Below are 144,179 nucleotides of genomic sequence, written 5' to 3'. Positions count from 1 at the left end.
AATAAGTCATACAAGCATTATAATACAAGCCAGGGGCCTCGAGGGCTCGAATACAAGTGCTCGATCATAGACGAGTCAGCGGAAGCAACAATATCTGAGTACAGACATAAGTTAAACAGATCTGCCTTAAGAAGGCTAGCACAAAGTAGCAACGATCGAAAAGGCAAGGCCTCCTGCGTGGGACCTCCTAACTACTCCTCGAAGCCGAACTCCATGTAGCATCATCCTCGGGATCTCTAGCTCCTGGACTCCAGCATCTGGTGGCGACAATCAGGTGTAGAAAGGGGAAAAGAGGGAGAAAAGCAACCGTGAGTACTCATCCAAAGTACTCGCAAGCAAGGAGCTACACTACATATGCATGTGTATATGTGTAAAGGGGCATATCAGTGGACTGAACTGCAGAATGCCAGAATAAGAGGGGGATAGCTAATCCTGTCGAAGACTACGCTTCTGGCCACCTCCATCTTGCAGCATGTAGAAGAGAGTAGATTGAAGTCCTCCAAGTAGCATCGCATAGCATAATCCTACCCGGCGATCCCCTCCTCGTCACCCTGTTAGAGAGCGACCACCGGGTTATATCTAGCACTTGGAAGGGTGTGTTTTATTAAGTATCCAGTTCTAGTTGTCATAAGGTCAAGGTACAACTCCGGGTCGTCCTTTTACCGAGGGACACGGCTATTCGAATAGATAAACTTCCCTGCAGGGGTGCACCACATAACCCAACACGCTCGATCCCATTTGGCCGGACACACTTTCCTGGGTCATGCCCGGCCTCGTAAGATCAACACGTCGCAGCCCCACCTAGGCCCAACAGAGAGGTCAGCACGCCGGTCTAAACCTATGCGCGCAGGGGTCTGAGCCCATCGCCCTATGCACACCTGCATGTTGCGTACGCGGCCGGAAGCAGACCTAGCCCCCTTAATACAAGCGCGAGCTTACGGTCCAATGCGGCGCGCGCCACTCAGTTGCTGACGTCAAAAGAGCTTCGGCTGATACCACGACGTCGGGATACCCATAACTACTCCCATGTAGATGGTTAGTGCGTATAGACCAAATGGCCAGACTCAGATCAAATACCAAGAACTCGTTAAGCGTATTAAGTATCCGCGAACGCCGACCAGGGCCAGGCCCACCTCTCTCCTAGGTGGTCTCAACCTGCCCTATCGCTCCGCCACAAAGTAACAGTCGGGGGCCGTCAGGAACCCAGGCCCACCTCTACCGGGATGGAGCCACCTGTCCTTTCAGCCCCCTCATCAGAATCACTTGCGGGTACTCAACGAGCCGACCCGACTTTAGTCACCACATGTGTCATTTATATAATGTATATAGTATATACCCGTGATCACCTCCCGAAGTGATCACGGCCCCGTAGTATAGCAAGGCAGACGGACAAGAGTGTAGGGCCACTGATGGAACACTAGCATCCTATACTAAGCAGTAGGATAGCAGGTAAGGGTAACAATTGTAGTAACAAAGACAGGCTATGCATCAGGATAGGATTAACGGAAAGCAGTAACATGCTACACTACTCTAATGCAAGCAGTATAGAGAAGAATAGGCGATATCTGGTGATCAAGGGGGGGGCTTGCCTGGTTGCTCAGACAAGAGAGAGGGGTCGTCGGTGACGTAGTCGACCACAGGGGCATCAGCATCATCACGGGGTCTACCGAAGAGAAGAGGGGGGAAGAAACAGTAAATACATAGCAAGCAAGTACATAACAGGACAACAAGTAGAGCTAGACGTGTTCTAACGCGGTATGAGGTGATACCGGTGAAGGGGGGAGACATCCGGGAAAGTATCCCCGGTGTTTCGCATTTTCGGACAGATGAACCGGAGGTGAAATGTTACAGGTTTGCTATGCTACGGATGTGTGGCGGACGAACGGGCTGCGTATCCGGATTCGTCTCGTCGTTCTGAGCAACTTTCATGTAGAAAGTATTTTCATCCGAGTTACGGATTATTTTATATTAATTTTTAAAGATTTAAATAATTTTTAGGATTTATTTAATTAATTTAATCAACATTATCCAGAATAGTAAAAGATGACGTCAGCATGACATCATGCTGACGTCAGCAGTCAACTGTGCAGTTGACTGGGTCAACTACGTGTGGGTCCCGCATGTCATACACTAGACTAACTAATCATGATTAATTAGTTTAATTAGTTGTTTAGTTTAATTAATATAAATTAATTAAGTTAATTAATTAATTATTTTTATTTCCATTTATTATTATTTATTTATTTTATTTTATTTTGGGTGCAGGGGGGTGGACCCCAGCGTTCATTGACCCAGCCCAGCCACCCGTGCGCTGGGTTAACGGGCGCTGGAGCGTGCAGGCGCTAGCCCGAACGGGGCGAGCCCATTATGGTGCAGTTGCGGGCGACGGTCGCCGGAGCGCGGCAGGGCCCCGGGCGGCGGTGGGCTCGGCGCGACTAGAGTGCGGCCGGGCGAGCGGGCACATGACCCAGGCGCGGCATGAGGGAGGAGATCGCGGCCCCGAGGCGGAAACGAGCGTGGGGCGCGTGACGGCGCCCGCGCTGGCGCGGCCAGGGAGCGTCGAGGGGCTCCAGGGGTGTGCGCGTGCGCGGTCTGCGGTGAGCGCACGCTCGGTGCGAGCGTAGCCGTGGGCTGTTCCGGCGATGGCAAGGAGAGGGGGAAGAGAAGCAGAGGCCGGGGCCTCACCACGAGGTGTAGGGGACTGGCAGTGGGGGTCGAGGGGGATGACGGGGACGACTATCCAGCGAGGCGGTGAGGGGCTCCGACGGCGGGGTCCTTGGGCGATGGGCGACGTGGTCGGGAGTGACGCCTCCGGATCTGGGAAACGGGCGGTGAGGGTTGGTGGAGCCGGCGAGGAGGCGCGGTCGAGGCGGAGGACGAAGACGAGCGGCGGGGTCCGGCGGTGAGGTGGCCTCGGCGATCCGGCGACGTCACGCCGTCGGGGAGGCGAGGTACCGATCTAGAACGAGGGGGCGAAGGAGAGGGGCACTGACGTCCGGTGAGGACCGGCGGCGGCGCGGGTGCAAGGCATCGGGGGCGGCGCTTGCCACCAACGGGATCCGCGCGGGGGAGGGAGAGAGAGGTGGGTGAGATCGAGGGGAGTGGGGGGGATCAATCCCGATCCAGGGAAACGGGGGAGGGAGTGGAGCGCGTGGGGGGGTTAGGGTTTCGGGGTAGTGGGGTTAGGTAGGTAGGGGGTGGGCCGGCCCATTCGGGCGGCTGAGGCCAGCTGGGCCACTTGGCCCAGCGGGGGGGGTGTCTTTTCCTTCTTTTTTTATTGTCTTCTATTTTTTTTGTGTTTTCTTTTATTTATTTTCCTTTACTGTTTTATTTTATTTCTTTAATAGTTATAGTTTTATATTAAGTTAAAGCCCACACCTAAATCGGAGTTGTAAAAAGTTTTTAGTGACTAAATAAACTAGTTTAATATTTGTTTATATTTAATAACACTTATATAATTGTTTTTGCTACTGTTTTATTCATCTCATAGTATTTAAACATTTTATAAAGGTGTGGTTTCTCCACCATAATTATTTGTGCAATATTTGGTTCACTCCTAACATTTTTGTTTCAATGTTTGAAAACTTTTGTTGTTTGCCATATTTTGAATTGATTTTTGAATCGGTTTTGAACTAACGAAGGATTAGAAACAGTAATAGAGGTGACGTGGCATTATTAGCAGAGTTTTACTGTAGCTTGATTATCCGGGCGTCACAATTCTCCTCCACTACAAGAAATCTCGTCCCGAGATTTAAGAGGGGAGTAAGGGGGGAAGGTTTGGTAACGAATCTAGCGGGTCTTCTCATCCTGGCTTGCTCTTCTCGAAGAGGCTGGTCCAATACATTGATGTCTTCATTCTGCTGTTTCAGGTCATCATGATAAAGTTGTCGTCCTTTCTTCGGGAACTCCATCGTACTTACGACAGAGTAAGGGGGTATTCTCGAAGAACGGACTTCTGCAGGGTTTACTATCTGGTCAATATCATCGGGGAAGGTGGCGGAAAGTATCTCTCGAACTAAACCTTAAGAAAAGCCGAGAGCAAGTAAGAAAGTACCATGAGAAGTTTCAAACGGGTAGGCAATCGTTCGAAGCCTGAAACAAAGTGTGAAAGGGGTTCAAAGCAATCGGAATAAGTATTATGTCTGATGCCAGTATAGATCAGTAGGACGATGGTCCGTGAATTACATACGAGGCCACGCGCGATGAATAAATTTGGGAACAGGGGGTGCACAGGAGAGTCAGGTTTCGATCCTGTGGAACTGTGGGTTATGGGCCCACCATGTGGGTTAAAAGTAGGAAGGGCGGTGACATCTTGCACGATCATGATAGCAAGGCATGGCAGAGGGTAGCCTGTCAGTTATATGTCAGCAACATCGTCGGTACCAAGGGCGAGGGACGAAGAGAACCATTTTCCTGCTCGTTGAAACGAGGCGGACCATTAGGCAAAGTTCTCGTCCATCGGTGGTTACCGAAATGTCACCAACAATAATAACAGGGTCTTACTGACAGAGTTGTACACTGAGGTGTTTACATAAGCAGGAGAATATTACTGCTTAGATCATATAGTTCACCAGAAAGGTTAAACCACACAATGGAAAGGAAAATATGATTATCAGATTAAACAGAAGAATGGAAAGAAAAATGTGTTTAAACACATATTTCAAGGTTATATCCTTCCCAAGGACAAGCTGAGCATGATATTCATGACAGGATATAATGTAGAAAACTCTTTAGGTAGGGGAGAGAAATTTCATGACATTACCCACAACGGTGTTTGGATAATTGAGCAGGAAACATTTAGCATTGGGCTTCAAATGTTCCTGTTGAAAATCGGAGTACCATAGACATGCTTCGAGATAGCATTGACATGGTCAACAGGGGAAGATCAGACTTTGGAAACAAAAAGGATCCATCAGGAACAACTTATAGAGTAAGTCTTACAATTTCCTCATGGAAGAATAGCTAACCTTGCTAAAAAGTAAAACTTATAACAATAGGTCCTCCCGCCAGGTGTGTTAGGCATGACATCACCTTACCGGGTCATAAATAGGCCAATGTTATAACTCTTGGAAATATGTTCCAACCATCATATCTGACCGAGATTCAGATCTGATTGATGTCAGGATAACTCAGACTCAGGATCCCTGAGAAGAAAAGGTGCAACACAAATTGTTGAAACAACATCGAAGATTCTCGGGAGATGAACTATGGAAGCGAGTTCCGAACAAGGGTTCATAATTAAATCAAGGAGAGGTGAGGAGGTGACTGCTTGACTCAGCGACAATCCATTGAGATTTCCAAAAGATGGATTTCCACCACTATGTGAACAAGGAGATAACATTAGCTAGATCGAATGACTTAATGATGTATGCTCGAGGAAAACATACACAGTTAAACATTGGTTGAAATGTGCACCCGAAATATGGGCTAGGTAGCACAATCAATGTTCGAATGATGATTCATTAAGCCATAGACGTAGAATGAAACTATAGACCAATGACTTCAAAGCAATAGGGTTGCTAGAAGTTTAGAATTTACACATCACAGACCATTTGTTGGTATTCCTTTTAGAAACAACACGGGGACCAAGAAAGAATGGTGATGGGGAGAAGTATCACTTTACCAAGATGTCATGCGAGGTGGTGAAATTCTTACGACATACTTGACATAAAAGATGGTAATACTCCAAGGTAAAGAAGAACAATTGCTGGATAGCAAGGAACTCAAGGTATAACACCAAACACGAACAAGCTTGTGTTGGTGGGAAGGTAATAAAGTGGTCGATGATAACACAGATCATCGAGGGCAAGGATGGTATTTCTCATCATGAACTCAATTGATATCCTGGAAGAGCGCATAAGGTTGATGATGATCACGACACATTTGTCGAGAGATTTCATGAAGATGTAATCAATCAGCGACGACATCAAGTCAAAGGAATGATGAAGCAGACGGTTATTGGAACCATGGGTAGGACACACGCTTGAAATCAAGCTTGTTGTTCAAGGTGAAATGGTATGAGAGGAAGATCGGCATAAGCTTAGCTCATCATCGAAAGTTGTGCTCCGGGGTTAAGGACCAGGTAGCACAGTTAAAATTTAGCACGCTAATGATATAGCCGATCAGGCTAGGAATGACTTAATGATTATTAAACTCGTAAGCAACGAAAATTACCTAGAGTTATTGAATCGGAGTGCGGACTTGATTCACTATTCGGTGTTCTTGGTTGACAAACAACCCAGAGCCCATGAAGTGACAAAGACAAGGTAAGGTAGTACTTCATCAAAGTTTATAAGATGTAGTGCAATGGTAAGATATCCCCGAGATACCAGGGGTAATACTCAAAGGTAAATCATAATAGAGGTTGGGCAGGCGTATTGACCTGCAGAAGACAAGTGATTTAACTTGTCCAAGAAATGGTATTTAAAGGAGAACATGGTCGGAACCACGATTGCAAAAGGCCAGATCCCAGATATAAGATGAACTTATACCAAGGGAATAAGTAATTTAAGAGAAGCTTTTAATGATAAGATCTACATCGTGTCCATGGGCATGAACACAAAGTTCAAGGTCGACTCCCACTTCTCCAATGCATATCCTTTCATTTACTTCTCGCGTTCGATGAAGTTGTAATGTTGAAATTTTATATGGCAAAATACCAGGAGAGTATGACTCGTGAAAACTTTCGAGTTCACACATATTAAGGAAGGCATAGGTTCAACCCATCAGGGCTTCTTAGAACATATACCACGAACTTCGGAGTAAATAATACAAGCTCGAAAGTAGAGTATGGTTCACAAGGCAGAGGATACAATTTACCAAAGGCATCATGTATCCGAGGAAAATCTCACCAGCTTATTTAATATGGAGGACATTGCCGGATAAAATCCAACAAAGGAACCGATGGTCCTCAAGGGATCTGATGTGAGCATCGGTACTCAACCAGAGGAAGAAGAATGCAAGGAGATCTGATTATAGAAGCAACTGACTAACTAGAAGTTCAAATGCAAAAGAATTATGATTTCCAAATCAGGGGGTCAGAAGCAACGCTCTGATCAAGGATGGATAAGTTGAGTAGGCTTAGGGGTACAATCGATGGCAATTTGATAGGTCGAGATCCAGCTCACGTTTAAAACGACGTCTGAGCCGGAAGGACGAATTCTAGGATATGATTGAGGATTGCGAGCATTCGCAACAAATTGAATCAACGGACTCAAAATGATAATGACAAGAGATGCCAATAAGATTACGAGACATATGGGATTAACCATAATGCAAGCAAACAAGAATTTCAAGAGCAATAGGCTCCTGAGGATTTTCGGAAGATCGAATAGTATTTTGAAGACTATTGTGAAATACTTGAATCAACTGGGGATGACCGGATACTCGGTAAGTGCGAGAACTATCCGTAGGGGTATTCAGGTGACAAAGAACAGCAAGGCAGTAAGCTCAAAGGATTCTCGGAACAACAGAGAGAATTTCGGGGTATCTTGTAATAACAAGATCAACTGGGAAACATTGTATGAATGGCGAGTATACGTGGTTATCCATAGGAGTTTATCGATGAAAGGGAATTGCAAAAGCGATGAACACAAGTCCTCGGGTTATCAGCAGAGAGTATCTTCAGGGTCTTCACATGCAGCAGACGATCATCAGTAAATAAGGGGCTCTCCGGGTGAAAGTGATAACGAGATCCTAATGTTAGATTTAGTAAAATCATTTAACCCGAATAGAAGAGAGATCAGAGTCCCAGAGTATAGACGAGGAATAAAAGATCCTAATACCACCCAATGGCGACGTGGGCCCGTAAGCCACACAACCATGTTAGTAAAAGTTTTTCAATGACTAGACTCGACTTCGGCCAAGGAGTTGAAAAGGGGGATTCCTACAGGCAGTCGGCTCTGATACCAACTTGTGACGCCCCCGATTTGACCGTACACTAATCATGCACGCAAATGTGTACGATCAAGATCAAGGACTCACGGGAAGATATCACAACTCAACTCTAAAACATAAATAAGTCATACAAGCATTATAATACAAGCCAGGGGCCTCGAGGGCTCGAATACAAGTGCTCGATCATAGACGAGTCAGCGGAAGCAACAATATCTGAGTACAGACATAAGTTAAACAGATCTGCCTTAAGAAGGCTAGCACAAAGTAGCAACGATCGAAAAGGCAAGGCCTCCTGCCTGGGACCTCCTAACTACTCCTCGAAGCCGAACTCCATGTAGCATCATCCTCGGGATCTCTAGCTCCTGGACTCCAGCATCTGGTGGCGACAATCAGGTGTAGAAAGGGGAAAAGAGGGAGAAAAGCAACCGTGAGTACTCATCCAAAGTACTCGCAAGCAAGGAGCTACACTACATATGCATGTGTATATGTGTAAAGGGGCATATCAGTGGACTGAACTGCAGAATGCCAGAATAAGAGGGGGATAGCTAATCCTGTCGAAGACTACGCTTCTGGCCATCTCCATCTTGCAGCATGTAGAAGAGAGTAGATTGAAGTCCTCCAAGTAGCATCGCATAGCATAATCCTACCCGGCGATCCCCTCCTCGTCACCCTGTTAGAGAGCGACCACCGGGTTATATCTGGCACTTGGAAGGGTGTGTTTTATTAAGTATCCAGTTCTAGTTGTCATAAGGTTAAGGTACAACTCCGGGTCGTCCTTTTACCGAGGGACACGGCTATTCGAATAGATAAACTTCCCTGCAGGGGTGCACCACATAACCCAACACGCTCGATCCCATTTGGCCGGACACACTTTCCTGGGTCATGCCCGGCCTCGTAAGATCAACACGTCGCAGCCCCACCTAGGCCCAACAGAGAGGTCAGCACGCCGGTCTAAACCTATGCGCGCAGGGGTCTGGGCCCATCGCCCTATGCACACCTGCACGTTGCGTACGCGGCCGGAAGCAGACATAGCCCCCTTAATACAAGCGCGAGCTTACGGTCCAATGCGGCGCGCGCCACTCAGTTGCTGACGTCAAAAGAGCTTCGGCTGATACCACGACGTCGGGATACCCATAACTACTCCCACGTAGATGGTTAGTGCGTATAGACCAAATGGCCAGACTCAGATCAAATACCAAGAACTCGTTAAGCGTATTAAGTATCCGCGAACGCCGACCAGGGCCAGGCCCACCTCTCTCCTAGGTGGTCTCAACCTGCCCTGTCGCTCCGCCACAAAGTAACAGTCGGGGGCCGTCAGGAACCCAGGCCCACCTCTACCGGGATGGAGCCACCTGTCCTTTCAGCCCCCTCATCAGAATCACTTGCGGGTACTCAACGAGCCGACCCGACTTTAGTCACCACATGTGTCATTTATATAATGTATATAGTATATACCCGTGATCACCTCCCGAAGTGATCACGGCCCCGTAGTATAGCAAGGCAGACGGACAAGAGTGTAGGGCCACTGATGGAACACTAGCATCCTATACTAAGCAGTAGGATAGCAGGTAAGGGTAACAATTGTAGTAACAAAGATAGGCTATCCATCAGGATAGGATTAACGGAAAGCAGTAACATGCTACACTACTCTAATGCAAGCAGTATAGAGAAGAATAGGCGATATCTGGTGATCAAGGGGGGGGGCTTGCCTGGTTGCTCAGACAAGAGAGAGGGGTCGTCGGTGACGTAGTCGACCACAGGGGCATCAGCATCGTCACGGGGTCTACCGAAGAGAAGAGGGGGGAAGAAACAGTAAATACATAGCAAGCAAGTACATAACAGGACAACAAGTAGAGCTAGACGTGTTCTAACGTGGTATGAGGTGATACCGGTGAAGGGGGGAGACATCCGGGAAAGTATCCCCGGTGTTTCGCGTTTTCGGACAGATGAACCGGAGGTGAAATGTTACAGGTTTGCTATGCTACGGATGTGTGGCGGACGAACGGGCTGCGTATCCGGATTCGTCTCGTCGTTCTGAGCAACTTTCATGTAGAAAGTATTTTCATCCGAGTTACGGATTATTTTATATTAATTTTTAAAGATTTAAATAATTTTTAGGATTTATTTAATTAATTTAATCAACATTATCCAGAATAGTAAAAGATGACGTCAGCATGACATCATGCTGACGTCAGCAGTCAACTGTGCAGTTGACTGGGTCAACTACGTGTGGGTCCCGCATGTCATACACTAGACTAACTAATCATGATTAATTAGTTTAATTAGTTGTTTAGTTTAATTAATATAAATTAATTAAGTTAATTAATTATTTTTATTTCCATTTATTATTATTTATTTATTTTATTTTATTTTGGGTGCGGGGGGTGGACCCCAGCGATCATTGACCCAGCCCAGCCACCCGTGCGCTGGGTTAACGGGCGCTGGAGCGTGCAGGCGCTAGCCCGAACGGGGCGAGCCCATTATGGTGCAGTTGCGGGCGACGGTCGCCGGAGCGCGGCAGGGCCCCGGGCGGCGGTGGGCTCGGCGCGACTAGAGTGCGGTCGGGCGAGCGGGCACATGACCCAGGCGCGGCATGAGGGAGGAGATCGCGGCCCCGAGGCGGAAACGAGCGTGGCGCGCGTGACGGCGCCCGCGCTGGCGCGGCCAGGGAGCGTCGAGGGGCTCCAGGGGTGTGCGCGTGCGCGGTCTGGCGGTGCGAGCGTAGCCGTGGGCTGTTCCGGCGATGGCAAGGAGAGGGGGAAGAGAAGCAGAGGCCGGGGCCTCACCACGAGGTGTAGGGGACTGGCAGTGGGGGTCGAGGGGGATGACGGGGACGACTATCCAGCGAGGCGGTGAGGGGCTCCGACGGCGGGGTCCTTGGGCGATGGGCGACGTGGTCGGGAGTGACGCCTCCGGATCTGGGAAACGGGCGATGAGGGTTGGTGGAGCCGGCGAGGAGGCGCGGTCGAGGCGGAGGACGAAGACGGGCGGCGGGGTCCGGCGGTGAGGTGGCCTCGGCGATCCGGCGACGTCACGCCGTCGGGGAGGCGAGGTCCCGATCTAGAACGAGGGGGCGAAGGAGAGGGGCGATGACGTCCGGTGAGGACCGGCGGCGGCGCGGGTGCAAGGCATCGGGGGCGGCGCTTGCCACCGACGGGATCCGCGCGGGTGAGGGAGAGAGAGGTGGGTGAGATCGAGGGGAGTGGGGGGGATCGATCCCGATCCAGGGAAACGGGGGAGGGAGTGGAGCGCGTGGGGGGTTAGGGTTTCGGGGTAGTGGGGTTAGGTAGGTAGTGGGTGGGCCGGCCCATTCGGGCGGCTGAGGCCAGCTGGGCCACTTGGCCCAGCGGGGGGGCTGTCTTTTCCTTTCTTTTTTTTGATTGTCTTCTGTTTTTTTTGTGTTTTCTTTTATTTATTTTCCTTTACTGTTTTATTTTATTTCTTTAATAGTTATAGTTTTATATTAAGTTAAAGCCCACACCTAAATCGGAGTTGTAAAAAGTTTTTAGTGACTAAATAAACTAGTTTAATATTTGTTTATATTTAATAACACTTATATAATTGTTTTTGCTACTGTTTTATTCATCTCATAGTATTTAAACATTTTATAAAGGTGTGGTTTCTCCACCATAATTATCTGTGCAATATTTGGTTCACTCCTAACATTTTTGTTTCAATGTTTGAAAACTTTTGTTGTTTGCCATATTTTGAATTGATTTTTGAATCGGTTTTGAACTAACGAAGGATTAGAAACAGTAACGGAGGTGACGTGGCATTATTAGCAGAGTTTTACTGTAGCTTGATTATCCGGGCGTCACAATTACGGCCACTGGTACCAGGGCGGTTGGGTTGGGAGGTAGCGGGAGGGAATCGGCCGCCGCTTGCTCCGTTCTTGGAGTCCCCGGGCCGACTGCTGCAGCCCCCGAGCTGGGTTCTGAAGTCCCCGGGCCGGGTGCGACTGTTGTAGTCCCCGAGCCGTCTGGTGAAGTCCCCGGGCCGGCTGCTGCAGCCCCCGAGCCGGGTTCTGAAGTCCCCGGGCCGAGTGCGACTGCAGCAGTCCCCGTGCCGCCTGCCGAAGCCCCCGGGCCGGCTGCTGCAGCCGCTGAGTCGGATCCGACTGCTTCGGGAGCAACCGGCACGAAGATGGACTCTGTCTCTAGAGAAGGCTTGATAGATGGCTTGCGGAGGCACTGAAGGGAGACGTCGGCTGGTATTGCCTGGCGGGTGGAGCCGATCCGTGCCAGGGCATCAGCTTGCTCATTGTCGTTCTGTGGCACATAAAGGAACTCACACCAGTCAAAGTATCCACTGATCTGCTAGACGAGGAAGTGGTAGCTCGCCATGTTTGCATCCTTGGCGTCCGAGTCGCCAGACGACTGTTGGACCACCAAGTCTGAGTCGCCGTAGCACAGGATCCGGCGGATGCCGATCTCTTTGGCCAGTCGGAGTTCGTGTACTAGTGGCTCATACTCGGCCACGTTGTTGGAGGCGGCAAAGTGAATTTGCAGCGTGTATCTGAGCTTGTCGCCTTTGGGAGAGGTGAGGATGATGCCGGCTCCCAAACCGGTTCGCATCTTCGAGCCATCAAAGTGCATCCGCCAATGAGTGGAGTCCGGAGCTGGCGGCAGGTACTGGGTCTCGGCCCAGTCGACGAGGAAGTCGGCCAGTGCTTGGGACTTGATGGCGGTGCGCGGCTGGTAGAAGATAGTGTAGGGGGCAACTCGATTGCCCATTTGGCTACTCGGCTTGATGCGTCTCTGTTGCCTATGATCTCAGCAAGCGGGGCAGTGCAGACAACCGTGATGGGGTGCTCTTGAAAGTATGGCTTGAGCTTCTTGGCGGCAAAGTGCACGCCGTAGCACATTTTCTGGTAGTGGGGGTAGTTCTGCTTCGAGGCCGACAGCACCTCGCTCAGATAGTACACCGGCTTCTGGACCGGCTGTGCTCTGCCTTCTTCCGGACGCTCCACCACAATGACAGTGCTGACCACCCTGCTGGTGGCGGCGATATAGAGGAACATGGGCTCCTTAGCAGTCGGAGCCGCCAGGACAGGCGGCATAGTCAGCATTTTCTTGAGCCAGAGGAAGGCCTCGTCCGGCTTGTCGTTCCACTCGAAGTGAGTGGTTTTCTTCATGAGCTAGTATAGGGGAAGAGCCTTCTCGCCCAGCCGACTGATGAAGCGGCTGATGGATGCCAAGCCGTCGGTGAACTTCTGGACGTCTCGCAGTCGGGTGGGCTTCTCCATCCGCTCAATGGCCTTGATCTTTACAGGGTTGCACTCGATGCCGCGCTCTGATACAAGGAAGCCAAGGAGCTGGCCGGCTGGTACTCCAAAGACACACTTCTCTGGGTTGAGCTTGATTTGAAAACGGCGCAGATTATCAAAAGTTTCCTTGAGATCTTCCAGGAGGGTGCCGCGCTTCTCCGTCTTCACCAGAATATCATCTACGTAGACGTGGGCATTTCTGCCGAGTTGCTTGAGGAGGCACTTATGCATGCAACGCTGAACGTGGCACCGGCATTTCTCAAGCCGAATGTCATGGTCAGGTAGCAGAAGGCTCCGAATGGTGTGATGAAGGCGGTCTTCAGGCGGTCGGCCGGGTTCAACTTGATCTGGTGATATCCTGAGTGGGCATCCAAAGAACTCAGCAGCTCGCATCCGGCTGTGGAGTCTATCACCTGGTCTATCTGAGGCAAAGCAAACGGATCTTTGAGGAAGGCTTTGTTGAGGCTAGTGTAATCAATGCACATGCGCCACTTGTTGTTGTTCTTCAGCACGAGTACTGGGTTGGCAAGCCATTCTGGGAAAAATAATTCCATGATGAAGCCGGCTGCCAGCAGGCGGGCGATCTCTTCATCGACAATTCTTCTCTTCTCTTCTGACAGGCGGTGGAGGGGTTGCTTGACTGGTTTTGCATCTCATCTGACGTGTCGCATGTGCTCGGCAAAATCCGTCGGAACACCCGGCATGTCTTTGGGAGACCATGCAAAAATGTCCCGATTCTCACGGAGGAAATCGATGAGCTCGCTTTCCTATTTGCTATCGAGGTTGGTACCTATGATAGCGTGCCTCTCCAGGTGGTCCGGGTCCAAGGGGATCTTCTTTGTTTCTTTGGCCGGCTGGAAGGAGCCCTGGGTCTCTGACTCCTTGGGATCTGGTGACAGGTCCGACTGCTTGATGGCCATGGCCACAACCTGGTCCAGGAGCTTCTTCTCGGCAGCAATCACGAGGGACTCGGCCAGCCGACTGCTAGCAGCAGCACAGGCAGCCGACTTCTTGTAGTCGCCGGGTATAGTGATTATGCCCTTGGTTCCCGGCATCTTCATCTTGAGGTAGGCATAGTGCGGCACCGCCATGAACTTGGCTAGAGCTGGCCGGCCTAGCAGCGCGTGGTAAGGGCTCTCCAGGTCAACCACCTCGAACCAAATTGCCCCACGGCGGAAGTGATCTTTGTCTCTGAAGAGGACATCTATCTTGATCTTGCCGATTGGTGAGCAGGAAAGGCCAGGTACAATGCCGTGGAAGATAGTCCGACTGGGCTGAAGTTGTCTCTCTTTGATGCACAGCTTTTCCATGGTGTCACGGTGGAGGATGTTGATGCTGCTACCGCCGTCTATCAGAACTCGGGAGAAGCGAGCAGCTCGCCTCTCCATTGAGAAGGTGGCATCCAACACCATGGCATAGGAACCCAGAGAAGGCATCACCTCCGGGTGGTCTGCATGGCTCCAGCTGATGGGCCTCTCGGACCAGTGCATGAACTCTGGGACTTCTGAAGCAACGGCGTTCACCTCACGGTGCTGCTGACGCCGGCTGTGCCTGTCGTCAGCCACACTGGTGAAGCCGACGTAGGCTCTGTATTCTTCAGGGAACTCATCCTGGATACCGCCGACTGCTGGACGGGCCGCCGGCTGCTGGGGAGGCGGAGCCGGCTGGCCAGCAGGCGGAGGCGGCAGTCCCTCGCCCTTGGCAATGCGGACGAGCCAATGGCATTTCTGGGTTGTGTGGTTGGGCGGCTTTGCACCGCTGTGGAACTTGCAGGGAGCATCGAGGGTCTGCTCGAAGGAGAAGGCGGGCAACCAAGCGGGCTTGCCGCCTTTCTAACGCTTGGGGCTGGGTTGTCCCTCAGGTTGCTGGTATTCAACCGTCGCCACCTGCCGGCTAGTGGAAGCCAGCTGCGGGGCTTTGCGCTTGTTGTCGTTCTGCTGCTGGCGCCGACTGTTGTCACCAGCCGGCGTCTGAGGAGCCGGAGGGAGCACTTTTCCAGAGGCGTCCACTCGGAGCTCCGACTTCATGGAGGATTCGGCAGTGGCATACTTGTCTGCTATGATCAGCAGCTCATCGAGTGTGGCCGGCTCATCGCAGAGGAGTCGGTGCTTGAGCAAGGTGCCCTCTCGACACCCGGCACTGAAGTACTCTATGGCTTGCACCTCGTGCACTCCTTCGCAGGAGTTGCGTAGCTCAGCCCACCACGTCAAGTAGTTGCGGGTGGACTCGGTCGGGCCTTGGACACACAGAGAGAGCTGGCGGGGCTTGGGCGGCCGCTTGTACGTGCTGGTGAAGTTGCGGATGAAGACTTCGGTGAAGTCCAGCCAGCTGTTGACGTTGTAGGGCTTGAGGCTGTTTACCCATGTTCGGGCTGTGCCTTGAAGCATGAGGGGGACGTACTTGATGGCAACGTGCTTGTTGCTGTTTGCTATGTTAACTGCGGTGGAGTAATCCACCAGCCAATCCTCCGACTTCACGGAGCCGTTGTACTTGGGAGTGTCTCAAGGGAGTGAGAACCCTTTGGGGAAGGGCTCTTCGCGAATGCGGGGGGCCGAAACAAGGCAGGCCGATGGCATCCTCTTCTTCTACCGCCAGGGACCGGGTGATGTCTACTACGCAACTTTATTCTTGTAGACTCGTGTTGGGCCTCCAAGCGTAGAGTTTTGTAGGACAGTAGCAATTTTCCCTCAAGTGGATGACCTAAGGTTTATCAATCCGTGGGAGGTGTAGGATGAAGATGGTCTCTCTCAAACAACCCTGCAACTAAATACAAGAAATCTCTTGTGTCCCGAACACACCCAATACAATGGCAAATTGTATAGGTGCACTAGTTCGGCGAAGAGATGGTGATAAAAGTGTAATATTGATGGTAGAAATGTATTTTTATAATCTGAATAAATAAAAAACAGCAAGGTAGCAAATAGTAAACGGGCACAAAAACGGTATTGCAATGCTTGAAAACAAGGCCTAGGGTCCGTACTTTCGCTAGTGTAAACTCTCAACAATGCTAACATAGTTGGATCATATGATTATCCCTCAAAGTGTAACGAAGAATCACTCCCGAGTTCCTATTAGCGGAGAACAAAAGATAGGAATTGTTTGTAGGGTACGAAACCATCTCAAAGCTATTCTTTCCGTTCGATCTATCCTAGAGTTCGTACTAGAATAACGCAAGCTATTCTTTCCGATCGATCTAATCAAGAGTTCGTACTAAGATAACACCAAAGCAAATTCATATTCATAATACTCAATCCACACAAAGAACTACAAAGAGACCCCGAAGTTTCTACCTGAGAAAAACGTGCATCAACCCCTATGCATAGATTACCCCAATATCACCGCGGGAATCCGCGAGTTGAATGCCATAACATATGTCAAGTGAATCAATAAGATACCCCAATTTTCACCTCAAGTATTCATACCGCAAGACATATATCATGTGTTCTCATCTCTGAATATTCGATCCGACAAGACAAAACTTCAAAGGGTAAAGATTCAATTCATCATAACAAGAGTATAGAGGGTAGAAACATCATATGATCCGACTATATTAACAAAGCCCATGATAGAGATCACGAGAGAGAGAGAGATAAAACACATAGCTACTGGTACAAACCCTCAGCCCCGAGGGTGGACTACTCCCTCCTCATCGTGGTGGCCACCGGGATGATGAAGATGGCCACCGGAGATGATTCCCCCCTTCGGCAGGGTGCCGGAACGGGGTCTAGATTGGTTTTCGCGGATACAGAGACCTTGCGGTGGCGGAACTTCTGATCTAGGTTAACCCCGATGGGTTTCGAAATATTTGGGAATTTATAGTGCAAAGATGGGGTGCGGGAGGCCACCGAGGTGGGCACAACCCACCTGGGCGCGCCAGGGGGGCCTGGCGCCCTCTGGTGGGTTGTGCCCCCCTTGGGGCACCCCCCAGGTGCAGCTCTGGCCCATTGGGTTCCTTCTGGTCCAAAAAAATCTCCAAAAAGTTTCGTGGTGTTTGGACTCCGTTTGATATTGATTTCCTGCGATGTAAGAAACAAGCAAAAAACAGGAACTGGCACTGGGCACTGGGTCAATAGGTTAGTCCCAAAAAATGATATAAAGTTGCTATAAAATGATTGTAGAACATCCAAGAATGATAAAATAACAGCATGAATACTTCATAAATTATAGATACGTTGGAGACGTATCACCGGGCCAGGCGGGCGATCCGGTGGCGGGCGTCATTCTCTCCGACTCCTTCACGGCGGCCTAGTCGGTTGCCAAGAGTCGGGTGCTCAACAGGCGGCGGGGAGGTGCACCTCTCCCTGCGCGGGGGAGGCGGGCGGCCGTGGAAAATTCTACAATCTTGCTCTGCTGTTCCACCGCTCGCGGGCGGCCGTCTTGGTCGCGCTCCATGGTGATGCCTGTGCGGCTGCGGCTAGCAGCCGGCTCTCGGTCTCTTCGGTTGTGGGCGCCGCCTTCCAGGGACCGGGAGGTTGCGCCGAGTTCTCAGCGAGGGGGGAGGTTCTTGGCTCGCTGGCCGGGTTCACCCACGCGGCAGCCGGCTTCTTGCTGCATGGCGGCCGCGTCGATGAGCTGCTGGACACGCTCGGTCATCTAGTGACGCTCGTCACCCTCCAGCTGGTCTAGCTCGTCTGCCGCCGCTTGGGCGGCGTGCAGGATCTCAATGGGCGTGGCATAAATAGGGCGGTCTACCCCCCAGCATGCTGGCGATAGACGTGCCGCGTTGCCAAACCATGCCCACGCGGCTGGGCTCTCCAGCAGCCGGCGTGCCGCAGACAGCGCGGTCAATCTCGCGCTGGTAGGCCTAAGTGAGGCGTCTCATAGTGGCTAACTTCTTGCCGCTCTCGACATGTGCGATGCGGCAGGCCTCTAGCGTCTCTCCGTTGGCGTCTGGCGCGATGGGCGTGGACAGGTCCCGCATCGCCGCCTGCAATGGGTCCTGGGCGGCCCCGCCGGGGGCTCCGTCGTGGCTGATGACCAGCACCGCCATGACGGTGCTGGTGCTGGTGTCGCTGGTCGCAGGAGGGAGTGGGTCGTCGATGACCACCACGTTGGTGGGGAAGGCGTCGAGGGATGCCGCGTCGGAGTCGACGAGCATCGGGTCGGTGGGGCCAACTGACTCTAGGTCAGAGGTCGGCTCGTTGGCGATGTGGAGCTTGCCAAGGAGGTCGAAGAGGCAGCTCTCGGAGCTGGCCGCTCCCGTGTCGGATGCAGGCTCGTTGGAGAGGCGAATCTCACCAATGAGATCAGCGAGGCAGCTCGCCGGGCAAGCGACTTCTGCGCCATGCAGCGCGTCGGCACAAACGCCATCGGGCGTGCCGAGCTGGCTGCGCTCGCTAGGAAGGAAAATGGTTCCCGTCCAGAACAGGTCTCCGGACGATGGTGCACCTTGCCCCACGGTGAGCGCCAAATGTCGGGGATATCTAGCGACATATGCCAGGGGGTGGCTTATCATGGAGGGGGACAAGAGTACGTCGCCGGTGCCTGGAAACGGGATGAGGCGTAAACACGTACGCCGACACATCTTACCCAGGTTCGGGGCTCTCCTAGGAGATAACACCCCTAGTCCTGCTCTGCGGGGTCTCCGCATGATCACTATCTCAACAAGGTAGCTACAATCTTGCTCCTTGAGCTATTTTGGCTAGAGGAGGAAGAAGAACTAGGCTTGCTCTACTCCACTCTCTCTATGTGTGTGTGATATCTGTGGCGCTGAACCCTTTGCATGGGTGCCCTGGGGGTTTATATAGGCCTACCCCCACGGGTACAATGGTAATCTGGTCGGGTGTAGGACCCAGCCGTCGGTGTCTCTGGTCGCCGGCTTCTCCGCCGATTGCTAGGGCCCGCCGCCTGGTGGGTCCCACCGGCTACCGGTCTCTCCGCCGACAGGTAGGGCCGCCGCATGTGGGTCATGTCGGCTGCTCTGCACTGTAGCCTTGCCTGTGATGATGGAGGCTTTGTCGGGGGGAGCGTGGCTACAGTCCCACCGCCTGGCGGGTGCTCACCGTAGCCACACCCCGTCTTATCTAGTTAATGGCGCACAGACTCCAAGGGAGGGGGAGGGCCGCCTGCTAGGAGTCGGCCTCCCTCTGTGCCGACTGGTCAGGGCTCGCCGCCTTCTGGCTTCTCACGGACAGGTAGGGCCCGCCGCCTGCGGGCCGTACCGACAGCTCGTCGTGGGGGCATGGCTTCCTCTGCCATGGATGATGTCATAGGCTGAGTGGCAACAGTGCAGCGCTGGGCAAGGGATGCCCGCCTGGTACGCTGCACTGTGGCCACGCTCTGCCTGGGATTCGAGGGTGGCAGGCTGCACTGTAGCCACGCCATGTCTCGTCATTGTAATGAGGTGCTAACTTCGAGGGAGTGAGGGGCCGCCTGCTAGGAGCCGGCTTCCCTGGAGGCCGCCTGCTAGAAGTCGGCCCACCTCATGGCCGCCTTCTGGGTTCCGCCGCCTTCTAGCAGCCGACCGCTTGGACTAGTCGGCCCCAAGAAGGCGTTCCTTTGTCTTTGATTCTTGAGGGGCGTAGCCGGCCCCGATGTCTTGAAATACCATGGGGGGCTGATGAGGCTACCCGTGGTCATTTACTCCGATAACTGTTCCATTTTGAACTACTTCAAAATCTTGTCAAGGTATGTACTCATTGAAAAATCTTATCAAGTGTCTTGATCTATCTCTATAGATCTTGATGCTCAATATGTAAGCAGCTTCACTGAGGTCTTTCTTTGAAAAACTCCTTTCAAACACTCCTTTATGCTTTCCAGAGAATTCTACATCATTTTCGATCAACAATATGTCATTCGCATATACTTATCAGAAAGGTTGTAGTGCTCCCACTCACTTTCTTGTAAATACAGGCTTCACCGCAAGTCTGTATAAAACTATATGCTTTGATCAACTCATCAAAGCGTATATTCCAACTCCGAGATGCTTGCACCAGTCCATAGATGGATCGCTGGAGCTTGCACATTTTGTTAGCACCTTTATGATTGACAAAACCTTCTGGTTGCATCATATACAACTCTTCTTTAAGAAATCCATTAAGGAATGCAGTTTTGACATCCATTTGCGAGATTTCATAAAATGTGGCAATTGCTAACATGATTCGGACAGACTTAAGCATCGCTACGAGTGAGAAAATCTCATCGTAGTCAACACCTTGAACTTGTCGAAAACCTTTTGCGACAAGTCGAGCTTTGTAGATAGTAACACTACCATCAGCGTTCGTCTTCCTCTTGAAGATCCATTTATTCTCTATGGCTCGCTGATCATGGGTAAGTCAACCAAAGTCCACATTTTGTTCTTATACATGGATCCTATCTTAGATTTCATGGCCTCAAGCCATCTGTCGGAATCTGGGCTCATCATCGCTTCCTCATAGTTCGTAGGTTCGTCATGGTCTAGTAACATGACTACCAGGACAGGATTACCATACCACTCTGGTGCAGAACGTGCCCTGGTTGACCTACGAGGTTCGGTAGTAACTTGATCTGAAGTTTCATGATCAATATCATTACACTACAAAAAAAGACACATCCGTGACATTTTGGGCCGAACAAAAAAAAATTATGTCATACTTATGACACTTCCATGACGATAATTGTGACAAAACCCGGTATTATCATAGATGTGGTGGGGTCCTACTTCTATGACAAAAAATCATGACAGAAAATGGGCTTTTCGTCCTGGGCGGGCCTGAGACGCAGCTGCATGACATTCTTTGGGCCGTCCATGACGGAAAAAACCATGGTAGAAGCGAGGGTGAGGAAAATATCGGGGAGTTCCCGGTTACGGTGGGTGGTCGGGGGCCGAGCGATGCGTGTTTCTCTTGTACGTACGCGCGTGTGTGCGAGGCGTTGCACTCAACTGAACCCGACCGAGGCGTTGGGCTCTAACTGAACGCGAGCGATTGCACTGCAGGCTATGCGTTACTGAACCCGGTCGATCGATCGATTGCTTGCTATTAACTGAACCCGAGTGATTCCTTCGCTACTGCTGCTAACTGAAGCCGATCGATACTGCCTCTCGATGAACAGTTCCCGGTGGGGGTTGGATGAACAGAACCCCGTGGTAGTAGAGGCCGTTGCCGCTGGATGACCAGTACCCCGATCGATCGAGCCGGTGGATGAACGGGGCCCCCTGGAGGGCTGGATGAACAGGACGACCCCGTGGAGGGCTGGATGAACAGTAGCCGGTGGAGGGCTGGATGAACAGTAGCCCATGGAGGGGTGGTTGAACAGGACCCCGTGGAGAGGGCTGGTTGAACAGTAGCCGATGGAGGAGCGCGCGGTGGAGGTTGGATGAACAGGAGCCCGTGGATGAACAGTCATAGGTGGAGGCTGGAGGAGGTCGACGGTGGATGAAATCCACAGGAGCCCGTGGAGGCAGTCGACGGTGGATGAACAGTAGCCCGTGGAGGCAGTCGACGGTGGAGATGAACAGTATCCCGTGGAGTCCCGTTTTGCGGTACGCCACACCCCTCCCGATGAACAGGACCCCTGTTTTGACCGTAGCGCTCCAACACAAGTCCGTTTCCTCCGTTTTGCGGTACGCCACACCCCTCCCGATCAACAGGACCCCGTTTCGACCATTTTGCGGTACGCCAGACCCCTCCCGATGAACAGGATCCCGTTTCGACCGTGGCCGGTCAAACACAAGGCCGTTTCCTCCGTTCTGCGGTATGCCAGGCCTCGTTTCCATCGGCTGTTCCGTCCAAGCCGGTTGGCTCCCGATGAACAGCACGTGTTCCGTTGCCTCCCGATGAACACGACGCATTATGTTGCCTCCCCATGAACACGACGACGATGCAGTTTCTCCGTTCTGACCCAGCCATGTACACGAGCCCTGGCCATATGTATGCGCAAGTAGGCATTCGAGACCTCACCCGTATGTACGTACGTGGCCGTATTTACTTTCTTGCACCCTGGCCGTTGTACGTACGTGTACATGCTACGTGCGCGCCTCTACTACGTCACGTGCCCTTCCTTACTCGGCCACGGCTCATCGGTGCAGCCTGCAGATATACCGATCGACCAGTATGTACGTACACGTTCGCCACCAGAATGACAACGCTATGTACGCTTCGACCAGGTGGGTCCCGACTGTCAGTCACTTCCTTGCGTGCGAAGATGTAATTGGTGGGCCCCAGCAGTCAGGAGGAACATTTTTTCGTGAAATACGGTGGCCCGTCCGGTGGGTCCCTGCTGTCAGGTGGAGGAATCATTATTTTCCGCGTAATAAGGAGGTACTTCCTTATTGCGGCCGTGGACCCAGCTGTCAGCCTCTCCACATACAGTACTCTTCCGATGGAAGTCGGTTGTTGACCACATTGACCACGGCGCACCGAGAGCACCAAGGTGGCGGACGATGGCGAGACCTAGGAAGGGGACGACGTGAAGCCGGGGAAGATGCGGCAGTGGATGCCCACGCTGAGAGGAGTATGAGGGTTCACTGGTTCGGCTGCGGTGTGAGGCTGACGTCGCCGCAGGGCCTGGCCAGCGGTGGGAGTAGTAGGGGGCCGTGAGGCCTCCACGGCAGCACAGTCGGCCACGGGAGGCAGGATCAGGCGGCATGACCGGCGCTGCTTTGGGCGGCTGGAGCAAGAAGACCAGAGGTTGAAGAAGTACTACGGCCGTTGGATGGACATCGTACGGTCACTGGAGCTAGAATCGTTCATATTGACTAAGTTGACAAAGCCCTCCGTCCCCGTCAACTTAGTAGGCCCACATGTCAGCCTCCCACTATGCTGGGTCCCAGCTAGCAGGGGGAGTATTCATTTTTTTTGTGTAATAAGGAGGCACTTCCTTGCGTGCGAAGATATAGCTGGTGGGTCCGACCAGTCAGCAGGGGGAACGTTTTTTTCGCGAAATATAGAGGCCCTTTTGGTGGGTCCCAGATGTCAGGTGGAGGAATCATTATTTTGCGCATAATAAGGAGGCATTTCCTTGTGTGCGGTCGTGGACCCAGTAGTCAGCCTCTCCACGTAAAGTCCACGTCCGATGGATGTCATTCGTTGACCACGTTGACCACGGCGCGCCGAGAGCACCAGGGCGGTGGACGACGGCGAGGCCTAGGAAGGGGACTACGCGGAGCCGGGGAAGACGCGGCAGTGGATGCCCACGCGGAGAGGAGTACGAGGGTTCACTGGTTCGGCTGCGGTGTAAGCCTGCCGTCGCCGCAGGGCCTGGCCAGCGATGGGAGTAGTAGGGGGCGGTGAGGCCTCAACGGCAGCACAGCCGGCCACTGGAGGCAGGAGCAGGCTGTCTCGTCGACGCTGGTTTGGGCGGCTGGTGCAAGAAGAGCACCGATTGAAGAAACAGCAGGACCGTTCGATTCAAATCCAACGGTCACTGCTGCTAGAATCGTTTGTTGACTAAGTTGACAAAGCCCTGCGTATGCATCAACTTAGTAGGCCCACAGGTCAGCCTCCAAACCGGTGCGCCCCAGATGTCAGTGGGAGGAATCATTTTTTTCGCGTAATAAGGAGGCAGTTGGTTGCGTGCGGCCAGGCCAGCGGAGGGAGTAGGGTGGGCCGATGAAGCCTGCGTGGCATGACAGCAGGCCACAAGAGGAGGGAGCAAGCGGTCCCGCCGGCGCTGGTTTAGGCGGCTGGAGCAGGAAGATCAGAGATTGAAGAAGCACGTCGGTCGTTGGATGGACATCCAACAGTCACTGCTGCTAAAATAGTGTGTTCACTAACAAAGCCTTGCGTAAACAAGTCAGCCTCAGAATTTGTGGCGTCTACAGCCCATTTGCTATTATTTTTATAACTTTTACTCATTTTCTAATTCATATGGAATTTATTGCAGCCCATTTTCCATTTTTAGAATTGCTGCCCATTTTCTGGTCAGTACCAGGGTTAAAAATTTGAACTAAAAATGTGCGAAATTTTGAAAATTCGCAATTTTTGCTGGGGAACAAAATATTCTTAATCCAAAAATTATTAGCCATACTAAAATAAATTTAAAAATAATTTAGTACTATGTCATGTTAAAATCCAATGAAATATAAAATATCAGTGAAGAGCAAAAACAAAAAAAGAAACTAATTTTCCCATTTACTTTTAACAGATACTGACCAAACTCTTTGGCCAGGCCGGAATGCATCCCTCCTTGTCTTGAAAGATTTGCAGCCCAGTAAGTCGGAGAAAACAAATAGGCCTAACTTGGGTATTCTTCAAAAAGAAATAGTGGCCTACCTATTTTCCCAAAGAAAAAAATGCTGGGCTGGTCATATTGTTAGACGGGGCACAGAGACCGCACAACCCAGTTTATAGCCTGCTCCTCCGAACAAATCCTCAAAAACAATTGTGCAATTCTGTCGTTAACTGACTATACGTTGAAAATGATGTGGGTCCCAGATATCAGCAGGGTGGATTAGAGTAAAAAAATGAGGGGTGCATCTGAGTAGTAAAAGAGGCGCTTTGCTTGTGTTCGGGAGTGGACCTGGTGGGTCCATACTGTCGTACTCACATCTACAGTCCTCTCCCGATTCACTATATTGACAGGGCCGGACGGCGGCGCCGCGACGAGCGCACCAAGGCGAAGGATAAAGTGATGTCGCCAATGTGCTGGGCTGGGTTGGACATTCTTATTGAAAAATAAAAATAGACCGGAACTATTTACGGCGTTGACTATGATTTGCATGGGTCCGCTGGTTGCAGGAAGAAAATGGTGGGAGAAAGAAGACTGGTCGCTATCTTTGCCTAAGAATTATATCGACCGAATGTAACGACACTATCATAGGAAATAATATCCTCCTGTTAAATCATAAATTTAAAGAACTGGTGCATGAGCATTTAGCTTTATTTATTTATTTACTCATTTATGTTTAGGGGACCATGAGCATGTACCTAGGCCGGATTCATGTGAGAGCCTCCCTTCAAGTTAATTATGGGCTCCTCTATTGGGCCTTCATCGGTGGGCTGCATGTTATCAACAAGTGGAAAATGTGCTCCGTAAGAAAAATAGTATGCGCTACGTACAGTACGGGGCACTAAACGATCGGATCGTGCAACGACTTCCAAAACATTGTGTTTGTCGTTCTAACAACACACTTATTCAACCAACAGACGAAATATACTACTGATTGTACATTGAAAACAGCAGCAGCAATCAGGGCTGGGGGTGCAACAGAAGCAGTAACAGGCCAGAAGAGTAAAGACACGGCTCTTTCTTCCCAACCAAACATCAGCCATCATTACAAAAGGGCTACCGAAAAAGAACAAGTGTATGCATCAAACTAAATAAAGATCCTACTACACCAAGTGTACGTATCTAACTAACTGGCTCAGTTAGACGTTACTATTTATTAAGCTGTGGAGATTCGCTGACGGCTTGAACCAGATGGGTGCCTGACGGGGGAAACTCCAGCCAGCAGGTCGAAGTCTGATACTTGCGACCCTCTCTCCTACTTTGGGCTGCAGAGCGTGGCGGCACATATCAGGGTATGGTGCATGCAGAGACGCATGGTACGCTGTGTACACACAGTTTTGCCTAATGAACGAAACAGCGCTGTCATCATGATCCTTGCCGTTGGTTATCTCCTGGTTAATCGGATAATTCAGTCCGAGAAACAGAGAGCGTGTACCAAGGCTACTTACCAGCCTCCAGTCAAAAATTCCTAAAGCCCTAGAGAAGCTGGTATCCTGCTCAAAGACCTTGCAGTGACTGTGATTGTATTCCGCGAAACAACACGACCAGTACGTGCGAACGATCATCAATCGTTCGCCGTCGTCTGATCGAGCTAGGAACCACCTGCAACTGCCATGCCACTTTTTTTTGAAAGGTTCTCGGATTAGGAAGGGTAGGGACACCAGGCAGCCTACAACATATCAAGTTGGAGTCAAATAAAAAAGGGCTCTTAGTGTAGTCAATCTTAAGAACAGCATGTTATGAGCATGAATATTTTTTCAGTAGATGTTGACAGTAATATAAGCAAGCCATCATGATATCATAGGAAAGTAACATACTGCTGTAACAACCGTTTGTAGCGATGACTGGAGTAGGCCAGCAATACGTCCAGCCATAGAAGGAGTCCACAACGTAAATGAAGCCCTTGTGTTCAATGGCATCAGAGAACCATGGAGGATGTATGATCCTGCGATGGACGTGCAAATTTATCCACTTACCGCAGTGACCTGTCAGATAGGCGAGACCGCGGTTGAAGAACGCAATTAGCCTGCCATCTTTCTCGAGATATCATTTTTTCGATGAAATGGTCGAGATATCATGTTTCCGATAAAATTCTCGAGATATCATGTTTCCGATAAAATTAGCCTACCTCAACCAGAAAACACCAAATATACATGTGCGTGCAGGCTAATATAGATTAACTACAGATACATACATCTCATCAGTCATCACAATGTAAATTAGCAGCAGCCAGCAGTGCAAAAAATATTTTAAATACTAAAAAAACATCTTACTTATTTTAACTCAAAATCAAGCTACTGTTATTTCAAAAACCATTAGAATTACTTGAGTTTCAAAATGCTTTATTTTAATCTTTTAAAACAAAATCTAAAAAATATAATTGAAATGGTAGGAAATTGTTTGATTTAAATTTATTATGGGTTTTTAAATGACTTCAACATCAATTTTAAGTTCATGTTCGATAAAAGACACTTGATATATATAGTCAAAAAAGACACTTGAAATAAAATATAATTGCAGCATAATGTCGATAATAATCGGTAGGTGCATGATGCGGACGCTCCGACAAACAACTCGATGGCTATGCTTAGGGACGGGGAGAGCTATGGAGGCCACAGACGACAAAAACAGCAAGTCGAAACATGAATGAGGTGTGGTATTGCAATACACGGCATAGGCTTACGGGGTCGTCAGTCATGCTTACTGGGCTAAGGGCAGATGATTTTTTTTCTTCTATCGTCGCAACGCACGGGCATGTTTGCTAATGTTATTATAATATTTGATAATTTAGTAAAACTGGCAAGTGACAACCATTATTAATATACTATTTATGTATTGGGGGCTGCTGCGGGTCCACCGATGGATGAATTGGAAACATCGGCCGCCTCCTTCGTCGTTGGATTGAGCCACAAATAGTTGCCATATCTTCCCTGAGGTGCGCGTCGTGAATTGCAACAAGGTAGAGGTTGCGCAGCTTACTCTGCCATAGTTGCTTTGTTGCGAAACCAACGAAGTGTTAGACTATGTTGTTTTGTAACTGACATCTTGTTGCAGAAACATTTACAATAGAGGTGGTGTTGCAAAAAAAAAATCGTCTTCACCATTTTTTGCAACATAGATGTTGTTATAGGAGGATTTTTGCAACAAAGGTGATGTTGTAGAATTTTTTGTTTTCGTCCAAACTTTTTGTTTGCAACGTATATGTTGCTGGAGGATTTTGCAACATGAACGATATTGCAGAGTTTTTTTCCAATGAAAGATGAACTGGAGAAGACGGGAGGCCAAGGAGAGGCGGGCGGGAGGGTAAGAAGAAGGGATGGAAGAGGAAGGAGGCTGTCGTGGGGAAAATATCTAGTGCACCGGAGCTTGTGGTGCTACCGGTGCACCGAACTCATGTTGCGTTTTTAAAATGTTTAAAAAATTCTGAAAAAATTAGCACATTCACACAACATCAATGTAGGTTGTCACAAGATTTCAAGTCAAAACTCGAAACATAACTCGAAAAACAAAAATGACAAATTCAATATTGAATAGTACATAACATAATATGGGCTTTAGATTTGCCCCATTATCACACTGATGTCAAATTTGTCATTTTTGTATCTCAAGAAATGCTTAAGGCATAATACATTGATGTTGTGTTAATGTGGTAGATTTTTTCAGATTTTTTTAAATGTTTTATGGCATCCAGTGCACCGGTAGCACCACAAATGCGGGTGCACCGATACATTCCTGCTGTCGTGTCACAGGAGAGCGGCGGCCGGAGGGAGCTTCGGCGAAAAGGGACGGCGCCTGCTGGAGCGGGATCGGGCACACATCTGCCCCTCCCTGGATCGGGAGGGAGGAAGAGGTGATCAGGATGAGGTGGACGAGTGGCTGGGGTTCATTCGGGAGCTGAGAGCTGCGAAGGAGATGATGTGGTGACGGGTCCCGCGAGGGACGCCGTGGTGAGCGAGGAGGATCCGCTGATTGAAGGGAATAGTTTCTTATTTATTTAGTGTCTTCACCCATTGTATTTTCACCTATATAAACTGATAATGGTGGTGCCACTTGTCTGCATTTTTCGACATTAAAAAACAATGACGACAGCAGCAACCTCACTGCAATCTGTTGCAATGCACGGGCACTCTGGTGATTTATCATTAAAAAAACTATGGGTAATTTGTATGCTGTCAAGCTGGTGCTCGTACATCATCTCTAACAAGCTTCAGATCTGTTCTCTATTCAGAACCAGCACAAACTCAATACTCAATGCAGTTAACAAATAAACACTGGTATTTTGTAAGTGCACTGACAACTGAACACGGCAAACAACATACACAAGACATTGACAGAATATATTTCCAATACAAGGCCGAATAAAATTTATCCTCATCCTCTTATTCATGCAGATAATATAATCATTAGCAACACATTGATCATTATATTTTGAAAGCAAAATGGTAATACTCCAAACTTATATAAGACATTTTAGATCACTGAAGTAGTAACCCAAAACTTCTTATAGAAGTTTACAGAGGGAGTTCTTCACAGTAAAAAGGAACATCAGGCAGTCAATAAAAAGGTCTCATACTATTACATTATCAAACCTTGGGTGTTTCAGTTTGCCAAACATGCAGGCAAGATATTACACATAAATATTTTATATAAAAAGGTAGCGTGGGTGCTTTGAAAATGTCTCACCACAAGCAGTTTGCTTTGCGCACAAATGAATAACATGCCAGGCTCTCCTCATATAACATAGGAACAGAAGTAATCAATTTAGAGTCCATTCTATTCATCTCCGCCACTGACTCTTCTTTGGAGCATGTCAAACTATCCCCTGATGAAGTTGAAGGCATGTCAAGAAACTTAAGGTGTGCACTACTGGCAACCGGCACCTGATCAAGTGAATAGAGATTTTCAATTGTTTGCTCCACTGGATCATATAGACCTATTTTCCTAACAGTGTTGAGCAGGACCTTCCCACGATCGGGATCAACAGCTAATGGCACCACAACACATGTCTTGAGGGAATAGCCAGGAGATGCTTCTAGGTGAATTGTGTATGCTCTGTCCCATCGGCCATGCTCTAGCTTCCATACATCTAATTTGTCTGCAACTGGATCTGCCAGAACAGCACATAACACTCCCTCAAGCTCAACAACAAATGCACGACAGCGGTTTCTGCTACTCCATCTTGCAAACCACGAAGGGCATGGGACGACATCGAAAGTACTTGCAGCAAGGTTGAAAGAGACAATGGCCCATTCGCAGCTCTGTCCCAACCTTGGTTCATTCATCCAGTAAAGCATTCCATTAACATAGGCCGGTGGCATGTCATTCACAGGCAGAGGTGGTACTGAGTGCTCTTGGGCAGCATTCGCAGTGTTACACCAGTGTAACGTGCATGACATGTCATACTGACGAGATTCAAAGTCCTTCCGGTGATAGAAGATTTCCACAATAACATGTTCACGAGTCAAACTGTTGAAAGTCAAGCCAACATTTTTATTGCCGACTGTAAAAGCATGCTCTTCTATTTTAGGCATTCTCGAGCGTAGGTGCAAATTTGGCCCCAGGTTAGAGAAGCCCCTATGGAAACCTGTACATGGATTGCAGAGATAGTCCTTCGTCTCGGTGCTTACCAAGTTCAGCCCATGGCAAGGCTTGGAGCAAACCACCTTTGTATCAAGCAATGTACTGCGACTAGGAGCTTCTTGGAGGCATTTATTCAATGGAGCAAAACTGAAGCCCAACCGTCCAGTGCTCTTGACCACAAGCATGACTTTAGGCTTTCTGTCTATGTTCTTATGCTGAAAATATGACTGAATGAAGTTTTTACTCTCAACCAATCTGAACCACTGCTTGCAGACAAATTTGGACCGTATGGCTGATTTAGCTGGGAGGCGGAGTAGGATCTCTCTAGTCGCCTTAGCCAGGTCAGATGACAAGGCTATCTCTTCATCTGTTGTATGCACGGGAGCAAGGGTCTCTTGAATGAAACTGAATCTTGAACTAGGGCACCCATATTGTTGAGTTGAGTGTGTCTCCGTGATTGAAAGAATGGTTTCCAGAGCCTCAGACCTAGGATCATACGTGTGAACCATTTTCTGATATTTGTTGAAAATCTTGTGCATGCTAGTAGTAATGATTATCTTCTTCCTTGACGACCTATAACTGCCAAAAGATCCAATAACTCTCAGAATTTGTGACTGACGCAAATCTCTTGCCAAGCGCCCTGACAAACTAATTCGATGATTCAGCAACCAGTCACCAGAGCTATAGTCCAGCAGTTTCCAGATCTCCAAAGTGTTACTACCATGAGGCATTCTGTTGCGAACCAAACATAGTTGGCCATCCATCTCCAATAGTTGCTCTCCTGATGACCAATTCCTGGAGGTTGGCGGCGCTCCTGGTACCCAGAAGGGCGGTGACCGGAGACATGTGAAGGTCTCCTCTGCGACCGAAAAGGACACGATGGCAACACTTGGAGTTGTGATGAAAGAGGCAGGTGTCATCAACCAGTGGAGGCAACCATTGGCAAACACAGGAGATAATTTGTTGCATGACGCATTAATAACAGCGGCATGTACAAATTTATGCAAGCTGGAGGGTACTCCTCTGGCAGCCGGCCTCCAGCGGCAATCCACATAGGAGCCTCTAGGCGTGTACACCTCGCACCTCACCGGGTCCAAGTCCTTCGGATTCAACATCCCATTGATCAACCTCACCACCTTATGCTCGTCTGTGCGGGCATCAAACCCCAGCCCAGCACTGGAGTCGCATGCTACGTCAGTAGAAGGCGGCAGACGCGTGGCTGCCCGTGTGGCCGCATTGCAGATGTAGTAGGCTGTGTCGAGAGCATCGTAGAGAAGGGTGAGGCCATTGCACGGCGCGGGCGTCACTACCTCCACATAGTTGCCACGGGCACCGTCGATGGTGAACAGTAGGTCCCCGTGATCTCTGGGGCGGCCCGATGATGATGATGGCGAGAAGGAGCACGAGTAGACCGCGGTGGAGTCGAATGTGGCGGTCGGCGAGATGTATAGCAGCTTGGCTGGTGGTGCCCGCCGCTTTGCAGCCTTGGCTGCTGACATGTGGAGGCAGCGGAATTCATCCGAGGAGAGCAGCGCAGCCCAGGAGCGGCACACTGCCTTGAAGCGGAAGACGGATTTGACTGGGAGCCACTGCAGAACCTCTATGATCATCTCGTACGGAAGCGATGCCCCGCAATCATCTCTTGCAGTGGCCATGTGTTCCCCTCTCCTCCTCCTCCTGCTCTCACTGACCTCCCCCGGCATGATATCCTCCCCCCTGCTCCTACGCATCTTCAGCGCCCAATCGAGGTCTGAGATACCCTAAAAAAAATCGAGGTCTGAGATGCAATCAACACATGGCAAAAATCACAGCAAGAAAACCACTGCTATCAGTCTTATCTATCTCATTCAACTGATGGAATCAAACAGCTCGGATCTAATCTGGGGTGAAACTACTGCTGCAGAAGGGGATCTGGTTTCTCGTCTACTAAAAAAGGAAGATGAAAACAAAAATAGGCCCTTACCGATGGGAAGGCGGGGTCGAATCGCGTCCTGCGGGCTCAGAGTTCCTTCAGCCGGAGGCTTGGCGTCCCCTCGGCGGCGGCGCGGCGTAGGGCGGCGAGTCGCAGGAAAAGTCTCGTTTTTTCCCAACCGGGGAAGAAACAGTGCTCGGAGAGCGAGTGTGAATATTTATTTGTCGATGCTCTCCGAATTGTGTTCCCTTACGCTACGAAATCGCCCAGGCCTGTTGTGCCTTATGGGCCGGCCTACTTCTGCCTTTCTCCGGTTAAAAAAATAATAAATATGTTTCCATCACAAAAATGCATCTGCACAAGTAGTAGGTTTTTTATGAGAGTTATGTGTCAAGCTACCGGCATAAACACGGTGATGGATGTTTTTTTTCTGTATTTCTTAAGGCTTTCTGATTAGTTAATTCTTCTTCTTTTTTCCATTTTTTTCTTTTCTCGTTTTTTATATTTTCATATTTTTCTAATTTTTTGTATTTTTCCTTTTCTTTTCCAAAATTAGGTTCCTGAAAAAATATTCACGTTTCTAGTAAATTTCAGAAAATTTAAAATGTTCTTTAAAATATAAAAATGTTACAACAGTTTAAAAAAATCATGTTTAGAATTCAAAAATAAATTAGGAATTTTTGAATGTATTCAACTTCTTATAAAAGACATGTTCATGTTTTTATATTTCAAAACAAAAGATGAACTAAATATAAAAGTAAAACAAGAAAATCATACAAAAAAGAAAACAAATTGTTAAAGGTTGCTTCGCTCCACTCGGTATAGAAAAACGATGACACGGCTAATTGGGTCGAGGCCCATATATGGCGCCCTGTGTCATCACCCTCCTATATGAAGCAACGAGTGTCATGCAATTTTCTAGTTGGCGCCTATAGCATTGGCAAATCCTATCTCCTAGCCGCCACTTGTCTACGTGCGCTACATGCCTTATATGCAGGGTGGAAGATGAAGGGTCTTTCCATACATTGGTAACATGCAGCCATGAAGGAGGTTATGAGGGGAGATGAGTTTAGTGTGGTTGTTGCCGTCACGAGAGCTGTTAAAAAACCCCAAAGAGGACTGGTTGCTACAGCCTACAGGTAAATATGGTGATCATGTTAGTTTAGAGGATTTGGCAAGTGCAAACGCACACGACTCATGGCGAGGAAGGTGTGCCAGTTGAAACTTCTGCTAACTTCTTACAAAGCTACTTTGATTCCATCTGTGCTTAAAGAAGATTCTCAATAAAAGAAGTAATCAAGGGCAAGATACCATTGCAATGCTCATGGGACGTTGGAAAATAAAAGAAGACCAAAGCCGCCCATAGTTGGTCAGCTCCGCCGGCTAACATGGTCGCTCCCTCTGTTAAATGGTACATTTCTAGAAGTTGATAGCTTGGCAGCGACTGGAATGGTGCTTCAGAAGCAGAATGGCTCAGTGGTTTTTCACTGCATATTGGTATGTATTCAATTGCAACGAAGCTATCGAAGCAGAGATACATGTGATAATGATTGGTGTGCCGATGGCCATACAACATTTTGACGAGCCTATCATCCTGCAGTTGGAATCTGCGATGGCCCTATCCATTCTTTTCGGTAATAGCTTGGATCGTTTCGCTTACGGATAATATGAGATTAAGTCTTTAATAGTGAGATCAAAATAGCGTTGCAGATTACCTAGTAAGGTATAGTCGTACTGAATGCGCCATGTACTGTGGTTGCATCGAGGACCCCATGTATAGAGGGAATCTTGCCTTTGGATTGTAACCCTATTACTATAGAGTAGAACTCCTACTGAACTCATAAATAAAAGCATTGGCAAATACTATTTGACCCATTTTGCATCAAATAGTCAGTCTTTTGCATAGAAAAAAAAAATGAAGAGAGCCCTCAAATGAGCTAGGTTACATACTAAACATTCGGGTTTTCCAAACCGTTTTGTATGGTTTTTTATAGGTTTTGTGTATCGTCTACGAGGTTCCGGTCCATTTTTATTTATTTCTTTACATATTTTTAAAGATATTTTATTATCCTATTTTGTGTTCAACTTTTGTAAAAACAAGTTCATTTTCCCAAAAGAAAACTACTACCTCTGTAACTAGATCTAAGATGTTTTGGGCGCAAAATTTCAAAGAAAAAATGTCTTAAATTTAGTTACAGAGATAGTATTTTTAAAAATATACGAGAAACCTTTTGCGTTTAAATTTTTAAGACAAATATAGTTTTTAAAAAATATTCAAAATTTAAAAGTTGTTCATAATTTTGAAAAACTTTAACAGAAGTTTTGGAAGATGTTCGTATGTTTTCAGAAATAAAAATCTCAATTATTCACGAAATTTTGATTTGTTAAGCATTTTTTAAAATATAATAAAAAAAATTCCTAGAAATAAATCCTGAAAACAACATAAAAACAAGGGCACTAACTGTTGTAGTCTCCACTACATGGGCCGCACAGTCAAGGAACCCTGTGCGATCGCTCTTTGTTTTGACGCAGAATGCAATACATATGACCTCCATAACCGAAACATCATGATCAGGTTTACTAATTTTTTGGGAACCTAAAAGAATAATTTTTGGGGGGCTTTTGTTTCGGTTTTCTATGTTTTTTCAGTTTTCTGGGGTTTTCTCTTTTCCATTTTCACTTAATTATTTTCTTTTTATTACTTGATTTTTATTCTGATTTTTATATTCTTTCTGGTTTCGTTTTTTTTTTCAGGTTTTCTTCCCTTTTTTGTACATTTAATTTATTTTAAAATCTGTACTATAAATTTGTTTTCCAATATGCACTGAATTTTTTTCATTTCAAACACACATTGCATATTTATTAAAATACATTGAAGATCTTTTAATATATAGTGAACTTTCTTAATATCGGTATTGGTTTTTAAATACACACTGAACATCTATTGAACATAGATTGAACATTTTAAATGTATGAAAACATTTTTTTTAACATATGGTGCACATTTTGAAATACACCCTAAGCATTTTTTAGCATATACTGGACATTTTTAAGTGCACATTGGACATATTTTTAATGTACAAAGAACAATTCACAAAAGAATTATAAGAAATAATTTTATATTCCTTTAATTGGAGAAAAAAATATCACACATGAAGCAGGAAATAACTTTTGTAGATCAAATGTGGCAAAAATTGTATCAATTTTTTTCGTGACTTTATGTAGTACAAATTTGGAAGAAACATATTCTTCTGTTGTTCCTGCCTATTTACTTTATCATTTTTATCATCCTTCTTGAACTGTTTCAAGTGCTTGTGTGTCAAACAGCAGCAGGGCTAGCAGCCGAACTGGAACACATAAGCAGTTGGAAATATAGGAATGGAAAACACCAAGAGGCATACTGTTCGAGTAATAGTCTTGGGCCGGTGACCTAGAAAGCCCACCAGCAGGGCTCTGGTTAAACCTTGACAGTTTGACACTACAAGTGGTCACATAGGATATATGAGGTATCCTCCCTGTAGCGTTGGATAGGATAGTTCGCGAGAACTATGTCTCGCTTATTGCTAGATGTACACTTGCCTTGCCTCAGGCCCTCACGCTAGCAGGCCAGCGTAATAATGTTCGTTCTGGTTTTCCAGGAGCAATTTTGGGTAACTTCTACTCTCTCCGTTCCGAATTACTCGTCGCAGAAATGGATGTATCTAGATGTATTTTAGTTCTAGATACATCCATTTCTGCGACGAGTAATTTGGAATGGAGGGAGTATGAACCTATGCGGATTGGTTTTAAAAGCTTGCGCATGGTTTTTTCTTTCTGTTCTTCTGTGTATTTCCCCTATTCTTATTTATTTATTTACTTATTTATTTATTTTTTAGTTATTTTTCCCTGTTTGTTTTCCTCTTTATTTTTCAAATACACGCTAAAATACTTTTGCTTACAAGTTGAACATTTTTCAGATACATGTTAAACATTTATCAGCATACATGTTGAATGTTTGTAAAATATACATTGAACCTCTTTTCATACACAATGAGCATTTTTAAATACACGTTGAAATTTTGAAAAATGCCACGAACATTTTCATAAAGTGTGCAGAAATTTCCTGTGTTTATGAACATTTACTCGAATGCAGAAACCTTTTAGATGTCATGTAAATCTTTCAAAAACCATGTGGACAAATTTTAACATTTCGTGAATGTTTTTTAAAATGTCGTGAAGCATATTTTGAATGAATGCACATTCTAAATGTCATGATTTTTTAATGGTACAGGATTTGTTTTTAGAATCTGTATGATTTTTTGTGCATTGTCACGATTTTTGTGAAAAAAACTCATGAACAACTTTTTTCGATGTGTGAACATTATTCATATTTCATGAACATTCTTTTGAATGGTACGGACATTTTCTGAAACTTGCGTGTATAATTCTTTTATACTACATGGACTTTTTAAAATTACGTGATGAAAGTTTTTTTACAATTTAAGTAAATATGTTACATTTAAGAAATATAAATAAAAGTAAATAAAAAAAGCAACAAGAAACCGTGCAGAAGAGAACATACACTATAGACGTGCGCTAGCGAGTGGGCGAGTGCTTCTCCCGCTTTACCAGGCCAATTTAGGGCGTTCTTTCATCCCACTAAAAGTGAGATAAAGACACAACTACGGTAGTTCTTGTACAAACCTTGCACCTTCGTGCTTATCTCTACTCGTAATGAAGCAGTTGGTAGTCTCGTTTCTAAATTTTTTTTCGTCCCACCTCCCATGGTTTTTTTTAGTACCTCCTCCCACCTCACACTGAGCCGCCACGAACCGAAAAAACCTCGTACCGAGGCCCCCACCCGCCCCCACGCACTCCAGGGCCTAACCTCATACCGAGGCTCCTAGTTTCGTCGGTTTTTTTCGTTTGGTTTATTTTCGTCTCATCTCTCACCACCCCTCCCACCTTAATTTTTTCTTCTTCCCACTTAAAACCGAATCACGTCCAATTCTCCTTCCATTTATTCGTGCTTGCTTTGGCAGGTGTCGATTCAATTCAATCATGTAATTTTTTGGCAAGTTCTGATTCAATAAATCGAGAGCAATCAGCGTAGCCGGATTCGGTAATTGGTAATTGAAATCGTAGGCAAGAGATCTCCTCGTCCATCAGTGCGAACTTCCTTTTTTTCGACAATATGAGTCCCACCTTCCTAGCGCCAAAGTGTAATATATGGAAACAAACTCAACGAATTATAACAGTAATTAACCCGATTATTACATACCAAACATCAGGTACGTCATTAATTCGCTTCCTTCCCTTCCCTTCGTCCCTCAATCCCACGCTCGTGGCGTTGTAGTGGCGGAGTCGCCAATGGCGACGAGGACAGCTCGTGGCAGCCCCCGAAGCACTAACACGACCCAAGATATGGGTGAGTTCTCGTGATCTCCATCCTACTCCCTCACTTCCTCCAAATTCCTCGACCCCTACCGTCTCGATCCCGTTCACGCTCTGATCCGAAGGCCGATGCAGCTCTTGCCGATTGACAATGCAGGTTCAGGATCGTTCCTTTCAGCACCCACTCTTGGAAGAGTCGGCAGTGTGCCATGCAGATCGAAACTGGTCGAGATCACGGGATGCTTGCACAGCACTCGCCAAGATTGCTATTCTGAACTTTTTTGTGAACAAAATGAAGAGTGGGACAGGATCTGCACTTGTGCTAATATACTTGTGTAGTTGCAGGTTTTGTTTTAAAAATCCAATTGTTGTTTATCTTTTGTCGCTGAAAAATGATTACTAATTATGACATTGATTTTATTTCTTCTGGATGTTGTATATTCTTGGATTGAAGGGACTCCCTGACAAGGTGAAAGAACAGGTTACATCTGCATGTCGTTCTATACTTGTTTACCTGATTACTTGATGCATAATTTCACATGGGTAAACTAAAAATATTTAGCCTGGTTTAGATTATGCAATCAGGCGAAGAATGACGAGGGGCTTGTACAGATTTCTTGGGAGAAGACAACCCAAATTTTGGCATTGGTCGTAATCTGGTAGTTCTTCAGGTGAGTGACACATTCATTTGGAGAAGCATGAGCTGGAATCAGACACCTATTTTTTTAATGTTTGCTGCTTATTATAACTTTTTTCTAATTGAACAAGAGTTTTATGTAATAACCTTACAGAATAGAGAGCCATGCAAACATATATATGACCTTTTTAACTTGTCAAGGAGAATACGCAGATTAACTTTCCATGAGTAGTAGTCTTCTTTTGTTAACTAAAATTATTTAGTTCTCATGTACGTGGGTAATTTTAGAACTTGGAAGTTGATCCAAACAAAGGAAACAATTAACCTCTACATCCCGTACCCAATAAGATGGATATGTATGAGAATATTAAATGTAATATTAACATGATTAATATTGAACTCTTAAAGTTAATGTGGCCCCGTTGCAACGCACGGGCGTTCTTCTAGTCTTGTCATAATGCGCCGGCTCATGTACGACTCCAAACAGTGGATTTTCCGATTTTCGGAACATCCTAAAAGGTTCTTTCGTCCAGGCATCTTCTTTATTTTCCTTATCTGTCAATTTACATATGTTCTCTTTTTCATTTTTACTTTCCTTTTTTTCTTCCCTTTCTATTTTTATAAAATCCATTAACTTATTTAAAAATTGATGAATTAAATTGTGAGCATTTTTTTTAATTTGTAAATTTTTAAGCACGTGATGATATTTTTAACTAGTGAAGAATTTTCAAATTATTGAACCTTTTATAATTCATAAAAAAATTATTCATGAGTATTTTTTAAAAAAATGTGATTTTATTTAATTTCCTGAACTTTTTTTGGATTCAAGATTTAGATAAGGATAGAATGTACTGTTGGGTTTTTGCCTTTATAAAGTCTAACCCGCCATTTCACATCCCATGTTAACATGCTACATCCTTATAGGAATGTGCGATGCAAAGAAAGCATCGCACTCTTGACGGGAAGAATGGCCAGCTAGGTCCAGAGTCGCAGAAAATTGGACGCATACCCCAACAGCAAGAAAGTGATGCCTAGAAGCAATGTGGTGGTGAGGATATGTCTGGGACATCTCGCAGTACGAGACGCAAATCTAAATCATGTGGTGTGCGCCCATAGGCTAGTCATATCCCCTCTTTTGTTTCTCCCAGTAGCACACGAGATGATGTGTTAGTTGCTTTATGATTTATTTTTTCTTCAAGTCATCTATGTGTCTTTTCTTTCTTTTTGACTCACAGTGGGGAGAAACATATAAATGACAATATGGATCTTTGGCAACTCGTACCCACTTTCTTATGTATGGTGGATGCCCGTCAGAACGTATACACCATACATTACACCCCGTCCCCCCAAACTTGCGTACTGGGCTCGGCCCATTTACCTTTTCCTTCATTTATCGCATTAACCAACAGGGAAAGCTCACCTATTGTGCTTTATTACTACTTGTTGTTGTTGTTGTTGTTGTTGTTGTTGTTGTTGTTGTTCGGCGCCTTCCATGGCGGTTTTTTCTTCTGTTTTTTCCTTTTCCTTTGTTTTCAAAAATTTATAAACTTTTAAAAAAATCATCAACTTATCTTAAATACTAAAACTTTTCCGATTCATGGACATTATTTCAAATCCATGAATGTGTTCTTAAAATTGCAAACTATTTTCATATCCCTGATCTTTTGTTCAAATGCATGAATGTTTTTCAAATCCACAAACTCTTTCCATCTACATTTTTTTAGTATTTATGCACTTTTTTGTGAACAAAATTTGAAAATATGGACGTTTTCTAAAATTATGAAAGAAATTTGGAGAAGCAAACATATTTTAGATATATGATTTTTTAAATGGAGCACCTTTTGAAACTGTTAACAAAATTTGACAATGTGAACATTTTTTCCATTTTATGAAACTGTTTTGAATTGTGAACTTTTTTGAATTTTTTAATACTGATTAAAAAGTATGAACAAAAATTGAAACCTGGACAAAACATGGAAATTCTGAACATTTTCGGAATGTTTTGAACATTGATTCATAAATATGGAAAAATCAAAATTCAGAACATCTTTTTTAAAATATGATAATTAAAAAAGGGAAAAACATTAAATGATTCGAAATTCTGAAAAAAAATGGAATTTTTTGGATATATGAAAATAGAAACAATAAAAATAAAAAAGTTAAATAAAACAAAAAGGGAAAGAAAAAGAAAACTCAAAAAATAGGAGTGAAGATAAAAATAAAAATAAAAACGTGGTTCAGGAACCTCAAAACCGGGGAGAAAAATGGCTGGGAAGATGAGGATCTCAAACTTTTCAAATCCTTGATTTTTTTTTAAATCAATGAAAATTTTCAAATTATTTGAAGTTTTTGTAAATATTTGAAAATTTTAAAATTAGTGAACTTTTTGTAAATATTTGAAAATTTTCAAATCCTTGATTTTTTGAAAAATCAATGAACTTTTTTAAATCCACGAGCGCTTAGCCAGTCGAGCAGTCGCCCAACGAAAGCAATGCCATTGCCTAGTTGGGCCATGGCCTAAGCATTTTTTTCGTTTTTCTTCTCTTTTTCCCCCTAATTCATTTTTATCCCTTTTGAACTTTATTGTTCTTTTTGAAACCTCTTTAAAATTTGACATATTTTTGGAATAGGAAAATAACATTTTAAGTAATTGTTTTAAATTATTATTTATATTAATTTTTCCTTCAAGTATTTTTTAAATGCTATTAAAAACCTTAAATTATGGTTTTATCCCTTTGCATTTTAGTAGTTAATTTAAAAAGTTAAAATAATAATTTAAGTATATATTTACATTATGTTTTTAGATATATGTTTTCTTAAAACCTCACATGGATGTCTACCATGGACATGCCCATCTGCTGGCAAAAGTTGGGGTCATTTTAAGAAACACCAACTTCAACGTATGGTGTCCGAGTAGGGCAAAATGTTTTGTTTGAGAGCAAGTTGTTTCTCGAAATCCGTCAAATGACCCAACTTTTATTCATTAGCTTGTATGATCAATTCAAATGACCCAATTTTTATTCATTGGCTTGAGCCTCAAGCAGCGTTGTCTTAAGGGAATACAGCCCTACTTTCCTCCCAGTGTTGAGCAGGATCCTCCCATAATCGGGATCAACAGCTAATGGCACGACAACAGTTGTCTTAAGGGAATAATCAGGACATGCTTTGAGGTGAATTGTGTATGCTATTCCCCATTGGCCATGCTCTAGCTTCCATACGTCTAATTTGTTTGCAACTGGATCTGCTAGAACAGCACACTATAGTTCCTCAAGCTCAACAACAAATGCACGACAGCGGTTTCTGCTATTCCATCTTGCAAACCACGAAGGGCACGGGACATAATGACTTGAAGATGAAGCGAGGTGAACTATTTTCTGAAGAATTGGGAGCTACTCCCTACTTAGACACTGTTCGGAATCTCTCCACTCCGCTCGACTCCGCGGAGCTGTGGAGCTTGGTTTTAGCCGCTCCGTGAAAATGAGCTGCAACCTGGTCCGCTCCCGGAGCGCAGTTGAGGAGTGGAGAGGAACCAAACAGGCTTTTAATATAGTGTTTAATATACTGTTTTTTGAAACTTCATAGACTCTAATAATGACCTAAAGATGAAGCGAGGTAAACCATTTTCTGAAGAATTGGGAGCTAGTCCCTCTGTAACTTAATATAAACGTTTTTCACACTTCATAGACTCTAAAAACGTCTTATAAAAAGTTACAGAGGTAGTATATCTGAAAACTCTTCGACGCTTCTTCAGATAACAGACCGCAAATCTGAGAGCTCAACATGTTTTGCAGGACCAGTATAAGATCAATACTCCTCCATCCAGTTAACAAATAAAGACTAGTACTTTGTTAGTGCAATGACAACTGAACACGGCACCTCCCACCTAAAGCAAAATAGCAGATCAGGGAATGCATCAAACAAGACAAGACATTATCAGAAATATTCGTAATACAAGGATGACAGATATCCTCATCCTCTTGTTTCTGCAGATAACATAAACGTTGGGAACACATCATCAAATTTCAAAAGGCGAAATTATATACTTCACACTAAGAAGGAACATCAGACAGAGAGTTGCCAGTTACATGCTAAAGATGTTTCATAATATTATTACATTATCAAAGCTTCGGTGTTTCAGTTCGCCAACCATGCATGCAGGAAAGCTATTATAGAGATATTTTATGTAAAGAAGGTAGGTGCCTTGAAAATGTATCACCACAACAAAACTTTTTTGGGCACACGGGAGTAATATGCCAAGCTCTCCTCATATAACATAGGAACAAAAGGAACCGGCGCCTGATCAAGTGAATACAAACTTTGAATTGTCTGATTTACTGGATCATACAGCCCTATTTTACGCCCAGTGTTGAGCAGGATCCTCCCATAATCGGGATCAACAGCTAATGGCACGACAACACTTGTCTTAAGGGAATAATCAGGACATGCTTCGAGGTGAATTGTGTATGTTCTTCCCCATTGGCCATGCTCTAGCTTCCATACATCTAATCTGTTTGCCACTGGGTCTGCTAGAACAGCACACAATAATCCCTCCAGTTCCACAACAAATGCAAGACAGCGGTTTATGCTATTCCATCTTGCAAACCACGAAGGGCACAGGACGACATCAAAGGTTCTTGTAGCAAGGTTGAAAGAGAGAATGGCCCATTCGCAGCTCTGTCCCAACCTTGATTCATTCATCCAGTACAGCATTCCATCTACATAGGCCGGTGGCATGTCATTCACAGGCAGAGGCGGTACCGAGTTCAGTTGGGCAGGATCCCCAGAGTTACACCAGCATAACGTGCATGTCAGGTCATATTGACGAGATTTGAAGTCCTTCCGGCGATAGAAGATTGCCACGATAACATGTTGATGAGTCGAAGGATCGAAAGTCAGGCCAACATTCCTATTGCCGACTGTGAAAGAATTCTCTTATGCTTTAGGCATTCTCTGCAGCAAACTTGGCCCTAGCGAGTAGCCCTTGTGGAAACCTGTACATGGGTTGCAGAGATAGTCCTTCGTCTCGGTGCTTATCAAATTCAGCCCATGGCAAGGCTTGGAGCAAACCACCTTTGTATCAAGTAATCTAGTGTTACTAGGAGCTTCTTGGAGGCATTTATTTAAGGGAGCAAAACTGAAGCCCAATTGTCCAGTGCCCTTGACCACAAGCATGACCTTAGGTCTTTTGTCCATGTTCTTATGCTGAAAGTATGACTGAATGAATTTTTCACTCTCAATCAATCTGAACCACTGCTTGCACACAAACTTGGAGTGTATCGCTGATTTAGCTAGGAGGCGGAGTAGGATCTCTCCAGTCACCTTAGCCAGGTCAGATGACAAGGCTATCTCTTCATCTGTTTTATGCACGGGAGCGAGGGTCTCCTGAATGAAACTGAATCTTGAACTATGGTACACATACTGTGGAGTTGAGTGTGTCTCCATGATTGAAAGAATGGTTTCTAGAACCTCAGACCTAGGGTCATAGGTGTGAACCATTTTCTGCTACTTGTCGAAAATCTTGTGCTTGCTACTAGTGATGATTATCTTCTTCCTTGGCGGCCTGCTATTGATGCCAAAAGATCCAATAATTCTCAGCATTTGCGACTGGCCTAAATCTCTTGCCAGGTGGCCCGACAAATTGATCTGATGACTCAGTAACCAGTCACCAGAGCTATAGTCCGACAGCCTCCAGATCTCCAAAGTGTTAGCATAAGGGATTGTCTTGCGAGTGTCTCGGACCAAACATAGTTGGTCATCCATCTCCACTAGTTGCTCTCCTGATGACCAATTCCTGGAGGCTGGCTCTGCTCCTGGTACCCAGAAAGGTGGTGACCGAAGACATGTGAAGGTCTCAGCCGTGACCGAGAAGGATACAACAGCAACACTCGGTGTCGTGATGAAAGAGGCCGGTTTCATCAAAAAGTGCAGGCAACCATTTGCAAATACAGGAGGTAATTTGTTTAATGCCGCATTGGTAACAGCGGCATATACAAACTGATGCAAGCTGGAGGGTATTCCTCCGACAGGTGGTCTCCAGTGATCCCTGAAGCGGCCTCCAGGCGTGTAAATCTCACACCTCACCAAGTCCTTCTGAGTAAACACCCTATTGATCAACCTCACCACCTTGTACTCCTCTGAACGGGAATCAAACCCCAGCCCAGCAGCGGACCTGGATGCCCGTTCATTAGTGGAAGGTGGCAGACGCGTGGCAGCCCGTGTGGCCGCATTGCAGATGTAGTAGGCTGGGTCAAGAGCATCGTAGAGGAGAGTCAGGCCGTGGCACGGCGCTGGTGTCACTACTTCCACACAATTGCCACGGGCACCATCGATGGTGAACAGTAGGTCCCCGTGATCTCTGGGGCGACCTGATGGTGATGATGGCGATAAGGAGCACGAGTAAACCGCGGTAGAGTCGAATGTGGCAGTGGGTGAGATGTGTAGCATCTGTGGTGGTGGTGCCCACCATCTCGTGGCCTTAGCTGCTGCCATGTGGGTGCGGCGGAATTCATCGGAGGAGAGCAGCGCAGCCCAGGACCGGCAAACGGCCCAGAAGCGGTAGACGGATTTGACGGGGAGCCACTGCAGCACCTCTATGATCATCTCGTATGGAAGCGACGCGCCGCAACCATCTCGTGCATTGGCCATGTGTATCCTACTCCTCTTGCTGACCTCCCTAGGCATGATATTGTGCCCCTGCTGCTGCTACGCATCTTCAACGCCCAAGCAAGGTCTGAGATGCAATCAACACATACAAAAAGAAAACCACTTCTATTAGTATTAGCTGGCTCGATTCAATTGATGGAATCAACAGCTCAGATTTTAGAAGAAAAGATGAGAGAGAATGAGATCGGGTTGCTCGCCGACTTAAAAAAGATGAAAGGGAAGGCACAGATGGGGAAATTACTTACCAATAGGAGGGATCGAATCACGCACTGTGGTCTCAGAGTTCCTTGGGTTGGAAAATTGATGATGCAAATGATTGAAATACAGATAAACTATACAATATCTTCAGTTCTTCAGCAAGGTAAACAGAACAAAATCACGAAAATCCAGATTTGAAGATTAACATACTAGAATCATGAAGTAACATCTGAACTAACTCAAGAAAGCACAAAAGAGTGTGGGACATGTAAGTTATTTTACAACAATCAAATTTAGTGTTTTCAACAAACTTGAAGTTGTGCAGCCCACTACATAGATGGATGGCAGCTATGATACTCTAATACACCCCCAAAATATCAGTTTCATGGCTGCTACAAACACTAGATAATGACCTAGTTTTTGCATATTAACAACGAATAATCTAATTAGTGAAGATCCTATTTTTTGAGCAATTAGTTAAGATCCTTTTTTTAGTTTTTTTGGCGAGGAGAGCAATTAGTTAAGATCCTTGGCATCACAATACTGATGTGTATACTTAATAAGCAGGGAAAACACTTACCTTTTCTTGGTTTTCCTTGAAACAATCCAATCAAACCCGCTGCTGCAGCTTCGGCGCTGTTCGTCCAGGCTAGCGTCGGTACCGGAGGCGCTGGATAGGGGAGGGAGGCGGAGAAGGAGGAGGGGACTGGACGGGGAGGGAGGCAGCTCCGGAAGTCGACGGCGAGGAGGGGCAGCACCCGATGGGGAGGGAGGCGGGCAGGAAGGCAGGGGCGGCGGCGGATCAAAACTGGACGGAGCGCATGGGGCAAGAGGCGGGCGCTGGGCGGAAGGAGTCGGCGCAGGCAAAGACTTGTTTTTTCTGAGAGGAACTCATCACGTAGGGGTGTGTTTGGTTCGAGTCATCAGGTGGAAGGTAACGTGTCCGTTCCATCCCAGGGGTCATTCCATTGTTTGGTTGGGTCGAGGAACGAGAACCTACTCGTTCTAGGGAACGGTATATTCCTTCTATATGCGGAATGTGCTCGTACCTCCGATTTGTACTGATTTACCGAAACTTATGTGGTTTTGTAGATCTTGTTTTTATTACTTCAAAAATTGAGTTTTCCTTAAAAAAACCCTCCAATATATTCATCGTCTGTCACGGCAGTAAAAAGACATATACGTATCATGAAAGTACAAAGAACACCAGATCCATAGACCACCTACGATGACTACAAACACTGCAGCAAGATGCAGAAAGACAATCATCATTGTTCCTCCGGACGTATCCGTGATGTTTGAGGGGTCATATTTGTCATATGCGACTGTAGATGCTCTAACCGGGAGAGGGATGATGTGATTGCCAGCCCTAGTGCTAATCTACCTTTTGTCATGAGCCCAATGAAGGACACAGAGAACGTTAACTTAGAGCAAAGGACAAGTTTTGTTAGTGTTGAGGATAACTTTTTTTTTAACGCGGTATAGACGCAAGTGTTCATATATAAGCGCATCCACTCACCCCTATGAACATACACACACCCTACCCTTATGAGCACCTCCGAAACACTGAGCCGATATATCATCTTGAAATTTTACGAAATCACCGTAGACGTCTTCTAGTCGACGGGAACGTTTCCTCCCACTTAACGCACATTGCTGGAAATTCTGAAATAAATTCAGAATAAATGCGAGCATTAGGATAACTTATACCATTAGTATGCATATGCAGGAGGACCAGAGCAAGTAGAGAGGAAGACGAAGATGTAACCAGTGAATCTGAGTTTGATGACTCGGATTATGTTCTAGAAGATTTGGTTGACAATTATTAATTATAACATGGAAGATGGGGATGCAGACTTGGTGCAGAAAGATTTAAATGATGATGATGACGAGAAGAAAGGGAGACTGAAAGGGAAAGGGAAGCAGGTGACCAAAGAGCAAAATTCAGATGATGAATTATGTGACTTCTCTTATTTAGATGATGAGGACGTGAAGTTCAACTTTAAACATTTCACTAAATCATATTTGAAACAGCCAAAGTTTCAAGTTGGGAAATGTTTTCTCTTCAATTGAGTTGTGTAAAAATACAAATAAGGAGTGTAGTTGCAAGGAGAGACTGAGAATTACTTTCCCAAACTGATAAAATAAGGCTAGGAGCTAAGTGGGTGTCTTTCGAAATCTTCCTATGAAACAAATGACATTCTGGAACAGTTTAAGACAGAACATGCTGTTGGGGAAAACGCAGTATTTCAAAAAATTTACCTACGATCACGCAATATCTATCTATGTGATGCATAGCAACGAGCCGGAGAGTGTGTCCACGTACCCTCGTAGACCAAAAGCGGAAGCGTTAAGTAATGCAGTTGATGTAGTCGAACATCTTCGCGATCCAACCGATCAAGTACCGAACGGATGGCACCTCCACGATCTGCACACGCCCAACTCGGTGACGTCCCTCGAACTCTTGATCCATTTGAGGCCGAGGGAGAGTTTCGTCAGCACGACGGCGTGATGACGGTGATGATGAAGTTACCGACGCAGGGCTTCGCCAAAGCACTACAACGATATGACCGAGGTGGAAATCTATGGAGGGGGCACCGCACACAGCTAAACAATCAACTTGTGTGTCTATGGAGCGCCCCCTGCCCCCGTATATAAAGGAGCAAGGGGGAGGCTGGCCGGCCCTCATAGGGCGCGCCCAAGGGGGGCAATCCTACTCCAAGTAGGAGTTGGATCCCCCCTTTCCTAGTCCTACTAGGAGAGGAAGGAAGGAGAGGGGAAAGAGAAGGAAGGAGGGGGCGCCGCCCCTCCCCCTAGTCCAATTCGGACTAAGCCCATGGGGGCCGCATGGCCAGCCCTTGGCTGCCCATCTCTCTCTCTCTCCCCTAGGCCCAATGAGGCCCATTACTTCTCCGGTGGTTCCGATAACCCTTCCGGCACTCCGATATTTATCTCGTGACCCCCGGAACTCATCTGGTGTCCGAATAACATCGTCCAATATATCATTCTTTATGTCTCGACCATTTCGAGACTCCTCGTCATGTCCGTGATCACATCCGGGACTCCGAACAACCTTTGGTACATCAAAACACATAAACTCATAATACCGATCGTCATCGAACGTTAAGCGTGCGGACCCTACGGGTTCGAGAACTATGTAGACATGATCGAGACTCATCTCCGGTCAATAACCAATAGCGGAACTTGGATGCTCATATTGGCTCCCACATATTCTACGAAGATCTTTATCGGTCAAACCGCATAACAACATACGTTGTTCCCTTTGTCATCGGTATGTTACTTGCGCGAGATTCGATCGTTGGTATCCTCATACCTAGTTCAATCTCGTTACCGGCAAGTCTCTTTACTCGTTCCATAATGCATCATCCCGCAACTAACTCATTAGCCACATTGCTTGCAAGGCTTATAGTGATGTGCATTACCGAGAGGGCCCAGAGATACCTCTTCAATATACAGAGTGTCAAATCCTAATCTTGATCTATGCCAACCCAACAAACACCTTCGGAGACACCTGTAGAGCATCTTTATAATCACCCAGTTACGTTGTGACGTTTGATAGCACACAAGGCGTTCCTCCGGTATTCGGGAGTTGCATAATCTCATAGTCATAGGAACATGTATAAGTCATGAAGAAAGCAATAGCAATAAACTAAACGATCATTATGCTAAGCTAATGGATGGGTCTTGTCCATCACATCATTCTCTAATGATGTGATCCCGTTCATCAAATGACAACACATGTCCATGGCTAGGAAACTTAACCATCTTTGATTAACGAGCTAGTCAAGTAGAGGCATACTAGGGACACTCTGTTTGTCTATGTATTCACACATGTATCAAGTTTCCGGTTAATAAAATTCTAGCATGAATAATAAACATTTATCATGATATAAGGAAATATAAAATAACAACTTTATTATTGCCTCTAGGGCATATTTCCTTCAGTCTCCCACTTGCACTAGAGTCAATAATCTAGTTCACATCGCCATGTGATTTAACATCAATAGTTCACATCACCATGTGATTAACACCCATAGTTCACATCTTTATGTGACCAACACCCAAAGGGTTTACTAGAGTCAGTTAATCTAGTTCACATCGCCATGTGATTAACACTCAAAGAGTACTAAGTTGTGATCATGTTTTGCTTGTCTGAGAGGTTTAGTCAATGGGTCTGCCACATTCAGATCCGTATGTATTTTGCAAATTTCTATGTCTACAATGCTCTACACGGAGCTAATCTAGCTAAATGCTCCCACTTTCAATATGTATCCAGATTGAGATTTAGAGTCATCCGGATCAGTGTCAAAGCTTGCATCGACGTAACCCATTACCACGAACTTTTTGTCACCTCCATAACCGAGAAACATATCCTTATTCCACCAAGGATAACTTTGACTGCTGTCTAGTGATCTAATCCTGGATCACTATTGTACTCCCTTGCCAAACTCAGGGCAGGGTATACAATACGTTTGGTACACAGCATGGCATACTTTATAGAACCTATGACTTAGGCATAGGGAATGACTTTTCATTCTCTTTCTATTTTCTGCCATGGTTGGGTTTTGAGTCTTTACTCAACTTCACACCTTGCAACACAGGCAAGAACTCCTTCTTTGACTGTTCCATTTTAACTACTTCAAAATCTTATCAAGGTATGTACTCATTGAAAAAACTTATCAAGCGTCTTGATCTATCTCTATAGATCTTGATGCTCAATATGTAAGCAGCTTCACCGAGGTCTTTCTTTGAAAAACCCTTTCAAACGCTCCTTTATGCTTTCCAGAAAAATTCTACATCATTTCCGATCAACAATATGTCATTCACATATACTTATCAGAAAGGTAGTGCTCCCACTCACTTTCTTGTAAATACAGGCTTCTCCAAAAGTCTGTATAAAACCATATGCTTTGATCATACAATTAAAGTGTATATTCCAACTCCGAGATGCTTGCACCAGTCCATAAATGGATCGCTGAAGCTTGCACATTTTGTTAGCACCTTTAGGATTGACAAAACCTTCTGGTTGCATCATATATAACTCTTCTTTAATAAATCCATTAAGGAGTGCAGTTTTGTTATCCATTTGCCAGATTTCATAAAATGCGGCAATTGCTAACATGATTCAGACAGACTTAAGCATCGCTACGAGTGAGAAAATCTCATCGTAGTCAACACCTTGAACTTGTCGAAAACATTTTTGCGACAATTCAAGCTTTGTAGATAGTAACACTACTATCAGCGTCCGTCTTCCTCTTGAAGATCCATTTTATTCTCTATGGCTCACCGATCATCGGGCAAGTCAATCAAAGTCCACACTTTGTTCTCATACATGGATCCCATCTCAGATTTCATGGCCTCAAGCCATTTCGCGGAATCTGGGCTCATCATTGATACGTCTCCAACGTATCTATAATTTTTGATTGTTCCATGCTATATTATATTCTGTTTTGGATGTTTATTGGGCTTCATTATACACTTTTATATTATTTTTGGGACTAACCTATTAACCGGAGGCCCAGCCCAGATTGCTGTTTTTTTGCCTATTTTAGTGTTTCGAAGGAAAAGGATATCAAACGGAGTCCAAACAGAATGAAACCTTCAAGAACGTGATTTTCGGAGTAAACGTGATCCAGAGGACTTGGAGTCTACGTAAAGCAATCAATGAGGAAGGCACGAGGTAGGGGGGCGCGCCTACCCCCCTGGGCGTGCCCTCCACCCTCGTGGGCCCCTCGTTGCTCCACCGACGTACTTCTTCCTCCTATATATACCCATATACCCTGGAAACATCAGATATGGAGCCAAAACCCTATTTCCACCTCCGCAACCTTCTGTACCCGTGAGATCCCATCTTGGGGCCTTTTCCGGCGCTCCGCCGGAGGGGGCATTGATCATGGAGGGCTTCTACATCAATACCATAGCCTCTTCGATGATGTGTGAGTAGTTTACTTCAGACCTTTGGGTTCATAGTTATTAGCTAGATGGCTTCTTCTCTCTCTTTGGAGCTCAATACAAAGTTCTCCTCGATCTTCTTGGAGATCTATTCGATGTAATCTTGTTTTGCGGTGTGTTTGTCGAGATCCGATGAATTGTGGGTTTATGATCAAGTTTATCTATGAACAATATTTGAATATCCTCTGAATTCTTTTATGTATGATTGGTTATCTTTGCAAGTCTCTTCGAATTATCAGTTTGGTTTGGCCTACTAGATTGATCTTTCTTGCAATAGGAGAAGTGCTTAGCTTTGGGTTCAATCTTGCGGTGCTCGATCCCAGTGACAGTAGGGGAAACGACACGTATTGTATTGTTGCCATCGAGGATAACAAGATGGGGTTTATATCATATTGCATGAGTTTATCCCTCTACATCATGTCATCTTACTTAAAGCATTACTCTGTTCTTATGAACTTAATACTCTAGATGCATGCTGGATAGCGGTCGATGTGTGGAGTAATAGTAGTAGATGCAGAGTCGTTTCGGTCTACTTGTCGCGGGCGTGATGCCTATATACATGATCATACCTAGATATTCTCATAACTATGCTCAATTCTATCAATTGCTCGACAGTAATTCGTTCACCCACCGTAATACTTATGCTATTGAGAGAAGCCACTAGTGAAACCTATGGCCCCCGGGTCTATTTTCCATCATATTAATCTCCCAACAACAAGCTATTTCTGGCGCCATTTATTTTACTTTGCAATCTTTATTTTCTCTTTATCATAAAATACCAAAAATATTATCTTATCATATCTATCAGATCTCACTCTCGTAAGTGACCGTGAAGGGATTGACAACCCCTTTATCGCGTTGGTTGCGAGGTTCTTATTTGTTTGTGTAGGTGTGTGGGACTCGAGCGTGCTCTCCTACTGGATTGATACCTTGGTTCTCAAAAACTGAGGGAAATACTTACGCTACTTTACTGCATCACCCTTTCCTCTTCAAGGGAAAACCAACGCAGTGCTCAAGAGGTAGCAAGAAGGATTTCTGGCGCCGTTGCCGCGGAGTCTACGCACAAGTCAAGACATACCAAGTACCCATCACAAACTCTTATCCCTCGCATTACATTATTTGCCATTTGCCTCTCGTTTTCCTCTCCCCCACTTCACCCTTGCCGTTTTGTTCGCCCTCTCTTTTTCCGTTCGCCTCCCTCTTTCTCTTGCCCCTCGCATTTTTTGCCATTATGTCTAAAATTGGGGAAATTATTGTCGATATGGACAATAATAATAACATGGAAAATTTTGATGCTTCTGCTGAAGAACCCCCTATCTTACATACAAAAAATTCTGAATCGGTAGTGGTAATATTATTGGAAAAGGGGTTATTCAAGATTTCTTTACTTGTGCCGGTGCTTTACCTTCTATGGGTAGTTCTATTCTTCATAGAACTAGTAGTCTTGCGGACGATATTGCCATGCTTATAGTTGAACTTGAAAGGCAATTTATGCACATGCATCCTTGCATACAAAGGATTTTCCTAGAATTTTCTAATATTGAGCATTCTTCTGTAAAGCGCGCCGCTACTATCTTTTTGGCACATGAATTCAGATTTATAATAAAAGAGGCTAAAGAAATTTTTGCGCACTATAGGGTGGACGCTGGCCGTCCTCCCATAGAGGCAATCCTCTTCGATCAAGAGGAAATAATGCGTTTTCAATCTTTAGACTATGTTGCTTTTAATGAAAACCTTAGAAAAAAGGTTCCTACCAATGTTCTAGTTGATAGAATTTCCGAACTTAATAATGATTTTGCTATTCGAAATAATGAGCTAGGATATTCTCTCGAGTATAGGCTCACAAAGTTCTGTCAAAAAAATGCTTATAATGATGAATTGGTTGTGCAATATGAAGGGCCGAAGGAGGAACCTATACCTCCCAAAATTGATCTTGGGGACTTCTGTCCCATTAAATTTAGCCCTTTTGATTACTTTTGCTTGCCTCAAAGAAAACTTGCTGCTGAACGTAGAGAATATGAAATGAGTTTTCGTGATCTATCCTATTATTATGGCAATACTTAGATCTATCATTGCTTTTATGCCTAGCTAGGGGCATTAAACGATAGCGCTTGTTGGGAGGCAACCCAACTTTATTTTAGTTTTTTTTCTTTTTGCTTCTGTTTAGGAATAAATATTTGATATAGCCTCTGGTTAGATTTGTTTTTATGTTTTAATTAGTGTTTGTGCCAAGTAAAACCTATAGGATCTTCTTGGATGATAGTTATTTGATCTTGCTGAAAATTCCAGAAACTTTCTGTTCACAAAAACAATTGTTAAAATTCACCAGAACGTGATAAATATTGATTCCAATTGCAGTATATCAATAAACAAATTGTCTAGGTCTTCCTATTTTGGTAGATTTTTCTGAGTTCCAGAAGTTTGCGTTAGTTACAGATTACTACAGACTATTCTGTTTTTGACAGATTCTGTTTTTCGTGTGTTGTTTGCTTTTTTGATGAATCTATGGCTAGTAAAAGAGTTTATAAACCATAGAGAAGTTGGAATACAGTAGTTTTAACACCAATATAAATAAAGAATGAGTTCATTACAGTACCTTGAAGTGGTGTTTTGTTTTCTTTCGCTAACGGAGTTCACGAGATTTTCTGTTGAGTTTTGTGTTGTGAAGTTTTCAAGTTTTGGGTAAAGATTTGATGGATTATGGAACAAGGAGTGGCAAGAGCCTAAGCTTGGGGATGCCCAAGGCACCCCAAGATAATCTAAGGACACCAAAAAGCCAAAGCTTGGGGATGCCCCGGAAGGCATCCCCTCTTTCGTCTTCGTCCATCGGTAACTTTACTTGGAGCTATATTTTTATTCACCACATGATATGTGTTTTGCTTGGAGCGTCTTGTATGATTTGAGTCTTTGATTTTTATTTTACTACAATCATCCTTGCTGTACACACCTTTTGAGATAGACACACATGATTCGGAATTTATTAGAATACTCTATGTGCTTTACTTATATCTTTTGAGCTATATAGTTTTTGCTCTAGTGCTTCACTTATATCTTTTAGAGCACGGCGGTGGTTTTGTTTTATAGAAATTATTGTTCTCTCATGCTTCACTTATATTATTTTGAGAGTCCTACAAAACAGCATGGTAATTTGCTTAAATTGAGAAATTAGTCCTAATATGATAGGCATGCAAGATTAGTAAAACTTTCTTATAAGTGCATTGAATACTAAGAGAAGTTTGATACTTGATAATTGTTTTGAGATATGAAGATGGTGATATTAGAGTCATGCTAGTTGAGTGGTTATGAATTTGAGAAATACTTGTGTTAAAGTTTGTGATTCCCGTAGCATGCACGTGTGATGAACCGTTATGTGATGAAGTCGGAACATGATTTATTTATTGATTGTCTTCCTTATGAGTGGCGGTCGGGGACGAGCGATGGTCTTTTCCTACCAATCTATCCCCCTAGGAGCATGCACGTAGTACTTTATTTCGATAACTAATAGATTTTTGCAATAAGTATGTGAGTTCTTTATGACTAATGTTGAGTCCATGGATTATACGCACTTTCACCCTTCCACCATTGCTAGCCTCTCTAATACCGCACACCTTTCGCCGGTATCATACACCCACCATATACCTTCCTCAAAACAGCCACCATACCTACCTATCATGGCATTTCCATAGCCATTCCGAGATATATTGCCATGCAACTTACCACCGTTCCGTATATTATGACACGCTTCATCATTGTCATATTGCTTAGCATGATCATGTAGTTGACATCATATTTGTGGCAAAGCCACCGTTCATAATTTTCATACATGTCACTCTTGATTCATTGCATATCCCGGTACTCCGCCGGAGGCATTCATATAGAGTCATATTTTTGTTCTAAGTATTGAGTTGTAAGTAAATAAAAGTGTGATGATCATCATTATTAGAGCATTGTCCCAGTGAGGAAAGGATGATGGAGACTATGATTCCCCCACAAGTCGGGATGAGACTCCGGATGAAAAAGAAAAAAAAAGAAAAAAGAGGCCATAAAAAAGAGAAAAGGCCCCAAAAAAATGAGAGAAAAGAGAGAAGGGACAATGCTACTATCCTTTTACCACACTTGTGCTTCAGAGTAGCACCATGATCTTCATGATAGAGAGTCTCCTATGTTGTCGCTTTCATATACTAGTGGGAATTTTTCATTATAGAACTTGGCTTGTATATTCCAGGTCTTCGTGAGCAAACGAGTTGGATGCACACCCACTTAGTTTCTTTTGTTGAGCTTTCATACACTTATAACTCTAGTGCATCCGTTGCATGGCAGTCCCTACTCACTCACATTGATATCTATTGATGGGCATCTCCATAGCCCATTGATACGCCTAGTTAATGTGAGACTATCTTCTTTTTTGTCTTCTCCACAACCACCATTCTATTCCACATATAGTGCTATATCCATGGCTCACGCTCATGTATTGCGTGAAGATTGAAAAAGTTTGAGAACACCAAAAGTATGAACCAATTGCTTGGCTTGTCATCGGGGTTGTGCATGATTAAATACTTTGTGTGATGAAGATAGAGCATAGCCAGACTATATGATTTTGTAGGGATAACTTTCTTTGGCCATGTTATTTGAGAAGACATAATTGCTTAGTTAGTATGCTTGAAGTATTATTATTTTTATGTCAATATTAAACTTTTATCTTGAATCTTTTGGATCTGAATATTCATACCACAATTAAGAGGGTTACATTGAAAATTATGCCAAGTAGCATTCCACATCAAAAATTCTGTTTTTATCATTTACCTACTCGAGGACGAGCAGGAATTAAGCTTGGGGATGCTTGATACGTCTCCAACATATCTATAATTTTTGATTGTTCCATGCTATATTATATTCTGTTTTGGATGTTTATTGGGCTTTATTATACACTTTTATATTATTTTTGGGACTAACCTATTAACCGGAGGCCCAGCCCAGATTGCTGTTTTTTTTTGCCTATTTCAGTGTTTTGAAGGAAAAGGATATCAAACGGAGTCCAAACGGAATGAAACCTTCGGGAACGTGATTTTAGGAACAAACGTGATCGAGAGGACTTGGAGTCTACGTAAAGCAATCAACGAGGAAGGCACGAGGTAGGGGGGCGCGCCTACCCCCCTAGGCGCGCCCTCCACCCTCGTGGGCCCCTTGTTGCTCCACCGACATACTTCTTCCTCCTATATATACCCATATACCCTGGAAACATTAGATACGGAGCCAAAACCCTATTTCCACCGCCGCAACCTTCTCTACCCGTGAGATCCCATCTTGGGGCCTTTTCCGGCGCTCCGCCGGAGGGGGCATTGATCACGGAGGGCTTCTACATCAACACCATAGCCTCTCCGATGATGTGTGAGTAGTTTACTTCAGACCTTTGGGTCCATAGTTATTAGCTAGATGGCTTCTTCTCTCTCTTTGGATCTCAATACAAAGTTCTCCTCGATCTTCTTGGAGATATATTCGATGTAATCTTGTTTTGCGGTGTGTTTGTCGAGATCCGATGAATTGTGGGTTTATGATCAAGTTTATCTATGAACAATATTTGAATCTCCTCTGAATTCTTTTATGTATGATTGGTTATCTTTGCAAGTCTATTCGAATTATCAGTTTGGTTTGGCCTACTAGATTGATCTTTCTTGCAATAGGAGAAGTGCTTAACTTTGGGTTCAATCTTGCGGTGCTCGATCCCAGTGACAGTAGGGGAAACGACACGTATTGTATCGTTGCCATCGAGGATAGAAAGATGGGGTTTATATCATATTGCATGAGTTTATCCCTCTAAATCATGTCATCTTACTTAAAGCATTACTCTGTTCTTATGAACTTAATACTCTAGATGCATGCTGGATAGCGGTCGATGTGTGGAGTAGTAGTAGTAGATGCAGAATCATTTCGGTCTACTTGTCGCGGACATGATGCCAGATACATGATCATACCTAGATATTCTCATAACTATGCTCAATTCTATCAATTGCTCGACAGTAATTCGTTCACCCACCATAATACTTATGCTCTTGAGAGAATCCACTAGTGAAACCTATGGCCCCCGGGTCTATTTTCCATCATATTAATCTCCCAACAACAAGCTATTTCTAGCGCCGTTTATTTTACTTTGCAATATTTATTTTCTCTTTATCATAAAATACCAAAAATATTATCTTATCATATCTATCAGATCTCACTCTCGTAAGTGACCGTGAAGGGATTGACAACCCCTTTATCGCGTTGGTTGTGAGGTTCTTATTTGTTTGTGTAGGTGCATGGGACTCGAGCGTGGTCTCGTACTGGATTGATACCTTGGTTCTCAAAAACCGAGGGAAATAATTATGCTACTTTACCGCATCACCCTTTGCTCTTCAAGGGAAAACCAACGCAGTGCTCAAGAGGTAGCAATCATCGCTTCCTCATAGTTCGTAGGTTCGTCATGGTCAAGTAACATGACCTTCAGAACAGGATTACCGTACCACTCTGGTGCGAACCTTACTCTGGCTGACCTACGAGGTTTGGTAGTAATTTGATCTGAAGTTTCATGATCATCATCATTAACTTCCTCACTAATTGGTGTAGGCATCACTAGAACTGATTTCGGTGATGAACTTCTTTCCAATTCGGGAGCAGGTACAATTACCTCATCAAGTTCTACTTTCCTCCCACTCACTTCTTTCAAGAGAAACTCCTTCTCTTGAAAGGGTCCATTCTTAGCAACGAATGTCCTGCCTTCGGGTCTGTGATAGAAGGTGTACCCAACATTTTCTTTTGGGTATCCTATGAAGACGCACTTCTCCGATTTGGGTTCGAGCTTATCAGGTTGAAACTTCTTCACATAAGCATCGCAACCACAAACTTTAAGAAACGACAACTTAGGTTTCTTGCCAAACCATAGTTCATACGGTGTCGTCTCAACGGATTTAGACGGTGCCCTATTTAACGTGAATGTAGCTGTCTCTAATGCATAACCCCAAAACGATAGTGGTAAATCGGTAAGAGACATCATAGATTGCACTATATCCAATAAAGTACGGTTATGACGTTCGGACACACCATTATGCTGTGGTGTTCCAGGTGGTATGAGTTTGTGAAACTATTCCACATTGTTTTAATTGAAGGCCAAACTCGTAACTCAAATATTCGCCTCTGCGATCAGATCATAGAAACTTTATTTTCTTGTTACGATGATTCTCTACTTCACTCTGAAATTCTTTGAACTTTTCAAATGTTTCAGACTTGTGTTTCATCAAGTAGATATACCCATATCTGCTCAAATCATCTGTGAAGGTCAGAAAACAATGATACCCGCCGTGAGCCTCAACACTCATCGGACCGCATATGTCGGTATGTATTATTTCCAATAAGTCAGTGGCTTGCTCCATTGTTCCGGAGAACGGAGTCTTAGTCATCTTGCCCATGAGGCATGGTTCGCAAGCATCAAATGATTCATAATCAAGTGATTCCAAAAGTCCATCTGCATGGAGTTTCTTCATGCGCTTTACACCAATATGACCTAAACGGCAGTGCCACAAGTATGTTGCACTATCATTATCAACTTTGCATCTTTTGGCATCAATATTATGTGTATCACTACGATCGAGATTCAATAAACCATTTATATTAAGTGTATGACCATAGAAGGTTTTATTCATGTAAACAGAACAACAATTATTCTTTGACTTAAATGAATAACTGTATTGCAATAAACATGATCCAATCATATTCATGCTCAACGCAAACACCAAATAACATTTATTTTAGGTTCAACACTAATCCCGAAGGTAAAGGGAGTGTGCGATGGTGATCTTATCAACCTTGGAATCACTTCCAACACACATCATCACCTCACCCTTAACTAGTCTCTGTTTATTTTGCAACTCCCGTTTCGAGTTACTACTCTTGGCAACTTAACTAGTATCAAATACCGAGGGGTTGCTTATAAACACTAGTAAAGTACACATCAATAACATGTATATCAAATATACCTTTGTTCACTTTGCCATCCTTCTTATCCGCCAAGTATCTAGGGTAGTTCTACTTCAAGTGACCGTTCCCTTTGCAGTAGAAGCACTTAGTTTCAGGCTTAGGTCTAGCTTTGGGCTTCTTCACGGGAGTAGCAACTTGCTTGCCATTCTTCTTGAAGTTCCCTTTATTTCCCTTGCCCTTTTACTTGAAACTAGTGGTCTTGTCAACCATCAACACTTGATGCTTTTTCTTGATTTCTACCTTCACCGATTTCAGCATCTCGAAGAGCTTGGGAATCGTTTCCATTATCCCTTGCATATTATAGTTCATCATGAAGTTCTAGTAACTTGGTGATAGTGACTAGAGAACTCTGTCAATCACTATCTTATCTAGAAGATTAACTCCCACTTGATTCAAGTGATTGTAGTACTCAGACAATCTGAGCACATGCTCACTGGTTGAGCTATTCTCCTCCATCTTGTAGGCAAAGTACTTGTCAGATGTCTCATACCTCTCGACTCGGGCATGAGTCTGAAATACCAATTTCAGCTGTTGGAACATCTTATATGCTCCGTGGCGTTCAAAACATTTTTGAAGTCCCGGTTCTAAGCCGTAAAGCATGGCGCACTAAACTATCAAGTAGTTATCATACTGAGCTTGCCAAACGTTCATAACGTCTGAATCTGGTCCTGCAATAGGTCCGTCACCTAGCGGTGCATCAAGGACATAATTCTTCTATGCAGCAATGAGGATAATCCTCAGATCACGTACCTAGTCCGCATCATTGCTAGTATCATCTTTCAACATAGTTTTTCTCTAGGAACATATCAAAAATAAACGGGGAGCTACATCGGGAGCTATTGATCTACAACATAGTTATGCAAATACTATCAGGACTAAGTTTATGATAAATTAAAGTTCAATTTAATCATATTACTTAAGAACTCCCACTTAGATAGACATCCCTCTAATCATCTAAGTGATCACGTGATCCAAATCAACTAAACCATGTCCGATCATCACGTGAGATGGAGTAGTTTTCAATGGTGAACATCACTATGTTGATCATATCTACTATATGATTCACGCTCGACCTTTCGGTCGCAGTGTTCCGAGGCCATATCTGCATATGCTAGGCTCGTCAAGTTTAACCCGAGTATTCTGCGTGTGCAAAACTGGCTTGCACCCGTTGTATGTGAACGTAGAGCTTATCACACCTGATCATCACGTGGTGTCTCGGCACGACAAACTGTTGCAATGGTGCATACTTAGGGAGAACAACTATACCTTGAAATTTAGTGAGAGATCATCTTATAATGCTACCGCCGTACTAAGCAAAATAAGATGCATAAAGGATAAACATCACATGCAATCAATAGAAGTGATATGATATGGCCATCATCATCTTGTGCCTTTGATCTCCATCTCCAAAGCACCGTCATGATCACCATCGTCACCGGCTTGACACCTTGATATCCATCGAAGCATCGTTGCCGTCTCGCCAACTATTGCTTCTATGACTATCGCTACCACTTAGTGATAAAGTAAAGCAATTACATGGTGATTGCATTTCATACAATAAAGCGACAACCATAAGGCTCCTGCTAGTTGCCAATAACTTTTACAAAACATGATCATCTCATACAACAATTTATATATCATCACGTCTTGACCATATCACATCACAACATGCCCTGCAAAAACAAGTTAGACGTCCTCTACTTTGTTGTTGCAAGTTTTACGTGGCTGCTACGGGCTTAGCAAGAACCGTTCTTACCTACGCATCAAAACCACAACGATTTTTCATCAAGTGTGATGTTTTAACCTTCAACAAGGACCGGGGCGTAGTCACACTCGATTCAACTAAAGTTGGAGAAACAGACACCCACTAGCCACCTGTGTGCAAAGCACGGTGGTAGAACCAGTCTCATGAACGCGGTCATGTAATGTCGGTCTGGGCCGCTTCATCCAACAATACTGCCGAATCAAAGTATGACATGCTGGTAAGCAGTATGACTATTATCGCCCACAACTCTTTGTGTTCTACTCATGCATATAACATCTACGCATAGATCTGGCTCAGATGCCACTGTTGGGGAACACAGTATTTCAAAAATTTTACCTATGATCACGCAAGATCTATCTATGTGATGCATAGCAACAAGCGGGAGAGTGTGTCCACGTACCCTCGTAGACCAAAAGCGGAAGCGTTAAGTAACGCGGTTGATGTAGTCGAACGTCTTCGCGATCCAACCGATCAAGTACCGAACGCACGGCACCTCTGCGATCTGCACACGTTCAGCTCGGTGACGTCCCTCGAACTCTTGATCCAGCTGAGGCCGAGGGAGAGGTTCGTCAGCGTGACTGCATGTGACGGTGATGATGAAGTTACCGACGCAGGGCTTCGCCAAAGCACTACAACGGTATGACTGAGGTGGAAATCTGTGGAGGGGGGCACCGCATACGGCTAAACAATCAGCTTGTGTGTCTATGGGGTGCCCCCTGCCCCCGTATATAGAGGAGCAAGGGGGAGGCCGGCCGGCCCTCATAGGGCGCGCCCAAGGGGGGCAATCCTACTCCGAGTAGGAATTGGATCCCCCTTTCCTAGTCCTACTAGGAGAAGAAGGAAGGAGGGGCGCCGCCCCTCCCCCTAGTCCAATTCGGACTAGGCCATGGGGGGCGCGTGGCCAGCCCTTGGCTGCTCCTCTCTCTCCCATAGGCCCAATAAGGCCCATTACTTCTCCGGTGGTTCCGATAACCCTTCCGGCACTCCGATATTTATCCGGTGACCCCCGGAACTCATCCAGTGTCTGAATAACATCGTCCAATATATCATTCTTTATGTCTCGACCATTTCAATACTCCTTGTCATGTCCGTGATCACATCTGGGACTCCGAACAACCTTCGGTACATCAAAACACATAAACTCATAATACCGATTGTCATTGAACGTTAAGCGTGCGGACCCTACGGGTTCGAGAACTATGTAGACATGATCAAGACTCATCTCCGGTCAATAACCAATAGCGGAACCTGGATGCTCATATTGGCTCCCACATATTCTACGAAGATCTTTATCGGTCAAACCGCATAACAACGTACGTTGTTCCCTTTGTCATCGGTATGTTACTTGGCCGAGATTCGATCGTCGGTATCCTCATACCTAGTTCAATCTCATTACCGGCAAGTCTCTTTACTCATTCCGTAATGCATCATCCCGCAACTAACTCATTAGTCACATTGCTTGCAAGGCTTATAGTGATGTGCATTACCGAGAGGGCCCAGAGATACCTCTTCGATATACGGAGTGACAAATCCTAATCTTGATCTATGCCAACCCAACAAACACCTTCGGAGACACCTGTAGAGCATCTTTATAATCACCCAGTTACGTTGTGACGTTTGATAGCACACAAGGTGTTCCTCCGGTATTCGGGAGTTGCATAATCTCATAGTCATAGGAACATGTATAAGTCATGAAGAAAGCAATAGCAATAAACTAAACAATCATTATGCTAAGCTAACGGATGGGTCTTGTCCATCACATCATTCTCTAATGATGTGATCCCGTTCATCAAATGACAACACATGTCTATGGCTAGGAAACTTAACCATCTTTGATTAACGAGCTAGTCAAGTAGAGGCATACTAGGGACACTCTGTTTGTCTATGTATTCACACATGTATCAAGTTTCCGGTTAATACAATTCTAGCATGAATAATAAACATTTACCATGTTATAAGGAAATATAAAATAACAACTTTATTATTGCCTCTAGGGCATATTTCCTTCACATGCCTTGGTACACAACGAGCTTTTTTCGCATATAGCCACCTCTTAGCTTGAATGTGGCACTAAAGCCTCCATGAATAGTAGAGCACAGAGGAAAATACCAGCATGGATTCAGCATTTCATTTAGTGAATGCGGAGATAAAAGCAACTGCGATTTAAGGTGGCATTGTTCTTAGATAAACCACCCCAATGTCAAGTCACTATGGAATAAATATTTCAATGTTTACTCAGTTACTAAGTTTAAATTGTACTCGGCTCTAAATTTTGCAAGGCAATTTTTTTAACAAACAATGGGGTCTTGGGGCTCAAGCCCAAGACATGTTACTATTAGCCGTGTGTCTATGGCTAGATAGTGGAATGTTGAGAGAGTTCTCTTAGAGTTGCATAGCCTTGGGTTTTAACATACAACGAGAAATGGCCGTCTCACTCCTCTGCTTCAGTGACAGAGTCGTATAACACACGTTATCGCTTCCATGGCAGACCTTCCTAACTCACTCCATTTCCCGCGCTCCCCTTGCGCTATAAAAGCATTGCATCGCTGCTCCAAGCCACAACAACCAGAGGGTCGACAACAAGCCACACTTCCCAATACACACTCAGATCATTGAGAGTGAGCAGTTAGCATGGTGCGCATGAGGCCTACCACCTATGCATGATAGCTTGGTGGTGCCAATAAATTGTCGATGCCAAGGCGGCAGCCGCCGCCACTACGGACAACAATAACTCGTCAAGTGAAGCAATGAGAACGAGGTCTTCATCGACAATGGCGTCCTCAGCCTTGCCGTACCAGTGGGTGTGCAGCATGCACTCGGGCCTGAGCTGCAGCATACAGATATTTCTCTAAATATTTGTATTCCATACAATCAAATATCATTGAAATACTATATTCCAAAATATCCCGCAACATCGTGTGGCGTATCATCTAGTTAGAATTAGAGCCCCCAACCCCAACCTTAGGTTAGGGGAGGTGGGCTCTAGCCCCCCTACCCACTCACAACACTAGGTGCTTCAGGTCAACATTGTTACTCACAATGCTCCCAATACTAACGACGATGACCAATCTGTTGGAAATATGCCCTAGAGGCAATAATAAATTGGTTATTATCATATTTCCTTCTTCATGATAAAGGTTTATTATTCGTGCTAGAATTGTATTGACCGGAAACTTAAATACATGTGTGGATACATAAACAAGTACCGTGTCCCTAGTGAGCCTCTACTAGACTAGCTTGTTGGTCAAAGATGGTTAAGGTTTACTAACCATAGACATAAGTTGTCATTTTATAATGGGATCACATGATTAGGAGAATGATGTGACGGACAAGACCCAACCGTAAGCTTAGCAGTTGATCGTATCAGTTTATTATTATAGCTTTCTTCATGTCAAGTATCTATTCCTAAGACCATGAGATCATGCAACTCCCTGACACCAGAGGAATAGTTAGTGTGTATCCAAACGTCACTTCGTAACTAGGTGATCATAAAGGTGCTCTACAGGTATCACCGAAGGTGTTTGTTTGGTTGGCACAGATCGAGACCGGGATTTGTCACTCCGTGTGACGGTGAGATATCTCTGGGCCCTCTCGGTAATACAACATCGTAAAGAGCTTGCAAGCAATGTGCCTAATGAGTTAGTCACAAATCTTGTATTATGGAGTGAGTAAAGAGACTTGCCGGTAACGAGATTGAACTAGGTATGGAGATACCGACGATCGAATCTTGGGCAAGTAACATATCGCCGGACAAAGGGAATTGCATACGGGATTAACCGAATCCTTGACATCGTGGTTCAACCGATAAAAGATCTTCCCAGAATATGCAGGAACCAATATGGGCATCCAGGTCCAGCTATTGGTTATTGACCGTAGAGGTGTCTCAGTCATGACTACATGATTCCCGAACCCGCAGGGTCGCACACTTAACGTTCGTTGACGCTAGAGTAGTATTGGGATATTTGATGATTGGTAACGAATATTGTTCGGGTCCCAGATGAGATCCCAGACGTCACGAGTAGTCTCGGAACGGTTGAGAGGTAAAGATTTATATATGGGAAGTCATATTTTGGGTTCCGAAAAAAGGTGTGGTTTTTTTGGTGTTGTGCCGGGAAGCTTCCAAAAGTTTTCGGAGGATTCTGGAGGGGTCCAGAAGTCCACAAGTAGGTCTACCACATCCCAAGGGCTGGCGTACCAAGTCCTCAAAAGCCCATGCGGCTAGGGAAGGGAAAAAGGGGAGTCCTAGAAGGAATAGGATTGGAATTGGAGTCCAAGTCCTTTCCTCCTTGGCTCCAACTCTTATTAGGAGTAGGGCTGGACTACTAGCCCTCCCACACATATAAATATAGAGGAGGGGCACAGCAAGGCACCCCAAGCCATTGGCCTTGGCTGCTGCCTCGTCTCTCCCTCCCGGCATGGTTCTCGTCCATGGTTTTTTGCTTAGCGAAGCGCTGCGGTTGCTCCACCACCACCATCACCACCACGTCGTCGTGCTGATTGTGATCTCATCTACTTCTCCACCTTCTCTTGCTGGATCAAGGAGGAGGAGACGTCATCGAGCCGCATGTGTGCTAAACTCAGAGGTGTCGTCCGTTCGGCATTAGATCGGTTGGATCGTGATCGGATCGCGAAGAGTACGACTACATCAACTGTGTTATATACGCTTCCGCTTTTGGTCTACGAGGGTACGTAGACAAACTCTCCCCTCTCGTTGCTATGCTTCTCCTAGATAGATATTGGGTGTTCGTAGGTTTTTTTTTGATTTTCATGCTTCATTCCCCATCACACTCAAACTCATTCCGCCTCTTCTCTGGAGGGTTCTGCTTCACCATGGGCTCCACCTACTTGACATGGACACCTGTTGGACCCTCCTCGGCATCGCCTTCTACCCACAAAACCTATTATACAAGGATATATTCGTAGCGACCCACTACAATCCCAAGGACAGGACCATGAGCGCCCTGGAAAAAGTCCACCGCATCGCCCACACGCAGACCCTCATCGCCCTCTACGATAAAGTGTTGGGGTGCTAGTTCATGGTGGTGCTGATTGGCCGTGTCAGAAGTTTTGGCTCTTGCTAGGAGGCTTCTTCTTCTTGGTCGTGTTCATGCTCGGCCTTGTCATCCCGTGCCGCCACTGGACCATGCCGGGGAACCACATTGGCTTCGTCATGCTCTATGCGCCCACCTTATTTGCTAAGTTAGGGCTCAAATGCACCAGCTTCATTGTGTTAAGTGCTAATTGGTTGTCCTTTATGATTCTTGGTCACCGGGTTGAAGTTACGAGGGGTTTGGTCGCTCTTGATACTTGTTCCTTTAAAGGTGAGTGGATCATATAGTTTTCCTTTTGAACAACAAAGTGAGATATTGAGTACTACTCAGGTTCCATGGGGCTTCATGTGCATGTATTGGCGTACAAAACCAACACCTTCATTATGATGATGTTGTTCTTGCTTGTGTTAAACCTCTTTTAATTTCTTGCTTTCAGAGACACTTCCGCAATACCTTGATCAATGACCTCCTTCTGAAGGAAATATGCCCTAGAGGCAATAATAAAGATGTTATTTATATTTCCTTATATCATCATAAATGTTTATTATTCATGCTAGAATTGTATTAACCGGAAACTTGATACATGTATGAATACATAGACAAAACAAAGTGTCCCTAGTATGCCTCTACTTGACTAGCTCGTTAATCAAAGATGGTTAAGTTTCCTGACCATAGAATGTGTTGTCATTTGATGAACAGGATCACATCATTAGGAGAATGATGTGATGGACAAGACCCATCCGTTAGCTTAGCATGTTTATCGTTCGGTTTTTATTGCTATTGCTTTCTTCATGACTTATACATGTTCCTCTAACTATGAGATTACGCAACTCCCGAATACCGGAGGAACACCTTGTGTGCTATCAAACGTCACAACGTAACTGGATGACTATAAAGATGCTCTACAGGTGTCTCCGAAGGTGTTTGTTGAGTTGGCATAGATCGAGATTAGGATTTGTCACTCCGTGTATCGGAGAGGTATCTCTGGGCCCTCTCGGTAATGCACATCACTATAAGCCTTGGAAGTATTGTGACTAATGAGTTAGTTGCGGGATGATGCATTACGGAACGAGTAAACAGACTTGCCGGTAACGAGATTGAGCTAGGTATGATGATAACGACGATTGAATCTCGGGCAAGTAACATACCGATGACAAAGGGAACAACGTATGTTGTTATGCGGTTTGACCGATAAAGATCTTCGTAGAATATGTAGGAGCCAATATTAGTAGCTAGGTTCTGCTATTGGTTATTGACCGGAGATGTGTCTCGGTCATGTATACATAGTTCTCGAACCCGTAGGGTCCGCACGCTTAACGTTCGATGATGATTTGTATTATGAGTTATGTGAATTTGATGACCGAAGTTTGTTCGGAGTCCTGGATGAGATAACGGACATGAAGAGGAGTCTTGAAATGGTCGAGAGGTAAATATTCATATATTGGAAGGCTATATTCGGACTTCGGAAAGGTTCCGAGTGATTTGGGTATTTTTCGGAGTACCGGGGAGTTACGGGAATTCACCGGGAGAAGTAATGGGCCTTATTGGGCCATACGGGAAAAGAGGAGGCATGCCAAGGGGAGGTGGCGCCCCCACGGGTCCAAATTGGACTAGGGGAAGGGGGCGGCGCCCCCCTTGCCCTTTCCTATTCCCTCTCTCTTTCTCTCTTTCCTTCTCTCCTACTCCGAAAAGGAAAGGGATTCCTACTAGGACTTGGAAGTCCTAGTAGGACTCCATACTCTTGGCGCGCCCCTAGGGGGCCGGCCTCTCTCCCTCCCTCCTTTATATATGTGGGCAGGGGGCACCCCAAAGGCACTCCAAGATTTGTCTTATCCGTGTGCGGTGCCCCCCTCCACAGTTACACACCTCGGTCATATCGTCGTACTGCTTAGGCGAAGCCCTGCGCCGGTAACTTCATCATCACCGTCACCACGCCGTCGTGCTGACGAAAGTCTCCCTCGTCCTCAACTGGATCAAGAGCTCGAGGGACGTCGTCGTGCTGAACATGTGCTGAACATGAAGGTGCCGTACGTTCGGTACTTGGATTGGTTGGATCATGAAGACGTTCGACTACATCAACCGCGTTACTACACGCTTCCGCTTTCGGTCTATGAGGGTATGTGGACACACTCTCTCCTCCCGTTGCTATGCATCTCCTAGATAGATCTTGCGTGATCGTAGGAAATTTTTGAAATACCGCGTTTCCCAACAGTGGTATCCGAGCCAGGTCTATGCGTAGATGTTATATGCACGAGTAGAACACAAAGAGTTGTGGGCGATAATAGTCATACTGCTTACCACCAACGTCTTACTTTGATTCGGCGGTATTGTTGGATGAAGCGGCCCGGACCGACATTACATGACCGCGTTCATGAGACTGGTTCTACCGACGTGCTTCACACACAGGTGGCTAGCGGGTGTCGGTTTCTCCAACTTTAGTTGAATCGAGTTTGACTACGGCCGGTCCTTGTTGAAGGTTAAAACAACACACTTGACAAAAATCGTTGTGGTTTTGATGCGTAGGTAAGAACGGTTCTTGCTAGAAGCCCGTAGCAGCAATGTAAAACTTGCAACAACAAAGTAGAGGACGTCTAACTTGTTTTTGCAGGGCATGTTGTGATGTGATATGGTCAAGACGTGATAAGATATAAATTGTTGTATGAGATGATCATGTTTTGTAAAAGTTATCGGCAACTGGAAGGAGCCTTATGGTTGTTGCTTTATTGCATGAAATGCTAATGCCATGTAATTGCTTTACTTTATCACTAAGCGGTAGTGATAGTCGTAGAAGCAATAGTTGGCGAGACGACAACGATGCTACGATGGAGATCAAGGTGTCAAGCCGGTGACGATGGAGATCATGATGGTGCTTTGGATATGGAGATCAAAGGCACAAGATGATGATGGCCATATCATGTTACATATTTTGATTGCATGTGATGTTTATCCTTTATGCATCTTATTTTGCTTAGTACGGCGGTAGCATTATAAGATGATCCCTCACTAAATTTCAAGGTATAAGTGTTCTCCCTGAGTATGCACCGTTGCTACAGTTCGTCATGCCAAGACACCACATGATGATCAGGTGTGATAAGTTCTACGTTCACATACAACGGGTGCAAGCCAGTTTTGCACACGCAGAATACTGGGGTTAAACTTGACGAGCCTAGCATATGCAGATATGGCCTCGGAACACTGGAGACCGAAGGTCGAGCTTGAATCATATAGAAGATATGATCAACATAGAGATATTCACCATTGAAAACTACTCCATCTCACGTGATGATCGGACATGGTTTAGTTGATTTGGATCACGTGATCATTTAGATGACTCGAGAGATGTCTATCTAAGTGGGAGTTCTTAAGTAATATGATTAATTGAACTTGAATTTATCACGAACTTAGTCTTGATAGTTATTGCAAACTATGTTGTAGAATAATAGCTCGCGATGTAGCTCCCCATTTATTTTTTATATGTTCCTAGAGAAAAATAAGTTGAAAGATGATAGTAGCAATGATGCGGACTTGGTCCGTGATCTGAGGATTATCCTCATTGCTGCACAGAAGAATTATGTCCTTGATGCACCACTAGGTGACAAACCTATTGCAGGAGCAGATGCAGACGTTATGAACATTTGACAATGCTCGGTATGATGACTACTTGATAGTTTAGTCCACCATGCTTTACGGCTTAGAACCGGGACTTCGAAAATGTTTTGAACGCCACAGAGCATATGAGATGTTCCAAGAGATGAAATTGGTATTTCAGACTCATCCCCATGTTAAGAAGTATGAGACCTCTGACAAGTACTTTGCCTACAAGATGGAGGAGAATAACTCAGCTAGTGAGCATGTGCTCTGAATGTTTGAGTACTACAATCACTCGAATCACATGGGAGTTAATATTCCAGATAAAATAGTGATTGGTAGAGTTCTCTAGTCACTATCACCAAGTTACTAGAACTTCGTGATGAACTATAATATGCAAGGGATAACAGAAACGATTCCCAAGCTCTTCGCGATGCTAAAATCAGTGAAGGTAGAAATCAAGAAAAAGCATCAAGTGTCGATGGTTGACAAGACCACTAGTTTCAAGTAAAAGGGCAAGGAAAAGAATGGGAACTTCAAGAATAATGGCAAGCAAGTTGCCACTCCCGTGAAGAAGCTCAAAGCTAAACCTAAGCCTGAAACTAAGTGCTTATACTACAAAGGAAATAGTCACTAGAAGTGGAACTGCCCTAGATACTTGGCGGATAAGAAGGATGGCAATGTGAACAAAGGTATATTTGATATACATGTTATTGATGTGTACTTTACTAGTGTTTATAGCAACCCCTCGGTATTTGATACTAGTTCAGTTGCTAAGAGTAGTAACTCGAAACAGGAGTTGCAAAATAAAGAGAGACTAGTTAAGGACGAGGTGACGATGTGTGTTAGAAATGATTCCAAGGTTGATAAGATCACCATCGCACACTCCTTTTACCTTCGGGATTAGTGCTGAACATAAAATAAATGCTATTTGGTGTTTGCGTTGAGCATAAATATGATTGGATCATGTTTATTGCAATACGGTTATTCATTTAAGTCAAACAATAATTGCTGTTCTGTTTACATGAATAAAACCTTCTATGGTCATACACTTAATATAAATGGTTTATTGAATCTTGATCATAGTGATACACATATTCATAATATTAATGCCAAATGATGCAAAGTTGATAATGATAGTGCAACATACTTGTGGCACTGCCGTTTAGGTCATATTGGTGTAAAGCGCATGAAGAAACTCCATGAGGATGGACTTTTGGAATCACTTGATTATGAATCATTTGATGCTTGCGAACCATGCCTCATGGGCAAGATGACTAAGACTCCGTTCTCCGAAACAATGGAGCGAGCCACTGACTTATTGGAAATAATACATACCGATGTATGCGGTCCGATAAGTGTTGAGGCTCGCAGCGAGTATCATTATTTTCTGACCTTCACAAATGATTTGAGCAGATATGGGTATATCTACTTGATGAAACACATGTCTAAAACATTTGAAAAGTTCAAAGAATTTCAGAGTAAAGTGGAGAATCATCGTAACAAGAGAATAAAGTTTCTACGATCTGATGGCAGAGGCGAATATTTGAGTTACGATTTTGGCCTTCAATTAAAACAATGTGGAATAGTTTCACAAACTCATGCCACCTGGAACACCACAGCATAATGGTGTGTCCGAACGTCGTAATTGTACTTTATTAGATATGGTGCGATCTATCACTACAAAAAAAAGACACATCCGTGACATTTTGGGCCGAACGAAAATCTTTTCTGTCATACTTATGACACTTCTATGACGATAATTGTGACAAAACCTGGTATCATCATAGATGTGGTGGGGTCCTACTTCTATGACAAAAAATCATGACAGAAAATGGGCTTTTCGTCCTGGGCGGGCCGGAGACGCAGCTACATGACATTGTTTGGGCCGTCCATGACGGAAAAAACCGTGGTAGAAGCGAGGGCGCGGAAAATATCGGGGAGTCCCCGATTACGGTGGGTGGTCGGGGGCCGAGCGATGCTCGTTTCTCTCGTACATACGCGCGTGTGTGCGAGGCGTTGGGCTCTAACTGAACCCGAGCGATTGCACTGCAGGCTACGCATTACTGAACCCGAGCGATCGATCGATGGCTGTTAACTGAACCCGATCGAGCGATTCCTTCGCTACTGCTACTAACTGAAGCCGATCGATGCTGCCTCTGGATGAACAGTGAGTGTTGTGGGGGGGGGGGTTGGATGAACTGTTCCCGGTGGGGGTGGATGAACAGGACCCCGTGGTGTTGCCTCTGGATGAACAGTGAGCGTTGCTGGGGGGTTTGGATGAACAGTTCCCGGTGGGGGTGGATGAACAGGACCCCGATCGTTCGAGCCGGTTGGGGCTGGATGAACAGGACCCCGTGGAGGGCAGGATGAATAGGACCACCCCGTGGAGGGCAGGATGAACAGTAGACGGTGGAGGGCTGGATGAACAGTAGCTCGTGGAGGGGTGGTTGAACAGGAGCCCGTGGAGAGCGCTGGTTGAACAGTAGCCGGTGGAGTAGCGCGCGGTGGAGGCTGGATGAACAGGAGCCCGTGGATGAACAGTCGCAGGTAGAGGAGGTCGACGGTGGATGAACAGTATCCCGTGGAGGCTGGAGGGGGTCGACGGTGGAGATGAACAATATCCCGTGGAGTCTCGTTTTGCGGTACACCACACCCCTCCCGATGAACAAGACCCCCGTTTCGACCGTAGCGCTCCAACACAAGTCCGTTTCCTCCGTTTTGTGGTACGCCACACCCCTCCCGATCAACATGACCCCCGTTTCGACCGTAGGAGGTCCGTTTCCTCCGTTTTGCGGTACGCCAGACCCCTCCCGATGAACAGGGTCCCGTTTCGAACATGGCCGGTCGAACACAAGGCCGTTTCCTCCGTTCTGCGGTACGCCAGGCCTCGTTTCCATCGGCTGTTCCATCCAAGCCAGTTGGCTCCCACGCGTTCCGTTTCCTCCCGATGAACACGACGCATTCCGTTGGCTCCCATGAACACGACGACGACGCTGTTTCTCCGTTCCGACCCAGCCATGTACACGAGCCCTGGCCGTACGTACGCGCGAGTAGGCATTCGAGACCCCGCCCGTATGTACGTACGTGGCCGTATTTACTTTCTTGCACCCTGGCCGCTGTACGTACGTGTACATGCTACGTGCGCGCCTCTACTACGACACGTGCGTGCCTCTACATCGACCAGTATGTACGTACACGTTCGCGACCAGAATGACAACGCTACGTACGCTTCGACCAGGTGGGTCCCGACTGTCAGGCACTTCCTTGCGTGCGAAGATGTAGCTGGTGGGTCCCAGCAGTCAGGGGGAAATGATTTTTTCACGAAATACGGTGGCCCGTCCGGTGGGTCCCTGCTGTTAGGTGGAGGAATAATTATTTTGCGTGTAATAAGGAGGCACTTCCTTGCTGCGACCGTGGACCCAGCTGTCAGCCTCTCCACGTACAGTCCACGTCCCATGGAAGCCGTTCCTTGACCACGTTGACCACGCCAAGCCGAGAGCACCAGGGTGGTGGACGACGGCGAGGCCTAGGAAGGGGACGACATGGAGCCGGGGAAGACGCGGCAGTGGATGCCCACGCGTAGAGGAGTATGAGGGTTCACTGGTTCGCTGCGGTGTGAGGCTGCCGTCGCCGCGGAATAACAGGGTTTGTGGGTGAGTAGAGGGATGGCCTGGCCAGCGGTGGGAGTAGTAGGGGGTGGTGAGGCCTCCGCCGCATGGCAGCCGGCCACGGGAGGCAGGAGCACGAGGCACGACCGGCGCTGCTTTGGGTGGCTGGAGCAAGAAGACCAGAGGTTGAAGAAGCACTACGGCCATTGGATGGACATCGTACGGTCACTGGGGCTAGAATCGTGCATATTGACTAAGTTGACAAAGCCCTCTGTCCCCGTCAACTTAGTAGGCCCACAAGTCTACCTGCCACTGTACTGGGTCCCAGCTAGCAGGGGGGTATTCATTTTTTTGTGCGTAATAAGGAGGCACTTCCTTGCGTGCGAAGATATAGCTGGTGGGTCCAAGCTGTCAGCGGCGGTAACCTTTTTTTCGTGAAATATAGAGGCCCTTTCGGTGGGTCCCAGATGTCAGGTGGAGGAATCATTATTTTGCGCGTAATAAGGAGGCATTTCCTTGCGTGCGGCCGTGGACCCAGTTGTCAGCCTCTCCACGTACAGTCCACTTCAGATGCATGTCGGTCGTTGACCACATTGACCAGGCCGCGCCGAGAGCACCAGGGCGGTGGACGACGGCGAGGCCTAGGAAGGGAACGACACGGAGCCAGGGAAGACTCGAAAGTTGTTTCCCACGCGGAGCGGAGTACGACTGTACGAGGGTTTACTGATTCGTCTGCCGTCACCGGAGAATAACAGCAGGTGTGGGTGAGTAGAGGGATGGCTAGGCCAGCGATGGGAGTACGGTGGGGTGGTGAGGCCTGCGCGGCAGCACAGCCGGCCGCGGGAAGGAGGGAGCAGGCAGTCCCGCCGGCGCTTGTTTGAGCGGCTGGTGTAGGAAGAGCAGAGATTGAAGAAGCACGACGACCGTTGGATGGACATCCAACAGTCACTGCTTGTGCGTCAACCTTTTTTCTTTAGGAAAGCCTCAAATCTGTGGAAAACATCATACAACCCATCTGCCATTATTTCTAATAATTTACAGCCCATTTGCTAATTCTTAAGGTTTTTTTGGAGCCCATATTCTTCTTGTTAGCATTACAGCCCATATTGTGGCCACGGTTAAAAAATTATACGAAAATTTGCATATTTCGGTGCGGTCCGAACTGTTTTTAATCCCAAAATTTTGAGTCACATTCAAACTGATTTTAAAAATAAATGTATATCAATATAAAATCCAACAAATTGTCCACGCATAAAAATCAATGCAATTTAAAATCTCGAAATGAAAAAAAAGAAATTTGAAACTAATTGCCGGTTTGATGTGTTTTAAAAATGTACATCCCATTTCTCATTACTGATAGGCCATTTTCTCGGCCAGCCGAATGAAGCTCTCCTCGTCTTGAAAGATTTGCAGCCCAACAGGTCTGACAAAGCGACTTACTTGGCAAATCACAAAAAAACTAGGTTGTGGCCGTGGACCCAGCTGTCAGCCTCTCCACGTACAGTACTCTTCTGATGGAAGTCGGTCGTTGACCACATTGACCACGCCGCGCCGAGAGCACCAAGGCGGTGGACGACGGCGAGGCCTAGGAAGGGGACGACGCAGAGCCGGGGAAGACGCAGCAGTGGATGCCCACGCGGAGAGGAGTACGAGGGTTCACTTGTTCGGCTGCGGTGTGAGGCTGCCATCGCCGCAGAATAACATGGGTTGTGGGTGAGTGGAGGGATGGCCTGGCCAGCGGTGGGAGTAGTATGTGGGCGGTGAGGCCTCCGCGGTAGCACAGCCGGCCACGGGAGGCAGGAGCAGGCGGCACGACCGACGCTGCTTTGGGCGGCTGGAGCAAGAAGACCAGAGGTTGAAGAAGCACTATGGCCGTTGGATGGACATCGTACGGTCACTGGAGCTAGAATCATTCATATTGACTAAGTTGAGAAAGTCCACTGTCCCCGTCAACTTAGTAGGCCCACAAGTCAGCCACCCACCATGGTGGGTCCCAGCTAGCAGGGGGTATTCATTTTTTTGTGCATCATAAGGAGGCACTTCCTTGCGTGCGAAGATATAGCTGGTGGGTCTGACCTGTCAGCGGGGGGAACGTTTTTTTCGCGAAATACAGAAGCCCTTCCCGTGGGTCCTAGCTATCAGGTGGAGGATTCATTATTTTGCGCGTAATAAGGAGGCATTTCCTTGCGTGCGGCCGTGGACCCAGCTGTCAGCCTCTCTACATACAGTCCACTTCCGATGGATGTCGTTCATTGAGCACATTGACCAGGCCGCGCCGAGAGCACCAGGGCGGTGGACGACGGCGAGGCCTAGGAAGGGAACGACACGGAGCCAGGGAAGACTCGTCTGCCGTCCCCGGAGAATAACAGCAGGTGTGGGTGAGTAGAGGGATGGCTAGGCCAGCGATGGGAGTACGGTGGGGTGGTGAGGCCTGCGCGGCAGCATAGCCGGCCGCAGGAGGAGGGAGCAGGCAGTCCCGCCGGCGCTTGTTTGAGCGGCTGGAGCAGGAAAAGCAGAGATTGAAGAAGCACGACAGCCGTTGGATGGACATCCAACAGTCACTGCTCTCGTGTGCATTATTTCTAATAATGTACAACCCATTTGCTAATTCTTAAGAATTTTTTTGGAGCCCATCTTCTTTTTGTTAGCATTACACCCCATATTGTGGCCACGGTTAAAAAGTATACGAATTCTTTGCATATTTTGGTGCGGTCAACTGTTTTTAATCCTGAAATATCGATTCACATTCAAACTATTTTTGAAAAATAATTTATATAAATATAAAATCCAAATAATTGTCCACGCATAAAAATCAATGGAATTTAAAATCTTGTAATGAAAAAAATTGAAACTAATTCCCGGTTTGATGTGTTTTAAAAATGTACAGCCCATTTCTGGGCAAACCGAATGAAACTCTCCTCGTCTTGAAAGATTTGCAGCCCAGCAGGGCTAATAAAGCAAGTAGGCCTCGTTCGGGTATTTCTTTAAAAAATAGAACTGGGCTAGCCATTTTCAGCAAGAAAAAACACAACTGGGCTCATGATGTGGTAAACATAAATAAAACCCTGGCTAGATGGGCCACAGCCCCCGCACAGCCCCGTTGTTACCCTGATCCGTCGCTAAAACTAGTATAAATAACTGGTTGGGATTTGTTAGTTGTTACAATATTTCACTCTAAATTAAACGACTGGCAAGCCATTTGCCTTGCTTCAAAGAAAATATGACAGTCACAGCCGAGTTGAAAAGGGCAAGAACATCTAACTCCAGCTTACAAACTGTACAAAAGCATGAGGGTTAATTGTTCATCAGGTTTACAAAAAAAACCCAGGTTGAAAAGGGCGACAACATCTAACTCCAACACTGTTTTTGGCAGTCACAGTCAAATAAATTGGCCAGGTCCATAGAATGAACATCCTGGGTCGTAAAATTTACTGGATTATGACCACAATATGTTGTAAATAGAAGCCCGGCACGTTCAGAAGCTCTTTTGCCCACTTGAAACTCCTTTTTTTGCTCTTCCACATACCCATCCGTCAAAACCATGCTGTTGATAAACTTAAGCCTGATGGACAATAGTAACCTCGCATTCAGCAGGAAGAATGTGACAAATCTAGTGTTTGCACGGTTGGCTACATATCGTTCTAGCGTTATTGTCTTCAATCGAATCTCATGAGAAGTGAGAAAATCTTGATGCTTACGAATCCACCGATTGGTTATAACTTTCTTACCCCGTCCTGTTGCCTAAATAGACATGAAGATTGAAAACAGCTAAGGTCTAAAAAAAGAGTGTCGAAAGAGCAACAACTGAACGGCTAATTCTAGTACACTATATGCGGGCTTCCAATGTGCGTGAAATTATCACCTTTATATACAACTTCTCCAGACATGGAAAGCATTGCAGCAAGCCAATAATCTTGTTCAGATCAAAACTATTCATTTGGATATATAAGATCTTGACAGAATCCAGCACCATTGATAGGCCATCCATGGAGAAACTCTTCATTGAGAATAGAACATGATATTAGTACAAAATGTGTACTCCGAGATGACATATAACTTATGCACAGAAATTTAAAATGCAGCTTATGGTTACAAGTGTAGATGATAATGTAAAGTACCTGAAGAACTGTGGAGCCAAACACCGTATTGAAATGAGCACAGAGATCATGTATTACACCCAAGGTCTCCAGTTTAGGCGCAGAGAGGACGGTTATTTGCAACGGTGAATAACTAGAATCAATGATCAACCTTTGAAGTGAAGGGGCGTCTTGGATGATGAGCTGCGTTCCGTCAAAACAAATTCCAATTCTTACAAGGTTAGGCGACTTTATTTGGAGACAACCGATTCTAACTGTGAAAACAAGCACCAAGCACTCCAGGGCAGGGCAACTGGAGTGGATGATGCTGTGCAATGAGGCCTCTGATATACGAACCCGCACAAGTGAAAGTTTCTTCAGAAATGGGAGTCGAAGGTTTAGTACCAGATTGTATGGTGGGTTGCACAGCGCAAAGGTGGCGGTGTGGAGAGAGGAGGAAAACCGCGATATGGACATCGGTGCTGAGGGCACAGGTAGATGGCGTTCGGTATCTGGTAGGTGATTTCCAGGGGAATAGTAGAACTCAAGCAGCTGTAGTTCTGTGAATTCAGGGGATTTCAGCCAGGCGTCCACCGTGCAGGGCATGGTATGCTTGCTCAGGTAGCATGACGGGATGCAGAGGCTTTGAACGGAGCCCTGGTGGGAGGAGATGATGGCTCTGGGGATTTCAAAATCATTGAAGAGAGATAGCTGACAACAGTCGAGATTAAGGGGCACAGCGCGCCATAGAGGGCGCCACTGAATTGAGAGGACTTGGGTGCGGCAACAATCCTTGGTGGGGAGAAGCGAGATGATCTCCCCAAGGACGACATCCGGGAGATCGCTGATGCGGTCCACCCAAGATTCTACGGGTTCCTGGGATCCGGTGGGGGCGGGGTCGCCGCTTCTCCCCGCGCTGCCGGGTGCGGGATCTACAACAGGCGTCGCCGCTGGTGGGAGCCTCATCTTCTTGGCGCTGGGGTCAGCCGACTCCATTTTTCTCGAGGGCGTCGCGTCGCGCTCACGGATTTGAGCAGAGTAACGAATGACGAGCCTAGTTGTAGTGTGAGTGAAGAAGGAGGGGAGCTGGGGTTTTTCTGTAGTAGTGAGGAAGAAGGGGAGCTGGGGTTTTCTGTAGGAGTGAGGTGAGGAATTTGGTGGTACGAGTGGAGCGAGCTGACGTGAGGTGGGTGGGAGTGAGGAGGAAGAAGAACACCCAGGTTTTTTGGGGGGCGGTGTGCTTGGTGTGGGTAGCGCCTCTCATTCAGTAAATATATGGACTTTTGAATTGATTTTACTATTTACTAGTGTGGATGGGCTGTTTTGTCTTGGGCCCAGAGAAACAATTACTACTAGTACAGTGGAGACACTCTACGGCTACCCAGAAAAAAATTACTACTAGTACAGTGGATACAATACCGCTTCTGGCTCCTCCTAGGTCATCGAAACGTCCCCCTCTACTGAATGCCGTTATACTTTTGTTCACCGACATGCGGGCCAAGCAGCGCGCGGGCCCAAATGCCATCCACCAAATTAGAAGGCAGTATGCACGCGGAGAGTCACCCCGGTCGTAGCGCGGCAATAACGAGCCATCGTATCACAAAACCCCACCTCCCCGCAGTCTAAGTTTGACGGACGAAGCAACCATCATTTCACTCTTCGCTGAATCCCCTTCTCCCTCACCGTCTTCAAGAAAGGCAACACTCGTATCTGCCACTGTTCTTCTCTCCCAACGAAGGGAAGGTAAGCGGATCCGTGATGTTGGTATATTTTCGTTCAGAGAAAAAAAAGAACTTTTGCAAAGCAGTAACCGATCCTCACTCTCTTTTTTGTTTCATTGTCATTGCGATTGTGTTTTCCTTTCAGTGGTCTCCTAGTATTCGTCAATTTCATGATGGATCAAGGAGAACCAGACAAAGATCTGCCGATATTGGAGCAGACGCGGGAGGCTGATCCCCACGAGACAGAGAGCTCCAAGAAGATGGAGGCAGCCACCGAGCCGACCCCAGATACGCTCACGGCCACTACTGAGATGGCCAACGCCCCGTTTGAGGTTACAGCCCCTGTGGCACTGCAGGAGCAGTTTTCCCCCTTCGAGGATGTGTCCCCCCCCCCCCGCTGAGCTGCCCAAGGTGATTTTCTTCTTGCCGATCTCGATTGGGGTTTTTCATCTAAGTATGTGGTGATGAATAATGCAAAATTTTATTTGCTTCGATGCCATGCTATACATGGTGGTTTAAATAACTTGTGTTTCTTATGCTGGAAAGTAATTCAGAATTTGTTTCTGTTTCAATTAGAGCCCTGATGTAGACCAGGATTGTGTGGTTGTACATGTCACTCGCTATGAGGCGGATGACCTGAATATACGCACTGGGAAAACAGAGTTTTTAGGCTGTTGGATCCTGGAAGCCATTTGCGCTTATACCAATGAAGAGTTGTATTCCAGCCTCACTGTTGTCAGGCGTGTTGTCCAGGGTGTACTGAAGCACAAGAAGTTCAAAGCTACTCCTTCATTTGTGAGTCATAATGTTCTTGTCAAGCTTACGCAGGAAGATGACGTGGCATGCCTCCACAAACAAGTTTATGAGTGGCAAGGCCACAAGGTTGTCTTCATGAAGGTTCACAGGATTGAGCTGCTGCCGGACGTCCTCGATGATGTTCATGGCAAGGTCCGTCTTGTATCCAGCCCAAATTAGATCGAGGCATGAAATACTTGCCCCAGCTAGTGTTTAATAGTAGTTTGGATTCTGTCTAATTATCCGAACCTTGCCTGTTATCGAGCCCTTTGGGGCTAGTACTCTGTTTGACTCCGTCTATGGGAACTGCTGCTACTTTTGTGTGCCCGTGAATTATCGTAATTGTTGCCGAAACAGATGCGTCCTCACTAGTTTTATCATACGAGCAGTGTGTGTTTTGATGAAATAGAGTACTCATTCGAGAACTGTGCGCCGACGTATACATAAGTACTTGTAAACACTGTTGGTGCTACCCCACTTGTAAGCAGTTGTGCAAAACACGGCACATTGGCTCAGCTCGCTTCAACACTAGGCTATCGACCAACTAACAATCAACAATCTGCTGTCTGACATATAAGCAACTATGTATCTTGTTACAGTGGTTCATGCAGTTAACTGAGGCCACAATGTAAATTCCAAACGTTCACACGCTAGTCCAGCGTTCATGTGGAACACTCACATTAAACTCGGCTTCATAAAAAACTTGAAAAGCATAAGTTAAGCAATTTTATACATCTCAATGATTCATAGAACATAACAAACATATACTAGTTAATAGCAAAAGACAAAGTTGTGAGAAGGTTTACAAATCAGGAAAAACAATCAAGGCTTCTCTGAGCAAAGGGCCTCCCGGCAGGCTTAAATTTCCTGGAGTTCACTCTGGTTTTTTCTTGTTGCCACCATCCAGGGTTAGGTTCTCTCATTCCAGAATAACCAATTATAATTGTGTTCTCAGCTGGAATGCTGAACTGAACCATGCAGTGTACTGACCAGCTGAAAGTCTTGTGCATTCCACTAAATTTAAGCGCCGCTATTTGCAGAAATAAGCAGACCACAATGCCTCTTGTCCGCGCACCTGTCCCAAAAACCTCCGTGCAGCCGTGCCAGCTTGTCCTCGGTCCATGGATGAACTGGAGGAAAGTGCATTCCGGACTAGGATGCAGCTGTTTTCGCTCGTCCCTGCACTGCAATCAGGAAGTAAAATGTATGAATCAGCTTCTTTTAGATTGCGTTGGTCATTCTACCTAGTAACCACCAATGTAGGAATACCTGGAAGACGGGTGGTTAGACGACGGCAACGAGGGATAGCCATCTCATTTTGCGCAGTTCTACTAAAACTGAGGTGTGTGCTTTTGATTGCGCGGATAGAAACGATACGGAGACAGACATCCTGAAACGATATGGAGACAAACATCCCTGTTTGCGCAAATACGAAATACGGTTATTTAAACAGTGACAGATATTTGCAGTGGCGTATGATTAACAGCTGCATCTATTGTGTTATAATTGGCACTAGATTGACAGTATGAAAGTGTCCTTAATTAAGTAGCATCACATCACATCAACACTGCCACTAGATTAACATGGAGAACAATAGCATTCGTATTACTGTCATGAGAGTAGCACATGGTCAGTAAATGTGCAATCAAATTTGTGCAGTTCCACTGGGATGAAGCAATGTTAGCGGTGTGAGATTTAAGTGTAACTGCAAAAACACAATTCATGGGAAATAAAGCAAGACGGAAGCACTTCATAAAATGGTGGTGGCATTGCTTCAATTTATCGACAGCACTAGACCATTACTTATAGTGACATTAGGTGGCATTGCTTCATGCTTCATGTGATTTTACATTAACGGTAGCGATATGGGCGTAGGGACAGCAGAGGCATAAAGTGGTGAGGCAGATGTGGTTGCCGAGAGCGGCAAACACTCAGGTAGCATGTCTGCATTTGTCCCATTTTTTATCTCCTCGGCGACATTTTCCTATGTGAGCACAGGAAATCTAGACCTGCTCATTCTCATTTGCGTTGTCCCCCAACACCCGTCACTTTCTTTCATTTTTCAACCAAGAGATAGGTCCACTTCCCCCCACCCTTCGCCATCCACCATGCTTTCTTCGTCTTTTCAACCAAGAGACCGGTTGGGTAGCCAGTATCTACTACTTTCCCCCGTTTCCTCTTAGAACCAAGTCCTAGATTCATGCTACAGCTTTCCCACTTTCTTCCCTGTTTGAACCAACTCTTAGAGTCGACTGTATGAACTAGCTTTACCTCTAATAATAGTAAAAGTCTAGGTGGCTTGGAACAGCGGACGGAAGTAGAAAAAGATCCACACGAAGCCAAGTGGGGAGCTGGGGCAGTAGAGCAAGGCAGGTTTCGAAGGAATATATACCTGAGGGTCGTCGGCATGTGGCAAAGACGGCATCGGGAGGCCGCATCTTGGCCACAATACCACAGGGAGGAAGAAGGGGTCTGAGGCCCTTCGGAGCCGGCGCTCTCTCGGAGAGAACGACACGGCCGCCGATCGGGACGCGCGGGAAGCCGTTGGTCTCCTCCCTCGCCGCCGACGACTGCGTGAACGATGCACCTACACCCCTGCCCCGGTCGAGGTTGTCCAGCCGGATTTGTGACCAGCCATGAGCAGAGAGAGAGTGTGGCCACCTATGTCTTGCTTAGATCTGCAGAGCATGAGAGAGTGAACGATAGGAACCCTAGTAAAGCAAGAGCTAAGGCTCCTGCTTATATATGTAGTGGAGTGATTTTGTTGTACCAGCTTCAAAAAAATGCGCTCCTACGTGTACCCGCGAGTGGGTGTGAGAGAACTAGTGCGTGCGTGCACCGCTTCTCTTCGTGAGAGTACAATATACTATGCCCAAAGAACGTTCGCCACAAGAGTAATAGTATAAGTGTGTGACGTGTGAGCTAAAATAAAATGTGTGCGACGTCTTTTGTTTTTTAGAAGTTCTGAGGGTAGGGTGTGAAGAGCACATATGTGTGTGACGTCTACCTGCAGATAGACGGTGGGTGCGAGAGGACTCAGGAGGGTGCGTGTGCGTGAGAGAGAGAGGGGGGAACGTATCAATGCAATGCATGTGTCCGTAAATCATTATCCGACAAACGTTCGCCACAAGCCTTTTCCTGACGAACGCCGTAAGAACCGTTAGATCGGCATTCGACAGTGTCAGTTTTGCCATGTCATTTAACAAAACAGCCACTCCTCCTACACACAAATCTTCCACATGAGTGTTAGCAACTGCTGTATGCTCCCTCCATTCCAAAATGCAGTGCATATAGCTTTATTGAAAATCCGAACCTCGCAAACTTTTACTGAGTTTTCGTGTACCAAATTGCACATGTAGAATACCCTGTATATATCATTTCATTCATCTTCGAGAGGTAACTATAAAGATGGGGGAGGAGTCTACAAAGAAAGACCACCGTATCACCTGCAGCAATTTCAACCATCCTTTGGTGTGGAGGAATATCATAGGAACTCTATATGATATGATTTTTATATGATTTTTTCCTTTAGAGCCAATTGGTTCATAGGAATAGATTCATATACTCCACATTTCAAAGGAAATAAACATGATATCATTTCTATAGCTTTAGAGCCACTTGGTTCATATGAATGGATTCCTATACTCCCATAATTTCAAAGGAAAATAAACATTAGCGTATATTCAATAGAAAAGTTCCTATGATATGAACCAAATTACATCTCTTTTCTAATCCCTCCTCATAGGAATTGAGATACATGTCATCTCTAGATTCAATAGAAAAGTTCCTATGATGTCAACCAAATGACATCTCTTTTCCAATCCCTACTCATAGGAATTGAGATACTCCATGTCATCTCTTTCCCTACAACTTCCATATATACATCTTATATTCCTAAATAGCTAGTACAACCCACTAGTAGCTTTTTTCCAAGACATGCAACTATGGCACAAGAACTATATAGTGTGCGAATAACTTGAAAGATGGTCACTGGATGAAGGTAATCCGACAGTGCAGAGATGGCAAATCCGAGCACTACTGGTCGTTGGATATCATCAACATTCCACCAGATCTGCCACATGTACAATTTAGAAGACTCCATGGTTGAACTTAAGCATAATGCACAAACCTCAAAACACATGCACTTCTCCTTTGTTCTAGAATCTTCCGTATCATAATTGATTTTTTTCTAAATGAAATGCCATTATTTGTTTTTTACTTTATGCTTTACAATGCACAACCCCATGAATCTTAACATTTTATAAAACTAATTGATTTTGAATGAGATGAACTATGAGAACTAAACGAACATCTACATCATGCATATATGACTCAAAGCTTTACATGCTATAGTGTGTATTTATTCATAATTTGGTTTCGAAATCTCATGCATCCAATGCATGTGTACCTTACTAGTTTTGAGTAGAGTAGCAAATTTCACGCGGCCCCGGGTATATCAAAATGCAGGGCCCATGCATCATTGCCTTTCGGTCGAACCTACGTCCACAATTTTTTGTACGTACTATATCTCCACTGGTCCCTGAACCCAAAATGCTGCCTCGTTCCCCTAAAACCAAGCGGCCCACACATATTTAAGGCGTCGATTCGAACTCAATCCCTCTCCCGTTTACTACGACGTGGCCCCGCAGGCCCTAGTAGTACTCCTACAAACCCTACCGCCGCACGCTTCATCGGTTTTCTTCAAGAGGACGAGGGAGAAGCCGATTTGTAGTGGAGGCGCTTTCAAAAAAAATGATCATAGTGGAGACCCCTACCCTAGGGTGCCCTAGGTAGCTGCCGCACGCATCATTGGTTTTCTCTTTTCTTTATGCTCTTGCGCCCTAGAGTGAAATGATGGTTGCTTCGTCCGTCCAACTTAATGGGGGAAAGGTGGGGCTTTGTGATTTGACCCCTCATCGCTCATTTTCTACTACTGCCGCGCTACGACCGGGGTGCCTCCAATTCCACCCGCTGCTCCGAACTGTAATTTGGTGCATCGCACATGGAACAAGACGGTGGATGAGCCACATGTCGGCCAAAGGGGTCATGTTAAGTGTGTCACCATTTCGTGTGTGGACTGACCCTGCTTGAGTCGCTACGCCAACACGACAGGTGCAGCCTACCACTTGGTTTTGCTCCTTGGTGAATCCCGACTATATTGATATAAAAATATACATACTGAACTACCCTCTCCGTCTCATTTTTGTAGACGTCTCGGTTTATAGGGCGTGCACGTAGTTCTAGGTCATCCATTTGACTAACTAAATCTGAGTTACTATGTCACAAAAAGTATATCATTGGATTATTAAGCGGATGTATTTTCTAAATATATACTGTTCATCACATATATAGCGAGTTAAATTCTCAACCTAGAATGACGTGCATGCCATGTAAACCGATACAGAGGAAGTATAGTACTAGTAAAAATGAGGTGATTTTACTGAGTGATCGGCGGGGGAGCATGGCCTGTCATGCGGTCCCACGTGTCATGATGTACCAAGGCGATGCGCGTGTCCCTCTTGAGGCAGAAGCAATACTACGTGGTTTGAGATGATGGCGAACTGAAGTGTGAAATAATGGTTGCTTCGTCCGTCTGGGAAGGTGCGGCATTGTGATTTGACGTCTCATTGCTCATTACTACTACTACTGGGGCGGTACGACTGGGGTGCGTCCCCCCTGCCGTTCTGCACTGTTATTTGGTGCTTGACACGTCGACCTGGTTGCTATATGTCCCACATGTCGGCGACAGGAAGTACAAAATTCATGAAAGCGAGCGTCGACGGAGGAGTACAAGACACGGCTTGGGTTTTTGCTGCTTCGCACGATCCATCGATACAAACCCGGACTAAAAAAAGGCGAGGGCGGGTCTTTTCCCGCGCGGCAGGCAGGGGAGTTTGGCATAGTCTGTTCGAGGCAAGGAGGCAGGAAGCGAAACAAGCAAATAAAGGTTGAGCGACTTGGTTTTGGGAAAATCTGATTTTACGGAGTACGTACCCACTAGGGTTTATAGGGCTCATCTACAAAACATTCATTTTTCCGTTTTATAAGTCTCAATTCTACTACTAGTAGTAGTACCATCACATGTTGGATTTCGAGGTGCGTTAGATCACCCGATGCAAGCAGTGTCAAGAGAAAACTCACCAATGCATGTAGAAGTTCATGGAAATTTAGTGGTCATTCATGCATTCGTTCTAATTAATGCCTCGGTAAACATAAGAGGGTGCTTGGATCCAAGGGACTTATTTTAGTCTGACTAAAAATAGTCTCTTTAAGAGGCTAAAGTTCCAAGCACCCCTGACTAAAGAGGGGCTAAAACTAGTCTTGAGACTAAATTTTTTTAGTCAGGGGTACCCCTACTAAAATGTGGATTAGTCCTCCCTCTCCTCATTTAACTCCTCTCCTTTAACACATGCAAGTTCTGGATTGGAGGGTTTGGAGGATAATAAATGCTTATTAACTTGATTTTAGTCTCTTTAGTACTTGGATCCAAGCATGGGTGAGGCTAGCAAGTTTTAGTCCAACTACTTTTAGTCATGAGACTAAAACGTATCCAAGCACCCTCTAACTTCTTGAGAAAAACGAGCGTACTAATTACTTGTGCAAACTAGGAGTACGAAATTAATTCGACCACTCACCGTCTACCTTGGTTGGAGAGATTTTGAAATTGAGCCATAAACTGGAAAGGAGGGAGTAGTAACTTTTGTCTCGATTACTATTTGTGGCCTTGTATAGATGCAAAATGTATTTTTTTATAGTGGCCTTGTATAAGTAAATGGAGGGAGTACTAAAGGACATATATATTCCAAACAATATGATAATCTCTCTAACCAAGGTAGTAGGGACGAGGAGTAAACGGAGGGAGTACTAGTAAATTTTTCTCCTCATCCTGCGAGTCACCGCGCGCGTGGGTGAGGGAGCGGGCGTAAGGCGTAGTAAGCAAGCTTCACCTCATCCTGCGAGCCACCGCGCCCGTGGGCGGGGGAGACGGCGTACTAAGCAAGCTTCTCCTCGTTCTACGAGTTGACGGGACACATCAAAAGTACTCCAGTGTATAGAGCCTTGCCTCTAAGGTAGGCCCCACATGGTTTGCCTCTTTTATTACATAACGCGTCAAGTCGCAATTTGTTTATTCACCCGTGGTAGACGATCCTCCCTCCATCTAGTGGACAACCAGTACACGTGTCAAGTTACCACGTGGGCTGCCTTTTCGTACAGAAATGAGCTCCACCGTGTACCCGCGCGGGTGTGGTTGGGAAAGAGACGGGAGTACGTGCACCGTGCGTGCACCTCTTCTCTTCGTGCACGTCCCCCACTTACGTGGGTGTGTGTGAGAGGGACTATAGAGATACAAACCTAGACATAATGTGTCGTCCATTCCCATGCCTCCGCCCAGTCCGACCACCAGTCACCACCACGCCCCACTCCTCCTCACCTTATCTCTCATCTTTCTCCCTCCATTTTTATATACAAGGCCACTATCAAAATTACAATTTGCAGATATACAAGGCCACTAACACTAATCGATGCAATATTGATGGTGTTTTCCTCGTAGTACTACTAGCAAAGGAGGACATTAATTATCCCTTGCATGCATGCAGGAGTGTGAGCATTAGCTTGATGTGCATGAAAGAGAAGAATACACATTAATTTACACGGCAAACAAGGAAACAAGGTGGCTTGCAACATTGAGTTAGAAGACGTTAATTTTTGCATTGGTACCTGTAATATGGGTTTGTGGCCTTGTATACAAAAATGGAGTCTGATAAAATTCTCGAGATACCATTTATCCGATAAAATTCTCGAGCAATCATTAGTTTTTACAAAATGGGATTACTCCTGCATGGGTCAATCACAATAGGTGTTTTGTAAAAAAATGCATCTTGATGTTCCGTGCAATGCACGGGCATCTTGCTAGTCCATGAAAACAACACATGGCAAAATTCGACGGTGAACGAGGGATTTGAATCTGTTGGGAGGGGCTATTTGGATCTTGCCCGGGGTAGCCAAAATATTGGCGACCCTTTTGTCCACCGTGCCTTTGCCACCGATGAACGAGGAATGGCTCGGGTTCTCATGCATCCTCCAACGCGCACGTTGGAGACGAGCTCGCACGAGCTGTGTTCTTTTTGTCCCACCACGTCGCCCGAGCCGCCCGCAGACCGACCGGCGACCCGCAAATTACGCCATCCAACCGTAGTCGCACACATTATGACAGCAAGTCAACCAACCGGACGAAATTCACGCAAACACGGCGATATTTCATATAAACAACGACGAAAATCATATAAGATACCGGATTTTCATACAAACATGACGGATTTCATTACATTCAAATGAACTACACGGTGCTAGTTCTAGACAGCACAGGTATATAATACCTGGCCTAAATGGTCGCCCGCCGATCGATTTGTGTTCCTCATGTCCGGCAGCACGATCACTGGACTGCCGGGAGCCCCGGAGGTATATGCGGGGTCGACGAAGGTCCTCACAAGAAAAGGATCCGGCAAGACACCTGCTGTGTACGCCGGCGTCGCCTCTGTGGTGGCCTTCATGGGACCCAAGCGGCGGCGGCCTCCCGTGTTCTACTTCTCCTCGATGATGGCGGCGGACGCGGAGGTGCTTGCCACCGACAGGTTGCTCTCTGTGCACCCGGCTTCTGTCGCTGCTTGCATGGCGCAGCCGCCGGCATGGGAGTCTCGGCCACAGAAATGGGAGACGCAGTACGAGGCGGCGGCGTAGACGGAAACAACGACGCCCGTGCGCCGCTCCTCGTCGAGCTGGCCTGGAGCGGCGAGTTGCTGAACCGCGCGCCGGCTTGGGGCGGCAACTGGCTCCGTCGGGCGAGGGGAGGGAGGTGGATCAGCGAGCTGCATAGCTCGTATCCGGCGGGCTCGGCGGGCCACCCAGCCAGCTTGGATGTGGAATAACTACTCTTCGTAAGCCATTGTAAGAGTGGACAAAATGGTGAAGGAGGAGATAGGGTAGCGGCGGAGGTGTGCGATTCTTGGCCGGCGTTTGGCCTCGTTTAAATTGGAGATTAAATAGACGGCGGACGGGAGGAGCTCAGTGATGACCCACAAGTATAGGGGATCTATCGCAGTCCTTTTGATAAGTAAGAGTGTCGAACCCAACGAGGAGCAGAAGGAAATGATAAGTGGTTTTCAGCAAGGTATTCTCTGCAAGTACTGAAATAAGTGGTAACAGATAGTTTTGTGATAGGATAATTTGTAATGAGCAACAAGTAACATAAGTAAATAAAGTGCAGCAAGGTGGCCCAATCCTTTTTGTAGCAAAGGACAAGCCTGGACAAACTCTTATATAGAGAAAAGCGCTCCCGAGGACACATGGGAATTATCGTCAAGCTAGTTTTCATCACGTTCATATGATTCGCGTTCGGTACTTTGATAATTTGATATGTGGGTGGACCGGTGCTTGGGTGCTGTTCTTACTTGAACAAGCATCCCACTTATGATTAAACTCTATTGCAAGCATCCACAACTACAACAAAAGTATTAAGGTAAACCTAACCATAGCATGAAACATATGGATCCAAATCAGCCCCTTACGAAGCAACGCATAAACTAGGGTTTAAGCTTCTGTCACTCTAGCAACCCATCATCTACTTATTACTTCCCAATGCCTTCCTCTAGGCCCAAAGAATGGTGAAGTGTTATGTAGTCGACGTTCACATAACCCCACTAGAGGATAGACAACATACATCTCATCAAAATATCGAACGAATACCAAAATCACATGACTACTAATAGCAAGACTTCTCCCATGTCCTCAGGAACAAACGTAACTACTCACAAAGCATATTCATGTTCATAATCAGAGGGGTATTAATATTCCTATAGGATCTGAACATATGATCTTCCACCAAATAAACCAACTAGCATCAACTACAAGGAGTAATCAACACTACTAGCAACCTACTAGTACCAATCCCGGACTTGGAGACAAGAATTGGATACAAGAGATGAACTAGGGTTTTGAGAGGAGATGGTGCTGGTGAAGATGTTGATGGATATTGCCCTCTCCCGATGAGAGGAGCGTTGGTGATGATGATGGCGATGATTTCCCCCTCCCGGAGGGAAGTGTCCCCGGCAGAACAGCTCTGCCGGAGCCCTAGATTGGTTCCGCCTCGTGGCGGCGGAGTCTCGTCCCGAAAGGTTGCTTATGATTTTTTCCTTGACGAAAGACTTCATATAGCAGAAGATGGCCACCAGAGAGCCAACAGGGGCCCACGAGGCAGGAGGGCGCGCCTAGGGGGGTAGGGCGCGCCCCCACCCTCGTGGCCAGGTGGGGCCCCCTCTGACGTACTTCTTCCGCTCAATATTTTTTATTATTTCCAGAAATAACTTTCATGGAGTTTTAGGACTTTTGGAGTTGTGCAGAATAGGTCTCTAATATTTGCTCCTTTTCCAGCCCAGAATTCCAGCTATCGGCATTCTCCATCCTTATGTAAACCTTGTAAAATAAGAGAGAATAGGCATAAGTATTGTGACATAACGTGTAATAACAGCCCATAATGCAATAAATATCGATATAAAAGCATGATGCAAAATGGACGTATCAACTCCCCCAAGCTTAGACCTTGCTTGTCCTCAAGTGGAAGCCGATAACGATAAATATGTCCACATGTTTAGAGGTAGAGGTGTCGATAAAATAAAATACGGACATGAGGGCATCATGATTATTCTCATAACAGCAACATATATGGATATTTTCATATGATTTCTTATGCTCAAGTAATAATCTATTTACAATGCCAAGTATGAATCAGAAACTTTATTGAGAACCAACAAACTATAATCTCAGTCATTGAAGCAATTGCAATTTATCATAACATCAGAAAGAGTCTATGTCAGAGCTTTCTAGTATGTCCACATACTCAACTATCATTTAGTCTTTCATAATTGCTAACACTCACGCAATACTTGTGGTTACGGAGTTTTAATCGGACACAGAGAAAGATAGGGGCTTATAGTTTCGCCTCCCAATCGTTTACCTCAAGGGTAATGTCGACAATAATAACTCATGCTCCCCTATATCCAATTAGATATATCTATCAGGATCTTTACAACACCCTGTGCTTGCCAAAGGATAAAATGTAAAAAGGAAAGGTGAAGATCACCATGACTCTTGCATAAGGTAAAAGATAATAATAAAAGATAGGCCCTTCGCAGAGGGAAGCAGAGGTTGCCATGCGCTTTCAGGGTTGGATGCACAAAATCTTAATGCGAAAGAACATCACTTTATATTGCCACTTGTGATATGAACCTTTATTATGCAGTCCGTCGCTTTTATTTCTTCCACATCACAAGATCGTATAAAGCTTATTTCCTCCACACCAATCAATCATACATATTTAGAGAGCAATTTTTATTGCTTGCACCGATGACAACTTACTTGAAGGATCTTACTCAATCCATACGTAGATATGGTGGACTCTCATGGCAAAACTGGTTTAAGGGTTTTTGGAAGCACAAGTAGTATCTCTACTTGGTGCAAAGAATTTGGCTAGCATGAGGGGGAAAGGCAAGCTCAACATGTTGGATGATCCATGACAATATACTTTATCTCAGATATAAGAAAACATAACCCATTACGTTGTCTTCCTTGTCCAACATCAACTCTTTAGCATGTCATATTTTAATGAGTGCTCCCAATCATAAAAGATGTCCAAGATAGTATATTTATATGTGAAACCTCTCTTTCTTTATTACTTCCTATTAATTGCAACGATGACCAAAGCTATGTTTGCCAACTCTCAACAACTTTTAATCATCATACTCTTTCTATGTGAAGTCATTACTCTCGATAAGATCAATATGAACTCTTTGTTTCCTTTTTATTCTTTTCTATTTTCTTTTATTCACTCAAGATCATGGCAAAATAATCAAGCCCTTGACTCAACACTAATCTTTATTGTATAACTCACAGACTCGATTACATAGAGGGATCATAAAGCAAAACTCAAAACTAGATCATACCAAAACTTTATTCTACTAGATCAAGATACTACCAATAGGATCGAACTAAGAAAAACGGTAAAAATAGGAGTGTGATGGTGATACGATACCGGGGCACCTCCCCCAAGCTTGGCAGTTGCCAAGGGGAGTGCCCATACCCATGTGATTATATCTCCTTCTTTGTTGGTGAAGAAGATGATGATTTGGTTGATGGCGTAGGCTTCTTCCTTAATTTGCGCTTGAGGACAGAATTTTGATCCCTCAAGTCGTCAATCTCCTGCTCCGGGATTAATATCTTTCTGCATAGTTCCTGCTTGTTTTCCTGCAAGAGACGAAAAAGGGATAAACTCGATCTTAGGTTTCTTTGCTCTATCAGGGAGGCTTGACTTTTTGAAATCCACATGCATGTCCCCAGGTTGAGGTAATGGGGCTTCATCTTCATCTGAGCTCGTCTCTTCCTTCCTCTTGGGTTCATAGTCCTCTTCTTCCTCTGTAGTCCAACCACAATGCTCCACATATCCATAGACCTTAGGATCTGCAAGGTAATCATCCACATAGCTTTCTCCTTCCGAATCCTGGGACGACATGTTACTCTAATCTGCAGCAGGACAGCTCGAAACAAAAATAGAGGATAATTGTGTGATACAGGAGTCAAAACCTTCGGGAGATTATATAATGAATTTTTACCGACCAAAATACGTATCGTGCAAGAAAACGGAGTCCGGAGAGCACACGAGGTCCCACGAGGTAGGGGGTAGGGCGCGCCCTCCACCCTCGTGGAGCCCTCGTGTCCTTCCCGGACTGCTCTAAATATTCCAAAACGGAGAAATATTGCCTTAAAACTGTTTTGGAGTCGGTTTACTTACCGTACCACATACCTATTCCTTTTCGGAGTCTGAAACGTTCCGGAAAGTGTCCCTTATGTATTCCTCCGGGGTTACGGTTTTCAATAACATTGGTTTCAACATTTGTAGGATTACCTGAGATATAATGTTTAATTCTTTGACCGTTCACCACCTTCGAATTTGTGCCTTCGAAGTTGTTGATTTTTATGGCACCGGAACGATAGACCTCCTCGATAACGTAAGGACCTTCCCATTTAGAGAGAAGTTTTCTTGCAAAAAATCTTAAATGAGAGTTGTATAGCAATACATAATCACCTACGTTAAACTCACGCTTTTGTATCCTTTTGTCATGCCATCTTTTAACTTTTTCTTTAAACAACTTGGCATTTTCATAGGCTTGGGTTCTCCATTCATCAAGTGAGCTAATGTCAAATAACCATTTCTCACCGGCAAGTTTGAAATCGTAGTTGAGCTCTTTAATAGCCCAATAAGCCTTATGTTCTAGTTCGAGAGGTAAGTGACATGCTTTTCCATAAACCATTTTATACGGAGACATACCCATAGGATTTTTATATGCAGTTCTGCAGGCCCATAATGCATCATCAAGTTTCTTGGACCAATTCTTGCTAGATCTATTAATAGTCTTTTGCAAAATTAATTTGAGCTCTCTATTACTCAATTCTACTTGACCACTAGACTGCGGGTGATAAGGAGATGCAATTCTATGGTTAACATTATACTTAGCAAGCATTTTACGGAAAGCACCATGAATAAAATGTGAACCACCATCAGTCATTAAATATTTAGGGACTCCAAACCTCGGAAAAATAACTTCTTTAAGCATATTAATAGAAGTGTTATGATCAGCACTACTAGTTGGAATAGCTTCTACCCACTTAGTGACGTAATCAACAGCAACTAAAATATGTGTATATGCATTAGAGGCAGGAAAAGGTCCCATATAATCAAAGCCCCAAACATCGAATGGTTCAATAACAAGTGAATAATTCATAGGCATTTCTTGACGTCTACTAATATTACCAATTCTTTGGCATTCATCACAAGATAAGACAAACTTACGGGCATCCTTGAAGAGAGTAGGCCAATAAAAACCAGATTGCAATACCTTATGTGCAGTTCTATCTCCAGCGTGGTGCCCTCCATAAGCCTCGGAGTGACACTTGCGTAGGATCTATTCCTGTTCATGCTCAAGTACACAACGTCTAATAACACCGTCTACTCCTTCTTTGTAAAGATGTGGGTCATCCCAAAAGTAATGTCTCAAATCATAGAAAAACTTTTTCTTTTGCTGGTATGTGAAACTAGGTGGTATAAATTTAGCAACAATGTAATTAGCATAATCTGCATACCATGGAGTACTACGAGAAGCATTTATGACATTTAATTGCTCATCAGGAAAGCTATCATCAATAGGTAGTGGGTCATCAAGAACATTTTCTAACCTAGACAAGTTGTCTGCAACGGGGTTCTCAGCTCCCTTTCTATCAACAATATGCAAATCAAATTCTTGTAGCAGGAGAACCCATCTAATAAGTCTAGGTTTAGCATCTTTATTTTCCATAAGATATTTAATAGCAACATGATCCGTGTGAATAGTTACTTTAGAATCAACAATATAAGGTCTGAACTTATCACAAGCAAATACAACTGCTAAGAATTCTTTTTCAGTAGTAGCATAATTTCTCTGAGCATTGTCTAGAGTTTTACTAGCATATTGAATAACGTTTAATTTCTTATCAACTCTTTGCCCTAGAACAGCACCTACAGCTTAATCACTAGCATCACACATAATTTCAAAGGGTAAATTCCAATCAGGTGGCTGAACAATAGGTGCAGAGATCAATGCTTTCTTAAGTATTTCAAATGCTTCTACACAATCATCATCAAAGACAAATGGTATATCTTTTTGTAGTAAATTAGTCAGAGGCCGAGAAATTTTTGAGAAGTCCTTAATGAACCTCCTATAAAATCCGGCGTGACCAAGGAAACTTCTTATACCTTTGATGTCCTTGGGACATGGCATCTTTTCAATAGCATCAACCTTGGGTTATCAACTTCAATACCTCTTTCAGAAACTTTATGCCCCAAGACAATACCTTCATTAACCATAAAGTGGCACTTTTCCCAATTCAAGACAAGGTTAGTTTCTTCACATCTCTGCAAAACTCGATCAAGGTTGCTCAAGCAATCGTCAAAAGAGGATCCATAGACAGAAAAGTCGTCCATGAAAACCTCACAAATCTTTTCACAAAAGTCAGAGAATATAGCCATCATGCATCTTTGAAAGGTAGCAGGTGCATTACATAAACCAAAAGGCATACGTCTATAAGCAAAAGTACCAAAAGGGCAAGTAAAAGTAGTTTTTGATTGATCATTGGCTGACACAGGTATTTGAGAGAAACCAGAATAACCATCTAGAAAGCAAAAGTGTGTATGTTTGCATAATCTTTCTAGCATTTGATCGATAAAAGGTAAGGGGTAATGATCTTTTTTAGTAGCCTTATTTAATTTGCGGAAATCAATTACCATCCTATAACCTGTAATAATTCTTTGCGGAATCAATTCATCTTTATCATTAGGAACGACGGTAATACCTCCCATCTTAGGGACACAATGGACATGACTTACCCACTGACTATCAGAAACGGGATAAATTATACCTGCCTCAAGGAGCTTTAGTATTTCCTTTCTTACCACTTCTTTCATCTTAGGATTCAGCCGTCGTTGATGATCACGAACTGGTTTGGCATCTTCTTCCAAATTTATTTTATGTTGACATAGAGTGGGACTAATGCCCTTAAGATCATCAAGAGTATATCCAATAGCAGCACGGTGCTTCTTAAGAGTTTTCAATAATCTTTCTTCTTCATGCTCCGAAAGGTTAGCACTAATAATAACAGGATATATCTTTTTCTCATCAAGATAAGCATATTTAAGAGTATCAGGCAACGGTTTAAGCTCAAACACGGGATCACCCTTGGGTGGAGGAGGATCCCCTAGGATTTCAACAGGCAAATTGTGTTTCAGGATGGGTTCCTGTTTAAAGAATACTTCATCTATTTCCCTTCTTTCATTCATAAACATATCATTTTCATGGTCTAGCAAATATTGTTCTAAAGGATCGCTAGGAGGTACGACAATAGAAGCAAGACCAATAATTTCATCCTTACTAGGCAATTCTTCTTCACGGTGTTGTCTACTAAATTTAGAGAAATTAAACTCATGAGACATATCACCCAAGCCAATAGTAACAACATCCTTTTCGCAGTCTATCCTAGCATTGACAGTGTTCAAGAAGGGTCTACCAATTATAATGGGACAAAAGCTATCTTGTGGGGAACCAAGAACAAGAAAATCAGCAGGGTATTTAGTTTTCCCACACAAGACTTCAACATCTCTTACAATTCCCATTGGTGAAATATTATCTCTATTGGCAAGCTTAATTGTGACATCAATATCTTCTAACTCAGTAGGTGCAATACCGTGCTTAATTTCATTGTATAAGGCAATAGGTATTGCACTAACACTAGCACCCATATCACACAAGCCATGATAACAATGATCTCCTATTTTAACAGAAATAACAGGCATGCCTACCACAGGTCTATGTTTATCTTTAGCACAAGGTTTGGCAATTATAGCAGTTTCACCGCAGAAATAAATAACATGCCCATCAATATTATCAGCCAAGAGATCTTTAACAATAGCAATATTAGGTTCAAATTTAACTTGCTCAGGAGCTGCATAAGTTCTAATATTACTTTTACAAACCACAGTTGAAGCTTTAGCATGATCCTTTATCCTAACAGGAAAGGGTGGTTTCTCAACATAAGAAGTAGGAACAATAGGATCATTATAAGTGATAGTCTTTTCTTCAACTTTAATAGGTGCAGCTACTTTTACTTCTATGGGAGGATGATATTTAAACCACTTCTCCTTGGGGAGATCAACATAAGTAGTAAAAGATTCACAGAAAGAAGCTACTATCTCAGAGTCAAGTCCATATTTAGTGCTAAATTTACGGAAAACATCGGTATCCATGAAAGATTTAACACAATCAAACTTAGGTGTCATACATGACTCCTTACCTTCGTCGAGATCCCAATCTTTAGAGTTGCGTTTAATTCTATCCAATAAATTCCATTTGAATTCAATAGTCTTCATCATAAAAGAGCCAGCACAAGAAGTATCGAGCATGGATTGATTATTACTAGAAAGCCGAGCATAAAAACTTTGAAGAATTATTTCTCTTGAGAGCTCATGATTGGGGCATTAATATAACATTGATTTAAGCCTCCCCCAAGCTTGAGCGATGCTTTCTCCTTCGCGAGGCCAAAAATTATATATATATATATATATATATATATATATATATATATATATATATATATATATATATAATTGCGATCACGATGAACAAGATGCATAGGATAAAACTTCTGATGAAATTCCAATTTCAATCGTTTGTAGTTCCATGACCCCGTATCATCACATAGCCTATACCATGTCGATGCATCTCCGTCCAAAGATAAAGGGAAGACCTTCTTATTAACAACATCATTGGGTATACCTACAAGCTTAAATAATCCACAAACTTCATCCACATAGATTAGGTGCTCATCAGGATGCTTTGTTCCTTCTCCTGCAAAAGGATTAGCTAGCAGTTTTTCAGACATACCCGAAGGAACTTCAAAGGGAACATTTTCATTTTCAGTAGGTTCAGTAGGTTGAGGAGAAACTCTTTGCTCTACTGGTCGGGGTGAAGATACCCCAACCAAGCCCCTCAGAGGATTACTTTCCATAGAAACAAGTGACAGTAAATTTCAACACACTATATAAATTTTTTCCTTACCAAATTCCACCTACCAAAGGCGCTTCACTCCCCGGCAACGGCGCCAGAAAAGAGTCTTGATGACCCACAAGTATAGGGGATCTATCGTAGTCCTTTCGATAAGTAAGATTGTCGAACCCAACGAGGAGCAGAAGGAAATGATAAGCGGTTTTCAGCAAGGTATTCTCTGCAAGTACTGAAATAAGTGGTAACAGATAGTTTTGTGATAGGATAATTTGTAACGAGCAACAAGTAACAAAAGTAAATAAAGTGCAGCAAGGTGGCCCAATCCTTTTTGTAGCAAAGGACAAGCCTGGACAAACTCTTATATAGAGAAAAGCGCTCCCGAGGACACATGGGAATTAGCGTCAAGCTAGTTTTCATCACGTTCATATGATTCGCGTTCGGTACTTTGATAATTTGATATGTGGGTGGACCGGTGCTTGGGTGCTGTTCTTACTTGAACAAGCATCCCACTTATGATTAACCTCTATTGCAAGCATCCACAACTACAACAAAAGTATTAAGGTAAACCTAACCATAGCATGAAACATATGGATCCAAATCAGCCCCTTACGAAGCAACGCATAAACTAGGGTTTAAGCTTCTGTCACTCTAGCAACCCATCATCTACTTATTACTTCCCAATGCCTTCCTCTAGGCCCAAATAATGGTGAAGTGTTATGTAGTCGACGTTCACATAAACCCACTAGAGGATAGACAACATACATCTCATCAAAATATCGAACGAATACCAAAATCACATGACTACTAATAGCAAGACTTCTCCCATGTCCTCAGGAACAAACGTAACTACTCACAAAGCATATTCATGTTCATAATCAGAGGGGTATTTACATGCATATAGGATTTGAACATATGATCTTCCACCAAATAAACCAACTAGCATCAACTACAAGGAGTAATCAACACTACTAGCAACCTACTAGTACCAATCCCGGACTTGGAGACAAGAATTGGATACAAGAGATGAACTAGGGTTTTGAGAGGAGCTGGTGCTGGTGAAGATGTTGATGGAGATTGCCCTCTCCCGATGAGAGGAGCGTTGGTGATGACGATGGCGATGATTTCCCCCTCCCGGAGGGAAGTGTCCCCGGCAGAACAGCTCTGCCGGAGCCCTAGATTGGTTCCGCCTCGTGGCGGCGGAGTCTCGTCCCGAAAGGTTGCTTATGATTTTTTCCTTGACGAAAGACTTCATATAGCAGAAGATGGCCACCGGAGAGCCAACAGGGGGCCCACGAGGCAGGGGGCGCGCCAGGGGGGTAGGGCGCGCCCCCACCCTCGTGGCCAGGTGGGGCCCCCTGTGACATACTTCTTCCGCTCAATATTTTTTATTATTTCCAGAAATAACTTTCGTGGAGTTTCAGGACTTTTGGAGTTGTGCAGAATAGGTCTCTAATATTTGCTCCTTTTCCAGCCGAGAATTCCAGCTGTGGGCATTCTCCATCCTTATGTAAACCTTGTAAAATAAGAGAGAATAGGCATAAGTATTGTGACATAACGTGTAATAACAGCCCATAATGCAATAAATATCGATATAAAAGCATGATGGATAATGGACGTATCACTCGGCCGGCGTTGCGTTTAATTCCGGCCCGGTCATGAACGGACGTGCGTCCAGAGTGTGTTTCTCGGCTTCCACACGGGCGGGTTTCATGGAGGCGTTTGAATGCGGCAAGGAGGCGTGTTCAGCCGGGCGTGCAGCGAGTGGCACCCTCGACTCTAACGTAGGACAGCGCGCCGTTCTTCTACTGACGTGTGGGCCCTTTGGGTACATGGCCTGCATGTCAGTGACCCAACGCAGGCAGCGCACAGTAGAGGAACCTTTGGTGGGCCAGGGCAGTCAGAAGCGGGCATTTCATAAACCGATGATTGTTCATTGAGTGTGACGTCATCCTTTTCATGTAGATAAGCCTACTATGTTGATAGCCCGTTCGATACGTTGTGATTCATAAAGACCGCTAGAAACATCAATGTTCTGCTTATCACAGATAAGATTGATTAATACCCGTAACAATCCATGTCCTTAACAAAGGGTGCATGCACGTATAGGTTGAGCGTGTGTCTTGCATCGTGTGCTGTGTGCATGCAGGCGTGCGAGTGTTGCGTGCGTGCAAGGGTACGTTTCAGTGTTGCATGCATGTGTGCGTACGTGCATGTGTTCGTGAGTGCATGTGTACGCGTCAATGTTGCATGCCTGCATGTGTGCGTGTGTTCGTTATGTGTACGTGTCAGTGTTGCACGCCTGCATGCATGCGTGTCTTGCGTGCGTGCATGTGTACGTGCGGGGTGAGGCTACACGTCAGTCGACTGACTTTTTCATCTCTGGTCATTAGATTTTCCAGCCGTTGGATACGAAATCAAGGGCCTGCAGTTTATCATCAAACTCCACCCCCCTGAGCCGCCAGCCACCACCGGCCGAACCGCCGGCCCGCACCGCCACGCCCGCCCCGAAACCACTCCTCACCGCCGGTCCGCCGCCGCACCGGCCATCCCTCTAGCCCCCCCCCCCCCCCGTGCCGAGCTTTTTCTCCGGCGATCCCCACCCCACCGCCCAATCAACGCCCCCCACCGCCGGCGACTGCCAACCAGAGGTCTCACGACTTCGAGTACCCACCGACCACTAATTTATTACCATTTCTGTCCTTCATATACGCGCTGACGGGTGGGCCCTATGGTAATGTGCGCTGCTGAATGTGGACCGTTTGACTGGTCAATTGATCGTGTCATCAACAAATTACGGAGCTGTATGGTGAGCCAGTGACCGTATGATCACCCTAAAATGTATTTTATTAACACAATACAGACTCAAACTACCATTTCTTTCTTTCATATACGGGCTGACAGGTGGGCCCCACGGTTACACGCCCCGATGGTGCAACACTAGTTGCGCCACGTGGAACGTTTGACTGGTCAATTGATTGTGTCATCAACAAAATACGGAGTTGTACGGGTGAGCCAGTGACCGTATAATCATGACATGTATTTTTTTAACACGGTACAGATGCAAGGGCTCATATATACGCACAAGCACTCACCGCTATAAGCGCACACACGCAGACCCTACCCCTATGAGCACCTTCGAGAGAGTGGGCCAGCATATGATCTTGAGATTTTACGAAGTCACCATAGGTGCCTCGTAGTCGAGTGGAACGTCTCCTCGCACCGAACGCACATCGCCGGAAAATACTGAAATTAACCCAGGATAAATGCGAGCACCGGGACTTTAACCCTGGTGGGCTCGAGAAACCACTGTCCTCCTAACCATCCAACCACATGTTGGTTAGCACGACAAAATGTATGTGGTGACCGTGATGAGCTTATTCTGAAGTCTAGTGACCATATCGTGCTTTCACTTCAAATACAATGACCGTAAGTGTCGTCAACAAAATACGGAGCACGCATCAAATGCAAAGTCCGTTAGTGTCATCAAGAAAATACGGAGACGTATCGTGAGCTAGATACCATATGATCACCACGAGAATGTATACGGTGACCGTAATGAGCATATTCTGAACTCTAGTGACCGTATAGTGCTTTAGCTTGAAATACAGTGACCGTCATGCGTGAATGTGTCGTGGGCATGCATACTTTTAGAGGGCCGAGAGATAGTTTGTGTGCGTACGTGAAAGTGGTGTAGAAAGAGGGGATGTCCGGTGGAGACAAGGAGAGATATGCCCTTCGTTTCTCTTTCCCGTGACTAATATTTTAGGAGAATATATAAACATTCACAATGTAGAACAAATATTTTTGGATGCACCATGTAATTAACTTTCATGTATAACATTGTACTATTGTATATGCTTATTTTCTTAGTGGCCGATTGCGTGTGTGGTGTGGTGGGCACATCATTTCTAGTTGTGGTGGGTCAACATGAGGACTCATGGGTCGGTTCCATCCTGCGCCACATAGGTTGGGTCGAGACGGTTTATACGAAGACCCATGTGGAGGACTCGGCGTACAACACGAAGCTAGCTACCAGAGTCGCGGAGGACTCTATCCCCACTGGTGATAAGCCGACTATATATGATTTGTAACCCTAGGCCCCCAGTATGTTATAGAAGCTTGGGGGCTAGTTTGTCAATAGTATACACACACGCACAATGCCTGGTATTCACGTGTACTTTGTACACACCCCTATCACTAATATACAGTACCAGGAGTAGGCTTTTTCCTCAACTGCAAGGGTCCGAACTAGGGTAAAACTTTGCCTCGTATTACCATCCAGCCTAACAGTCAGGGATATCCTACCGAATGATATAATGGAATCATATCTGCCAACTACTAAGAGAGAGGTGTGTCTGGGGGGCAATGTGTGCGAGAGAGGCCTAAAGATAATGTGCGTGCGGGAGACACGTAGGCACATATATGTGCGTATAGAGGGCTAGTAGAGACTGTGCGTGTGTATATATGCATGTGAGAGAAATAGTGTTTTCCAACTGAGATTAGTGAAAAGAGTGGTACATAGTAGTCAGAAAGAGAGAGAGATACAGAGAGAGCATGTGCGTGAGACTCCCCGACACCCCGAGAGAGATTGTGAGCATGTGTGAAAGATAAATGTCGATGCATATAAAGTGTGTGCACTTATGCGATAGATAGATAGATATATAGCGCGTTTGTGAGAACGGGCTGAGGCATAGTGCATCTACGTGTACAAGGCGGTTCTACACATTAAATTAAAATATAAATGGCATTATTATTTTTGGATGAGATCATGAATTTTGAAAATTGTGTATGGACGAAAATCAGTCTATCAGACGCCCATACTCTATTGAATTCTAGCATGTGCATGTGTTTATTTCATATTATCGATCCATAGAGTGAGAGCGGTTTGAAATACAGGCAATGGATGCTTTTGCAATTCATATATAAACATTAATTAGTGCACTCCATGTTGTTAGTGTGAAGCACTTTATACATTTGTCACTTGCATGGATACATTCCAAATTGCTAGCTACGAAATAGAATACATGTCGAATTCAACATAAAGGGGGTTTCGAAGATTCGAATTCATAGGAAGTGCATTCATCTATTTGAACCCGAGATAATGGCATTTGTAAATCAGATGTAAAAGGGGGCATCAATCTTTGTTATGCATTTGAACATGCTATATATATTCATACGCATGTCTAATTTTTTTTGCAACCAAGGAGATTATATCTGGAACCATGCATGAACTGAGGTAAGTTGCATATTTTTTAATATATACTCGTGTACAATGTATATTCAAATGTACCACCTCCATTCCAAAATAATCGTAGCTTTAGGATTTTCAAGAGTAAAGATTTGTGAAGTTTGACAAATCCTGAATGTTCAATTCAAGAGAACCGAAAATGTTAATGCTTCTGCTCCCAAATATTGAACGAAGCACCAAATAGGCCTCTGGTCACCCGAAACTGCACGAGACTAATGTTTGGTGGTAGGAAATTACTGTCCTGACTCTGGCCCGTGTAGCCTATCGGCCCGATGTCCAAAGGTCTAAACCGGGATAGGTTTGTAACTTCACCAAGACGCCAATCTCAACCGCCTCCGAGAAGCATTCATACGCCGTGGGCGCCTAAACACCCATGCGCTCGGCCGAAATCTATCCCGCCCACATTTGGGACACCTGAGATTATTGTCCTACCCCCAACCCGCAATATGTCCGAAATTTTAGATGGGGCCAAAGTTTGTAACTTTCCCCAAATTTCAAACAAGCGCGTCCAAACCGAAACATTGTCCCCCCTTAGTTCCCCGCCTCCCTCTGTTTCCCCATTCGTACTCCGTGGGCGCCAAAACGCCCTCTCCACCAGCCGCGAAACCCCAGCCTCCTCCGTCCTCCACCCTATAGCGCCCAATCCACCGCCACCCTCCTCCATCACGCCGGAGCCGGTACCCCGACGTCGTCGTCCAACGCAACTGCAACCGCAATGCCCTCAAGGACTTAGCAGCTGAAGCCGAGGTAGAGCTGCCTTCACGACGCCGACGCTGACGTGCGCCATACCAGAACCACTCCGACCACACCATCCTGCGCCTCACTGCTGCCGCTCCATTGTCGCAACCGTCCACCGCACCGGAGCTGTTCCTGCTACGCCATCGTTCGCCGCCTTGGATCTGCTTCCCCGCCGCCGACAGACGGCCACCGCACCACACTCAACAACTTGGCCATGGGTTCGTCCAAGGCTGCACCGTCCTCCACAACTTCTCATTTCCGGCGAACCACAAGAAGATCGTTGGAAAACAGAAGGAGGACATAGCACTGCCAGCAGAAAGAGGTACTCCTCTTCCCTTATTCGTACAAACCTTACGTCTCTGCTCACACCGTATTCATCCCACGAAAGAAACTAGTTGAGCGCTTCTTACTGCATCTTCTTCATGATACTAAATGCACAAGGTTTCCTTCCTTTAATATTTCACCTTTGCTAGAGGTCAGTAGCCCGCCTGGATTTCAATTCAGGGTCAGTCGAACCGCAATTAAAAGAAGCAGCACCCGCTTAGGCGCGCGGAGCACCTAGTCCGCCTGTTCGCGCGGGAAGCGGCGCATCGGTGTCTATCATAGGGGCGTGGGGCGCAGGAGCTGCTTGCGCCCGATCTGGAGGTCGGCGGGGCTTGAATGGATTGCCGGGGGCGGTGCCAAGCACGGCGGTGCGGTGAGGTCGAGGGAAGGGCGCAAGTAGGGGACTGGGCCGGTGGTCGCTGCCGGTTCGAGGAAGATCGTCAACACTGACTGGCTGGAGGTAGATGAAGGCGATCTACCCGTTCTTTGTACATCGGACGGTGCAGAAAAAATGGACTCACCTATTTGTTTTCAGTCGAATGTTATTTTCATAGAATCCTGTAGTAATTTAGTGTGCCATGCATGTTGCAGAGCTATCATATGTCTCCCGTCATTTATTTCTCACCGACCTGCTATCTGCTACCTTTACACTGTACTAATTGTGCACACACTTCACCCATACTCACACTATTGTTTTTTTATGCATGGGTATTTCAGACTCTGACGCAATGTTGATGAATGCTGAAAAGAAAAGACAGAAGTCGCTCCAGTTTAATTTGAAGATAAGCACTAAGCGTTTCAGCGCTCTAAAGGATGCAGTGTCAGCAGTTGGAGACAGTAAACGTAGCTCTGCAGTTGATGATCTCAATTGCCACACACAACCATCCCAGGTGCTTGCTTTAACTTCACGCTGTCAAATGTGGTTGCATGTTGCATATGGTGTCTAGCTTGTATTGCTTCCAATTTGGTTAAATTGCATCTGCTTACTTTACACATTATACCTTTGATAATGACATGCCTTCCTATTTTTGATACATACTCCCTCCGTTTGGAATTACTCGTCCAAGAAATGAATGTATCTAGATGTATTTTAGTTGTAGATACATCCATTTTTGTGACAAGTAATTCCGAACGGAGGGAGTACTACATATGTCTATTAACCATGTTCATACATCAAACTAATGCTCTTTTGTATCCCTCGTCAATCACTTATGATGAGACAGTCACCCGGGTGGGTTACTGTGAGACGCCATACTCGTTTAAAGAGTGCAGTGTCATCCTCCCCACATGATTCTCAAGAAACAGCAAGGCTAAATGAAGATAGTCAACGTAGCTCTCTAGTTGATGACCGCAATTCCCCCACACCAGCATCACAGGTGCTTGCTCTAACTTCGCAGTGTGATATGTGGTTGCATGTTGCATACGGTGTCTAGCTTGTAATGCTTCTAATTAGGGTAAATTGCATCTGCTTAGTTTACACATTATACCTGTGAATATGACATGCCTTCCTATTTTTGGTACACACTACATCTATGTGTTAACCTTGTTCTTACATGAAACTACCTCTCTTCTGTATCCTGCATCAATCACTTACGACGAGTCACCTTTATTCGTTGCATATTGCATATTATTTCTAGCCTGTTGCCATGTATTGCTTCTAATTTGGTCAAATACATTTGTTAGGGCACCCTTTTAATTTGGCAGAGTGATATTGGTTTCATCTTTCATATGGTTTCTAGCTTGCATTGATTCTAACAAGTTCAAGCACCTTGTGCTTAGTTTACACTTTATACATCATACATGTCAATATGTCACACCGTCCTGTTTTTCATACATATTCCATCCTCCTATCATGCGGCTGCCTTACATGAAAGTAGTGTTCGTCAGTATCATGCATCAATGAGTTCTGAAGAGCAAATTTTATTCCTTTTTCTTGTGGGTTTGTCTTGACAAGGAAAAAGCAGGAAAGAGGAAGGAAAAGAGTAAGGGAGGCGATGATGGTGGTCCTCTGCAGCAACGTAAACGGAGCATCTGTACCGATTCTCCTTGTATTGATAGTGCATTACAAGGTCCAAGTCTCTGCTCCCCTACTCCACCATCCAAGGTGCTTGCTCTAACTTGGCAGTGTGATATATGGTTGCATGTTGCATATGGTGTCTAGCTTGTATTGCTCCTAATTAGTGTAAACTGCATCTGCTTAGCTTACACATGATACGTGTGAATATGACACGCTTTCCTGTTTTTGGTACATACTATATCTGTCTATCACATCATGTTCTTACATGAAACTACTCTTCTTGTGTATCCTGCATCAGTCACTTATGATGGAACACCTTTAAGTTGGCAGTGTGATATTGGTTTGCGTCTTGAATATGATTTCTAGCATGTATTGCTTCTAGTTTGATGAACGCCACCTATGACGAGACAGTTTTAACTTGGCAGAGTGATATTGATTGCACCTTTCATATGGTGTCTAGTTTGCAGTGCTTCTAATTTGTTGAAGTGCCTTCTGCTTAGTTACCACATCATAGGTGTGAATATGTCAAGCCGTTCATTTTTTCGTACATATTTCATCCTTGTATCATGACTTTGCCCTTCATCAGAGTAGTGTTCGTCAGTATCATGCATGAATGAGTTCTAAAGAGCGAATTATATTCCTTTTTCTTGTCGGTTTGACCTCACAATGCAAAATCAATAAAGCTGAAGGAAATTGGCAAGGCATTGGATGATGGTGGTCCTTCCGAGCAACTGCAACGGAGGTTCTCTATAGATTCTACTCCGCCATCCTCCCAACAAGATTCGCAAGACAACGCAAGGCTAGACAGTCAACGTAGCTGTGTAGATGATGAGCACATCTCCCCTACTCCACCATCACAGGTGCTTGCTCTAACTTGGTACTATTATATGTGGTTGCATGTTGCGTATGATGTCTAGCTTGTATTGCTTCTAACTTTGTTGAATTGCATCTGCTTACTTTACACATAATCCCTGTGAATATGACACGTGTTCCTGTTTCTAGAACATACGTGTACATGATGAGCACATCTCCCCTACTCCACCATCATAGGTGCTTGCTCTAACTTGGAACTGTTATATGTGTTTGCGTTTTCCGTATGATGTCTAGTTTGTATTGCTTCTGATTATGTTGAATTGCATCTGCGTAGCTTACAACTTATACCTGCAACGGTCACTTACCCATAAGACACATTTAACTTGGGACTGTGATGTAGGTTGCATCTTGCATTGTCTTCTAGCTTGTACTGCTTCTAATTTCTTGAAATGGCACTTACAACGAGACACTTTTTACCTGATAGAGTGATATTGGTTGCATGTTCATATGGTGCCTGGCTTTCATTTCTTCTAATTTTGTTGAAATGCCTTCCGCATACTGTTTTTTCATACATATTCCATCCTCCTATCGTACGTGTGAATATGAAATGTTGTTTTTTGTATATATTCCATCCTCCTATCCTGCGCTTGCCTTACATCCAAGTAGTGTTCGTCTGTATCATGCATCAACCAGTTATGCAGAGCTAATTTTATTCATCTTCTTGTGGTTTTGACTTCATAAGGCAATATCAGAAAATAGGAAGGAAAAGAGTAAGTTAGGGGATGTTGGTGGTCCTCCGCACCGACGCAAACAGAGACTCTCTAGATTTTCCACTGCTACTGCTAATGAAGTTGAAGTCACAAGTTTACATGATGAGTTCATCTCCCGTACTCCATCGCAGGTGCTTGCTCTAAGTTGACAGTGTGATAATTGGTTTCATGTTGCATATGTTGTCTAGCCTGTATTTCTTCTATTTTGATTAAATTGCACCTGCTGAGTTCATACGTTATACATGTGCATATTACATGGCGTTCTGTGTCTAGAATACACTGCACTATCTATCATACCATGTTCTTACATCAAAGTACTGCTGTTGTGTATCCCGCATCAGTCACTCATGATTGAACACTTTTAACATGGCAGTTTGATAGTGGTTGCATCTTGCATTGATTTCTACGTTGTACTGCTTCTAATTTTTCGAATTGCCACTTATGACAAGACATTTTAACTTGGCAGAGTAATATTGGTTGCATCTTTCATATGGTGTCTAGCTTGCATCACTTCTATTTTCTTGAAAATCCTTCTGCTTAGTTTACACATCGTAGCTGTGAATATGTCATGTCGTCCTGTTTTCCTTACATATTCCATCCTCATACGGTTGTCTTACATCAAAGTATTGCTTGTCTGTATCATGCATCAATGAGTTCTGAAGAGCGATTTTATTCTTTTGTGTTGTGGGTACGGCTTGACATGGCAAAGTCAAAAAATAGCAAGGAAAATAATATAGTAGGGAGTGATGTTACTCGGCGGGTGAAACGGAAAAGGATCGGCCGTCCAGATTCTGCTGGTACTTATAGTGAAGTAGAAGGTCCAAGTCCACCGGCTAAATCTACAAACACAGTATCACCTGCTCCACCAGCTGCAGCATCCGCTTCAACTATACCAGCATCTCAACGTGTTACTCGTTCATTTGCTCCGGAACTGGCCAGTTCCAAAGCTGCCTTCACACCTAACACTACTTCCGAAGCACTGCTGACACAACAGGACTTGGCAAGATCAGATGAACCTCATGAGCATCAACACCAAGACGGTACCTGACTGAGTCAAGTTGCAGTTGCATGCTCCTTTGTATGTACTCTCACAGTTTGATGTACACTAACACTTTCCATATTCGTTGTTGAACTAGCACCACGACGCAAGCGGAAACAGACATCAGGGATAATGCTTGACAGATTAACAAAATCTAAAGGAGGAAGAATGGAGATCCATTTTGAGGCAGGTTTAAAAAGGCCACGTGATGCTACGAGTCAGCCAAGTTAGTATCAGAGGCAGCCGTTGCCATTAGGTGTCATGCACGTATCCTCCCAACGTGGATCCAGTACAGGAATGAGAAAGACAATACCCAGTTTAACACCTTCATTGACCATTTATCCGTAAGTAATGTTATTCATCGCAATTAGTAATATTGTCTTGCTCTGTCCCATACTTTCTAGCTTCCTCCTAATAAGACTCACATTCTTTTTTCAACAGATGAGGTTCAAATTGGATCCGAAAGATGATGCAACTAAACAAGCATGCACTCATGTTTTTCAGTCTGCTCTGCGATAGTATTGGTACCACCTTAGAAAATCTCACTTTGAAGGCAAGGCTAACAATGAAATCGCCCAAACATCTCCAGTGGAATATATTACAGATGAAGACTGGACAACCCTCGTTAAACACTGGTCTGATCCAAAGTATCAGGTAGGCTATATGTATTTGATCAGACCACATATTGAACTTGTATTTATGTATGTGCCTTACAAGTGTATCTTCTTCTAGGCTAACTGTTTGAAGAACAAGACCAACCGTTCTAAAGTGAAATTCCAACAGACAACAGGATCTCGTAGCTATATTGCACACTGCGAGGCTCTTGTAAATAGCTGCTACTTCCTTCTTTTTGTTGTGCCGTATTATCGTATCTATATTGACTTGTTCCAAATACAGAGGTAAGCATGTGCGGACCAAAAAGAACCTGAACCGAATGCAGTTCAAATCTTCAAGGATTGCCACACCAGCAAGATGAAGGGCATGAGCACACCAGTTCAAGCCGCAGTTGTAAGTCCTTACTCCTCCTGCCTTTGAACTGATTGGTACTGTGATGTGTTCATTTAACTACTTGGTTTGCAGCCAATGTCAGTTACTCTGTTCACTTTTATACACAGTTGTCTTAACGTATCATTTCACCTTACATGGTTTAAAAGAGATGAACGATATTCTTTTGGTCTTGATCTGTATTCTAGTAGTTATGTCCACGTGCGCACACAATGATAAAATAGCCTGTTTGTTTTATATCTGTTTGCCCATGATATGAATGATGTCATACTATGTTCATCCTACTTTAAACCATGTCTCTTTATCCTTAGATGTCAACGAATGTGAGGAAATAGACAATACAGTAGGCATGCTACATGGACATATGTTCCGAAAGTGATTTTATTATGTAGTTGGCACTACAATACATGCTAATGTATTACAGTAGTTCACCAAAATAAGTTATGTATAAACGTGTAACCTACTTTGTTTGTTTTTGTCTCATTAGTAACTTATCTGGTACACTAATCTACAAGTTCAAACTTTCAGGAAGCTATGGAAAAAATGATTAAACAGCCACAACCACCTGAAGGTGACGAGGCTACCACAGGCACAATGTCACCTCTTGCTGCAGTGCATCAGTATCTCTCCACTAACAGTGCAAAAAGCACCTTCCTGCGTAATTCTGGGTTGGTTGTCAAGGTAACCTCGTCCAAATCGCCTACTGAACAAAATCTTCCTGCCAGACAGAGTGATATATCTGTGCTCCAGACACAAGTGCAATCCCTAATGGACGTTGTTTTGGAAACAAGAATAGTGGTTGACAAATGTCGTCAAGATATGAATTGTTTTGAAACCAGACTATCAGACATTTGCTTCGTTGTTCAAGAGCAATGGCGGAAAAAAGGTGAAGATCGTGCTGCTCCATCAGATTCTACAGCCTGAAACATTAGCACTCAGGTCAAATGATCTGTGCTTCTATACATCTGATGGTGCTTTTATCTGCAAGGACTGTAAACTTTATGCCAACAGGCCTTTTGTTGTGATACATCATTTATGTTGCGCCAAAGGCTGCAATAGTTACGATGCTATTTTTGTATAGTGTAGGTTCATCTTAGTAATGTATTCAGCCGAAAGCTTCGTAGGAGCCCAACATGCCAACATTCGTCGGGCCCATTCCAATTGGGCTAAAAACGATTATGGGCCAAAATTTGCATGTAGCCCACTAAAAATATCTGGGCCTAAATCAGCATAAGATTTCATATTTTTCTGGTAGGCCTGTGCCCATAGTGGGCCTTTAACAGGCCTAAACATAATTTGGGCCCTCAGTAACAATAGGCCGTTTACAGGTGTAAATATCTCGAGCCCATAAAAAGATGGGCCTTTAAAAGACCGAAAGTGAGATTGGGCCCATTTACGATGCGGATCTTTCATAGGCCGAAATTTGGACGGGTCGTAAATGCGCCGACCTAATACACGGGCCTTTAACAGGCCGGAAGTTCGGTCGGGCTAGATTATCGTCATTTTTATATGGGCCGTTAATGGGCCTGATGTGACGTTGGGCCACATATGGCCCATGGATTCCGTCCGACGTTAACAGGCCGAAAATCACAACAGGCCGAAAGTGGCCCAAATCGATGGCGGGCCGCTAACAGGCCGAATGTCAGACATGGCCGAATATGACCCAAATCCTTCACGGTTGTTTATGGGCCGAAAGTTTCAATGGCCTGTAAATGGGCCCAAATGAAGCAGGACCTTTAACAGGCCGGAAATACACCGGGCCGTAATTCAGCCCATATACTTAGGAGACTGTTAACGGGCCAAAAGTGATCATGGGCCGCGATGATGACAAGTTTAGGACAGGCCGTTGATGGGCCGATTTGACACTAGCCGTACGGGCCTTAACTGAGAATGTTGGGCCTTTATCTGGGCCGGCCCATTATGGTCCGCAAAATCTCGCGGGCCTTTAGCTGGGCTGGCCCATTATGGCCCGCAAAATCTCGTGGGCCTTTAGCTGGGCCGGACCATTATGATACGAAAAATCTCGCGGGCCTTTTGCTGGGCTGGCCCATTATGGACCGCAAAATCTTGTGGGCCTTTAGTTGGGCCGGCCCATTTAAACTTTATGGGCCACTTTTGGGCCGGTCCACGTGTCAGCATATCATAGGCGCATCTCGCCCATTGGATGAGTGACACCTGTGCCAACGCGAAGCTGACACGTGTTTCCGTCAGCCAATCAGAATTTTACACGTGGAAAATCCCCATTGGTCCTGGCTGTTAACGGGTTATCGGATCCAAAACCTGACCCGATAGCTTAACGGCGTTCCGTTACGGTGGATGCCACGTGTCGGTCACCCTCGACGAAAGCACTTCTGTGACGAGCGATTTATCGTCATGGAAGTGGACACTTCCGTGATGATAATTTTGGAATGTCATGGAACACTTCTACGACAGCACAGGTATGACTATCTTGATTCTGTCACAAATTTGTCATGGATGTACATGCATGACAGAAAACGTGACCTACTGTGACAAACACGTATCATCACGGAAGTGTATTTTTTGTAGTGTATGATGTCGCTTACCGATTTACCACTATCGTTTTGGGGTTATGCATTAGAGACAGTTGCATTCACATTAAATAGGGCACCATCTAAATCCGTTGAGACGACACAGTATGAACTGTGGTTTAGCAAGAAACCTAAGCTGTCGTTTCTTAAAGTTTGGGGTTGCGATGCCTATGTGAAAAAGTTTCAGCCTGATAAGCTCAAACCCAAATCGGAGAAGTGCGTCTTCATAGGATACCCAAAAGTAACTGTTGGGTACACCTTCTATCACAGATTCGAAGGCAAGATATTTGTTGCTAAGAATGGATCCTTTCTAGAGAAGGAGTTTCTCTCGAAAGAAGTGAGTGGGAGGAAAGTAGAACTTAATAAGGTAATTGCACCTTCTCCCGAATTGGAAAGTAGTTCATCACATAAATCAGTTCCAGTGATGCCTACACTGAGTAGTGAGGAAGTTAATGATGATGATCATAAAACTTCAGATCAAGTTACTACTGAACCTCGTAGGTCAACTGGAGTATGTTCCACACCAGAGTGGTACGGTAATCCTGTTCTGGAAATCATGTTACTAGACCATGACGAACCTACGAACTATGAGGAAGCGATGATGAGCCCAGATTCCGCAAAATGGCTTAAGGCCATGAAATCTGAGATAGGATCCATGTATGAGAACAAAGTATGGACTTTGATTGACTTGCCCGATGATCGGCGAGCCATTGAGAATAAATGGATCTTCAAGAGGAAGACAGACGATGATGGTAGTATTACTATCTACAAAGCTCGAATTGTCGCAAAAATGTTTACGACAAGTTCAAGGTGTTGACTACGATGAGATTTTCTCACTTGTATCAATGTTTAAAAGTCTGTCCGAATCATGTTAACAATTGTCGCATTTTATGAAATTTGGCAAATGGATGTCGAACCTGCATTCCTTAATGGATTTCTTAAAGAAGAGTTGTATATGATGCAACCAGAAGGTTTTTTCGATCCTAAAGGTGCTAACAAAGTGTGCAAAGCTCCAGCAATCCATCTTTGACTGGTGCAAGCATCTCGGAGTTGGAATAAACGCTTTGATGAGTTGATCAAAGCATATAGTTTTATACAGACTTGCGGTGAAGCCTGTATTTACAAGAAAGTGACTGGGAGCACTACAGCCTTTCTGATAAGTATATGTGAATGACATATTATTGACCGGAAATGATGTAGAATTGTCTGGAAAGCTTAAAGGAGTGTTTGAAAGGAGTTTTTCAAAGAAAGACCTCGGTGAAGCTGCTTACATATTGAGCATCAAGATCTATAGAGATAGATCAAGACGCTTGATAAGTTTTTTCAATGAGTACATACCTTGACAAGTTTTTGAAGTAGTTCAAAATGGAACAGTCAAAGAAGGAGTTCTTGCCTGTGTTGCAAGGTGTGAAGTTGAGTAAGACTCAAAGCCCGACCATGGTAGAAGATAAAGAGAGAATGAAAGTCATTCCCTATGCCCCAGCCATAGGTTCTATAAAGTATGCCAAGCTGTGTACCAGACCTATTATATACCCTGCCCTGAGTTTGGCAAGGGAGTACAATAGTGATCTAGGAGTAGATCACTGGACATTGGTCAAAATTATCCTTAGAGGACTAAGGAAATATTTCTCGGTTATGGAGGTGATAAAGAGTTCGTCGTAAAGAGTTACGTCGATGCCAGCTTTGACACCGATCTGGATGACTCTAAGTCTCGATCTGGATACATATTGAAACTGGGAGCATTTAGCTAGAGTAGCTCCGTGCAGAGCATTGTAGACATAGAAATTTGCAAAATACATACGGATCTGAATGTGGCACACCCATTGACTAAACCTCTCTCACAAGCAAAACATGATCGCACCTAAGTACTCTTTGGGTGTTAATCACATGGAAATGTGAACTAGATCATTGACTCTAGTAAACCCTTTGGGTATTGGTCACATGGCGATGTGAACTATAGAGTGTTAAATCACATGACGATGTGAACTATTGTTGTTAAATCACATGGCGATATGAACTAGATTATTGACTCTAGTGCAAGTGGGAGACTGAAGGAAATATGCCCTAGAGGCAATAATAAAGATGTTATTTATATTTCCTTATATCATGATAAATGTTTATTATTCATGCTAGAATTATGTTAACCGGAAACTTGATACATGTGTGAATACATAGACAAAACAAAGTGTCCCTAGTATGCCTCTACTTGACTAGCTCGTTAATCAAAGATGGTTAAGTTTCCTGACCATAGACATGTGTTGTCATTAGATGAACAGGATCACATCATTAGGAGAATGATGTGATGGACAAGACCCATCCGTTAGCTTAGCATGTTGATCGTTCAGTTTTTATTGCTATTGCTTTCTTCATGACTTATACATGTTTCTCTGACTATGAGATTATGCAACTCCCGAATACCAGAGGAACACCTTGTGTGCTATCAAACGTCATAACGTAACTGGATGACTATAAAGATGCTCTACAGGTGTCTCCGAAGGTGTTTGTTGAGTTGGCATAGATCGAGATTAGGATTTGTCACTCTGTGTATTGGAGAGGTATCTCTGGGCCCTCTCGGTAATGCACATCACTATAAGCTTTGCAAACATTGTGACTAATGAGTTAGTTGCGGGATGATGCATTACGGAACGAGTAAAGAGACTTGCCGGTAATGAGATTGAACTAGGTATGATGATACCGACGATTGAATCTCGGGCAAGTAACATACTGATGACAAAGGGAACAACGTATGTTGTTATGCGGTTTGACTGATAAAGATCTTCGTAGAATATTTAGGAGCCAATATGAGCATCCAGGTTCCGCTATTGGTTATTGGCCGGAGATGTGTCTCGGTCATGTCTACATAGTACTCGAACCCGTAGGGTCCTCACGCTTAATGTTCGATGACGATTTATATTATGAGTTATGTGATTTGATGACCGAAGTTTGTTCGGAGTCCCGGATGAGATCACGGACATGACGAGGAGTCTCGAAATGGTCGAGAGGTAAAGATTCATATATTGGAAGGCTATATTCGGACATCGTAAAGGTTCTGAGTGATTCGGGTATTTTTCGGAGTACCGGGGAGTTACGGGAATTCACTGGGAGAAGTAATGGGCCTTATTGGGCCATACGGGAAAAGAGGAGGCATGCCAAGGGGAGGTGGCGCCCCCCATGGGTCCAAATTGGACTAGGGGAAGGGGGCGGCGCCCCCCTTGCTCTTTCCTATTCCCTCTCTCTTTCTCTCTTTCCTTCTCTCCTACTCCGAAAAGGAAAGGGATTCCTACTAGGACTTGGAAGTCCTAGTAGGACTCCATACTCTTGACGCGCCCCTAGGGGGCCGGCCTCTCTCCCTCCCTCCTTTATATACGTGGGCAGGGGGTACCCCAAAGGCACGCCAAGATTTGTCTTAGCCGTGTGCGGTGCCCCCCTCCACAGTTACACACCTCGGTCATATCGTCGTAGTGCTTAGGCGAAGCCCTGCGCCGGTAACTTCATCACCACCATCACCACGCCGTCGTGCTGACGAAACTCTCCCTCATCCTCAACTGGATCAAGAGCTCGAGGGATGTCATCGTGCTGAACGTGTGCTGAACACGAAGGTGCCGTACGTTCGGTACTTGGATCGGTTGGATCGTGAAGACGTTCGACTACATCAACCGCGTTACTAAACGCTTCCGCTTTCGGTCTATGAGGGTATGTGGACACACTCTCTCCTCTCGTTGCTATGCATCTCCTAGATATATCTTGCGTGATCATCGGAAATTTTTGAAATACTGCGTTTCCCAACAGTGGCGTCCGAGCCAGGTCTATGCGTAGATGTTATATGCACGAGTAGAACACAAAGAGTTGTGGGCGATAATAGTCATACTGCGTACCACCAACGTCTTACTTTGATTCGGCGGTATTGTTGGATGAAGCAGCCCAGACCGACATTACATGACCGCGTTCATGAGACTAGTTCTACCGACGTGCTTCGCACACAGGTGGCTAGCGGGTGTCGGTTTCTCCAACTTTAGTTGAATCGAGTTTGACTACGGCCGGTCCTTGTTGAAGGTTAAAACAGCACACTTGACAAAAAACGTTGTGGTTTTGATGCGTAGGTAAGAACAGTTCTTGCTAGAAGCCCGTAGCAGCAACGTAAAACTTGCAACAACAAAGTAGAGGACGTCTAACTTGTTTTTGCAGGGCATGTTGTGATGTGATATGGTCAAGACGTGATAAGATATAAATTGTTGTATGAGATGATCATGTTTTGTAAAAGTTATTGGCAACTGGAAAGAGCCTTATGGTTGTTGCTTTATTGTATGAAATGCAAACGCCATGTAATTGCTTTACTTTATCACTAAGCGGTAGTGATAGTCGTAGAAGCAATAGTTGGCGAGACGACAACGATGCTACGATGGAGATCAAGGTGTCAAGCTGGTGACGATGGAGACCATGACGGTGCTTTGGATATGGAGATCAAAGGCACAAGATGATGATGGCCATATCATGTCACATATTTTGATTGCATGTGATGTTTATCCTTTATGCATCTTATTTTGCTTAGTACGGCGGTAGCATTATAAGATGATCCCTCACTAAATTTCAAGGTATAAGTGTTCTCCCTGAGTATGCACCGTTGCTATAGTTCGTCGTGCTGAGACACCACGTGATGATCGGGTGTGATAAGCTCTACGTTCACATACAACAGGTGCAAGCCAGTTTTGCACACGCAGAATACTGGGGTTAAACTTGATGAGCCTAGCATATGCAGATATGGCCTCGGAACACTGGAGACCGAAGGTCGAGCTTGAATCATATAGAAGATATGATCAACATAGAGATATTCACCATTGAAAACTACTCCATCTCACGTGATGATCGGACATGGTTTAGTTGATTTGGATCACGTGATCATTTAGATGACTCGAGAGATGTCTATCTAAGTGGGAGTTCTTAAGTAATATGATTAATTGAACTTTAATTTATCATGAACTTAGTCTTGATAGTTATTGCAAACTATGTTGTAGATCAATAGCTCGCGATGTAGCTCCCCATTTATTTTATTTTATGTTCCTAGAGAAAAATAAGTTGAAAGATGATACTAGCAATGATGCGGACTTGGTCCGTGATCTGAGGATTATCCTCATTGCTGCACAGAAGAATTATGTCCTTGATGCACCACTAGGTGATAGACCTATTGCAGGAGCAGATGCAGACGTTATGAACGTTTGACAATGCTCGGTATGATGACTACTTGATAGTTTAGTGCACCATGCTTTACGGCTTAGAACCGGGACTTCGAAAACGTTTTGAACGCCACGAAGCATATGAGATGTTCCAAGAGCTGAAATTGGTATTTCAGACTCATGCCCATGTTAAGAGGTATGAGACCTCTGACAAGTACTTTGCCTACAAGATGGAGGAGAATAGCTCAGCTAGTGAGCATGTGCTCAGAATGTCTGAGTACTACAATCACTCGAATCACATGGGAGTTAATCTTCCAGATAAAATAGTGATTGATAGAGTTCTTTGGTCACTATCACCAAGTTACTAGAACTTCGTGATGAACTATAATATGCAAGGGATAACAGAAACGATTCCCAAGCTCTTCGCGATGCTAAAATCAGCGAAGGTAGAAATCAAGAAAAAGCATCAAGCGTTGATGGTTGACAAGACCACTAGTTTCAAGTAAAAGGGCAAGGAAAAGAATGGGAACTTCAAGAAGAATGGCAAGCAAGTTGCCACTCCCGTGAAGAAGCTCAAAGCTCAACCTAAGCCTGGAACTAAGTGCTTCTACTGCAAAGGAAATAGTCACTAGAAGTGGAACTGCCCTAGATACTTGGCGGATAAGAAGGATGGCAATGTGAACAAAGGTATATTTGATATACATGTTATTGATGTGTACTTTACTAGTGTTTATAGCAACCCCTCGGTATTTGATACTAGTTCAGTTGTTAAGAGTAGTAACTCGAAACAGGAGTTGCAAAATAAAGAGAGACTAGTTAAGGACGAGGTGACGATGTGTGTTAGAAATGATTCCAAGGTTGATAAGATCACCATCGCACACTCCTTTTACCTTCAGGATTAGTGCTGAACATAAAATAAATGCTATTTGGTGTTTGCGTTGAGCATAAATATGATTGGATCATGTTTATTGCAATACGGTTATTCATTTAAGTCAAACAATAATTGTTGTTCTGTTTACATGAATAAAACCTTCTATGGTCATACACTTAATATAAATGGTTTATTGAATCTTGATCGTAGTGATACACATATTCATAATATTAATGCCAAATGATGCAAAGTTGATAATGATAGTGCAACATACTTGTGGCACTGCCGTTTAGGTCATATTGGTGTAAAGCGCATGAAAAAACTCCATGCGGATGGACTTTTGGAATCACTTGATTATGAATCATTTGATGCTTGAGAACCATGCCTCATGGGCAAGATGACTAAGACTCCGTTCTCCGAAACAATGGAGCGAGCCACTGACTTATTGGAAATAATACACACCGATGTATGCGGTCCGATAAGTGTTGAGGCTCGCAGCGAGTATCGTTATTTTCTGACCTTCACAGATGATTTGAACAAATATGGGTATATCTACTTGATGAAACACAAGTCTGAAACATTTGAAAAGTTCAAAGAATTTCAAAGTAAAGTGGAGAATCATCGTAACAAGAGAATAAAGTTTCTACGATCTGATGGCAGAGGCGAATATTTGAGTTACGATTTTGGCCTTCAATTAAAACAATGTGGAATAGTTTCACAAACTCATGCCACCTGGAACACCACAGCATAATGGTGTGTCCAAATGTCGTAACTGTACTTTATTAGATATGGTGCGATCTATGATGTCTCTTACCGATTTACCACTATCGTTTTGGGGTTATGCATTAGAGACAGCTGCATTCACATTAAATAGGGCACCGTCTAAATCCGTTGAGACGACACAATATGAACTGTGGTTTAGCAAGAAACCTAAGCTGTCGTTTCTTAAAGTTTGGGGTTGCGATGCCTATGTGAAAAATTTTCAACCTGATAAGCTCAAACCCAAATCGGAGAAAAGCGTCTTCATAGGATACCCAAAAGTAACTGTTGGGTACACCTTCTATCACAGATCCGAAGGCAAGATATTTGTTGCTAAGAATGGATCCTTTCTAGAGAAGGAGTTTCTGTTGAAAGAAGTGAGTGGGAGGAAAGTAGAACTTGATAAGGTAATTGCACCTTCTCCCGAATTGGAAAGTAGTTCATCACATAAATCAGTTCCGGTGATGCCTACACTGATTAGTGAGGAAGTTAATGATGATGATCATAAAACTTCAGATCAAGTTACTACTGAACCTCATAGGTCAACTGGAGTATGTTGTGCAGCAGAGTGGTACGGTAATCCTATTCTGGAAATCATGTTACTAGACCATGATGAACCTATGAACTATGAGGGACGATGAGCCCAGATTCCGTAAAATGGCTTAAGGCCATGAAATCTGAGATAGGATCCATGTATGAGAACAAAGTATGGACTTTGATTGACTTGCCCGATGGGCGGCGAGCCATTGAGAATAAATGGATCTTCAAGAGGAAGACGGACGATGATGGTAGTATTACTATCTACAAAGCTTGAATTGTCGCAAAAATGTTTACGACAAGTTCAAGGTGTTGACTACGATGAGATTTTCTCACTTGTATCGATGTTTAAAAGTCTGTCTGAATCATGTTAACAATTGCCGCATTTTATGAAATTTGGCAAATGGATGTCGAACCTGCATTCCTTAATGGATTTCTTAAAGAAGAGTTGTATATGATGCAACCAGAAGGTTTTTTTGATCCTAAAGGTGCTAACAAAGTGTGCAAAGCTCCAGCGATCCATCTTTGACTGGTGCAAGCATCTCGGAGTTGGAATATACGCCTTGATGAGTTGATCAAAGCATATAGTTTTATACACACTTGCGGTGAAGCCTGTATTTACAAGAAAGTGACTGGGAGCACTACAGCCTTTCTGATAAGTATATGTGAATGACATATTATTGACAGGAAATGATGTAAAATTTTCTAGGAAGCATAAAGGAGTGTTTGAAAGGAGTTTTTCAAAGAAAGACCTCGGTGAAGCTGCTTACATATTGAGCATCAAGATCTATAGAGATAGATCAAGACGCTTGATAAGTTTTTTCAATGAGTACATACCTTGACAAGTTTTTGAAGTAGTTCAAAATGGAACAGTCAAAGAAGGAGTTCTTGCCTGTGTTGCAAGGTGTGAAGTTGAGTAAGACTCAAAGCCCGACAACGGTAGAAGATAGAGAGAGAATGAAAGTCATTCCCTATGCCTCAGCCATAGGTTCTATAAAGTATGCCAAGCTGTGTACCAGACCTATTATATACCCTGCCCTGAGTTTGGCAAGGGAGTACAATAGTGATCTAGGAGTAGATCACTGGACATTGGTCAAAATTATCCTTAGAGGACTAAGGAAATATTTCTCGGTTATGGAGGTGATAAAGAGTTCGTCGTAAAGAGTTACGTCGATGCCAGCTTTGACACCGATTTGGATGACTCTGAGTCTCGATCTGGATACATATTGAAATTGGGAGCATTTAGCTAGAGTAGCTCCGTGAAGAGCATTGTAGACATAGAAATTTGTAAAATACATACGGATCTGAATGTGGCACACCCATTGACTAAACCTCTCTCACAAGCAAAACATGATCACACCTTAGTACTCTTTGGGTGTTAATCACATGGCGATGTGAACTAGATTATTGACTCTAGTAAACCCTTTGGGTATTGGTCACATGGCGATGTGAACTATAGAGTGTTAAATCACATGACGATGTGAACTATTGTTGTTAAATCACATGGCGATGTGAACTAGATTATTGACTCTAGTGCAAGTGGGAGACTGAAGGAAATATGCCCTAGAGGCAATAATAAAGATGTTATTTATATTTCCTTATATCATGATAAATGTTTATTATTCATGCTAGAATTATATTAACCGGAAACTTGATACATGTGTGAATACATAGACAAAACAAAGTGTCCCTAGTATGCCTCTACTTGACTAGCTCGTTAATCAAAGATGGTTAAGTTTCCTGACCATAGACATGTGTTGTCATTTGATGAACAGGATCACATCATTAGGAGAATGATGTGATGGACAAGACCCATCCGTTAGCTTAGCATGTTGATCATTCAGTTTTTATTGCTATTGCTTTCTTCATGACTTATACATGTTTCTCTGACTATGAGATTATGCAACTCCCGAATACCGGAGGAACACCTTGTGTGCTATCAAACGTCACAACGTAACTAGGTGACTATAAAGATGCTCTACAGGTGTCTCCGAAGGTGTTTGTTGAGTTGGCATAGATCGAGATTAGGATTTGTCACTCCGTGTATTGGAGAGGTATCTCTGGGCCCTCTCGGTAATGCACATCACTATAAGCCTTGCAAGTATTGTGACTAATGAGTTAGTTGCGGGATGATGCATTACGGAATGAGTAAAGAGACTTGCCAGTAACGAGATTGAACTAGGTATGATGATACCAATGATTGAATCTCGGGCAAGTAACATACTGATGACAAAGGGAACAACGTATGTTGTTAAGCGGTTTGACTGATAAAGATCTTCGTAGAATATTTAGGAGCCAATATGAGCATCCAGGTTCCGCTATTGATTATTGACCGGAGATGTGTCTCGGTCATGTCTACATAGTTCTCGAACCCGTAGGGTCCGCACGCTTAACATTCGATGACGATTTGTATTATGAGTTATGTGATTTGATGACCAAAGTTTGTTCGGAGTCCCGGATGAGATCACGGACAAGACGAGGAGTCTCGAATTGGTCGAGAGGTAAAGATTCATATATTGGAAGGCTATATTCGGACATCGGAAAGGTTCCGAGTGATTCGGGTATTTTTCGGAGTACCTGGGAGTTACGGGAATTCACCGGGAGAAGTAATGGGCCTTATTGGGCCATACGGGAAAAGAGGAGGCATGCCAAGGGGAGGTGGCACCCCCCCCATGGATCCGAATTGGACTAGGGGAAGGGGGCGGCGCCCCCCTTGCCCTTTCCTACTCCCTCTCTCTTTCTCTCTTTCCTTCTCTCCTACTACGAAAAGGAAAGGGATTCCTACTAGGACTTGGAAGTCCTAGTAGGACTCCATACTCTTGGCGCGCCCCTAGGAGGCCGGCCTCTCTCCCTCCCTCCTTTATATACGTGGGCAGGGGGCACCCCAAAGGCACTCCAAGATTTGTCTTAGCCGTGTGCGATGCCCCCCTCCACAGTTACACACCTCGGTCATATCGTCGTAGTGCTTAGGCGAAGCCCTGCGCCGGTAACTTCATCATCACCTTCACCACGCCGTCATGCTGACGAAACTCTCCCTCATCCTCAACTGGATCAAGAGCTCGAGGGACGTCATCATGTTGAACGTGTGCTGAACACAGAGGTGTCGTACGTTCGGTACTTGGATCGGTTGGATCGTGAAGACGTTCGACTACATCAACCGCGTTACTAAACGCTTCCGCTTTCGATCTATGAGGGTACGTGGACACACTCTTCCCTCTCATTGCTATGCATCTCCTAGATAGATCTTGTGTGATCGTAGGAAATTTTTGAAATACGGCGTTCCCCAACAGCTTCAACCTAGCATTTCTTTTTTTGCTCAAGTAACTTGTATTGAAGAACGGTTGGTTAAGAGTATCTCCAGCCGTTCGGCCCCCCAGGGGCTTGAAATAGCGCCGCCTGGGGGCGCGTCGATGGAAAAATCTGCGTGGGAGGCTCGGGTTCCTAGCCCCCCCCCCTGGCACACACACACCCCCCAAGGTCGGCCCCAGGCGTCGATTTCGACCCACTTTGGGAGCAAATTGGCCCATTATCGGCGCAAATTGGACCAATTTCGGCCCATATTCGGCGTGCTTTGGCACAAATTCAACAGAATCTATTTTTTATCACATAGTTCATCACAGAAAATCAAATACAAATCAATACAAATCATATAATTCAACAAATAGTTCAACAAACAAAAACTCATATTTCATCACACGTCGAGCTAGGCGTTGCCCTTGAGCCTCCATAGGTGCTCCACCAGATCTTGCTGCAGTTGTTGATGCACCTGTGGATCTCGGTTCTCCTGACGCATATTGAGGAAGGCAGTCCAGGTTGCCGGTAGCTGGTGATCAACTTGGGCAAGAGGACCCTGCCTGTAATATGGTTCAGTGTGAAACACTGGCTCTTCTTGCTCGCTCTCAATGATCATGTTATGCAAGATGTCATAGCAAGTCATGACCTCCCAAATTTGATCTTTCGACCAGGTCTGAGTGGAGAAAATCAAGATTGGAGCACACCAAATGCCCGCTCGACATCCTTCCTGCAAGCCATGAGATGTCGCGGCTTTGCATTGCTCGCGAACAGGCTGGCCAGAGCGGCGAGGACCATGAGATGCTCATCGTCTTGGGCGTCGGCATCGGCTTCCTCCTCCAGCAGCGCCGCGAGCGCCTCCTCGTCGTCCGAGTCCATCGCTGAGTAGACAAATCGCGGGACATCTGGCGGGCGTGGTAGGCGCGCAGTCGCCGGTATTCCCACCCTGCGTGGCCGGAGCGCCGGAAAGCTCACCCAGGAGCGAGGGGGAGGCTGCCACGGCGAACCCCTCTTTTCTGGCGGGGGAATGGCCTTTCTAGCGGCGGTGGGTGGGTAGGCGGTGCCGGGATCGGCACGGCGGCAGAAGGGCGTGCGTGCGAGGGGGTGAATCTGAAAGTGCAAGATGCTTTTCCACCTGACAGTGGTGGCCCAGGCGCGGTTTTTCCTTCCGCCGGAGCCCCCAAGCGCCCCCCAATGCGCTGGTTTTGGCCTGAGATTGCCGGGTCAAAAAATGGGCCGAGCCGACGAATTTCGGCATCCTGGGGGCGCGACTGGAGGGTTTTTCGGCGCCGGCATGAAAAAACTTGCCCTGTGGGGCCGTTGGGGGCGCGAGTGGAGATGCTCTAAGTACATGCCCAAAGCTGCAGGACTTGGTCCTAGACCTATACACCTTTTCTTAACACCCTAGACCTATACACCTGACATACTCATTCTTCTCCTTTACTAATACATGCGACAAGAGGTCACCTTCGTGGATGGTCTATTAATAGTTCTAGACGCTTATTCGAATATTATTCTATGTTTTCATACAAAATAAAAAATATGATAAGCAATGATTTATTTTTGTTCTGATGTCACCAAGTCAGGAATAACAAATATGACCATAGTTTGAGTTGTGAAGCTATATCTCTGTGTTATCTTTCAGGTTTTCTAACTTCTGATGTCCCCGTACATACATCTTGGTTTCATGGTGATGCCTTGCAACTTTGGTAAATCCCCTTTTGATAATTGACAACTTCGAAACATAAAGGTGTGTTTCAATTCAAAATACTTACAATTTTTTTTCTTCAGCCTATGTCTTGCACGTGTGTGTTTCAATGAACACTTCATCTCTACGAGCAGTCGCCTTAGGAGCACGTCGTCAGTATCACACTTGTTATTCGCTAAATCTACTTTCCAGAGGATACCCATTTTGCTTGAGTTGCATTCATTTTCTCGTAATTAATATAATAATCAATAAATGGTGCAAAATAATGCTATGTTAGTAAGACTTACATGTACCTTTTCAAAAGAACACGAGCATGACTTTTGACGCCTGTTGCATCCAATAACTCCATCTATTCTCTATTTTGTTGTCCTTGCTGGCTACATTTCTACAAATGTTGATCCAATAAACTATAAATCAGAGCAAAAGTGCAGCAAAGTACACATATTTTTGCTTGTAATGTTCCTTCCTTCATCCGTTCTCCAAAAAGCAGCAAGTTATTTTGAATCAGTTGGGCTAACTCTGTTATCTGGGACAAGTAGAGCTCCTCACCCTTGACCCTAAAGCAATCTCGACCTCTTCGTCTAGCTCTGATTTCATTTCCCACTCGCCATCCCTACCATAGCGATGCCGACATGGACACGACACTCGTTTGTCGAGCAGCTTCAGGGGTGCCGACCGTTGCCAGATATGGGCGCTACAACATACATCTCTGCCGCCGCTAATCTCTCATTCGACCGTATGACCTCCCCTTAGCTCCCACCCACCCCCTACGCTTAAACAAACACGTCGACCTTGGTGTCCACGGCCGGTGAATCAGTGATCTCTTCACGGAGCAGGAGAATCATGCGGCGGCACCCATAATTGTGGTGCTATTTCTTGTGTCTCTTGATAGCTTGTCTTTTTTGTGTTACAGCATTACCATTATGTGTCTCAATCATTAGCGCCTGGGGGGGGGGGGGGGGGAGGATCCTGCGGCAAACCCTGGCCACAGCCTAGCTGCTATATAGGCATCAGTTAACCACCGGAGTGGTTGGCCATTAGAGCTAAAACAGTAAATTGCAAATGGTTAATAGTGTATGAGGTAGATCCAGGCCATCGGAGTTATCTGCCAAACCATTTTATGAGCTATCTCTGAATCTCTTCAAATAACAGAGCTCGTACATCATAATTAATGATCGGTGCTCTACACGAAGATAAAGTACTCGAAGATAAAGTACTCGACATGTTTTTCAGGACCAACACAAGATCAATAATCAACGCAGTTAAACAAAGAGTGAATTCCGTTTTTTACCCCTATTTTGACATTTTTGACACTAATTACCCTATTTAGCGAAATTTTATCCGTTTTACCTTATTTAATAAAAAAATTGACACAATTTACCCTGTTTAAATTATTGTGAGCATTCTGACCGGTCAGTCACAATTGTTAGGTCCAACTGGCATGCCACGTTAGTGGTTTTTCCTGGCCATTTTCCTGACTGCTGAACCGGGCCGCTCAGCTTCTCCCGACCGGCTCGGCCTGATGGCGGTAGCTCGCGTCACATCCAACGCACAACGCCCAAGTCGGCCGCCCACCACGCTCGCCTCCCATGGCTTCTCGTTTGCGTTGTTCGCCCCCAATCAAACATGCAAACCGACTTCCGTATAGGCATCAATTTCCTATAGCATGTTCATCATGCCTGCATCATTTGTTAACTCAACCATGGAGTTCCTGTTGGCAACTTCTTCTGATAATAAACGTTGTCCCAAGGGTTGGAACCCAACTCCTCGATCTTCTCCTTTATATCAAGATAACTAATGAAATCCCTCTCAATCATGTCTGACTTTGGATTCTTTTATCCACGGACATGTAAAATATGCCTAACTCTCCACATCTTAGTTGCCATCCGCTTTGTGCAAGAAAAATAAAAATGAATTACTGGCTGCAATCATAATAAATCATAATCTACTCTAATAAGGTAAATACACATGTTTCAGCATGCATTGTAAGATACAAAGATCCAAAATTCCTTTACAGCTAGCAAGCAGCAACAGATGCTGTCACTTGTGCATGTATTAACACTCTTCCGGAATATATCTGCTACCTAGATATTTAAATATGTAGGTTTATCAGAGTTAGTAAAATGGTATACTTTAATCTAGTCCATAGAACGATGCATACTTAAGGCCTTATATGATAACTGAAGAAAAATATACACGATTTCAAATTATATCAGTAACAATTTCTTCAACAATTTATTCAATGGTAATATGCCATGCTGATCAAGTATAGTTGTCCCATCAAAATACTTCAAACTGGAAACGAGTTGAGTAGGGAGAAAAATAGGCAGGAAAAAACTGTCGAGGTGGCTTGCTGGCCGGTCAGAACGCACAAAAAATTTAAAACAGGGTAAATTGTGGCAACACTTTTGCTAAATGGGGTAAAACGGATGAAATCCCGCTAAATGGGGTAATTGGTGTCAAAAATGTCAAAATAGAGGGTAAAAACCGGAATTCACTCTTAAACAAATAAACAGTGATATTTATTAGTGTAATGACAAATGAACACGACTCCTCTCCCGTAAAGCAAAATAGCAGATCAGGCAAACAACAAACATAACAATACATTATCAGAAATATTTGTAAGGGCAACAGATATCATCATCCTCTTGTTTGCGCTGATAATATAAACGTCAGGAAAGCATCATTATATTTCGAAAGAGAAATGATATACTTCACAGTAATAGGAATATCAGACAGACAGTAACCAGTTAACACGCTAAAAAGGTTTCATACTATATACATTGTCCAAGTTTGGTGTTTCAGTTCGCCAACATGCAGGCAAGATATTACCCATAAATATTTCATACAAAAAGGCAGAGTAGGTGCCTTGAAAATGTCTCACCACAAGCAGTTTGCTTTGCGCACAAAGGAGTAACATGCCAGGCTCTCCTCATATAACATAGGAACAGAAGGAATCAAGTTAGAGTCCATTCTATTTGTCTCCGCCACTGACTCTTCTTCGGAGCATGTCAAACTATCCCCTGATGAAGTTGAAGGCATATCAAGAAACTTAAGGTGTGCACTACTGGCAACCGGCACCTGATCAAGTGAATACAGATTTTGAATTGTTTGCTCTACTGGATCATATAGACCTATTTTCCTACCAGTATTGAGCAGGATCCTCCCATGATCGGGATCAACAGCTAATGGCACCACAACGCTTGTCTTGAGGGAATAGCCAGGGCATGCTTCCAGGTGAATTGTGTATGCTCTGCCCCATTGGCCATGCTCTAGCTTCCATACATCTAATTTGTCTGCAACTGGATCTGCTAGAACAGCACATAACACTCCCTCAAGCTCAACAACAAATGCACGACAGCGGTTTCTGCTACTCCATCTTGCAAACCACAAAGGGCACCGGACGACATCGAAAGTACTTGTAGCAAGGTTGAAAGAGACAATGGTCCATTCGCAGCTCTGTCCCAACCTTGGTTCATTCATCCAATACAACATTCCTTCAACATAGGCCGGTGGCATATCATTCACAGGCAGAGGTGGTACCGAGTGCTGTTGGGCAGCATTCGGAGTGTTACACCAGTGTAACGCGCATGACATGTCATACTGACGAGATTCAAAGTCCTTCTGGTGATAGAAGATTTCCACGATAACATGTTCACGAGTCAAAGGGTTGAAAGTCAAGCCAACATTTTTATTGCCGACTGTAAAAGCATGCTCTTCTGTTTTAGGCATTCTCGAGCGTAGGTGCAAATTTGGCCCCAGGTTAGAGTAGGCCCTGTGGAAACCTGTACATGGATTGCAGAGATAGTCGTTCGTATCGGTGCTTACCAAGTTCAGCCCATGGCAAGGCTTGGAGCAAACCACCTTTGTATCAAGCAATGTACTGTGACTAGGAGCTTCTTGGAGGCATTTATTCAATGGAGCAAAACTGAAGCCCAATCGTCCAGTGCTCTTGACCACAAGCATGACTTTAGGCCTTTTGCCTATGTTCTTATGCTGAAAATATGACTGAATGAAGTTTTTACTCTCAATCAATCTGAACCACCGTTTGCAGACAAATTTGGACTGTATGGCTGATTTAGCTGGGAGGCGGAGTAGGACCTCTCTAGTCGCCTTAGCCAGGTCAGATGACAAGGCTATCTCCTCATCTGCTGTATGCACGGGAGCAAGGGTCTCTTGAACGAAACTGAATCTTGAACTAGGGCACCCATATTGTGGAGTTGAGTGTGTCTCTGTGATCGAAAGAATGGTTTCCAGAGCCTCAGACCTGGGGTCATAGGTGTGAACCATTTTCTGATACTTATCGAAAATCTTGTGCATGCTAGTGGTGATGATTATTTTCTTCCTTGGCGACCTATAACTGCAAAAGGATCCAATAACTCTCAGAATTTGTGACTGACGCAAATTTGTTGCCAGGTGCCCCGACAAATTAATTCGATGATCCAGTAACCAGTCACCAGAGCTATAGTCCAGCAGCTTCCAGATCTCCAAAGTATTACTACCATGAGGAATTCTGTTGCGAACCAAACATAATTGGTCATCGATCTCCACTAGTTGCTCTCCTGATGAGGAACACCTGGAGGTCGGCGGCGTTCCTGGTACCCAGAAGGGCGGTGACCGGAGACATGTGAAGGTCTCCTCTGCAACCGAAAAGGACACGATGGCAACACTTGGAGTCGTGATGAAAGAGGAAGGTCTCATCAACCAGTGCAGGCAACCGTTGGCAAACACGGGAGATAATTTGTTGACTGACGCATTACGAACAGCAGCGCGTGCAAATTTATGCAAGCTGGAGGGTACTCCTCTGGCAGCCGGCCTCCAGCAGCGATCCATAAAGGGGCCTCCAGGCGTGTACACCTCACACCTCACAGAGTCCAAGTCCTTTTGATAAAACATCCCATTCATCAACCTCACCACCTTGTGCTCGTCTGTGAGGGCATCAAACCCCAGGCCAGCACTGGAGCTGCATGCTACGCTGGTAGAAGGCGGCAGACGCGTGGCTGCCCGTGTGGCCGCATTGCAGATGTAGTAGGCTGTGTCGAGAGCATCGTAGAGAAGGGTGAGGCCATGGCACGGCGCGGGCGTCACTACCTCCACATAGTTGCCACGGGCACCGTCGATGGTGAACAGTAGGTCCCCGTGATCTCTGGGGCAGCCCGATGATGATGATGGCGAGAAGGAGCACGAGTAGACCGCGGTGGAGTCGAATGTGGCGGTCGGCGAGATGTATAGCAGCTTGGCTGGTGGTGCCCGCCGCTTTGCAGCCTTGGCTGCTGACATGTGGAGGCGGCGGAATTCATCCGAGGAGAGCAGCGCAGCCCAGGAGCGGCACACTGCCTTGAAGCGGAAGACGGATTTGACTGGGAGCCACTGCAGAACCTCTATGATCATCTCGTACGGAAGCGATGCCCCGCAATCATCTCTTGCAGTGGCCATGTGTTCCCCTCTCCTCCTCCTCCTGCTCTCACTGACCTCCCCCGGCATGATATCCTCCCCCCTGCTCCTACGCATCTTCAGCGCCCAATCGAGGTCTGAGATACCCTAAAAAAAATCGAGGTCTGAGATGCAATCAACACATGGCAAAAATCACAGCAAGAAAACCACTGCTATCAGTCTTATCTATCTCATTCAACTGATGGAATCAAACAGCTCGGATCTAATCTGGGGTGAAACTACTGCTGCAGAAGGGGATCTGGTTTCTCGTCTACTAAAAAAGGAAGATGAAAACAAAAATAGGCCCTTACCGATGGGAAGGCGGGGTCGAATCGCGTCCTGCGGGCTCAGAGTTCCTTCAGCCGGAGGCTTGGCGTCCCCTCGGCGGCGGCGCGGCGTAGGGCGGCGAGTCGCAGGAAAAGTCTCGTTTTTTCCCAACCGGGGAAGAAACAGTGCTCGGACAGCGAGTGTGAATATTTATTTGTCGATGCTCTCCGAATTGTGTTCCCGTACGCTACGAAATCGCCCAGGCCTGTTGCGCCTTATGGGCCGGCCTACTTCTGCCTTTCTCCGGTTAAAAAAAGAATAAATATGTTTCCATCACAAAAATGCATCTGCACAAGTAGTAGGTTTTTTATGAGAGTTATGTGTCAAGCTACCGACATAAACACGGTGATGGATGTTTTTTTTCTGTATTTCTTAAGGCTTTCTGATTAGTTAATTCTTCTTCTTTTTTCATTTTTTTTCTTTTCTCGTTTTTATATTTTCATATTTTTCTAAATTTTTGTATTTTTTCCTGTTCTTTTACAAAATTAGGTTCCTGAAAAAATATTCACGTTTCTAGTAAATTTCAGAAAATTTAAAAAGTTCTTTAAAATATAAAAATGTTACAACAGTTTTAAAAAATTGATGTTCAGAATTCAAAAATAAATTAGGAACTTTTAAATTTATTCAACTTCTTATAAAAAAACATGTTCATGTTTTTATATTTCAAAATAAAAGATGAACTAAATATAAAAGTAAAACAAGAAAACCATACAAAAAAGAAAACAAATTGTTAAAGGTTGCTTCGCTCCACTCAGTATAGAAAAACAACGACACGGCTAATTGGGTCGAGGCCCATATATGGCGCCCTATGTCATCACCCTCCTATATGAAGCAACGAGTGTCATGCAATTTTCTAGTTGGCGCCTATAGCATTGGCAAATCCTATTTCCTAGCCGCCACTTGTCTACGTGCACTACATGCCTTATATGCAGGGTGGAAGATGAAGGGTCTTTCCATACATTGGTAACATGCAGCCATGAAGGAGGTTATGAGGGGAGATGAGTTTAGTATGGTTGTTGCCGTCACGAGAGCTGTTAAAAAACCCCAAAGAGGATTGGTTGCTACAGCCTACAGGTAAATATGGTGATCATGTTAGTTTAGAGGATTTGGCAAGTGCAAACGCACACGACTCATGGCGAGGAAGGTGTGCTAGTTGAAACTTCTGCTAACTTCCTATAAAGCTACTTTGGTTCCATCTGTGCTTAAAGAAGATTCTCAATAAAAGAAGTAATCAAGGGCAAGATACCATTGCAATGCTCATGGGACGTTGGAAAATAAAAGAAGACCAAAGCCGCCCATAGTTGGTCAGCTCCGCCGGCTAACATGGTCGCTCTCTGTGTTAAACGGTACATTTCTAGAAGTTGATAGCTTGGCAGCGACTGGAATGGTGCTTCAGAAGCAGAATGGCTCAGTGGTTTTTCACTGCATATTGGTATCTATTCAATTGCAACGAAGCTATCGAAGCAGAGATATGTGATAATGATTGGTATGCCGCTGGCCATACAACATTTTGACGAGCCTATCATCATGCAGTTGGAATCTGCGATGGCCCTATCCATTCTTTTCGGCAATAGCTTGGATCGTTTCGCTTATGGATAATATGAGATTAAGTCTTTAATAGTGAGATCAAAATAGCGTTGCATATTACCTAGTAAGGTATAGTCGTACTGAATGCGCCATGTACTGTGGTTGCATCGAGGACCCCATGTATAGAGGGAATCTTGCCTTTGGATTGTAACCCTATTACTATAGAGTAGAACTCCTACTGAACTCGTAAATAAAAGCATTGGCAAATACTATTTGACCCATTTTGCATCAAATAGTCAGTCTTTTGCATAGAAAAAAAATGAAGAGAGCGCTCAAATGAGCTAGGTTACATACTAAACATTCGGGTTTTCCAAACCGTTTTTGTATGGTTTTTTATAGGTTTTGTGTATCTTCTACGAGGTTCCGGTCCATTTTTATTTATTTCTTTACATATTTTTAAAGATATTTTATTATCCTATTTTGTGTTCAACTTTTGTAAAAACAAGTTCATTTTCCCAAAAGAAAACTACTACCTCTGTAACTAGATCTAAGATGTTTTGGGCGCAAAATTTCAAAGAAAAAATGTCTTAAATTTAGTTACGGAGATAGTATTTTTAAAAATATACGAGAAACCTTTTGCGTTTAATTTTTTTAAGACAAATATAGTTTTTAAAAAATGTTCAAAATTTCAAAGTTGTTCATAATTTTTAAAAACTTTAACAGAAGTTTTGGAAGATGTTGGTATGTTTTCAGAAAGAAAAATGTCAATTATTCACGAAATTTTGATTTGTTAAGCATTTTTTATAATAAAATAAAATATTTTTTTCCTAGAAATAAATCCTGAAAACAACATAAAAACAAGAGCACTAGCTGTTGTAGTCTCCACTACATGGGCCGCCCCAGTCAAGGAACCCTGTGCGATCGCTCTTTGTTTTGACGCAGAATGCAATACATATGACCTCCATAACCGAAACATCATGATCAGGTTTACTAATTTTTTGGGAACCTAAAAGAATAATTTTTGGGGGGCTTTTGTTTCGGTTTTCTATGTTTTTTCAGTTTTCTGGGGTTTTCTCTTTTCCATTTTCACTTAATTATTTTCTTTTTATTACTTGATTTTTATTCTGATTTTTATATTCTTTCGGGTTTTGTCTTTTTTCAGGTTTTCTTCCCTTTTTTCTACATTTAATTTATTTTTAAATCTGTACTATAAATTGTTTTCCAATATGCACTGAATCTTTTTCATTTCAAACACACATTGCATATTTATTAAAATACATTGAAGATCTTTTAATATATAGTGAACTTTCTTAATATCGGTATTGGTTTTTAAATACACACTGAACATCTATTGAACATTTTAAATGTATGAAAACATTTTTTTAACATATGGTGTACATTTTGAAATACACCCTAAGAATTTTTTAGCATATACTGGACATTTTTAAGTGCACATTGGACATATTTTTAATGTACAAAGAACAATTCACAAAAGAATTATAAGAAATAATTTTATATTCCTTTAATTGGAGAAAAAAATATCACACATGAAGCAGGAAATAACTTTTGTAGATCAAATGTGGCAAAAATTGTATCAATTTTTTTCGTGACTTTATGTAGTACAAATTTGGAAGAAACATATTCTTCTGTTGTTCCTGCCTATTTACTTTATCATTTTTATCATCCTTCTTGAACTGTTTCAAGTGCTTGTGTGTCAAACAGCAGCAGGGCTAGCAGCCGAACTGGAACACATAAGCAGTTGGAAATATAGGAATGGAAAACACCAAGAGGCATACTGTTCGAGTAATAGTCTTGGGCCGGTGACCTAGAAAGCCCACCAGCAGGGCTCTGGTTAAACCTTGACAGTTTGACACTACAAGTGGTCACATAGGACATAGGAGGTATCCTCCCTGTAGCGTTGGATAGGATAGTTCGCGAGAACTATGTCTCGCTTATTGCTAGATGTACACTTGCCTTGCCTCAGGCCCTCACGCTAGCAGGCCAGCGTAATAATGTTCGTTCTGGTTTTCCAGGAGCAATTTTGGGTAACTTCTACTCTCTCCGTTCCGAATTACTCGTTGCAGAAATGGATGTATCTAGATGTATTTTAGTTCTAGATACATCCATTTCTGCGACGAGTAATTTGGAATGGAGGGAGTATGAACCTGTGCGGATTGGTTTTAAAAGCTTGTGCGTGGTTTTTTCTTTCTGTTCTTCTGTGTATTTTCCCTATTCTTATTTATTTATTTACTTATTTATTTATTTTTTAGTTCTTTTTCCCTGTTTGTTTTTCCTCTTTATTTTTCAAATACATGCTAAAATACTTTTGCTTACAAGTTGAACATTTTTCAGATACATGTTAAACATTTATCAGCATACATGTTGAATGTTTGTAAAATATACATTGAACCTCTTTTCATACACAATGAGCATTTTTAAATACACGTTGAAATTTTGAAAAATGCCATCAACATTTTCATAAAGTGTGCAGAAATTTCCTGTGTTTATGAACATTTACTCGAATGCAGAAACCTTTTAGATGTCATGTAAATCTTTCAAAAACCATGTGGACAAATTTTAACATTTCGTGAATGTTTTTTAAAATGTCGTGAAGAATATTTTGAATGAATGCACATTCTAAATGTCATGATTTTTTAATGGTACCGGATTTGTTTTTAGAATCTGTATCATTTTTTGTGCATTGTCACGATTTTTGTGAAAAAAACTCATGAACAACTTTTTTCGATGTGTGAACATTATTCATATTTCATGAACATTCTTTTGAATGGTACGGACATTTTCTGAAACTTGCGTGAATAATTCTTTTATACTACATGGACTTTTTAAAATTACGTGATGAAAGTTTTTTTACAATTTAAGTAAATATGTTACATTTAAGAAATATAAATATAAGTAAATAAAAAAAGCAACAGGAAACCCTGCAGAAGAGAACATACACTATAGACGTGCGCTAGCGAGTGGGCGAGTGCTTCTCCCGCTTTGCCAGGCCAATTTAGGGCGTTCTTTCATCCCACTAAAAGTGAGATAAAGACACAACTACGGTAGTTCTTGTACAAACCTTGCACCTTCGTGCTTATCTCTACTCCTAATGGAGCAGTTGGTAGTCTTGTTTCTAGATTTTTTTTCGTCCCACCTTCCATGGTTTTTTTGTACCTCCTCCCACCTCACACCGAGCCGCCACGAACCGAAAAAAACTCGTACCGAGGCCCCACCCGCCCCCACGCACTCCAGGGCCTAACCTCGTACCGAGGCTCCTAGTTTCGTCGGTTTTTTTTCGTTTGGTTTATTTTCGTCTCATCTCTCACCACCCCTCCCACCTTAATTTTTTCTTTTTCCCACTTAAAAAGAATCACGTCCAATTTTCCTTCCATTTATTCGTGCTTGCTTTGCAGGTGTCGATTCAATTCAATCATGTAAATATTTTGGCAAGTTCTGATTCAATAAATCGAGAGCAATCAGCGTAGCCGGATTCGGTAATTGGTAATTCAAACCGTAGGCAAGAGATCTCCTCGTCCATCAGTGCGAACTTCCTTTTTTTTTGACAATATGAGTCCCACCTTCCTAGCGCCAAAGTGTAATATATGGAAACAAACTCAACGAATTATAACAGTAATTAACCCGATTATTACATACCAAACATCAGGTACGTCATTAATTCGCTTCCTTCCCTTCCCTTCGTCCCTCAATCCCACGCTCGTGGCGCTGTAGTGGCGGAGTTGCCAATGGCGACGAGGACAGCTCGTGGCAGCCCCCAAAGCACTAACACGACCCAAGATATGGGTGAGTTCTCGTGATCTCCACCCTACTCCCTCACTTCCTCCAAATTCCTCGACCCCTACCGTCTCGATCCCGTTCACGCTCTGATCCGAAGGCCGATGCAGCTCTGGCCGATTGACAATGCAGGTTCGGGATCGTTCCTTTCAGCACCCACTCTTGGAAGAATCGGCAGCGTGCCATGCAGATCGAAACCGGTCGAGATCACGGGATGCTTGCACAGGGCTCGCCAAGATTGCTATTCTGAACTTTTTTGTGAACAAAATGAAGAGTGGGACAGGATCTGCACTTGTGCTAATATACTTGTGTAGTTGCAGGTTTTGTTTTAAAAATCCAATTGTTGTTTATCTTTTGTCGCTGAAAAATGATTACTAATTATGACATTGATTTTATTTCTTCTGGATGTTGTATATTCTTGGATTGAAGGGACTCCCTGACAAGGTGAAAGAACAGGTTACATCTGCATGTCGTTCTATACTTGTTTACCTGATTACTTGATGCATAATTTCGCATGGGTAAACTAAAAATATTTAGCCTGGTTTAGATCATGCAATCAGGCGAAGAATGACGAGGGGCTTGTACAGATTTCTTGGGAGAAGACAACCCAAATTTTGGCATTGGTCGGTAGTTCTTCAGGTGAGTGACACATTCATTTGGAGAAGCACGAGCTGGAATCAAACACCTATTTTTTTAATGTTTGCTGCTTATTATAACTTTTTTTCTAATTGAACAAGAGTTTTATGTAATAACCTTACAGAATAGAGAGCCATGCAAACATATATATGACCTTTTTAACTTGTCAAGGAGAATACGCAGATTAACTTTCCATGAGTAGTAGTCTTCTTTTGTTAACTAAAATTATTTAGTTCTCATGTACGTGGGTAATTTTAGAACTTGGAACTTGGGACTTGGAAGTTGATCCAAACAAAGGAAACAATTAACCTCTACATCCCGTACCCAATAAGATGGATATGTATGAGAATATTAAATGTAATATTAACATGATTAATATTGAACTCTTAAAGTTAATGTGGCCCCGTTGCAACACACGGGCGTTCTTCTAGTCTTGTCATAATGCGCCGGCTCATGTACGACTCAAAACAGTGGATTTTCCGATTTTCGGAACATCCTAAAAGGTTCTTTCGTCCAGGCATCTTCTTTATTTTCCTTTTCTGTCAATTTACATATGTTCTCTTTTTCATTTTTACTTTCCTTTTTTCTCCCCTTTCTATTTTTATAAAATCCATTAACTTATTTTAAAATTGATGAATTAAATTGTGAGCATTTTTTAATTTGTAAATTTTTAAGCACGTGATGATATTTTTAACTAGTGAAGAATTTTCAAATTATTGAACCTTTTATAATTCATAAAAAAAGTTATTCATGAATATTTAAAAAAATGTGATTTTATTTAATTTCCTGAACTTTTTTTGGATTCAAGATTTAGATAAGGATAGAATGTACTGTTGGGTTTTCGCCTTTATAAAGTCTAACCCGCCTTTTCACATCCCATGTTAACATGCTACATCCTTATAGGAATGTGCGATGCAAAGAAAGCATCGCACTCTTGACTGGAAGAATGGCCAGCTAGGTCCAGAGTCGCAGAAAATTGGACGCATACCCCAACAGCAAGAAAGTGATGCCTAGAAGCAATGTGGTGGTGAGGATATGTCTGGGACATCTCGCAGTACGAGACGCAAATCTAAATCATGTGGTGTGCGCCCACAGGCTAGTCATATCCCCTCTTTTGTTTCTCCCAGTAGCACACGAGATGATGTGTTAGTTGCTTTATGATTTATTTTTTCTTCAAGTCATCTATGTGTATTTTCTTTCTTTTTGACTCACAGTGGGGAGAAACATATAAATGACAATATGGATCTTTGGTAAATCGTACCCACTTTCTTATGTATGGTGGATGCCCGTCAGAACGTATACACCATACATTACACCCCCTCCCCCCCAAACTTGCGTACTGGGCTCGGCCCATTTACCTTTTCCTTCATTTATCGCATTAACCAACAGGGAAAGCTCACCTATTGTGCTTTATTACTACTTCTTCTTGTTGTTGTTGTTGTGCAACAAATCACGGCGCCTTCCATGGCGGTTTTTTCTTCTGTTTTTTCCTTTTCCTTTGCTTTCAAAAATTCACAATTTTTTTAAAAAATCATCAACTTATCTTAAATTCTAAAACTTTTCCGATTCATGGACATTATTTCAAATCCATGATTTGTTTTTCAAATCCATGAACGTGTTCTTAAAATTGCAAAATATTTTCATATCCGTGATCTTTTGTTCAAATGCATGAATGTTTTTCAAATCCACAAACTCTTTCCATCTATATTTTTCTAGTATTTATGCACTTTTTTGTGAACAAAATTTGAAAATATGGACGTTTTCTAAAATTATGAAAGAAATTTGGAGAAGCAAACATATTTTAGATATATGATTTTTTTAAATGGAGCACCTTTTGAAACTGTTAACAAAATTTGACAATGTGAACATTTTTTCCATTTTATGAAACTGTTTTGAATTGTGAACTTTTTTCGAATTTTTTAACACTGATTAAAAAGTATGAACAAAAATTGAAACCTGGACAAAACATGGAAATTCTGAACATTTTCGGAATGTTTTGAACATTGATTCATAAATATGGAAAAAAAATCAAAATTCAGAACATCTTTTTTAAAATATGATAATTAAAAAAAGGAAAAACATTAAATGATTCGAAATTCTGAAAAAAATTGGAATTTTTTGGATATATGAAAATAGAAACAATGAAAATAAAAAAAGTTAAATAAAACAAAAAGGGAAAGAAAAAGAAAACTCAAAAATAGGAGAGAAGATAAAAATAAAAATAAAAAACATGGTTCAGGAACCTCAAAACCGGGGAGAAAAATGGCTGGGAAGATGAGGATCTCAAACTTTTCAAATCCTTGATTTTTTTAAAATTATTTGATGTTTTTGTAAGTATTTGAAAATTTTAAAATTAGTGAACTTTTTCTAAATATTTGAAAATTTTCAAATCCTTGATTTTTTGAAAAATCAATGAACTTTTTTAAATCCACAAGCGCTTAGCCAGTCGAGCAGTCGCCCGACGAAAGCAATGCCATTGCCTAGTTGGGGCCATGGCCTAAGCATTTTTTTCGTTTTTCTTCTCTTTTTTCCCCTAATTCATTTTTATCCCTTTTGAACTTTATTGTTCTTTTTGAAACCTCTTTAAAATTTGAAATATTTTTGGAATAGGAAAATAACATTTTAAGTAATTGTTTTAAATTATTATTTATATTATTTTTTCCTTCAAGTATTTTTTAAATGCTATTAAAAACCTTAAATTATGATTTTATCCCTTTGTATTTTAGTAGTTAATTTAAAAAGTTAAAATAATAATTTAAGTATATATTTACATTATGTTTTTAGATATATGTTTCCTTAAAACCTCACATGGATGTCTACCATGGACATGCCCATCTGCTGGCAAAAGTTGGGGTCATTTTAAGAAACACCAACTTCAACGTATGGTGTCCGAGTAGGGCAAAATGTTTCGTTTGAGAGCAAGTTGTTTCTCGAAATCCGTCAAATGACCCTATTTTTATTCATTAGCTTGTATGATCAATTCAAATGACCCAATTTTTATTCATTGGCTTGAGCCTCAAGCAACGAGAAATGATCATAAGTGTAGGATTCAGAGGGCTGTTGAAGTTAAGTGTTCATAAATGCCAACATGCCGAAGCAAGTGGTGGTGACGCGCTATGATGACCAACGCTCGAAAATTATTTTTAGCGGGAGGGGGTCAATGCCAGTCGATAAGGAAAGTGTGCATAGAATGTCTGAGCTTCCAAACGACGGATACAAAGTTGTCGATGAAGTGGAGAAAGAAGCAATAGAGTACATCAGTTCCGATAGTGTGGAATAGAAGGGGGAACAACCGAGATTAACACATGGTGCAAGATGATTAATGTAATGAAAGGAGTTGTGGATAACAAATTCCTATGTGCTTGGCTTATTGTGGCCATAAGCACATTTTTGTGTCCAACGACTAGCCTAAGCGACCCTCGATGCTATCCATTAGTCTTGAATCTGGAAAATGTTGCTCTGTCAAATTGGTGCCACTTCGTCATAGAATATGGAAAGTTCCAGTCTAGGACGAGCTCCCTGGTACCTGATATCAAGTCCATAGTTTCTCCTATTGTCAACAATGCCAACGCTGCGTTTCTTCAGAAATATATGGGTTACATGTTATAAGTTTGGCAAGGGGTTTAAGTGCTCTATTTAGATCAGTTCAGTTCCTATATGGCGGGTTACAGAAAGGAAACCCCTAGTATATGTTCCTTGCTGCCGTAGCAGATTGGATTGGTGGAGATATTTGGTTCTATGATGGCCAAGTTGACCAAAACCACGTGGTCTTCTTTAGGTTTAAGAAAAATGGATGTAAAACAACGAGGAAGGTCCTGATCAGATGGCGGCTGGTGTGCTCTGGGTGCGCAAGGGGAGCGCGACACTATTTACCACCTGTGTTTTCAGAAAATAAACTGATAACAGTGGGTCAATTGTTTGCTATTTTCGACAAATTAACTACGATGACGGAACCAACCTAACTATACTCTTCCCCGCAAAAAAAGGAAAAAAAAAACTAACTATACTCTGTTGCGATGCACGTGCACTCAGGAAGTACTCTATAACATAAAACTATGGTTACTGTATGCTGTCAACTTGGTGCACGTGTCAGATTGGAGCTCAACTACAGGAGAACAACTCATAATTCAGACATGAATGCCACACGATTTTACTAGTGTTCTATCTCTCTCAAGCCTTAGTTCGCAGTAAGAGCTTAACCAGTACTGGAGTAAATTACAAATGGTAGATAGTGTAAGGTAAATCCAGGCCGTCGAGCGTAATCACTTGAAGATGAAACGAAGTGAGCCATTGGATCTGCCAAAGCGTTTTCTGAAAAATTGGGCGCTATCTTTAAATCTTTAAAAAGTAAGAGCTTAAACAATACTGGAGCACGGGTCTCAGAGCTCATACATCATACTCCCTCTGTCTCGAAATAAGTGTCTCAACTCTAGTACAACTTTGTATTAAAGTTAGTATAAAGTTGAGACACTTATTTTGGGACGGAGAGAGTATTTAAACAAGCTTCAGATCGGTGCTCTACATGAGATAAAAGAACAATGCAAGTACTTAATGTTTTTCAGGACCAGCACAAGCTCAATACTCAGTGCATTGACAGATAAAAAGTAGTAGTATTTGTTGGAGCAATGAGAAACTGAACATGGCAACTCCCACGTAAAGCATAATAGCAGACCAGGCAAGCAACAAACATAACAAGACATTGTCAGAAGTATCCGTAATACAAAGATAACAGATATGATTACCCCCTTATTTGTGCAGATAACATAAACATTTGGAACGCGTCAATATATTTCGAAAGCGAAATGATATACTCACAATAAAAAATGTTTAATACTATTACATGACCAAAGCTTGGTGTTTCAGTTCTCAAACATGCAGGCAAGATATCACAAATAGATATTTCATATAAAGAAGGGTGTAAGATGCCACACGGGTGTAAGATGCCAAGCTCTCCTCATATAACAATGGAACAAAAGGAATCATTTTAGAGTCCATTCTATTCATCTCCGCCACTGAGTCTTCTTTGGAGCATGTCGAACTATTCCCTGATGAAGTTGAAGGCATATCAAGAAACTTTTGGTGTGCACTACTGGCAACCGGCACCTGATCAAGTGAATACAAACTTTAAAATGTTCCACGATAACATGTTCACGAATCGAAGGGCTGAATGTCAAGCCAACATTTTTATTGCCGACTGTAAAAGCATGCTCCTCTGCTTTAGGCATTCTCGAGGGAAGGTGCAGCTTTGGCACCAGGTTAAAGTAACCCCTGTGGAAACCTGTACATGGATTGCAGAGATAGTCGTTCGTCTCGGTGCTTACCAAGTTCAGCCCATGGCAAGGCTTGGAGCAAACCACCTTTGTATCAAGCAATGTACTGTGACTAGGAGCTTCTTGGAGGCATTTATTCAATGGAGCAAAACTGAAGCCAAATCGTCCAGTGCCCTTGAAAACAAGCATGACCTTAGGTATGTTCCTATGCTGAAAGTATGGCTGAAAGTATGTTCTTAGGGCTTGCGCCGTGCCGGCCAGCTGCTTAAATAGCCGGGGCAGGCAGGCCGACGCTGCTTCAAAGCGGGCAATAGACCGAGTAGCCTTCTCGATCGCCGCGCCGGTTAGCCGACATGAATGCGGATAAGCGGCCGTACGGTCATGTCCACTCTGCCCGACATGAATGTGGGGTAGATGGTTCTAGAGCGGGCGGGACAAACAGGGTTCTGGGTGGGTTCGCATTTTCGGAGTTCGACAATGTCATTTCGTAGTGAAAATTCATTAGCACAGCAAGACTTATGCAAAGTCGTTCATGGCATGCTTGCAATCGTCGAGGGCTTCATTGTGGAGAAAAATTCACACAATAAATTTGCATTCTAAAAGCTAGAGGATTAGAGGACGAACTAATCAAATAGACCTGGCTCCTCTGCACTTCCTGATGAACAGGCCGCGGGCAATGGGGCAAGTATGGAGTACAAGTCTGACTGCTCCATTACATGTTCTATATCTCTCAAGCCTTGGGTTTTTTTAACACTCTCCCAGGCCTTAGTTGACAGTAAGAGATTAAACAGTACTCCCTCCGTCCCATAACGTAAGACGTTTTTTGACACTGGACGGAGGGAGTAAATTACAAGTGGAAAAAAGTGTAAGGTAGATCTAGGACAACGAGCATAATGATATGAAGATGAAGCGAGGTAAACCATTTTCTGAAGAATTGGGAGCTTCTCCCTCTCTAACTTAATGTAAGACGTTTTTTCACACTTCATAGACCTAAAAACATCAGATAACACAAGTTACAGAGGTAGTATATCTGAAAACTCTTCGACGCTTCTTCAGATAACAGAGCGCAAATCTGAGAGCTCAACATGTTTTGCAGGACCAGTATAAGATCAATACTCCTCAATCCAGTTAACAAATAAAGACTAGTATTTTGTTAGTGCAATGACAACTGAACACGGCACCTCCCACCTAAGGCAAAATAGCATATCAGGCAATGCATCAAACAAGACAAGACATTATCAGAAATATTCGTAATACAAGGATGACAAATATCCTCATCCTCTTGTTTCTGCAGATAACATAAACGTTGGGAACACATCATCAAATTTCAAAAGGCGAAATTATATACTTCACACTAAGAAGGAACATCAGACAGAGAGTTGCCAGTTACATGCTAAAGATGTTTCATAATATTATTACATTATCAAAGCTTCGGTGTTTCAGTTCGCCAACCGTGCATGCAGGAAAGCTATTACAGAGATATTTTATGTAAAGAAGGTAGGTGCCTTGAAAATGTATCACCACAACAAAACTTTTTTGGGCACACGGGAGTAATATGCCAAGCTCTCCTCATATAACATAGGAACAAAAGGAACCGGCGCCTGATCAAGTGAATACAAACTTTGAATTGTCTGATTTACTGGATCATACAACCCTATTTTACGCCCAATGTTGAGCAGGATCCTCCCATAATCAGGGTCAACAGCTAATGGCACGACAACAGTTGTCTTAAGGGAATAATCAGGACATGCCTCGAGGTCAATTGTGTATGCTCTTCCCCATTGGCCATGCTCTAGCTTCCATACATCTAATCTGTTTGCCACTGGGTCTGCTAGAACAGCACACAATAATCCCTCCAGTTCCACAACAAATGCAAGACAGCGGTTTCTGCTATTCCATCTTGCAAACCACGAAGGGCACAGGACGACATCAAAGGTTCTTGTAGCAAGGTTGAAAGAGAGAATGGCCCATTCGCAGCTCTGTCCCAACCTTGGTTCATTCATCCAGTACAGCATTCCATCAACATAGGCCGGCGGCATGTCATTCACAGGCAGAGGCGGTACCGAGTTCAGTTGGGCAGGATCCCCAGAGTTACACCAGCATAACGTGCATGTCAGGTCATATTGACGAGATTTGAAGTCCTTCCGGCGATAGAAGATTGCCATGATAACATGTTGATGAGTCGAAGGATCGAAAGTCAGGCCAACATTCCTATTGCCGACTGTGAAAGCATGCTCTTCTGTTTTAGGCATTCTCCGCAGCAAACTTGGCCCTAGCGAGTAGCCCTTGTGGAAACCTGTACATGGGTTGCAGAGATAGTCCTTCGTCTCGGTGCTTATCAAATTCAGCCCATGGCAAGGCTTGGAGCAAACCCCCTTTGTATCAAGTAATCTAGTGTTACTAGGAGCTTCTTGGAGGCATTTATTTAAGGGAGCAAAAATGAAGCCCAATTGTCCAGTGCCCTTGACCACAAGCATGACCTTAGGTCTTTTGTCCATGTTCTTATGCTGAAAGTATGACTGAATGAATTTTTCACTCTCAATCAATCTGGACCACTGCTTGCACACAAACTTGGAGTGTATCGCTGATTTAGCTGGGAGGCGGAGTAGGATCTCTCCAGTCACCTTAGCCAGGTCAGATGATAAGGCTATCTCTTCATCTGTTTTATGCACGGGAGCGAGGGTCTCCTGAATGAAACTGAATCTTGAACTATGGTACACATACTACATACTGTGGAGTTGAGTGTGTCTCCATGATTGAAAGAATGGTTTCTAGAACCTCAGACCTAGGGTCATAGGTGTGAACCATTTTCTGCTACTTGTCAAAAATCTTGTGCTTGCTACTAGTGATGATTATCTTCTTCCTTGGCGGCCTGCTATTGATGCCAAAAGATCCAATAATTCTCAGCATTTGCGACTGGCCTAAATCTCTTGCCAGGTGGCCCGACAAATTGATCTGATGACTCAGTAACCAGTCACCAGAGCTACAGTCCGACAGCCTCGAGATCTCCAAAGTGTTAGCATAAGGGATTGTCTTGCGAGTGTCTCGGACCAAACATAGTTGGTCATCCATCTCCACTAGTTGCTCTCCTGATGACCAATTCCTGGAGGCTGGCTCTGCTCCTGGTACCCAGAAAGGTGGTGACCGGAGACATGTGAAGGTCTCAGCCGTGACCGAGAAGGATACAACAGCAACACTCGGTGTCGTGATGAAAGAGGCCGGTTTCATCAAAAAGTGCAGGCAACCGTTTGCAAATACAGGAGGTAATTTGTTTAATGCCGCATTAGTAACAGCGGCATATACAAACTGATGCAAGCTGGAGGGTATTCCTCCGGCAGGTGGTCTCCAGTGATCCCCGAAGCGGCCTCCAGGCGTGTAAATCTCACACCTCACCAAGTCCTTCTGAGTAAACACCCTATTGATCAACCTCACCACCTTGTACTCCTCTGCAC

General features: G+C 44.2%; 2 protein-coding genes and 2 pseudogenes across 6 annotated transcripts; all 4 read right to left on the bottom strand.

Moving 5' to 3' along the window:
* Positions 1-28,863: 28,863 nt before the first annotated feature.
* LOC123493474 (uncharacterized) lies at positions 28,864-32,042 on the bottom strand. Of its 3 annotated transcripts, none has more exons than XM_045228292.2 (2): positions 31,854-32,042; positions 28,864-31,650 (listed from the first exon to the last, which is right to left on the bottom strand). In XM_045228292.2, exon 2 carries the CDS (start codon positions 31,618-31,620, stop codon positions 28,990-28,992), a length of 2,631 nt encoding a protein of 876 aa, XP_045084227.1. In that variant the 5' UTR covers positions 31,621-31,650; positions 31,854-32,042; the 3' UTR covers positions 28,864-28,989. The 3 variants fall into 3 exon arrangements, with proteins under 3 accessions (XP_045084227.1, XP_045084228.1, XP_045084229.1); XM_045228293.2 differs by having other exon boundaries at positions 28,864-31,667; positions 31,854-31,993; XM_045228294.2 differs by having other exon boundaries at positions 28,864-31,640; positions 31,854-31,987.
* Positions 32,043-42,024: 9,982 nt separating this feature from the next.
* Positions 42,025-122,861, bottom strand: LOC109735126 (uncharacterized; annotated as a pseudogene).
* Positions 122,862-126,408: 3,547 nt separating this feature from the next.
* Positions 126,409-129,648, bottom strand: LOC109735230 (uncharacterized). 3 transcript variants are annotated; one of them, XM_020294440.4, is made up of 2 exons: positions 129,487-129,648; positions 126,409-129,283 (listed from the first exon to the last, which is right to left on the bottom strand). In XM_020294440.4, the coding sequence occupies exon 2, from the start codon at positions 129,251-129,253 to the stop codon at positions 126,623-126,625; it is 2,631 nt and encodes an 876-aa protein (XP_020150029.1). In that variant the 5' UTR covers positions 129,254-129,283; positions 129,487-129,648; the 3' UTR covers positions 126,409-126,622. The 3 variants fall into 3 exon arrangements, with proteins under 3 accessions (XP_020150029.1, XP_045084226.1, XP_020150041.1); XM_045228291.2 differs by having other exon boundaries at positions 126,409-129,300; positions 129,487-129,635; XM_020294452.4 differs by having other exon boundaries at positions 126,409-129,273; positions 129,487-129,635.
* Positions 129,649-140,323: 10,675 nt separating this feature from the next.
* The window catches only part of LOC109735135 (uncharacterized), a 4,427-nt pseudogene continuing 571 nt past the window's right edge, over positions 140,324-144,179 (bottom strand).

Source organism: Aegilops tauschii, chromosome 5 (assembly GCF_002575655.3).
Source record: "Aegilops tauschii subsp. strangulata cultivar AL8/78 chromosome 5, Aet v6.0, whole genome shotgun sequence".
In the NCBI taxonomy this organism is placed as follows: Eukaryota; Viridiplantae; Streptophyta; class Magnoliopsida; order Poales; family Poaceae; genus Aegilops; species Aegilops tauschii.
This window is presented reverse-complemented; position numbering and strand designations above follow the sequence as displayed.

What these genes read in the sequence shown, in the direction of transcription:
- LOC123493474 (XM_045228292.2), bottom strand. Translation starts at nt 31,620, where the DNA reads ATGCGTAGGAGCAGGGGGGAGGATATCATGCCGGGGGAGGTCAGTGAG.
- LOC109735230 (XM_020294440.4), bottom strand. Translation starts at nt 129,253, where the DNA reads ATGCGTAGGAGCAGGGGGGAGGATATCATGCCGGGGGAGGTCAGTGAG.